At 41.2% G+C, this 144,179-nt stretch overlaps 5 protein-coding genes, 2 long non-coding RNA genes, 1 other non-coding gene and 1 pseudogene across 10 annotated transcripts; 3 read left to right on the top strand and 6 right to left on the bottom strand.

Annotated features, from left to right (window-relative positions):
* Positions 1-13,850: 13,850 nt before the first annotated feature.
* LOC102151952 (small proline-rich protein 2E) lies at positions 13,851-15,730 on the top strand. The gene is given in 2 exon segments (XM_038562421.1): positions 13,851-13,917; positions 15,525-15,730. Coding segments are annotated over 2 exon segments (273 nt in total).
* Positions 15,731-27,694: 11,964 nt separating this feature from the next.
* LOC111090405 (cornifin-A-like) lies at positions 27,695-27,979 on the bottom strand. Its single transcript, XM_038562420.1, has one exon. The coding sequence runs from the start codon at positions 27,977-27,979 to the stop codon at positions 27,695-27,697; it is 285 nt and encodes a 94-aa protein (XP_038418348.1).
* A 9,729-nt stretch (positions 27,980-37,708) lies between these two features.
* On the bottom strand, positions 37,709-38,390 carry LOC100685726 (cornifin-A-like). Of its 2 annotated transcripts, XM_038560628.1 has the most exons (2): positions 38,270-38,390; positions 38,058-38,197 (listed from the first exon to the last, which is right to left on the bottom strand). In XM_038560628.1, exons 1-2 carry the CDS (start codon positions 38,388-38,390, stop codon positions 38,058-38,060), a joined length of 261 nt encoding a protein of 86 aa, XP_038416556.1. The 2 variants fall into 2 exon arrangements, with proteins under 2 accessions (XP_038416555.1, XP_038416556.1); XM_038560627.1 differs by having other exon boundaries at positions 37,709-38,390.
* MIR8844 (microRNA mir-8844) lies at positions 38,046-38,182 on the top strand. Its single transcript, NR_128791.1, is given in 1 exon segment — positions 38,046-38,182. It is a non-coding gene; the product is annotated as a microRNA mir-8844 (primary transcript).
* A 9,433-nt stretch (positions 38,391-47,823) lies between the features above and the next one.
* LOC100685649 (cornifin-A) lies at positions 47,824-76,584 on the bottom strand. The gene is given in 3 exon segments (XM_038560626.1): positions 47,824-48,279; positions 48,281-48,398; positions 76,352-76,584. Coding segments are annotated over 2 exon segments (267 nt in total). The 5' UTR covers positions 48,380-48,398; positions 76,352-76,584; the 3' UTR covers positions 47,824-48,111.
* LOC119877200 lies at positions 72,976-74,256 on the bottom strand (annotated as a pseudogene).
* On the top strand, positions 76,438-85,171 carry LOC102152226. Its single transcript, XR_005371928.1, has 4 exons — positions 76,438-76,529; positions 77,808-77,992; positions 83,219-83,384; positions 84,935-85,171. It is a non-coding gene; the product is annotated as an uncharacterized LOC102152226 (long non-coding RNA).
* Positions 85,172-90,455: 5,284 nt separating this feature from the next.
* LOC119877139 lies at positions 90,456-92,437 on the bottom strand. The gene is made up of 2 exons (XR_005371927.1): positions 92,311-92,437; positions 90,456-91,023 (listed from the first exon to the last, which is right to left on the bottom strand). It is a non-coding gene; the product is annotated as an uncharacterized LOC119877139 (long non-coding RNA).
* Positions 92,438-126,924: 34,487 nt separating this feature from the next.
* Positions 126,925-129,435, bottom strand: IVL (involucrin). Of its 2 annotated transcripts, none has more exons than XM_038560624.1 (2): positions 129,366-129,435; positions 126,925-128,101 (listed from the first exon to the last, which is right to left on the bottom strand). In XM_038560624.1, the coding sequence occupies exon 2, from the start codon at positions 128,075-128,077 to the stop codon at positions 127,238-127,240; it is 840 nt and encodes a 279-aa protein (XP_038416552.1). In that variant the 5' UTR covers positions 128,078-128,101; positions 129,366-129,435; the 3' UTR covers positions 126,925-127,237. The 2 variants fall into 2 exon arrangements, with proteins under 2 accessions (XP_038416552.1, XP_038416553.1); XM_038560625.1 differs by lacking the exon at positions 129,366-129,435 and adding an exon at positions 128,574-128,721.
* Positions 129,436-144,179: the final 14,744 nt, after the last annotated feature.

Below are 144,179 nucleotides of genomic sequence, written 5' to 3'. Positions count from 1 at the left end.
TAGTTTTTATTAAAATTACCTTCACATCAGTATACTTTAAAAACTTATAGTAATTCATAGTTCTATAATATATTCCATAAGTTTGAAATTTAACTTAAAATTGTTTCAAATTTAGATTAAGATAGATAATCATTAAAATGCAAAAACCGTTTGCCATGTAGGATTGTCTTCTGTAACAAGTCACACTTTTGCAACCATTGGGAAATGCTGCAACATGAATTAGTGTTTATAAATGGAGCATTGCCTTCCTAAGAGATTCCTTCCTTTCCAAAAACTTTCATTCTCTTCTTTGATCCTTCTTTATAAGGCAGATCCTTCTTTATAAGGCAATTCTCTCAGCATGGAGTAGAAATGAAGGCTGTGGAATGGACATTTCAAGTGGGCGTGGGAAAAGAGATGAGTTGGTCCTTGCTACTCTACCAGATTAAATTACAGGCTGAGGCCATGGGGGCAGGGGCAGGGATAGGAGGCCTATTGGAGCTACTGAGAGGAAAATAGATCTATTGGGGGTCCTGGCTACTCTTACGCTGGGTGCACTAAAAGCGCTGTACCTAGTAGCCCATGTTGTCATATGCCCGGCTCCTGCAGTAGTATGTAGCTTCTTAAAAAGATCAGACTCATACTTCTAAAAGTAGTTATTAAATATTTAAAACATTTCTCTGTAATAAGTATAAACATGGAATTATTAAAATTACTAAAAAAGAAAAAGTCTTTAGTAATCATTCTGGAGGAAAAGTAAGGATGGAATAAGCTGAGGAACTGGGATACCACTCTTAGGCAGTCCTGGGGGCAGATGAGCCTCCTGAGAAAAAAATTGGAGATGGCATCACTAAAGGAGCACATATAATAAGCTACATCTGATGTCTCATAGCAAGCAAAGAGACCCAGGAGTCTATGCCAAAGGAAGGCTCAATGTGATCTCACCCCAGACCTCGTGTCCACTCAGCCACACTGCTAAAGTATATGAGAAAGTAGAACAAGATATATGTGTAACTGAATGGTAGTTAATAATAATGCCTGAATTATGAATATTCTGATATAATTCTTTCTTGAACTTATTCCTGGTTTTCTTGTCAACTACTTAGTCATTAGTTAAATATTAAATTAATAACGGATATATTGGTACTTTAATGGCTGACTAAAGAGGTCATTCAAACATTGAATTTTTTCAGAGATGGGACACCAGGTCAAAATGTTTGTCCTTCAAATGTTGAAGAAATTGAAGGAGATTATTTGGGAATAATTCTACAAGAGGAAGTAGTGTGTAACAGGATAGGAGAATCATGAGAAGAACTTATAGTGGCAACCCTGGGTTGGGGCTTGGATGCATGAAGGCAGAAGTCTTGGTTGGAGTCCTGGCAAATTCCAAATAGCCACAGTGGTGCAAGTTTGTTAAAACTACAGTTCCAGGCTCAGAGCATATCTATGTCCTATTCAGAGGAATGTAGCATGTGAAAATATGATGTTGGTAGTCACTCTTGGGGGGTGTTCATATGTCTAATTGTAAACAAAGTTAAAGGAAAATATGTCCAGTGTCATATAAACTCATTAGTGATTATTAACTTGAGCACTGGGACTAAAGGGAAGCAGCCTGAGGAGGAATGGGCTATAAGTACCATTTGAAGAGATGCCTAGGGTAGGCCAGATTCCCAGTTATCTAGGCAATGAGACCTAAAAACAGTGGCCAGTCTTATGATGCAGATAATCTGAAGGGATGTGGAAGGGGTGCTAACCCTCTTCATTCAAGCTCTCCATTAGCTGCCAGTCAGAGAACTCTGCAATCTCCAAACCGAGACAAGGTACTGAAAGTTTCCAGTAAGGCAGGGCCCCAGGTAGCAACAGTTCCAGGGGAATGCTTTTGGATGGTGGACCTTCTCAGGTTTGGGCTATTCTGTTTTCCACTATGGCTTTCTTTTTTTTTTTTTAATTTTTTTTATTTATTTATGATAGTCACACAGAGAGAGAGAGGCAGAGACACAGGCAGAGGGAGAAGCAGGCTCCATGCACCGGGAGCCCGACGTGGGACTCCATCCCGGGTCTCCAGGATCGCGCCCTGGGTCAAAGGCAGGCGCCAAACCGCTGTGCCACCCAGGGATCCCCCACTATGGCTTTCTGCAAGATGGTCTCCATCTCAGCATTTCAGCAGTTTTGAGGGAATCTGGAGAGTGGTTGGTAGGATGTGGGGGAAGGGTCATCTCTCACTTTAGGTGTTTCAAACTGTTTGGTTTATTTTGGAGTCCAAATTGGTCTCTTTAACCTCACTTGGACAATGGAAGTGGCAGATGGTGATAGATTATTTTTGTCTAATTTTTTAATTTTTGGAGAATTGCTTTAAAGTTCACAGGAGAAAATAAATTGATAGGAAATTAAAATAAGTGAGAGATAAAGGAATCTTTATTTTCTCATGATCATTTAATTAATTAATTATTTATTTTTATGATAGTTACAGAGAGAGAGAGAGAGAGGCAGAGACATAGGCAGAGGGAGAAGCAGGCTCCATGCACCGGGAGCCTGACGTGGGATTCGATCCCGGGTCTCCAGAATCGCGCCCTGGGCCAAAGGCAGGCGCCAAACCACTGTGCCACCCAGGGATCCCTCTCATGATCATTTAAAGGGTACCTAGGGACACCTGGGTGGCTCAGTCAATTAAGCATTCAACGCAATTTTGGTTCAGGTTGTGATCTTACCATGAAACAAGAATAAATATTTCATCACAATCTGTGGGTTCTGAGTCCTAATCCAGTGTCTTTTTTTTTTTTTTTTGTATCTTTGCTGATCTTCATACCTGCTCTGCCTGAAATGATGTGTGACAGACAAATGGCTTCTTTTCTATAAATACTTCTCTCTTCTCTCTGACCAAGAACCACCTTTGATTCCAAGCTTCCTAAAATCTCAGATAGAAGAGCAAGATCAAACCTAACTATGTGCCTTCTGTCTACAATACAGGCAGAGATTTCTTTCCCTGGGCAATGTACCTTCCTGTCAGGATCATAAATAAAGAGTGTGTCTTATGGTCAAATGTAAATTCAGTTTCTCTTTCTTTCTTTTTTTAAAACTTGCTTTTGGTAATTTCAGCTGATAAGTGTTTTATTGTGATGAGGGTAGACGTGCTAGTGGTGTGTATGTGTGTGAAAACCTTTTATCCCTTTTCCTTTTGGATACAGAGTTTCGGGATCTTACAATAAATGTTTCATGAATCTTGTTTAAATTAGATCTGATATAATGGTACACCAAAATGTATTTCTTCTTTGCTTTGAATCCATGTTCTACTACTTGCATTCATTGTGACTCCTGGGTAAGTTTCTTCCTTATTCTGAACTTCAATTTTCCCAGTTTCAGAGTGAGGAATATATACCTACATCACAATCTTCTTATTCATTAAATGGGATAATATAAGGAAAGTTCTTACCATGTTTAGAACCTGGAACTGAATTAATAAGAAATGTTTATTGTTATTATTAATGTTTTTGCTCTAGCAACAAAAGCAGGTAAGAAAGGCTGATATATACTACAGATTCAAAGTTACCTCTGTCAAAATACCACAAGCATTTTTCACAGAGCTAGAACAAGTAATCTTAAAATTTGTATGGATCCACAAAGGCCTCAATTAGTCAAAGCAATCTTGAAAAAGAAAAGCAAAGCAGGAGATATCATAATTCTGGACCTCAAGGTCTATTACAAAGCTGTAGTCATCACGACAGTATGGTACTGGCACAAAAACAGACAAGATCAATGGAACAGAATCGAAAACACACAGAAACAGAAATGGACCCAAAACTCTATGGCCAACTAATATTTGATAAAGCAGGAAAGAAAATCCAATGGGAAAAAGATAATCTCTTCAACAAATGTGTTGAGAAAACTGGACAGGAACATGCAAAAAGATAAAACCAGACCACTTTCTTATACTATACACAAAAATAAACTAAAACTAAAGATCTAAATGTGAGACCTGAAACCAAAAAAGTCCTGGGAGACAGCACAGGCAGCAATTTCTCTGACATGGGCATAGCAACATTTTTCTAGATATGTCTTCTGTGGAAAGGGAAATAAAAAGCAAAAATAAACTATCAAGACCATATCAAAATAAATAGCTTCTGAACAGTGAAGGAAACAATCAACAAAGCTGTGAGGCAAACTATGGGATGGGAGAAGACATTTGGAAATGACATATCTGATAAAGGGTTAGTATCCAAAATATATAAAGAATATAAACAACTCAACACCCCCAAAAACAAAGAGTCCAATAAAAAAATGAACAGATATTTCTCCAAAGAAGATATCCAAATGGCCAATAGATACATGAGAAGTTGCTCAATATCATTCATCATCAGAAAAATAAAAATCAAAACTACAATGAGATACCAACTCACACCTGCCAGAATGGCTAAGATAAAGAACATGAGAAACAACTAGTGTTGGCCAGGATGTGGATAAAAAAAAGAACCCTCTTGTGCTATTGGTGGGAATGAAAACTGGTGCAGCCACCAAAGAGTATGGAAGTTCCTATGATCCATTAATCACACTACTGGGTATTTACCCCCAAAATACAAAAACATGAATTTAAAGAAATACATGCACCCCTATGTTTATAGCAGCATTATTTACAATAGCCAAGATATGGAAGTAGCCCAAGTGTCCATCTATTGATGAATGGATAAAGAAGATGTGGTATAATATTCACAATAGAACGTTATTTGGCCTTAAAAAAAGAATGAAATCTTGTCATTTGCAACAATACAGATGAAGCTAGAGAGTATAATGCTAAGCAAAATAAGTCAGTCAGCAAAGACAAATACTATATGATTTCACTCATATTTGGAATTTAAGAAACAAAACAAAACCAGCAAACAAACAAACAAAAAAAAACAAGCAAAGAAAAAAGAGATAGAAAGAGACAAACCAAGAAACAGACTCTTAACTACAGAGAAAAAACTGATGGTTACTAGAGGGAAAGTGAGTGGGGTGATGGCTGTAGTAGGTGATGGGGAGTGAAACATGCACTTGTGATGAGCACTGGGTGATGTGTGGAATTCTTTTTTTTTTTTTTCTAGGTTTTTTAAAAATTTATTTTTTAAAAGTTAATATGTGCATAAAAGGAAACTGAAAAACACAAGAAGCAAAGAACAAAGTCATCCATAATCACAAGCAGTTTGCAGTTTGACTTCTAGGTCCCGTGTGTGTATCTATCTACACAAGTAAGCATTTTAAGTAAGATTGTACAGTTATGTATCATGCTTTTACACACCATGAATATTTATCATGTCAAAGTCCCCAAACTATGAGTATTTTGATAACCAAGAATACACCAACTCCATCTGAAAAAAAAAATGTAATCCTGCCTTTCTTGGCGACAAAAATGGCAACAGGACTCTGGATAAAGATATTGGCAGAGTTACAATTAAAATACTGCATTCCCTTAATGTTCAATTAAAACTGAGACATAAAGTAACAGAGTACACAACATATAATGCTTCTAAAAGAATTCATCATCCAACCTATAATATTCAATTAGCAAAGAGGTATGTTTCCATTGAATCACTTAATGTATTCCTATAGTACAGCCAAAGAGACTAATACACGTTATCATTAAAATGTAAATATGAAAACATCCGCATACAATTCTCCCTCTATACTTCCTTCTGCCCCTCTGCTGCCAACCTAGTAAGTTCTGACATTTCTCAGAGACAGCTTAACAATCTCATGTCCAAGATGCTTCTTTCCTATCAATGATAACAAAGAGAAACTTATAAATTGGTTAATTCACTAGCTGTACATTTTATCATACATTGTCACCTCAGGACATCCAAAAAGCTTAGATGTTGCAAAATAACGAAACTTCTCGAATTCTTAAATCACTGTATTGTACACCCAAAACTAATACGATATAGCATGTTAACTATACTGGAACTTAAAATAATAAAATAAAATAAGAAAGACTAGTATAAAAAATAAAAATGTTTTTTAGTTTGTTACGCTTTCACATCCTGATTGTTTTTCTTCCCTTCCAATCGAATTCAATTTCCCTCTGCTGCTTTAAGGACCTGTTGGGGATGAGTGTAGACTCACACAGACTATAGCAGATCTGAAAACAAGGGTAAAAGGGAATTGAAGTGAGGGCCTTGGAAAAGAATGTATCTGAATGTTTGTTGCTCCCCCACATGAATGTCAATTCCACAGAATTGGATCAGTCATAGCGCTTGGCTCAAGACACACTGCAATTGTTGTTCACATAGGGCTCACTGATATTATATTAAAACATATTTTCAAATCCTATGTACCAACCAAGAACTAGAACTGACAACAAGTTATATCCACCTAAGTAGCAGCCTACTCCTCACCCTTCCTGAAATTTATGTCTATCATTTCATAGCTTTTCATTTCAGAGTTTTATTATTATGTTAATTGTCCTTGAACTTTAAAAAAAGGAGTATTTTCTTACATGTAGCTTTCTGGGTCATGCTTTCTTTCACTACCACTATACTGCAGAGTCATCCATATCATTCCATATAACTATACTTTATTCACTTTTTGTGCTATATGATTTTCATTATTTCACTAAACCACATTTTACTATCCATTCTCTTATCAATAGAATTTAAGTTGTTTTCATCCTGAATATGTATGTGCACCTACACAAATATTTCTCTTCATATATACCCTGAGAAATAGAATTTTTGGTTATAATGTGTGTATTAAATTTTATGAATTATCATCATATTTTCCCATATTTTAGTTGCATTATCCCACATTCCATTAACAATCCCCAAAAGTCCCATCAATCCCTATTATCTCCAATATTTGGTGCTTTAGGACTTGTTAATTTTTGCCAAACAAGTAATATAAAATAGTAACTTACTGTGCTTTTGATTTATATGTTTAGGCATCATCATATAATCATTATATCACTACATATATAATCATATACATATACATATATGGGTTTCTTTGTGAAATAACTTCTCATGTATTTTACTTAATTTTTTATTGAAAATATTGTTTCTTATTTATGAGTAGAAGTTGATATTATTGGAGAAAAATGTTTACTGAAAGCTTGGTAGAACGTGATAAAAATGTAATTGGGGGTTTTGTTGGGGCCTATTTTGGTTGTCAAATAACTTATAATATATCACATTACAATTTAAATTTCTTTCTTTTTTTTTTTTTAAGATTTATTTATTCATGAGAGAGAGAGAGGCAGAGACACAGGCAGAGGGAGAAGAAGGCTCCATGCAGGGAACCCGATGTGGGAGTCAATCCCAGGACCCCGGGATCATACCCTGAGCCAGAGGCAGAGGCTCAACTGCTGAGCCACCCAGGCGTCTCTAAATTTCTTCAATAATTATAATTAAGATTTGTATTGTTTCTAGAGGAAGTTTTTTTTTTAACACCAAATTTAATTTTATTTTAAAATATTGGCTAACTAAAATCTCTGAAACCTGAGTAAGCTTCTGGAATAAAAATCATTAATGGAAAATTCTTAATGTTCTAGGTTTCTTTTCTTTTTTCTACTCTGGTTTTAAAATGACCATTTTTTCCCCATTCTGATATGCCTTTTAAATTTTTTTTATTTTTTATTTTATTTATTTATTTATTTTAAAAATTTGGCTTTTTAAAAGTGATTTTAAGTGTGCAATTCAGTGGCATTAAGTACATTCACAATGTTGTGCAATAATCACCACTATCCATTTCCAGATCTTTTTCCATAATCCCAAACAGAAACTCTGTACCCATTAAATAATAATTCTCCATTCCTCCCTCCCTCTAGCCCTTGGTAATTTCTACTCTGCTTGCTGTCTGTAGAACTGGACTCTTCTAAGTACCCCACATAAGTGGAGCCATAAAATATCCTTTTGTGTCTGACTTGTTTCACTTAGCATAATGTTTTCAAGGTTCATCCATGTCGTAACATGTATCAGGACTTCATTTCTTTTCATGGCTGGATAATATTCCACTGTGTGTATGTTTTACATTTTGTTCATCCATTCATTTGTTGTTTCCACCATGAGCTAGTGGGTAATACTGCTATAAACATTGGTATGCCAATATCTCTTTCAGTCCTTGCTTTCAATTCACTTGGCTATATATTTAAAAGTAGAATTGCCAGATGATATAGTAGGTCTGCCTAACTTTTTGAGGAACCACCAAACTCTTTTGTACCATTATACAGTTCTATCGCAAATACGAAATGGATCTAACTTTTCCACACCATCACAGAGACTTGTTACTTTCTGTTTGTTTTATTTTTTTGTCTGGTAATTGCCAGCCTATTGATTGTGAGGTGGTGTCTCACAAGGGCTTTGATGTGCATTTCTCTGATGATTAGTGATGCTGAACATCTTTTCATGTGCTTATAGACCATTTGTAGATCTTCTTTGGAGAAATGTCTATTTAAGCCTTTTGCCCATTTATGAATTGGGCTTTTTGTTTTGTTTTAGAAGTTCTTTATATATTTTGGATATTAATCTCTGATAGCATATGTTTTGGAAATATTTTCTCTCATCAATTTTCTCTCATGTGGAAATATTTTCTCTCATGTGGAAATATTTTCTCTCATCAATTTTCTCTCAATTGCTTATTCACGCTCTTTACAGTGTCCTTTGATACACAAAAGTTTTTCATTTTGGTGAAGTTCAAGGTATCTATTTTTTTCTCTTATTGTCTGTGAATTTAGCATCATATACAAATAATCATTGCTAAACCCAGTGTCATGAAGCTTTCTCCCTACATTTTCTTCTAAGAGATTTATAGTTGTATCTCTTCCACTTCCGTCTCTGATGCATTTTGAGTTAATTTCCTCATGTGTTGTGGGGCATTTCACTCTGAGTAATGGACAGATTTTTGTTACCTTTTCAAAGTAACATTTTAAGATGCTTTATTCAATAATGTAGTCTTTGAAGAATCTTTTGACAAGAAAAACAAGAATGTAGAATTATCTGTAATTACACTAGCCAGAAGTAATATCACTCTTAACCAATTGTTTCATGTGTGTTCCATCTTTTCTTCAATACATATGAACATCTTGTCATGCTCTACATGATTTTTAAAATTATAATTTGAATGTTTTGATATGCTAAATCAATTTCAAAAACATCCTTTTATCTCTCAAGTTTTTGTGTAAATTCCAGTTAGTTAACATACAGTGTAATATTAGTTTCAGGTGTAGAATTTAGTGACTCATCACTTACATACAACACCCAGTGCTCATCAAAACAAGTACCCTCCTCAATCCCCATAAATTACTTATTCCATCCAATGACACTCCTCCCTTGTGGTAACCATTTGTTTCTTCTCTATATTTAAAAGTCTGTTCCCTGGTTTACCTCTTTTTACTCTTTTCTTCTTTTTTTGTTTCTTAAATTCCAAATATGAGTGAAATCATATAGGTATTTGTCTTTCTTTGACTATTTTGCTTAGCATAATACCCTCTAGTTCCATCCACATTGTTGCCAGCAATTGCACTACCTTTCACCCAGAAATAAAGACCAAAGGCAGAATTTCAAGGGGACTTGAAATGACCATTTCTTTAAGCATAGCAGGAATATTTACCATAATTCTTATTTCCTTGTATTTAATTCTTCCCTGCTTTGTTGTATAATCTTCCCTGCTTTGTTGTATAATCTTGATTTGCAGTGACTATTTTGTTCAATGGTATATAACACATAGTAGAAAAAATGTGATATGAAACATTAAATTAAGATTTGAACAAAATCTATATGAATCTTTCTGGCAATGACAGTGTTTGTAGACTCTTGATGTCAAGGTGCTGCAGTGCTAGTTCCATCCCCGTGTAGTTATAGCCAATGAGAATGTAGGCCAAAAGCCCTTCCTGACTGGCAAGAGCAATGACAGCCTGGGAACTGAACTTTTCTAAAGAAGGGACATGAGGCTGGGTAGTCCCGGTGCTCTTTTATTCCCTGTACCATAGCTGGTGAGTGATGTAGAGGTTTTCCATGTCTCCCCTTCCTTTTCCACTTCCTCCTCATTCTCCTCTTCCTCGTTTTCTTTCTTTCTTTCTTTCTTTCTTTCTTTCTTTCTTTCTTTCTTTCTTTCTTTCTTTCTTTCTTTCTTTCTTCTTTCTTTCTTTCTTTTAATATAACAGTGGGAATTTTTTTTAAAGATTTTATTTATTTATTCATGAGAGACATAGGGACAGAGACAGAGAGACAGGCAGAGGGAGAAGCAGACTCCTTGATGTGGGACTCGATCCCAGGTCTCCAGGATCAGGCCCTGGGCCGAAGGCAGTGCTAAACCGCTGAGCCAACTGGGCTGCCCCTTGTTTTCTAATTATAAACTACATTCTTCAAAAACTTCCTGATTACTTGGACAAGACAAAGAAGCTCTGGCAGCATCACTTTAAATGTTTAATATATATAACATTTAGCCCCACTGATTGCAGGAAGAGGTAAAAAAAAATGAAAGGTCTAATCATATAAAAATTATATTGATTTTTATATAATCATAATGATGAGTTTTATATGAAAATTACTCAATGCATTGACATATATGGAATAACTCATATGTACCAATGAGTTTGGACAGATAAGAGGTATACCTAGGAGAGTGAGAACATAATGTGGCAGGTTGAGGGGTAGGGGCTTAAGGAAAAGACAGAATAAACATGCCGATACATTTTTAAAATTACTGCCTTTCAAAGACCTACAATCTGTTTGGGAAGAGAGTCAGAGAAAAATATATAGGATCAACCTAAGTGCCTATTTCTCCTGGATTTCAGATTTCTAATGCTGTGATCCTTTTTCTTCTCCCCAAATCTACTCTCAGTCATTTATATGTGATGTTGTGAGTCTAAAATTATTTATTTATTTATTTGTTTGTTTATTTATTTATTTATTTTTGTGATTGAAACCTGGTATTTACTTATGGAATGAACACGATTTATTTCTTGATGAAGAAATTTAAAGCCTACAGCAGCAGTCTAAGGAGGTGTTAGAGCAAATAAGATGGGGACATCTGGGTACCATGAACAAATGTGTTCCCACAATACACAGTAACATAAAGCCAGTGTTGTAACTTTATTCCTAAGCCAGATGGGACACCTTCACCAGCCATGGCCCAGAAAGAAAATCTTCAGTGTTCAAGGGAACAGTAAAACAAAAACCACTATGTTCATTGAAGCATTATTTACAATAGCCAAGAGATGGAAGAAAGAAAATGTGATATTTTTATAAAGCATAGCCATAAAAAGAAGTAAATCCTGCTTTTTATGAAAACATAGATGTATCTTGAAGGCATTATGTTTGTGAAATAAGTCAAAGAAGGACAAATATCATATTATTTCAGTTGTATATAGAATCTAAAACAAAAACAAAACACCGAGATCACAGGTAGAGAAAACAGATCTGAAAAAAAAAAAAAGAAGAAAAAAAAAAAGAAAACAGATCTGTGGTTGCTAAAGGTGAGGTGGGAGGTGGTGGGATAAATGAGTGAAGGAGGTATAAAGATATAAACGTCCTGTTATAAACCAAATAAGTCATAAAAATGCAATGTGCAGCATGGTGACTACAGTTAATAATACTGTACTACATCTTTGAAAGTTGTTAAGGCAATAGATCTTAGAAGTTCTCATCACAAGAAGAAAATTTGTGGCTATGTATAGTGATGAATGTTAACAAGATGCATTATAGAGATCATTTTGCAATATATACAAATATCAAACATTATGTTGTACACCTGAAATTAATGTTACATGTCAATTATAACTCAATTAATAAAAGAAACTGGTGATTGCTTTTAGACTATTTTCCTTGTAGGCAGGTAACCATATTCAAAAGGCTTTTCATAAATCAATGCCTTTTCATTAGGTCGTCTCTCACTTATGGGACAGAAGGCCTGAGAATAGGGAGTGTGTGCTCCTAAAGAGACATTAGCTGGTACCTAATGTTCTGACCTAATGGTATCTGCTGGCTTAAAAGATGAAGGAGGGACCAGGATAAAAGCAGAGAGCGCATTTCTTAGGAGTTTAGCTACCATCTCTGGGTGGACACCAGAACAGTGTATCCTGGTAGCTTGTTTGTGTCTCTCTGTGTTCCCCATAACCTGTGAGCAAGGCAGGGGCTTCATCTTGTTCTCTATTATGGGGAACATCAGAGGAAACCACATAAGTGTGTTTTAATAATGTTGAATAAATCCTTTTGGTTTTTGTTTACTTCACTCCATTTCTGTCAAGTGGTGATTAAGAGTACATTTAAAAAAAAAAATAAGGGCTCAAATGTATATCCTTAAGGTCAGCAAGGAGGAAAAGTTCTGAGAATACTCAATACCACTCTGAAATGTCTCCTGGGAGAGTAGCACCTCTATGAATGGGGTGGAGAAGACAGCTTCAGAGTGGTGGGAAATATTGGTCAGATCCTCCTGTGGTTCTACAGGAGGAAAGAAAGAGAAGGAGAGGACTTCAGTCTTGAAAGGTGTCAAGAGATGACCCAATGCCATCAATCCCTGCTTCAAGAGTCAGGTGTCATTCTCCCCTGTTTATAGAGGAAGACTGCTTGTGTTCACATGGCTTGTCAAAGATAGAACTGGGACAAAAATTTCTGTGGTCTCTCCTGTATTATGGTTCTCCAAAGACACAAAACTAATAGGATATTTCATCTATCTATCTATCTCATATGGGCATCTCTCTCTCTCTCTCTCTCATATATTTATATATGTATATATACATCTGTATCTATCTGTATACATCATATATATACATATGTCTATATATATCTGTATCTATCATTTCTCTCTCACACTATATCTACCTATATCCACCTTTATTTATCTATCTATAGATAGAGAGAAAATTATTATAAGATTTAGGTCATGTGATTCTGGAAGCTAGCAAGTCCTAACTGTAGAGCCAATGTCTCAGTTTGCAGACCATCAAGAAGGAGAATTCAGGGGCATTATCTCTTACTTAGGAGAGAGTCAGCCTTTTGTTCTTCAGGCCTTCAATGGATTGGATGAGGCCCACTCATATTAGAAAGGGTAATCTGCTTTACTCAGCCTGCTAATATAAAGGTTAAAAACATCCAAAAACACCCTCACAGAAACACCCAGAATAATATTTGACATTGTGGCCAGTCAAGTTGACACAAATTAACCATCACACCTTCCTTCTAGCAAAGTGACAAATTGTATGAAGAAAGTAGAGGTATACATAGGTATATTTGACATTATTTCACTATGATTCAATATGGAAAAATCTTAAAAGTAAGTAAAAAATTGGGATGCCTGGATGGCTCAGCAGTTGAGCATCTGCCTGATCCTGGGGTCCCGGGATCGAGTCCCATGTCATGCTTCCTGCACAGAGCTTGCTTCTCCCTCTGCCTAGTCTCTGCCTCTTTCTCTCTATGTCTCATGAATAAATAAATAACACCTTTAAAAAATAAGTAATAAATTATAATGCACTTATTAATGATTAAGTAGTTGTAAGCAAATGGCAATAAATTTCAGTGACTTAATTATTAAGAGTGATTTAAACTTTGTCTTGAATTAACCAATAAATTCTATGTTTAAATAATTATTAAATATAAAATATGTACATATAAAATGGTTGTTCCAATGGCATCACTTATTAGATTGGGTTTCCCAGTGATTTGAAAAGGGCAGAAAGCATGAAAATTTGAACAGTACTTTAAGTTATCTTCAAAAGTTAAAGAAAGTCAGGAGAAATAATGCAGGAGCAGACAGTATGTCATGCTGGGAAGTCATGAGCAAAAAGCTTACTTTGTGTTGTAGATCTAGGCCCTGGGGTGGCATGTGAATTGCAATGGGTGATGCTGTGGTCCTAGTGGATTCCATGTGGCCTAAGGTGGTATAGATTTATAAAGACCACAGGAATCAGCCTCATGTCCTCTATTGGAACAAACAAAGGAATGAAACCAGGAGCCGAGGTCATCATTTTACTGAATATTAGTAAGTATCATACAGGAAAGTCTAGTGAGATGTTCTGCAGCCTCACCTCAGTCCATGTTAAAAGAAGAAAAAAAGAGACTTAGATTAGCAAGCCATAGGATCAAAAGGAAACACATTATAAGAAGAATTTGGGCAAAGAAAAAGGTGTCAGCAGGTAGCTGGGCTCTTTTCAACCTAGCATGTGCAACAAAATGGCAGCCAACCAAAGTGGAACAGTATAGGCAGTTGTATGGTTCAGGGAAGGTGAAAGATAGGAGAAAATCATCTTCCCCAATCAAAAAAAAGAGCCTTTGACCACTAGTTAGAGAATCCCTAAATTCTCCCCTTGCCATAAGTCACAAAAGCTGAGAGCTAAGCGTTTCTGTGCTGTGAACACTTAACCAGTGAGGAGACCCTAGGGTAGGATATTCCCTGTTTGCAGAGCCCCTGTCTAACAAGTTACAGGTAGATTTGCATTTTGGTTGGGAAATTATTGGACCAGGCCACTTTTAGGCAGCCCCACATCTCCTTGGGTGGGAGAGCAAGCTCTATAAAGAGGTTCTTTGCATCACTTTGTTCCAATGGCATCATCAGACTTAAGCACTATCTTCTTGGTGCTTAAAAGTCTTGACCTATTTTGGAGGACCTGGTGAGTCTGATTTTTTGAACTCATCTATTTTTTGTTTGTTTGTTTTGTTTTGTTTCTGCTTTTAAATGTTGAACTTAATCTGTGGCCAGCAAGTTCAGTGGATCCAAAGTTATCATGTATTTGAAGCTCCTTAGGCTATGCAAACTTAGTATTTGGGGAGAATGATATACTTTTTTCATTTGGGTTTTGGTAGATATTTTGACATCCCCCTGGAAGAAGAAATTAATAGAAAAACTTTGATAAGAAAAGTAAAGAACAAAGTATTTTTCTCTTTTCCATATATTTTTGGAAATATCTGCTGTGATTTCAAAGGTTTATGTCATAGAAGGCATGAGGCCATTGCATTCTTCCTGAGTCACCCTTTGTTCTGTACCTACATTAACTGAGACCTCATGAGAGATAATGATGACAGGGATTGCTTGTGAGGGTGCCCAGGATTTCAGAACTTGTGACTGCTTTTCTTGAAGATGTTACAGTCATGCAATTACCATTAATTAGCCCTTTCAAACAGAAATATTTTTTTTTTCAAACAGAAATATTTTGTTTGGAAAAATGGTATGAAAAAAGAAAGCATTTTCTCCAGGTTGATGAAGCAATTTGCCAAAGGGGACAGAAGGGAGAAGCTGGAAAGTTGTAAAAAGGTAGTTACAAGGTTAAAAAATATTCTTGGAAATTGGAGAGAGAATATGGATAAGCTTTGTTTTCTCTCTCTGTAAGAGTCTCATCTTTTTTTTTTTTTAAGATTTTATTTATTTATTCATGAGAGACACAGAGAGTAGAGAGAGAGAAAGAGAGACAGGCAGAGGGAGAAGCAGGCTCCGTGCAGGGACCCTGATGTGGGATTTGATCCCGGGTCTCCAAGATCACCCTGAAGGGTCACTAAACCGCTGAGCCACCGGGGCTGCCCAAGTCTCATCTTTTGAACACTGTCATATGTTTTCTTTCAGATTCTAAGACTACAGAATTGTTGTCTTATTAGAATTGTTGTCTTCTCAACAGGAGCAATAAAAGCAACCCTGCCAGCAACCTTCCATGTGCCTACCTAAGTGTCCTGAGCCTTGCCCACCTCCAGAATGCCCTGAACCTTGCTCAACTCCAAAGTGCCCAGAACCTTGCCTACCTCCAAAGTGCCCTGAGCTTTGCTTACCAAAGTGCCAGCAGAAATGCCCACCCAAGAGCAAGTAGCACCTTCTCAGGACTCATCAGGACCAGGAAGGATAAGGACATTAACTCTTCTAATTCCACAGCCCCTGTATCTTTGGGGTAAATCCCCAGTAGTGCAATTGCTGGGTTGTAGGGTGATATATATATATATATATATATATATATATATATATATACACACACACACACACAATGGAATATTACTCAGCCATTAGACAAATGCCCACCCTTTGCTTCGATGTGGATGGTACTGGAGGATATTATGCTGAGTGAAGTAAGTCAATTGGAGAAGGACAAACATCATATGGTTTCACTCATACGGGGAATATAAAAAATTGTGAAAGAGATTATAGGGGAAAGGAGAGAAAATGAGTGGGAAATATCAGAGAGGATGACAGAACATGAGAAACTCCTAACTCTGGGAAACGAACAAGGGATAGTGGAAAGGAGGTGGGCGGGGGGATGGGGTGACTGGGTGATGGGCACTGAGGGGAGCACTTGACGGGATGAGCACTGGGTGTTATACTATATGTTGGCAAATTGAACTCCAATAAAAAAACATACAAAAAATTTTGTATGGAAAAAAAATAATTCTACAGCCCCACTCACCTTGTCTTCAAAGCCTAACATGGGTACAGAAAAAGTTTCTCCACTCTGTAACCTGTACCATGTCTGTGATGACTCCTACATCATAGGAGGAAAGGTTTCCTCTCAGGGTCTGTAATACCATTACTCTCCAAGAGGTAGTTGCAAGGGGGCAGTCCTCAGATGTACCAGGTCCCAGAGCTTCAGAAGGAAGGGCAAAAGGTCTCTGTGGAGAACCAGCAGAGGTTTCTACTACCTGAGCCATTGTCACTTTTCTTTCATTTCCTGAATAAACTACATTTTTGTTGTCATGGGATAAATATTTTCCTTCTCTTTACATCTGCTTGTTAACAAGATCATGTAATCATTTTCTTTCTATCCTTTCATCTGAAGGTCTAGGGTCTCATAATCAGTGTTGCCTGATTTTTGGGTCACGTCAGAGATTATTTCTATATTATTTAAAATCTGTTATTTTCCTTAATTACTATTTAATTGATTTGAGGAACAAATTATTTAACTTCTCGGGACTTCAATATCTCTACTACAAAGTGGAAAAAATGACATTTACATTACAAACTTGTCAGGCATAAAATTGAGTGAAAACGTCAAATTTAATTGGCACAAAGCCTGGCATATAATCAGTACTCAATAACACAGCAGATTGTCACTGTCTTCATCATCATCACCGTCACCACTATCACCATCACCATGTTTGCCCAGGAAAGTGGCTGGGACATAAATAGTGGAGGAAACAAGAAGATTCTTGTGATTTTATTACCTATTAATATTCCGCCATTCTCTTTCCTTTCTAATTCATTTTTATTTTATGGAATATTTCAATTTAGGAATCGGTGTATTTTTCTGCATAAAATTATAATTGTTCTTAAAACATGAGGATGCAAAAGAAAGGGAATGATAAGGATCCCTATAAGGCAAAGTGATTACTCTTCTGTGTGTGTACAACCTGCTCTTCTTACTCTGCAACCCACCAAAATTCAAGATCCTTGTATGTTTGTTCACCTCTGAAATTGATTTCTGGAGTGTACTAATCCCACATTTACTGGGGTGTACATCTTTATTTAGGCTTGCAAAGTCACTGTTACTATGCAGCTTGTTTTCTAATTGTTTAGCCAACTGTCAAGTAAGCTGCAAAAATAGGGATATGCTCTTTAAATATATCATTTTCTTATGAATTGTTAATTAGATCTCTCTCTCACACACACAAAGATAAAACATTATTTTTAAAAGCAACAAAATCTTTATATTAAATCCTACTATACTTGCACATATTTAAGATCTTTCTATAACCTTCAGTCATAAAGCTAGAAGTGAAGGATTTCAAGATGGTAGAACTACAGGTGGAAGGGGATTTCCAGATTGCTGCTCAATTCTCTCCATGCTGTGACACAAGTGAAAATTAACTCACTGTATGATACTGCTCAGAAGTCCTCTCTGCTTGAGTTACACATTCAATGTGCTGAGATGCACACCTAGGGAGAAGACGGGGACAGCAAAAGAAAAATAACTACTGACACTTGAGAGTTGTTTCTACTATAGCTAGTGTTATTTGACCTAATATTGCAATTAGTTCCTTGAAATATTTAACATAATAAAGTTAGTTAACACATCCATCACTTCACATAGCTACAATTGTTTGAGTGTGTTGAAAACTCTTAGTGACAGCACAGTTTAACTATAGTCATTATGTCATACCACCAAAATTATTAATCTTATAACTGGAAGTTTGTCTTTGGTTTTCCGCACATTGCCTGTGATTTGCATAGATTTGTTTTTCATATTTGTATTCTGTTCAGAGCTTATAGTGCTTTTAAATATCCAATTTGATTTTCTTTAATACCTTAGGAAATTTTCAGCTATTGTCTCCTCAAATTCCATTTTTGTCCCATTCTTTCTCTCTCCTGGGACTCTACTTACATACTTGTTAAATATTTCACCTTGTCCCATAAATTAATTACACTCCTGTCTTCATTTTGTATCTTTTCTTTCTTCAGAACTTCAGGATATCAGCTGTTATTATACTTTATACTTTCCCAATCCTCTCTTTAGCTGTGTATTTATTTTAAAAAATAGATTCCAATTATCTGATGAAGTTCTGCATCTTATCTATTTTTCAAACATAATAATTATTTAAAATTCCATGTCTGATAACTGTAATAGCCATATAATTGGTATTATGGTTTCATTTTCTTATTCTTCCCCCTTTTTGGTTCAGTTTCTTGGTGTTTATAGTTATTTTTGATTCAAGGCTAGATATTTTGTATAAAAAATTATGGAGACTGTGCATGGTCTTTCTTCCTTTAGATAATATTCGTTTTATTTTCTGTAGCAGTTTGATTAGGAAACAATCACTTTAATAATCTAATCATAGAATAATATGATTAGAATGTATGTTTCAAACATTATAAGGTATGGCTTATTTCTGATGGTTCTTTATCCTAAGGACCCAGAAGTTCAATTTAAGAGTCTAAAGTTTTTTACCCATAACTTCTTAGTCGTGGCAGGCTCTATCATCCAAATTTTGCCTCCTCAACATTTTTGAATGGGTAAGGCATTCTTTAGCTTTTAGGTCTACTAAAAGCTGCTTTCTGTTCATGTTATAGTACTTAGCTATTGGAAAATACCTCAAGTGGAAGGGTGATATAAGGCTTTGGATTCAAATGCTTTCATGTACACTCTAGAATCTTGGGCCCTCAAGTCCCTTGACTTTCCTGGACTCTACTTTTTGTCTGCTCAGTCATTTGAAATTGCTAGGAGTTTTTCTTAGTCTTTGATTTCTCAGTGAATTGTTGAAAAAATGGGTTGATAAATGAGCACCATTGCCTGGGTTGGAGAATTCCTCACATTTCTTAGACACTATAAATCCTTGCAACTGTCAGTTAATTTAAGCTTCCAGTGACCTAGCATTTAACCCAATGAGTAGGACATTTCCTATAAATAATATCAATGTGACATAGTATTTTTATAAGATCAGATGAATTTCTATTTATTTTTATAAATAGATCAACTCCTCTTCATTATCTCACACCTCCATAAATGAAGCAGGATGGATCTATAAAAGTAATTGTGCCTCAAAAATAACATTATGTGACTACTCAATCACCATCTGCTCTAGAAAATCAGGTGAATATGATATCTTGGGATCATTTCCATTTGAGGCAAGCTGATGTTATTTAGAATCATTCTGGAGGCAGAAGAGGACTATTGTTAATAATTAATGATGTGGAACTTATCTAATATATGGAAGTTACTAAGTGGGAAGTGAAGTGCTACATGTTATTTTGGCTTGTTTTATAGTGTGTTTTGTTAAAATTCACATGAGAAAATGAATAAGGAGTTAAAAGGAGAGAATTTTGGATGCAAATTGAATGAGAAGAAAGGGTTCTTTTCTACTCTATGAAATTTAAGACACAGTATTCTATTGAATTTCAAAGTCTTGTACACTAAATCACAAGCCCTTTGAGGACAGAATCTGGGTTTCAGCAATTTTCTTGGCATAGTAGTTGGTCCCTTTCCCAGGGAAGCTTTGTTAGATCACTAATGGGTGCTTCAAAGGACAGAATGTTGAAAAACGGTTTTTGGGACATTGATCAGAATATCATGAATTAAGTCTGCTTTTCTGAGGTTCTTTTTTAACCAGTCAACATGTGTTGCTCCTAAAGAAGAGTAGAATTTTCTGTGGTAAGTGTCACGATCAAGGCAGTTTTGCCAATGAAGGACAAACTGATGCTAAAGGAAGTTTATGCTAAAAATGCTAAAAAGGAAGAGGAGGAGCTATATGATTTCCTTTTTTTTTTTTTTTTTTTTTTTTTTTTTTTTTTTTTTTTTTTTTTTTTTTTTTTTGCTATATGATTTCCTAATGATAGTTTTGAGATCAATGAACTTTCTTAGAATTGAAGCAATGAAGGCTCAGCTTATTAGATGGGCTTTTGACTTGCTTGAAGTAGAGAAAAGTTCCTCCTATTAATATAGTTGATAGAAGGTTTTGCTTTGTTTTGTTTGTTTGTTTTCAAATTTCCCGAGACACAGGAAGGATCTTTCATTAGCAGGAAATTAGCATTAGCAAGCTGCCTTTGTAGCCCTCTCTGTGTCATTACCTACGGTAATGACTCAAGGGTCTTGATTTCTCCTTCCTATCTCCAAAGGGCTTAGATTCATGTTCACCTTGGAAGCACTCAATAAACAAATACCTCTTCTCTCATCTAGTTTCAGTAACCACCTCTGTAGAACACTCAACTGGGCCAATAGAAATGAAGCCCTTAAAAAAAAGAAAAAAAAAAAAAAAAGAAAAAAAAAAAAAAAAAGAAATGAAGCCCTCACCTTGTCTGTATAAGTATCTGCTCAAAAGCAAATATGTTTCAGATATCTTAAGACCCAGAAACAACAAAAACAACAGATTTTACCAGTAATATTAAGTCTTCCAGACCTCAGAATAGAGTCCTTATATTAAGCAAAAAAGTCTCTCCTAGAGAGCCATGAGATTTATCTCTACTATCTCTGAGCTCTACAGTCAACTTTATCAGCCTGACTAGGGAAGTTTTCATTCAGCTTCCCAGATTAAGCACATGTTTTATGGTTGAACAGAAAATATGAATATCTATAGTTAATAAAAAAGATTGTATTAGTAACATAAAAATTTCTTAGTAAAGCCTAGGCCCATATAGCTTCACTGCTGAATTCTACTAAACATTTGAAGAAAAATTAACAAAAATACTTCACAAATTCTTGCAAAAAATAGAGAAAGGGGATGTAATACCACCGAACTGCACATTTATAAATAGCTAAGATAATAAATTTATGTTATGTGTATTTTATTACAATTGAAAATAATTTTAAAAAGTAGAAGATATTTATCAACCCATTCTATGAAGCCAGTACTATCCTGATACCAAAACCAGAAAATAACATCACAAGGGGAAAAAAAACTATACATGAATATCCCTTAAGGATATAGATGAAAAACTCTTAATAAAATACTAGTGAACCAAATCCATTAACTAATAAGGAGGATTGTGTTCCATGAGCAAGAGAGACTTGTCCCAGGAATGCAAGGTTAGCTTAACAGAAAGAATCAATCAACATAATACACCATATTCTTAGGATAAAGGACAAAAAACACATGATCATCTCAATAAAGTCAGAAAAACTATTCAACAGAATGCAATAGCTTTTCATCATAAAAAAAAGAAACTAAACTAAAAAAACTTGGAATATCCTCAAGCTGATAAAGGTCATCTTTGAAAAATCCATAGGTAGCATCATGCTTTTTTTTTTTTAATATCGTGCATAATGGTGAAAGATGGATTAATTCCCACAGAGATCAGGAATAAGACAAAGATGTGCATTCCTGACATTCTTTTGAAGTACTGAATGTTGTACTGAAGGTTTAACTAGGGCAATTAGACAGGGGGGAAATTAGGAAACTAGGCAAAACAGCAGCCAGTTTGAAAAGGAAGATGTAACACCATTTCTATTCACAGATGGAATGATTTCATATATAGAAAATCCTAAGGAATTCACAGACACACACATACACTCACAACTATCAGAACTAATGAAAAACTCCATCAAGATTGCAGGACATAAGATTGAGATACAAGAATCAATTGTAATTCTATACACAGTGAATACCTGACAGTGAAAATAGAACAATTATCTTCATAATAGCATCAAAAAGAATAAAACACTTAGGAATAAAATTAATAAAAAGAAGTACTATTATACTGAAAACTATGTGTTCATGGATTGGAAGACTTAATATTATTAAGATAGCAATGCTCCCCAAATTGATCAATAGGCTCAACACAATTCCTATCAAAATCCTAGTTGCGTTTTTACAGAAATTGATATGTGGATCCTAAAATTCAAAAGGAAATGCAAAAGACCCAACTAGCCAAAACAGTCTGGAAAAAGAAACACTGAATTGGAGGATTCATATTTCCCCCAGTTTTAAAACTCACACAAAGTTACAGTATTCAAGACATAAAGAAAAAGTCCAGAAACAAATCTTTACATTTATGGTCAATTGATTTTTGACAAGAGTGACAAGACAATACAATGGGAGAAGTATAGGGTTGGCACAACTGGACCACTACTTCATACTATACACAAAAATTAACTCAAAATGGACCATAGATCTAAATATAAATCCAACAACTATGAAACTCTTAAAAATGTAAGAATGAATCTTTCCTGCTTCAAAATAGGCAATGGTTTCTTAACTACGACTCTAAAGGCTCAAGTGACAATAAGAAAAAAGAAGTAGATATGTTAGAAAAATAGAAACTTTTAGAAAAATTAAAAACTTTTGTGCTTTAAAGGACACTATTTGAGAGAGTGAAAGACAACTCACAGGATAGGAGAGTATTTGTAAATCATTTGTCTGATTAAAGATTTTTTCCAGAGTATATAAAGAACACTTAAAAGTCAACAATAAAATGAAAAATAACACAATTCAAAATGGGCAAAGACTTTGAGTAGATATTTCTCTAAAGAAATTATACAAATGGACAATAAGCACATGAAAACATGTTTTCCATCGTTACTTGCTATAGAAATGCAAACCAATTAAGACTGTAACACAATACCACTTTGTATCCACATGGATGACTATAATAAAAAGACAGACAGTAACAAGTCTCACTAAGGATGTGGAGAAGTTAGAGCCCTTGTACATTGCTAATGGGAATGTAAAATGGTGCAGTTGGTTTGGAAAACTTTTAGACAGTTCCTCAAAAGGTGAAACCTAGAGTTACTATATGACACGGCAATTCACTCCTAGCTATATACCTTAGCAAATTGAATACATATTCACATAAAATTTGTACATTCATAACACCATGAATCATAATACTAAAAAATGGAAACAACCCAAATGTGCATCAGCTGATGAATGTGGTATATCCATGTGCTATATATTATTTGGCAATACAATATTATTTGAAATTATTTGAAAGGCTAATGCATGCTACAACATGGATCAATCTTTAAAACATGCTATAAAGAATTGCACAAAAAAGATAAAAGGCCACATATTATGTGATGCCATTTACATGCAGTGTCCAGAATAGGGAAAGATATAGAGACACAAAGTTGACTAGTATTTGCCAAGGGCTTGGGGGAAAGTGGCAGCTCATCCATATGGAGTTTCTTTTTGGAATAATTCAAGTATTTCAGAATTAAGAATTAAAAAATGATGATGATTGCACAACTCTTTGACTATACTAAAAATTACAGGTCTTCCAGGGCACCTGGATGGCTCAATCAGTTGAGCGTTGGACTCTTGATTTCAGCTAAGGTGGGGATCTTGGGGTTATGGGATTGAGCACCATGTCAGGCTCTGCACTCATTGAGGAGTCTGTTGGAGATTCTTTCTCCTTCCCTCTGCCCCTTCCTCCCCCCACTTGTATGTGCTCACTCTTTCTTACTATCTCTAGAATCAATCAATCAATCAATCAATCAATCTTTGGAAAAACAAAACAACTACAGGCCTTCCTTAAGTTATGAGGGAATTGTATTCCAATAAATATTTCATAAACTGAAAATGTCATAAGTTGAAAAAATGTTTAATACACCCTACTGAACGTCATAGCTTAGCCTAGCCTACCTTAAATATGTTAAAACACTTATATTAGTCTACAGTTAGACAATATCATCTAACACAAAGCCTATTTTATAACAAATATTTATTTTTTATTTTTATCTTTTAAAAAGATTTTATTTATTCATGAGAGAGAGAGAGAGGGAGAGAGAGAGACGCAGAGACACAGGCAGAGGGAGAAACAGGCTCCGTTCAGGAAGCCTGACGTGGGACTTCATGCCAGGTCTTCAGGATCACACCCTGGACTGAAGGTGGCGCTAAACCACTGAGCCACCTGGGCTGCCCTTATAACAAATATTTTAGTTTATTGAATACTGTTCTGAAAATGAAAAACAGAAAGGTCATTTGGGTACAGAATGTTGTCAGTGTATTGGTGTTGACTCTTGTGATTGCACGGCTGGCTGGGAACTGTGACTGCTGCTGACCAGCATCACAAGAATAGGTACTGCATTTCACGAGCCCAGGAAAAGATCCAAATTCAAAATGTGAAGTTTGATTTCTACTGAATATGTATAGCTTTTGCACTACTGTAAAATCGAAAATGCTATGTCAAATAATTGTAAGTTGGGGACTGTCAATATTGAAATATACACTTTTTTTTTTTTTTTTTAAAGCTTTTATTTATTTTTTTTTTTAATTTTTATTTATTTATGATAGTCACACAGAGAGAGAGAGGCAGAGACATAGGCAGAGGGAGAAACAGGCTCCATGCACCGGGAGCCCGACGTGGGATTCGATCCCGGGTCTCCAGGATCGTGCCCTGGGCCAAAGGCAGGCGCCAAACCGCTGCGCCACCCAGAGATCCCTGAAATATACACTTTTTAAAAAGGATGAATTTTGTGGTATGTGAATTCTATTTCAATAATGCCATTTAAAAAAAAGAAAAAAAAATTTCAAGCAGGAATACAAAGGAATAGAGGGAAACCAAGAATTTGGAAACCTGCAGAGTTGGGAAAGTCAGTTACTTTTAGATACTAAATAGAAAAAGATAAAATTAAGAATGATTATGAGAGAATTAAGGCTCAGGTTCACAGCCAAGTTTAGATTAAGATTTAATGCCATCTCACTTCAGTTTACTTTTCCAAATAGTGTCAAAGAAGCTAGAGTTGAGAAAGGCATTGAGAAAAGCATAAGAATAAATAAGAATAAGAATGTTTTCTAGGAAAGAGGATATCTGAGTGGCTCAGTTTGTTGAGCATCCAACTCTTGACTTTGGTTCAGATCATGTTCTCAAGTTTGTGATATCAAGCCCGATGTGGGACTCCACACTCAGTGGGGAGTCTGCTTGAGATTCTCTCTCTTTCTCACCCTCTATCCCTCTCTTTCTAAAATAAATAGATAAATATTTCAAAAAGAATGTTTTCTGGAAAAGAAATTTGGGTATAATTACTCCTTATAGAACTGATTGGAAGCAAAGAGATTAAAAATCTATGAAGTTTTTGAGGAATCATATCCTCAAAGCAACCACAGGCTGGATGTCATACAAAACAAAATATGTTCTTAAAAGCCTTAAAACCACACTAGGTTAGAAAGTGAGCTACAGTCAAGGAGGGCACAATCCACAACACACACTTAGAATTTGATCATGTAAAAGAAATGATCCTACCAATGGCAGAATGATGAACAGTGAAGGAAAAGTGTACCTTCCAAAGGACAGAATCAAGACCTTCTGTCACTTCTGGATGTTGGAGTGGGGGAGAGTATAGCTTCATAGGCCTGCTCAGTTGGGTGTCAGAATACTAGGGCCCAGTGTTTGTCCTCCACTATCTTCTCTTGCATATGGTAGTCTCTCTTTAGTTTTCCTATACCCACATATCTATTGGTTGCTGGATAATAGGAGGAAATGGTTTATTTGTTATCTCATAGCTTGCTGAACCAGTAAGAGCCATAGGAAGACATGGTAGAAAGAATTTCATATCACCCAGAGAATCTTGATTTTTGATTTTAGTTTTCCCCTTTGGTGGATTGAATTCTGCTTATGAGACACAAAGAGTAAATGGATATTTGAGAATCAGAAGCATAGCCTGTGGCAGAGCGTGGAGGGCTCACCAAAGCTATTTTCTTCTTTCCCCTGTTTTCCTCTTTGCACACTGATACACTGCCTTTCTTGGTTTTGTGAGGTATAGAGGATTATATAACCAAGCTCTATCTAAGCCCATCTTATGCACAGAAAGGATGTGTGTCATCTCTTATTCCAGGTGTCTTCTCCATACTCAGTCAATTTCCATGCTCTTGTACCTGAATTCAGAGAGGGGCAAGGCGCTCAATGATGGTGAGACCATGTGAGGGGAGAAACCTGGCTCCCTTTATGACTATGTGGAGCAAAGATCTTGCCAACACATACTGAATTTGGATGTAAGTAAGAAATACTTCTGCTGGGCTAAGACACAATTGGGAAAGACAGGATGTTTGTTATAGCAGCTAGCCTATGCTGATGAATAAACATAGCATGATCAAAACACCTTTTTTTTGCTTTGTTCTGTTTTTCCCTTTGTTTGGTTAGTTGGTTCTGGTGGTAGGAGACAGTATTTACTTGAATATGATAGCAGATTTCATCAACCAATTAAATAAGAAGACATTTAGGATCATAAGACTTTTATGGTGAATATTTTCAAATAGATATGTGTTATAATCTTAAAGAATGTAATCAGGTAAAAACATTATGATAAAAAGTAACACAACTGTTTGAGTTCTACCAATGTTCATGGTTTGTTCATTATTTCTTAGGAAAAATATGTCTCTTTTTATAATGCTGCAGGGAAATTTCCTTTTTCTTTCAAATGGGATAGTGGGCTTCATAGCTCTCACTTCCTGTGGCTCCTACCACATCATGTGTGAGTAAACAGCCACCACCTGAGGGATCCAGAGGATCAGCTCAGAGAGAGTGTTACTCCGGGAGACTCTCTATCTATGCATGGGTGAGTGCACGTTTTTGTGTGAAGGGTGAAGTAGAAAGTGAAGTGTGTTTCTCTAGAAGACTGTAAATGCCCAAAGCAGGCACTATGAATCCTCATCAACTTTCTGGCACAGAGTAGGCATTCAATGAATGGAAGAGGATTGGTTGAGATAACAACACAAGTGGAGGCTCCAAGTCTTTGGATACATTTGATAGTCTGAATTATGGGTATTAGGAAATGAGGAGCAGAATCACATATGTAGAAACAACATTCCTTTGAAATAATTAGGAATTGGCTGTTTAAGTCAGCAATATGGAAGCTAGATTTGGGGGCAGGGAGTCAGTCAGCTTGGACAGGTACTAATCAGACTCTGATGTGATTCACTGAATTGCAAGAGGAGCCGTGCTCCAGTCCTAGATGACCAAAGCAACAGCCTCTGGATGGCATTGCACAACTTCCCATTGCCAGCCCAAGAAGACTCCATGGAGACAACCCCCCACCAACCTAGTGCCAAGACCAGATGCCTCTGAATGAGGCCTTCCTCGCTAACTTCTGTACAAGTTCTACTTCACAAGGGAAAGAAAAGCAGTGAATCAGAACACTGTACATAATCAGGAGTGGAATTGAAAGTGCATTTAATGGGGGAAGAACAGAGCCTGATCCTCTTGTTTTCGCCTTATGTCCTTCAGATGAATCCTGAGCAGCAAGAACTGAAGTGCTAAGGTACCAAGCCTCACAGCTTAAATCAGAGACTCAGAGGCTGCATGTTAGGAAGGAAAACTTCATAGCACATATTTTAAGTGCAAATGAGGAGAGGTTATAACTCAGGGTGACAGTATGCTGGCTGTAAGGCAAACGGGATGCAAAAACAGATTAGAAGGAGATTCAGCATCTGGTGGTTGGCTCCCCAAGGGCTTGCTTGACTGTGAACTTCATTACTTCTGCTTGAGATGGCACTAGAGTGACTATTGAGGGACATGGCTCAGGAACCTTGAGGGGGCAGGGCTTAGGATCCTTGGCATGGCAGGGCTCAGGAACTTTGGGGTAGCATGGTTCCTTGCTTTTGGGGGCACACAGCTCTTGAGGTGGAGGCTGGCATCGCTGTTTCTCCTGCTGCTGCTGAGGCTGGGTGAGAGGGATGCAGAGCTGCTTCTGCTGGTGAGAACTCATGCTTCATAAAAGGCTGGACCTACAGACAGAACAGATGACTTAAACAGGGATTAACTAGGGTAGAAGCCATGTTCCCTGCTGCTTCAGTTCTCTCAAGAAACAAATGTTCTTCTTTCTCCCTTTCCACGACAAAGGACACTTTAATAATTTCTGAGACTTTGAGGAGGATGAAAATAAAGGCAATTTGGTTTGTCCCACTTGAGTAGGGCCTCTTTCTTCCTGGCACATCTTAAAACCCAATCAACAACACAACACAATAGCAGGCTCCTGGTAGGAATGTGAAATTTCAAGATTGGATCATATGGAAATGTGATATTATTTAAAATGAAAAAAAAAAAAAAAACAAACATCCCAGTAACTTCAGCCTACCCAAACATTTCCAATAAATAGAATGCCTTGTCATCTGTAAGATAACTACTGACTTCCTCTAGAACCCACACCATGTCGCCTCTGGCTTCGCTCCCACTCCCCTGGCCTCCATTGTTTTCCTCACTCCTGCTTGTTCAAGTACGGCCAAGCTGCCATGGATCATAGATCACCTCATATGATACTTATGGGAGATATTTCTAGAGCAAGTCTTCCAGAAATCATTTGTCTTCAAAAATGTCATAGTACTTCATTCACTCTTCTTGCCTCATGTTGATGACTTTCTATGTTGATTTTAGCTCATCATGCCCATGTCTTTTTTTTCATTTCTGAATAAATTGTAGTTTCATTGAGTGTGTTCCTTGTTGTCTAAATGTTTTTTTAGCAGCCAAAGTGCCCATATTAAATTCCCACAAAAAAATAAACTCTCACAAAATGATTTGTTGAAAGAATGAAATTCTCTGTAATGCAATTATGAATTAAGCAAGAATGATAGCATCACCAAAAGTTCAGTGGACTTCAGTTCTCATCTTTATTCGGCTGACTTTGGGTTCTTGCACAGTCCAGCCTCTTCTCACTGACACAGCAGGAACTGGTGGGACAGAATTAATAATACCTTAAATCCCTTTAAGCCCAAATTATGATGACTTTTTAAAATAAAGATATTTCTAGAGATTATAACTCTGATGACTAAACTTCAATAGTGGGGAAAAGATACCAAGACCAGGAAGTTCTAATAAAAATCAGATACCCTGAGTGAATGGTAAATAATTGCAAGGAAAGAGACTCATCTGGTGAGCAGATAGGAGCAGGCTATGTGGTCACTTGGATCTGGTGTGGTGTTCCCAGCCAACTAGCTTTTTATACAGGGATAGAGATCTGTCTTGGAAATGGAATGTTTTTGGGACTGCTACTTCGTCATTCTTTGCCTGATAAATATGATTCACTCAATCCCTTGATTTACTTATTGGCTCAGCTTTTGTGATCCACTTGACAATTTTTTTTGGCACTTGCTAGCCAACAATGATGTCACCTGGACCTAAACCTGATTGAGCATCCTTTGAACCCAGGCGTAGTGTTAATGGTGATGGAGAGAACAGAAAGTTCCAGGGCTGCTGGAACTAGAAACAGACCTTTTTTCTGGAAAGTCCTAATTCTTAGCACAGACCAGGCTTGTTGACTGCTTAAAATATGAAGTGGATGCAGATGGAGATGAACAAGATCTTTCTGGTTCTTCTGGAAGGTGAAGGGCATGGTGGCATCAATTTCCTCAGGTGGAAAAAAGTAATTCTGTTTATCCATAACTCAGTGTACCCAGATCCAGGAGGCAGAAGAAAATGCTAAAATGATTTTTTTTTTTTTTTGGCCATAGGAAGTCTTTACTTCAAGAAAAGCTTCAGAGTTAATAGTGGATAGAACATGAGGATCCTGATCAGTGAAAACGCTGGGGAAAGTAATTGGGTTTAGCAGCTCCAGAGCAATGCAGTCCTGTTGGCCCATTCCACTTGTTCTGTTAATATACCAGCAAGTCTTGAAGACTGTCTGTAATGGACATCCCTTCCTGGGGCAGCATAGGGACAAGAGATGTAGAATTCTCTGACTCTTAATACTGAGTTGACTCTGCTCAAGATAAAATAAAACTGAGTTCACTGATACAGGCCTATCCTCAACACACAATCTGTAATGTGGTCTTTGGAAAATCTAAATAATTCTTCAGACCATGTTTGGGTGGTCCCTCCCTCCTTACTTTGCTTACCTAAATGCTTGTGGGGTACCTGTTGGCTCCATGGCAGTGTCACCTCCCCTCAACTTAAGCCTGGGCCTAGCTAGCCATCACCAGGAGCTGCACCCACTGTACCCTCCTGGCCATCATGTGGAGTAGATGCTCTGTGGATTGACAATTATAGAATGGATGAGTAAATGAATGACATTTGTTATGAGACACAAGAGGCTACTCTGACACTAAGGAGTTTCTTATAAGACAAATGTTCTCTTGCAAATGAGTCTCATGGCATGAACAGGGATGAGAAGTAAAGGCTCACCAAGATATGGGTGTTTCTTTCATTGTCCCCACCCATTTGTGTTCTTCTCTACTGGAGTTGAAGTGGTCACTTCTCTTTGGGCTGGGGCCACTGCCACTACCATCCTGGGTTTCAGCCTTCTTGCATCAATTGAACTCTCTCCTAGGCTTGGATACAAGCCTCTCCTCACTCAGACTCTATGTCTAAGGACTCTGCAGAGGGAGTTCCAACCACACCTTGCCGCTGATCTGCTGGGATTCTCAGACCTAGAGCAATCTACTTCCTGTTCCTTGGTCCTCCATGGCACTGGCCAAGGGCCTGGCTGACCTGAACCTCAGCTCTGAAGCTAGGCTACTGTTCCTTATGTCTTTCCTAGTCCCATAATAGTGCAATAGAGAGCTGTCATTTGATATTCTCTAGGCTTCGATCTAATACATCTACCTGACTTGTGTCTCCTTTCCCCTAGTAACATCTTTTCCTTTCTAGCTCCTGAAATTTATCCTTTATCCTTCTGCTTTTGTCCAAAGTGTACTGAATATCTGGGGATAAAGGTTTTTTCTATTTAGAGAAGCTCAATTTCTTCATTGTTAGTTATGGATTAACTAATGAATTTTCTGGAAAGCCACATGGCTTCTGATTGTAATAGCCTCTCCCCACATGCCTCTGATTTTTATACTAATGCCCTGTCAGGCTCATAGGATGCTAATTTTCTTATATCCTGCTCTTACTGTTTAACTGTTCTAATACCTCTTGAGTATCCCTACACTTTCTCAGCTTACTCCTAGAACGTTGTATGGTAATAAGCTCAGGAAATAAATCTTGCTCTGTTAAGCGTCATCCCAAGGAGATCAGGGCCGATGCTGGTGAAGATGCCACCTCTTATCATGACAGGCTATGAAGAGCATTTGATGCACTGTCAGGAAAAGGAGGATTCACTTGTCATTACGTTGTTTTGTCTCTGCCAGCTGCTAAGGCTCTTTTAGCTTTGGGAAATGCAAAGTGGCCTTCAAAGGAGAAAGCTTGGGCAGACACTGTATAGGTGGTTATTGGAGAGGTAGAAACTGGAGGAGAGATCCTGTGGTGGTGCACAGCGGCAAGGTGGGCTTTGCAGAACTTTGGAAGGTGCTGGACAATTGAAGTCCGTGCCTCTAGAGCTGAGGGAGAATGTCACAGGATAAGTAGGTGTGACTGCAAGAAGTGGAAGGTAAGGCAACCTCTAGTGTAACATCTTTCTCGTTACTCAGCAACATCTAAAAGAAACAGGTAACTGAATTAGCAGAAGGTCTCTCCTGCATGAAAAGATGAAAAAGTTCATTTGATGAGTTAGGGCAGTATTTTTCCAACCTGTGAAGATATTTATTCAGCTCCTAAAACCATCATTATAACATTGGATTGCTTCTCCTACCTTCCCATTTAGCATTTTTCCTTACCAGAAATTTGTTTTACTATGAAGACTCTCCGTGTATATCCCATTGTTCAAAGAAAATGTTCTTGCCTTTATGCAGTAAAAGCAAGATGAATTAAGGACAACTGACCATATTTTTGAAACAGTGACTCAAGAATTTTTCCTTTTCCTTGTCTACCATGAAGTTCATTTCTACTAAACACCTCTTGGGAATGAGGCATATGTTGTTGAGGAGAATGGCTACATTTAGTTCACTCTTCTCTGAAATCAACATGGAGGAAGTCTTTCTCAAATGGAGACTCTTTTGTTCCCATTGTCTTTCTTTTTAATGTCATCTACCTAACTTTCTTGTCCATGATGATTTCGGGATAACCCTCATAAAACAAAGTAATACTACACACTATCTGTATCTTCTCCACATACAAGGAGAAGTCATGAGAAAAAGCACGAAATCATCAAACATTCTTTTTTTCAGATTCAAAATATAATCTGATTGCTCCAAAAAAATAAAAAAAATAAAAAAAAGATGTGAATCTCAAGAACTCAGGCTCAGCCATGTGGGAGATTATATCCTCACAGAGAGAAAAGTGGAACATCCCAAGGCTGAGCAGGTTCAGTTATTTCTCAAGCTCAGTACAAGTCATCTGAAAGTACAAGTCAGGGAGTGTCATCTGATGACATGCTCCAGAACCTCCCTTCTGGGCTATGTGCTCAGCATCGCAGGCCCTGTCCAACATTGCAGCTACAGCAAACTGCTGGAAGCAGTGGAAAACTGTGAGGATTCTCTAACTCTAGATCAAAGGAACTCCTCCAATTCATTAATTCAACAGATTTTTAAGAGCTTACAGTCTGTCAGTCTAGGTTTTAGACTCCTGGGTTGCATCAGTGAACATTAACAAAGTTCTCTGCGGAATTCACATGCTATAGGGGAGGGTGGAAATAAATAAGCATGATGACTATGGAAATTATATATTAAATACAATAGAGAAAAGAAACTAGTGTAAGCATTGGGAGCACCAAAGAGATGAGAGTTGGGTTTTATGTCTTCCTTGAGAAGCTGGTGTTCAAATAGATTTGCAGGAGATGAGGGAGCTAGATGTTAGAATATCTGTGGAAAGAGAATACACTTCCAATGCTCCAAGCTAGAGCCTGTCTGGCATGTTCAGGGGCATTGTGGCCAGACTGGAAACAGTAAGTGGCAGGGGCCAAAGGGAAGTGAGTATATCTACTGCCTCTACAGTCTGCCATCAACCACCTTTAGCACATTATGATCCTTCCACAGCACCTTCTTGGTCTGCAGGAACAATCAACTCAGAGTCAAATGCGTGGAGAAATGTTTTCTGAGCTGTCCACATATCATTTGCATCCCCCTGGTTCTCTTGGTTTTTAAGGTTTGTACTCTATAGCGTTAGGGATTAAAGTCACATGTAAAGCCTTTCAAGGACAGAAAGTTTACTTACCAAAGAAATGCTCTTTTAGCAGCCTTTAGTTTCTCTTGTGTGATGAGAACACCACTGAGTCACTTTCATTTGATAAATACACATTTGTGATGTTTGAAAAGATATCCTTTGTTATAATGTAATGTTAAAGAGCTATATTGGACAAATTCACAGTACAGACATATGAGTTTGTGGTAAAATAGGAATTCTGGTATGAGTAACTGAATTTTGGGAAAATATACCTTCACATATCCTTTAGTACAAGCCAAATGCCACCTGTCTGGTTTTCGTGGCCCTCCGTGGTTTCTTACCTTAAACCCTGGCCCAGCTGTCCTTCTCTTTAGTGTCAGCCTGTAGGACAATTATCTCCCAACCTAAATATCAGAAAGGGAGACAGAACATGAGAGACTCCTAACTCTGGGAAACGAACTAGGGATGGTGGAAGGGGATATGGTTGGGGGGGTGGGGGTGACTGGGTGACGGGCACTGAGGGGGGCACTTGATGGGATGAGCACTGGGTGTTATTCTATATGTAGGCAAATTGAACACCAATAAAAAATAAACTAAAAATATTATCTCCCAACCTGGTCCCATCCACCCTTGTTACTGTGGATTTTTTAGATGTTTAAATGATACTGGCTTTATGTTTCTTTAGAATAGAAGGCTCTCTGCATTGCTGACATTGGGACACCTCCTTCTCCACCTTTTCCCAGCACCTCCCTAAGTGTTATCCTGTGTGGGAACATTTAGTCAGTAAAATTGTTACCTGCTACTTAAAAGGCAAGCTATTTGTCCAATAAGTTTACAGTTATTTAAAAGAGTGACCAGAAAGATGCAGTGGTTTGGTTAGCATCCATTACTATGATTTCATTTGGCAAAATATTAATGGGTTCATGAGGGAAATGGCCACTTTGTGACAGTAGAAAGGAAAGGAATCATTACAGTACAGAAATTTGATTTTAAAAGTCAGCTATAAAGGTGGGGGAATCTGTGAAATAGATGAAGGGGATTACGAAGGAAAAACTTCCAGCTATAGCATAAATAAGTGATGGGGATGAAGAGTACAGCATAGGGAGTGTAATCAGTAATGTTTTAATAACAGTGACATGATGATGGCACTTACTGTTTGGAAGGAATGATCCTAAGGTTATGAGACATGGAAGGGAAGGAGTCTGAGTTCCTGACTGCCCACATTGGACTAGGGCATACATGAAAAATAAAATTCTATTTTATGAAGTCATGGACATTTTAGTGTTGTTTTTTGTTGTTGTTGTTTGTTTTGTTTTGTTTTGTCATAGGAGAAACCCTACCTTGACAAATAACATGGATAATAAGTTTTGTTTGATTATTATTTGTTTCTTTGTTTTAGTGGTAGGTACATGTTTTATCAGGATTTAGTAAGAGACTAATTAAATAAGAATTATTATAGGGACTGTAGCTTTAAGGATTTTCAAATTGAGTTTTCATTTTTAAGTAATAGATCCAGGTAAAAGTGGCATGATGAAAGTATCATCATTGACTGATTTATAACAAAATGCTCATAGAGTTCTTTGAGTTTTATTAGTCTTAATGGAAAATAGATAACTATTTTAAAATAGTCATAGAAAAATAAAACCACATCTCACATTCCTATAAAAAATATAGGCTAATGTACTACTGATCAGTATATCTTATGTCCCAAAGCTCTAAAAAATTCTATCATATTTCTTATAATTTTTCACTGGGATAGTGATGTGGGTCTTCTATTCCTAAATCCCTATTGTCCTCATGAAATTTACATGGAAAGTGGACAGACACTAATGGAAAAGGGGCCTCTCAGAAGATTTGGGGGAGACCATCCTACTCACAGTGTGCACCCAGGGTTCTAGAAAATACATAATCCATTTTTCCAAAAACATTATAGGTATAGACAGGAAAGAACATATTTTGCATTTCCAAGTCCTGCTGCTTTAGATGTAGGAGCAGAATGGGTTTGGGATAGTTCAGGTTCAAGGCCTACCAGAAGACAGTAGTGATTCAGGATCAACAGGTGAGACCTAGAAGGTTCCCTGCAAATTCACAGCATCATTTGGTGAAAATAGCAATTCAGCATCTCAGCAGACATTAGATAAGCTCCCATTTGGCAGGTGGCAGGCTAGACCCTGAGTTGACATCCCTAAGCAAGACAGAGGGGGTTCCTGCCCTTATGATGCTCACAGTGCAGAAAATTCAGGTGTGATCCAGCATTCAGAGTGTGAGGAAACCCCTGAAGTGGGGAGTGCAGGGCAGTTTGGCCCTGACAGCTGTGCCTGCAAACATTTCAAGAGTCAGATGAGTCTAACAAGACCACAAAGCTCAGGCAGGCCACATGGTTCTGGGGAAATAGGGGTAGTAGGGTGGAGGGGTATTAAATACAGAACATAAAAGAGAATAGACAGAAGAGAGGAGAGAGAATTGAGAAATTAAGCTGGAGTTTAGTAAAGAATAAATTAAAATATGATTGATCTAAGCACCCAGAAGTGACACTTTTTGAGTCAGAAATATGCAAGTACAGAGAACTTGCTCAATCACCACTTTCTATCTGAGCCAGGAAGAATCTGTTCTTAAAAATTATGGAAATCATACTTCTGGTAGGATGAAGAGAAGTGAAGGTGAAGCAAACAAGGAAGAATCACAAAGAGAAACCAAATGTGCATTTTTTATCTGCACAGTCAACATGAGCCACCAGGCTGTAGGCCTAAAGCTTGCCAAGCTGTGCATAGTTTGGATCTCAATCTCTTTATACTGAAATAGTATCTGCTTTGGTAAATGGATAGCGCAATGGGGACAATTTTGCCAGGCCACAGAGGAGAAGAGCAGCCAAGGGAAGACAAGGAACTGATACAAGAAGGGGACAAATCCTCCTTTAACCCTTAATTGGCATCATCTGTCCAAGTCAGTGAACAGGATGTGGGATCCTGGGGCTTTGAGTGTGAAGAGGGTGTTGAAGTACCCAGGGTCCCTACCAGAAGATGGAGAACTGAGGTGGGGATATGTGGGGAGGAGAGAGACACCATGGTTACTCTAACAAGGATCCTCTGCCCTTGGGCTGCAGGGCCTCAGAAATGTTCTTGATGGGCAAGATATAGTTTTTCTAGTCAGAAACATCTTCACTGATTCTATATTTTTTAACATCATGGTAGAAAGCTTTAAAAACCATAAAATAACATTATATAGTGTAATGTAGAAACAGGGCTATTGAAAGAAAGAAAGAAAGAAAGAGAAAGAAAGAAAGAAAGAGAAAGAAAGAGAAAGAAGAAAGGAAGAAAGAAAGAAGAAAGAAAGAAAGAAAAAGAAAGAAAGAGAAAGAAGAAAGGAAGAAAGAAGAAAGAAAGAAAGAAAGAAAGAAGAAAGAAAGAAAGAAAGAAAGAAGAAAGAAAGAAAGAAAGAAAGAAAGAAAGAAAGAAAGAAAGAAAGAAAATGAAATGAACACTCACAGGGGACATGTTAGGTGACATTTATCTCTTTTCATTCCTGACATTTTATAGCTTAGTCGCCTTGCTCTGCCATTTCATGGCTGATTATTCACCTCACTTGGATCACATATTCCCACTTGTAACTCTTTTCTTAATCACTTAATAAATAGCTTCCTCTGGATTATTTTTGGAGAGGCATGAATGTGGGTATATGTATGCTTGTGCACGTTCATGTGGTTCTGTATGTGTTCATATGAGAAGGACATGACGACTTTCCCTCCTAAAGAAGAATGCAAATTCTCCAAGGAGAGGCACTGTGTATCCTCTCATTCCTTTTCCTGGTACATATTAGGGCTGGCTGCACACAGTGGGTCCCTAGCAAAAAATAATATGATCTGAGCTATGAGGGTGGAATCTGTGTGGGTTATTCTGTGAGTGTGTGGTTACTTACAACAAATGTGCCTCCTTGTGAGTGTGTATCTGCGTGTGTTAGGCATCTGGAAGGTAAAATGAGTGGAGAAAACCAGAATATCAGGTTCACAAATGTAGGAGTAATTTTTTTTTTTTAATGATAGTCACAGAGAGAGAGAGAGAGAGAGGCAGAGACATAGGCAGAGAGAGAAGCAGGCTCCATGCACCGGGAGCCTGATGTGGGATTCGATCCCGGGTCTCCAGGATCGCGCCCTGGGCCAAAGGCAGGCGCCAAACCGCTGCGCCACCCAGGGATCCCTAGGAGTAATTTTGGAGTAATAAACAGGAGCCTTATGGGCAGAGTACTATGGATGAGAGGTAGCTTGAAGAAGGCACACCGGAACTAAGGCATGACAGGCCAGTGCCAGAAGACAGCCCTGCTGCAGAACGATAACCTTTGGGTTCCATCATAAAACAGCTATTGCCATTTCAGGGATGCCCCCTAAATATAACCATGTGAACACTCATAGAAGCATATGGTATCATGATTAGATAGATAATATTTACATTAACTCCTCTGTCTATAGGTCCTACTCACTATGGTAGAATGAAGAAAGGGAAGATTTAGTCAATAATACAGTCAGGAGTGGAATTAAAAGTTATTTAATGGGAACAGAGCAGGAAAAATGCATCCTTCCAACCCAGATTGCCTCCTCAGATGAATCTTGAGGAACTGAGGATCAGCAAAGCCATTAAGGCCTGCATAATTCAGAGGCTCAGAAGACTCCTCAAAGTATGTAAGGGAAAGTGTCATAGCATATATTTTTATGATGCAAATAAGAAAGAGGCTATAACTTAGGATAAGAATGTACTGATTATAAAATATATGCAATGAAGACACAAAAGCAGAAGGAGAGAAAGTAGTCAGCATCCAGTGGTCAGTTCCTCAAGAGCATGGGTCCTCAAGGGTGTAGCTCCTCAAGGTCATGGCTAAGGACCACATCATTTCTGCTTGGTCTTCTGGCCTGGAATAATGGTTGAGGGACTTGGTTCTGGTACCTTGGTGTAGCCAGGCTGAAGGACCTCAGAGTAGGCTGGCTCAGGGACCTTGATGTGGCCTGATTCAGGAATTATGGGATGGCCTGGCTCAGGATATTTAGGGTAGTTTGGTTCAGGAAGTTTGGTGTTCCCAGGTTGCGGTAACTTGGTGTCGCATGGATTCTTGGTTATGGGAACAAATGGCTCCTGAGGTGGAGGCTGGCAAGTCTGTTTCACCTGTTGCTGCTGAGGTGGGGGAGGAGGGGTGCAGGGCTGCTTCTGCTGTTGGGAACTCATGCTTCACAGGAGGCTGGACCTGCAGACAGAAAACCAACTCAGTGGTTTGGTAAAACAATGAAACCAAGTTCAATGAGTAATATGTCTTATTTCATGATCTTTCAGAAGCAAGAGACTTTCTGTTTTCATGCTTTTGAGATTGAAGGAAACTTTGGTGATTATCATACACTTTCAGGAGGAGAAGCTTATAGTGATTTACTCTGCTCTGTGGAAGTGGAATCTTCTTTTATGCTTTGGAAGGTTTTTTCATTCTACCTCTGCTTGTTCACACATGCTCACCCATTATGGCTCTCCTTTTAGATACTCTCTGCTAGATTCCAAATCATCTTCTTCACTTTGCCACAATACAAAGCTGCCTTGTTCTCTCTACTAATTGCTTTCTATGCAGTGTGTTTGCAAATTATGCTCTCTGATGGATTGTTGATTCATGGAGTAAAAAAAAAAAAAAGAATCATATCTTTTAAACATCTAAATTGCCAATACAATGCCTTCAATATTGCAAATTCTCAATAATTACTATAGGGAGTATTAAAATATCACTACAACTGCCCTGGACATGGGCTGTAGTTCATATCCTCCTGCTAACTGAACAGGTGGTCGACAGAAGCCACTCCCCTTTTTGACTCCAAGTTGCCATGGCTGTAATCTGAGAAGTCAGAAAAGATCTATCAAGTCATCATAAACACAAATTGCATTGCATTTAAAGTAAATATATCCTAGCATCGCAAAGAGATCCCAATATCAATAAAATACTATCACGCAAATACTGAGAAAATCCAAGTGGAGAGACTCACTAGGCATGCAGAGAAGTTTGAGCTGACAGGCTTCTCAAGTCTGGTGGGGAGTCTCTGGCCAGCTGGCACTTTATACAGAATATGATGAGCCTTGCCTTAAGGAAGGTGGGAGTTTTTAGGGCTACTCTATCTTCTTTCCAGCTTTTGTAATGAAAATCTCTGGCTTAACAATTTTTTGGCACATACCATTTGACAATGAGGTCACCTGGGCCTGCCCTCACTGTCCATCCTTTTTGGTGAGGTTGTTATGGGTAATAGGATTCTTAGGTGGAGATGAGTTAAATCAAGTAGAAGTGCTGGGCTTCTGGGAACAGAAACAACCATGTCTCTTGGGCAGGACCCTGGTATTTAGCTCAGATTAATTCTGCTTTAGTCTTCCAAGGGAATGTGGAGATGAAGAGCAGGCACTACTGGTTCTTCTGGAAGACTATGGAAAGTTTGGCAATAAGTGAATCATCTCATGTTCTCTCTCTGTCTCAGTTGATCCAGGACTGGGACAGGACAGGAAAGGCTGAGACAGAAATGCTTCGCTCTGGTGAGACCCTTAATATACCATGTTGACCACAGGTAGTAGATATTACTGGGAATGGGCAGTCAGGGTTGATTGGATCTGTCTGACATGGTGCATAGCCCAGAAGAGTCTCCCTTTCATGGGCTCCCTCTTCTCTGGAGGCAACACAGGAACAAGACATATCTGATTTTCTGAATTCATACACCATCAACATCCTCCCATCAGGACAAGGTGAAATGGAGGTCACTAATCCAGACTTGATCTCAAACTAAAATCTCTTCTTAAGCATGACCCTTGGGAAATCCAAACATCCTTACAATTCGGATATGTGAATGGTGTCTCCCTTCCCACTGTCCTACCTCTGTGTTACCTCCCATGAACCTGAGCCCTGAGGCACAGCCACCACCATGAGTGCCTTTCATCAGTTCCCCCAAAGCCTTACTTGTGCTTTATCCTCATATGCTGTTTGGTAGGTGGAGCAAATACTAAGAAAATCCAGGTAATGGGGAGCTACTATTTTCCTTGACCAACGTGCAGATTAATAGGAGGGTAGGAAGGGAGGAAGAGAGGGAATAAAAGGAAAGAGAAAGAAAATTGGATTACTTTAGAGAGATGTCTGTATATTGCTTTGACAACCATAAAGTGATTTCTTGAAAATGATTCATCTTATGATGCCTGATGGCATAGGCTAAGAAGGGGTGAGGGCTCATCATCTTTGCTGCCTGCTTCCTTCTCCACCCATGTTCTTCCCTCTCTCCTAGTATTTAACCAGTCAGCTCCCTCTGGGTTGGTGCCAGTGCCACTGTCACACCTAAGCTCTAGTCTCTAGTATCACATTAGCCGTCCTCTGGGGTGAGTCTCAGTACCTCTCCTCAACCAAAATCAATATGTTAAATCCTTATCCTTTCCTCTCTTGATCCGGGGTTCCTGGATGCCACAGCATGAAACGTTTGTGGGAATTTTCAGTGCATTTGAGGAAGTGCAGGCTTGGATAGTTAATGCCTGATGGCCACATTTCCCCGTAACTGATAGATAATGTTTCTCTTTTACAAACCCAGGGAAACCCCTGGGTTTGAAAGACTATTTTTTCATATTTAATAAGTACAATGGAATGAATTTGTACATTACAAACACCTGTGATATTATCACCATAATCAAGAACACAGATATATCCAATACCTCCCATTATTTCCTTCTCTTTCTCTCTCTTTTTCTTTGTCTCTGTCTCTCATTTTGGTGTGTGTGGTGAGAACATTTGACATGAGACCTACTCTTTTAAGTTTTAGATACACTCTACCTTAGTCTTAACTATTGGCATTACATTGTAGAGCAGATCTCTAGAATTTTTTGATCCAGTATAACTGAAACTTTCATCCACTGAGTAACAATTCCCTGTTTCCCACACTCTCTCATCCAGAAAAAAACACTATTGTATTCTCTGCTTCTAAGAATTTGATTATTTCAGGTGCCCCATACAAATGGAATCATACAGTATTTGTCCTTTGTGACTGGCTTATTTTGCTTAGCTTACTGTTCTTTAGGTTCATTCATGTTGTCACAAATGACAGGATTTCCTTCTTTGAAACCCAAGTTGTGTTCCATTTTGTGTCTACTATCACATTTTCTTTATCCATTCATTTGTCAGGGGGCACTTGTGGTATTTCCACATTTTGGCTGTTATGAATAGTGCTACAAAGGTCATGAGAGTACAGATATCTCCTAGAGTTTCCTGCCTTGTTAATTGTCCCCATTCTCACTGGTGTGAGGTGGTATCTCATTGTGGTTTTGATTTGTATTTCCCTGATGGCAAGTGATGCAGAGCATTTTCTCATGCGCATGTTGGCCATGTCTATGTCTTCCTCTGTGAGATTTCTCTTCATGTCTTTCGCCCATTTCATGATTGGATTGTTTGTTTCTTTGCTGTTGGGTTGAACAAGTTCTTTATAGATCTTGGAAACTAGACCTTTATCTGATACGTCATTTGCAAATATCTTCTCCCATTCTGTAGGTTGTCTTTTAGTTTTGTTGACTGTACACCAGTGAGAATGGGGAAAATTAACAAGGCAGGAAACATCAAATGTTGGAGAGGATACGGAGAAAAGGGAACCCTCTTGCACTGTTGGTGGGAATGTGAACTGGTGCAGCCACTCTGGAAAACTGTGTGGAGGGTCCTCAAAGAGTTAAAAATAGACCCGCCCTAAGACCCAGCAATTGCACTGCTGGGGATTTACCCCAAAGATACAGATGCAATGAAACGCCGGGACACCTGCACCCCGATGTCTATAGCAGCAATGTCCACAATAGCCAAACTGTGGAAGGAGCCTCGGTGTCCATCGAAAGATGAATGGATAAAGAAGATGTGGTTTATGTATCCAATGGAATATTCCTCAGCCATTAGAAACGACAAATACCCACCATTTGCTTCAACGTGGATGGAACTGGAGGGTATTATGCTGAGCGAAGTAAGTCAATCGGAGAAGGACAAACATTGTATGTTCTCATTCATTTGGGGAATATAAATAATAGTGAAAGGGAATATAAGGGAAGGGAGAAGAAATGGGTAGGAAATATCAGAAAGGGAGACAGAACATAAAGACTCCTAACTCTGGGAAACGAACTAGGGGTGGTGGAAGGGGAAGAGGGCAGGGGGTGGGGGTGAATGGGTGATGGGCACTGAGAGGGGCACTTGATGGGATGAACACTGGGTGTTATTCTGTATGTTGGCAAATTGAACACCAATAAAAAATAAATTTATTATTTTTTAAAAAAAGAATTTAGTTCCTCAGTCATGACAGACACATTTCATGATCTCAATAATGATATGTGGCTGGTGGTTACTGTACTGGACTGCATAGATAGAGAATGTTTCCATCTCCACAGAAACGTGTATAGGATTGGCATTGGAACCTGCAAGTGTGGCATGGCTAAGAATGATTCTTTCTCGTTGATTCCTAGAATATTTCACAATAACAAATTCAAGAAAGAAGTCTATTCCTTGATCTCACTTCATGGAAACTATGAATGAAACCTATTGAAAATGCCACCTCCCATTAGAAGAAGAAGCTTTGAAGGAAATGTGAGGGAAATCCTCTAAAAGGAAGAATCCTTTATGTTTGTTGTGTTTTAGTCCTGCAAGCTTTTGAGACTTTTCTTGCTTTTGTGGAGTGCACTGCAACTAGCTGGATAGAAGCAGCATCACAGGACAACACATCAGCTGTCACTGTGGACATGACTAAGGTGGGCACTGTGTGGGCGGACACTGGGGAGGTGTTGACCTAGATAAGTAGACACTGAAAAGTTAAATACTGACAATCGCAAGATGACTTCTGTGGATTTGTGTAAGGTACAGGATATTTTGGGGTCCGTGTTTCTAAGCACTGGAGGGCGCATGGTCAAGACATGCGGGTGGGATTCCAGGTGGTAGCAATAAAAGCTGCACTGCATCTGCTTTTATTTGAACTCTGGGAAGTTCAAAGGAAGCAAGTGAAGGTGTTAGTGGAGGTGAAAGAAACCAGTATTATTGGTTATCATATTATGAGCTGGGAAAGTCTCTAATCTGTGAGGATATTTTTTGATCACCTAAATCTATGATTACAATGAGTGTCTGCCTTCTTACTTGGCTTTTATTTTTCTTCTCAGCAATTTGTTCTATATCTATAAAGAGCCTCCATTCTTATGTCATCATTCAAAGAAAATTCTTTTGTGAAACAGGAAATATTGGTCAAATTCAACAAAAACTCCAGGATTCAAATTCTTTTTATTTTATTTTATTTTTTTTTAATTTATGATAGTCACAGAGAGAGAGAGAGAGAGGCAGAGACACAGGCAGAGGGAGAAGCAGGCTCCATGCACCAGGAGCCCGACGTGGGATTCGATCCCCGGTCTCCAGGATCACGCCCTGGGCCAAAGGCAGGCGCTAAACTGCTGCGCCACCCAGGGATCCCCAGGATTCAAATTCTAAATTGTGTTCAGAAGAAATCATCATCATTATGTACCATGAAACTAAAGGTTTTTAGGAAATGATGCAGATGTTGTTCCAAGAGATCACACCCTGGTATTTGTCATGTGTTTTCTTGAAAAAAAAAAAAAAACATGAATATCAAGAATTCCAACTCATCTAATTCTCTAATACAGATTGAGAATCAAATTTTAAAAGAATGACAATTATGAAGAATAGCCATTTGTAGGGTCAGGAGGCCTCTGTCATAGAGAAGTGGAACAGCCCTGTGAAAATCCTAACAGGATTGGGCAGCCTTGCTGCTGTGCCAGGCAAAGGCTCAGGACTGGAGGCCCTGCTTCACTTGGCAGTTTGAATGACACAGGCACTGAGTGTTCACAGAGCAAGTTTCAGAATTCCCCTCAAATCCACAGCATCTTCTGGTGAAGGTACAGACTATTCAACATTCTACAAGACATCAAATAAAGTCCTATCATTTGGCAGATGCCTGCTTCTGGAGAGTTGTGGGGTGGCTGGAGTGGGGCTGTTGAACATACAGCAGAAAAGAGACAGGAAGAGAAAGAGAACACAAGGAACAACGTGGTGGAGAGTCAAGGACATTATGTAAGCAGACGCAGGGAGACAACTGGAAGAGAGGTTAGCATAGACACGTGGAAAAGAGTCAGACACAGCAGAAAACAGCCCCCAGTCCAGTTGAACTCCCTTAGTGAACAATCCTCATCTAAAGGAGGTTCTATTGTTTTACCTTCAGCACAAGTGGAGACTAAAGTGCTCCCAGGACAGAGGAACATGAGGGTGAGGAAACCCAGATCTATCCATGAAGGGAATCAAATGTGCATCCCTTGATCTGCACAGGTGAGATTGGGACCACACCATGCATCTACAGTCTACCAACCTGTGTGCAGTTTGTCCCTCAAATTCCTCACCTGAAAGCAGTATCCTGCCCTCTACTGTTGGTTGGGAGAATGACATTCTATTAATGAAGAGGGAAGGAGCAGAGGGAAGAGGAACTTACACCTCATTTAACCCTTGGTGGTGGCAGGTGCAAAGTCAGTGAGCAAGACTGGAGCCCTTGGCTCTGAGTGGGGAGGAGGGAGTGGTGTTCTGGGCGTTTCCCACAAAAATGATTTAGAATTGCATTGGGGTCTGTATAGAATATCATTTTTAAAAGGCTGGACTGGTACCCCCCTCTTTTCCTAGGATGTAGGATGTTGAATAGTCTATACTTACTTTTCCTTATAGGTAGCTGGCCTAAAAACTGCTGCAAGGTTTCAAGAAGATTCTGGAAAAAATTTCCTCTAGCTCATCAACACCTTGGACTGCTTTGTTTTTTTAAAACACATGAAAACAATTATGTTGTAGAATGTGTTTATTATTTATTTATTTATGTATATTTTTTTATTGGAGTTTGATTTGCCAACATATAGTATAACACCCAGTGCTCATCCCATCAAGTGCCCCCCTCAGTGCCCGTCACCCAGTCACCCCCACCCCCTGCCCACCTCCCTTTCTACCACCCCTAGTTCGTTTCCCGGAGTTAGGAGTCTCTCATGTTCTGTCTCCCTTTCTGATATTTCCCACTCATTTTCTCTCCTTTCCCCTTTAATCTCTTTCACTATTTTTTATATTTCCCGAATGAATGAAACCATGTAATGTTTCTCCTTCTCCGATTGACTTGCTTCATTCAGCATAATACCCTCCAGTTCCATCCATGTTAAAGCAAATGGTGGGTATTCATCCTTTCTAATGGCTGAGTAATATTTGTAATCACATCTTCTTTATCCATAGAATGTGTTTAAAATAGAGACATATTCAGGGATGCCTGAGTGACTCCTTTGGTTGAGCATCCAACTCTTGATCTCAGCTCAGGTCATGATCTCAGGGTCATGGGATCGAGCCCTGTGTAGGGCTCTGCAGTGTGGACCCTCCTTCTATTTCCCAGGGCATCTGGGTGGCCTACTTGGTTAAGTTGCTGCCTCTGGCTCAGGTCATGATCCTGGGGTCCTGGGATCAAGCTCTGTGTTAGGCTCCCTGTTCAACTGGGAGTCTGCTTCTTCCTCTCCCTCTGCTCCTATCCTTGCTTATGCTCTCTCACTCACTCTCTGTCTCTCTCAAGTAAATAAATAAAATCTCTAAAAAAAGATTCTTTATCTCACTCTGTCCCTCCCACTCCTGCATGCCTGCTCTAAATAAATAAATAAATAAATAAATAAATAAATAAATAAATAAATTTTAGAGACATTCAAAGAATAAAATAACTGATACCTTTTATTCTTCATTCCAACATAATCACTGATTAAGTTTTGCTGTATTTTATGCCAGATTTTTAAAAATGTATACATATCTCCATACATTTTTAAACAATCATGTTATGTGTTACATGCCATAATATTTTACATGATCTTGAAATTGCCTGAACATTATTCCATTTGACTATTATTTTATAATTGTAGTATATTTCATGACAGATATAGAATAATTTGTTCAATCAATTTTCTCTTTTGGAGAATTTATGTTGTTTCCCTGCCAAATTCTTTTGCTATTATATATAATATTGGAGTGATGATACTTATAAATAAATCATTGTGTGCCTGAATGCATATTTCCCAGGGGAATGCAGAAGGCATGCAAATGTGTAAGGATTTTTATTAAGATCATTCCTTGACTTTATGCCCTTAAGAGCTGTATGTCACCAACCAGTGCCCCCAGTCATGGCCTGCCCTTGTAATGGTGACTGCCCTTAGAGTTATTGCTGACATAACCCTCCATGCCAACAAGTAGCAATGTGAAATCCCCTGGACATGCACAAAACTTGCAGACCCAGGAGACATCATTCTCTCTCCCCAGTCTGATGATTACTTATCAACTTGCAAAGCTTTGCTGGATAATTTTTGTCTTATAGTCTCCAAATTTCTCTTGAGGTATTTCCAGATCTATCTGGAGTGCTTATGAATCATACAGGTATAAGGCAGGTGATGGGCAACACACCTGTCACCTGACATTTTTTGCTTGCCTCACATCTACTTGATGTTATTTTATAAGTAGGCTTCATTCCCCAGTGACCACTGCAGCCCCTCTGGGAATTCTGTTGGTCTGTCAGCCTGTAGGCTTTTTGCTGGTCATCAGCAAAGTCAAGAAGACATGGTTATAGGGAGAGAGCAGAAGGTGGGAATCTGAAAAGCTGAGCCCTGAATGTGACTTCTGGGGGTCTTGATGAATTATCTTCCCCTTTTTGGAGAAGGATATGAGTTTGTTTATCTGGAAGTTGAATGGGCTTGCTAGGTACTTTCAAGTGCCCTTTCACCTAACATTTTACTCGATGATGACCTGCTTTCCCTCAATTTCAGGCTATCTTATCTTCATTAAACAGTCTTCCTTCTGAAACTTGCCTAAACTTTCCTTTTTCTTCTTTGATGCATTTACTTTTATGTTCTCTTTGGAGAGGTACCCTGTATACGTGTGGGGAGAGGGGAGAGAGATTGGGCACAAACGAGCACAGAAAGGTGTGTGTATGCTTTGGTGTCAGTGCACATTTGCATGAGTGTCTATTTACATGGAAAGTGGTGAAGATCACACCCTTAGGCTTCTCCTGGGCAGGCATTGTGGATTCTACTCTCCTTTGTCCTGCTATAGCGTAGGGGTCTCAGTGAAAGATAAAAACTAGGGTGATCAAATCAGCATATGTGTGTGTGTGTGTGTGTGTGTGTGTGTGTGTATGGGTGTCATGTGATTTGTGGGGGTGTGAAGTCTGTGTGTGTGTCTATGAGTGTTTTAACACTTGGTTTCATGTGTTAGGGCATCAGCAAGAGAGGATGCATGAATTTTTATAAGCACTATTTCTTTGGAATAACAATAATGAAGGAATAAACCAAACAGAAAAAGGGTGAATTGGGAGCCAGGACTGAGTCAGAGATGGCTTGAAACAGGTACCATCTACACTCAGATAGGACTCACTCAGGCATAAAAGAAGCCCTGCTCTAGCTAGGGCTGCCCAAAGTAAGGCTCTGGGTAGCCTTGACCCATTGCCAGTCCATGAACGTGTACATACACACACACATGCACACACACACACACACACACATGCTCTCACTGCCTGTTCCAGGCCCTTTGCTGCTTCATATTGAGAGAACAATGAAAAAGTTGATTCAGCCAATGACAAGAACAGCCAGCTATGGAGTTAAAAGTGGTTTAATAGGGATAGGGAAGGAAAGATCCACTTGATCCCCAGGCCCCTCTTTAGACAAGAGTAGCTCAACCAGTGAGACTGTCTACATCTTTCAGAAGCTCAGAGACCTCCAGAGGAGTGTGAGGGAAATCTCTGTAGAGGGTGCAAAGAGGGAGGGTTATGACTCAGAGTGACAACATGCTAATTGTAAGTAAGAGACAGAAGGACAATGGGAGAGGGGATTCAGCATCCGGTGGTTGGCTCCCCCGGGGCTTGTTTGGCTGTGGACCTCATTACTTCTGCTTGGTCTTCTGCTGAGCTGGTACTGGAGTCACTGTTGAGGGACATGGCTCTGGAACCTTGGGCTGGCAGGGCTCTGGAACCTTGGTGTGGCAGGGCTCTGGAATCTTGGTGTGGCAAGGCTCTGGAGCCTTGGGGTGGCATGGCTCCTTGGTTTTGGGGGACACATGGCTCCTGGGGTGGAGGCTGGCATGGCTGTTTCACCTGCTGCTGAGGCTGGGGGGGAGGGATGCAGGGTTGCTTCTGCTGATGAGAACTCATGCTTCACAGGAGACTGGACCTACAAACAGAACAGATGACTTAAACAGATTATCTAGGATAGAAGACACATTCAATGACAAATATGTTTCTTTTCAGGCCTTCTTGGAAGAAACAGCCCCTCAGTTCCCCTGGCCAACCACCCAAACACACTTGAAAGTAAAATATGCTTTGATAATTTCTGGGTCCTTTCAAGAGGAGGAGTTAAAGTCAATTTGTTCTGCTCCATTTCAGTGGGGTTCATTACCCAGCAAACATTCTTCCCCAGACATGTAATATTTCTCATTGACAAGTACCCAGCACCACACTGAGATCTTTTGGACAGTGACATTATAGAAACAATTGCAGTCTGTCTACCCATCCCTAGGACCATGTGGCATACGTGTGACTTAAATATGCCTCTGTGAGTCTCAGCTCCTGTGACCTCATTCTGCCTTTGCTTATGCAATCTGCTCTGAAATGCTCTCCTTCCCATTTTGCTTGTCCAGATATGCCTCCATTATAGCTCATATCTTGTACCAGGAGATCCTGAGCATAGCTCCCCCAAACTGCCATAGCCCTTCTCTGTCCCTCTGTTCCCATACCAGTCATTATCTGCTTTGTATTTCACCTATGTATAAGCATGCATTATCTTCCCTGCTAGGCTGTGAGCTTGCTGAGTAAGTTCCATAATGGTCTGATCTACCCAAAGTGACTAGCATGGTGCCTGAGATATAACAAATGCACAACAGAGGTCCATCTCATGAATCAACATTTTTATAGGTGTCATACACAGAGAAAAGAGTGGTGTTGCTGAAAGGGCCTGGGCCTCAGTCCTAGTCATAATCTTGCTACTAACTTACTGTGGGTGGGTCCTTGCACAGGCTTGTCCCCTCTTTAGCCCCCAGTCCCATAGCTGTTTACCAAAGTGGCAGACTTACCTGACCCTAAACTCCCTTCACACTCAAACTGTGCTGTAATCTAAAACGCCCAGGATTCTGTAATTAATATCCTCACCAGCCCTCTTACACAGGTTTGCCTTTGTCCAGTTTCCAATAATAAAAAAAATAAACATGAATTTCAAATTGATTCCAATCAGAGACTTACCTGGTACACAGAGAAAGGGGTGCCTGGTTGCTCTGATCTGATGTAAAGTCAGTGGCCAGCTAGCTTTTTATAGGATGCATGAGCCCTGCCTCAAGGAAACAGAATCACCCCAGGCCCCCTCTGTTTTCATTCCTTACTTGTCAAACATGATTCACCCTATTCCCCTCAATTACCAGTTGGATCAGCTTTTGTGATGAAAACCACCCACTTGATATTTTTTGGCACTGGCTGTGTGACAAATGATGTCACTGATGCCTAATCCCCAGTGCCACCCTCTGCCTTAGACCCAGGCTTTGGGCTTGTGTTGGGGGAGAAGTGAGCCACAGGCTTCCTGGATAGTTTAATGAGTTAACCCTGGAAGAAGACATGAATCTTTTTTGTGGCCTTGCTACCTTCTTGCTCTCTCTTTTCTTGAGGAGATTGTTCCTCCTGTTTTGTGGGATAGAATATACTGGGCACAGGAACAAGTAGGAGAGGTGTGCAGAGGATCTGAGGTGGGTACCAGTTGTCTGCCTTAGAAAGGTAAATGCCAGAGGTCATCAATTTACTGATTACAGACTCCTTGTCTAGGGGTCCAACCCATTTCCTCCATCTTTCTCCTAACTTCACTGAACTATACACATTCAGATTACTTAATTATCCCCCCAACCCCACCCCTCCCTGACTGGTTGCTAATCTGGGTAAACCTGCTTTGCCTTCACCAACCACACCTTCACCCCTCTCCTACTTCAGAGATTTTTTAAGCACTAATTCCTCTTCTGGGATAACCTTCTCCCTCCACTCCACCCAGCCTTCTGGCCCTGGCCCTTCCTTCCTAACCCATCTGTATATTACTCACACACTGCCAAAACCTGAAAGTTTTTTCTAACTACCTTAGCCCCTTGCCCAAGCCCATCCATGGAGCCCCAGGATGAGACCACCCTCAACTCTCCCTTGCACACTTCTAGTCCAAGCCCTGACACCTGGAGGTCTTGTTGGCTCCTCTCTTGGCTCTGTATCTCCTGGGGGGGTATCTCAGCATCAGGGCTGTGCCTGCTCAAAACAACAGCACTCCCATGGTGATATTTGTTTCCACATTCACTCAACAAATAGGAATGGAAATCCTAGTATATGCCGGGCATGTCCCATTCTGGGAGCTATCCAAGTGTGAAGCCACTTCCCTCAACAGACTGGAAGATACCAAGTATCAGAGACACATTCTACTTTAGAGCCACTAGTTTAATGGCTCTAGAGAGGCTCAGTCCATACTCTTCAAGTGATGGCTAAGGGATTTGAGGTTACAAGAAGTGAAATAACTCCCTCAAGGTCAAATAACAATCCCCATGAAGAAATGAATTCTACACCAAAAGACTGTTCTTAAAATTTTTGTGTTTAAATTCAATTAGCCAACATATAGTGGTACATCATTGACTTTAGATGGGGTGTTCAATAATTCATCAGTTGTGTATATAGTATGTTCTTTTTGTTTTAACCCCCACCTCCTCCTAATGCCTGTAGAGGAAATTAAGCCCAGGCAGGAAAATAATTACAGGTAGAAAAGGGAACTCAGACTCCCAGCTTTCAGCTGAGTCCACTTGGTCCTGGAGGGCTTTGTATGATGGGCAAAGTGAGAAGGAAAAAAGAGTCTTCCCTTTTGGGTAAATCCTTAATCTTTGTAAGATGAATCCTCTTAGGCAGGAATAAAGCTGCTTAATGTTTGAAGTGGCCCTGGAATTAACAGTAGGTATTTCTAGCTCCGCTGAAAATAGGAAGGGCATGAATTAGCATAGGTGGAAATAAGGGACTCATTGAGCATATCATCACTCAGTGGACCAGGGTCTGAGAGAAGAAGGGAACAGCTAAGATGTCTGTCTGGAACCAGAGTTCCCTTCACTTTGGCTTAGTGACAGAGCCTGGGTACCCTGACCATTAATGACACTGAAGCTGGCAGGAGGTGAGCAGACTCTGAGCTCCTGCCCAGCCATGCCTTCCTTCCATGGTGTTCAGATCTTCAAGATTATCCTTGCCACATGGAATTTCTTTCCTGGAAACATAAGAACAGGGATCCCCTGAGTCTTTACACCAGTAACTTCCTGTGATTAACATAACATGAAACTGAAGTCACTGGTTAAACGCTGTTCTCAAAACACATCTGTTACTGGGTGTGGCCTTTGGAAAAATCCAAATCACGTTTAGAACCCAGGTGCGTGGATAGCTCCTCCTCTTCATTCCCCTTCCCTGCCCCCAAACATACATCTAGCAAGCCAGCACCTGCTGCCTCCAGCTAGGTCACCTTTTGTGAACTTGAGTCCTGAATCAGCCTCTCCCTGTGTCCTTATGGCCATTGGTATATCTCCATCCTCACCCAGTGCTGGTGGGTAGTACCTGCTTAGCAAGCTGGTGATTATAGAATAATTGACTGCCTGCCTGAATGAATGAATGGCATTCTTTGTAAAGAGAGGCCCAGAGACTGCTGGGAAGTTCCTTGTCTTTGGGAGTGAGCTGGGAAGAAGAGGAAAGTCTCAGCAAAGGACAGATGGTGCAGCCTTCCTCATGCATCTGCTCATTGTCAGTCAGTTAAGTGACCATCTGTCTCTGGGCTGGTGCTAGTGCTGTGACCACAGGTGAGCTCCCAGCATCTCATCTCACTTTTGTTGTCTTCCAGGCTTGGGCTAGGTCCCTCTTGTCACCTAAACCTGCTCTCAGGAGCCTTGAACAGAAGGAGCACCAGGGAGAACCTGCTACTCTACCTAGGAGGATTCTTAGCTGGAGGATCTTGCTTCCTGTTCTTCTGTCCTGTAGGGTCACCCAGCATGTCTCAGGCTCTGGAGGATCTGAACCCAGCTCTGCAGTTGGGGTGCCCTGTGCTCTCTCTAGGCCTTGGCCCTGAATGCAAAGAAATTTCCCTGTCACTTGATAACCTACTTTGGCTGGAATCTCCTGTCTTCCTTGACTTGTGCTCCCTTGGCCCCACCCAATGCTGCTCTGGCTCTAGCCTCTGGAACTTTCCATGACTCCCAACATTATTCTCCCTGTTTGTTCATCTAAGGCACACTCAGTGGTTGGTAGTAAGTCTGTTCCCCCTTTAAAAGAAGCTCCTTTCGGGGAGCCAGGGTGGCTCAGCAGTTTAGCGTTGCCTTCAGCCCAGGGCGTGACCCTGGAGACCCGGGGTCGAGTCCCGCGTCGGGCTCCCTGCATGGAGCCTGCTTCTCCCTCTGCCTGTGTCCCTGCCTCTCTCTCTCTCTCTCTCTCCCCTCTCTCTCTCTCATGAATTAAAAGAAAAAAAAAGAGAGAGAGAGAGAGAAGCTCTTTTTCACTATCAGTATGAGTTTAACAGGTGAATCTGGCCCCACAAATGTCCCACATAAAGAAAGGGGGAAACGGGGTGGATTACAATGGGAAGTACACCTCTCATGATTTCATAGGACCTCCTTCTCAGAACACAGGGGCTGCTGCTGTTCACATGGCAAAATCTGGCTCCCCTCTGGACCAGCTGCAAGAACATCCTTTAGCTCAGCATGTGCCTCTGACTCAGCACACATTTGCAGAATGGGGAAATTTGTAGCCCTCAGTTCTTCAATGATTGGGTCCTTCCCTGCTTACATCACTCCCTCCTGTGATTCCCCAAGACTCAGAGTATACCAAGAATGTCATGCAGAATTTAAAAGCTAGTCGTTTTATCATGGGGGCCATGTTTAAAACACACAAACACCTTGAAGCAACCAGTAGTAGAGACCCTTCCCCAGTCACCTTAAGGAGTTAGGGGCATCAGAATGATGGCTCATTTTAGGCCATGATGATTTTAAAGAAGTCTTCACAGCACATGGGGTCCTCCACATGAAAAAAGAGGAGGAAATGGAAAAAGAGACACCAGATACCTGGTATGTAGAAGCCTGTGGAACTCTTGGGCTCAGCAGGCAGGAGACGTAATGTTTGCAGAGATTGATGCCAAGGTGGAGAGGGACCAGAGTCTTAGCACTGCACAGCTTCTATGCTGGTGCTGGTCCCAGAGAAGGGAAAGGACAACTGGGGAGGGAGGGCACTCATTCCAGGCCTCAAAGCTGCTTTGGCAGCAGAATCAGACTGCAGCTTGGGATGCCCAATTTCCTCTCTACCCCCACTGTCTCTCTAAGAACAGGGCATGACCCCCTCAGATTTCCTCTTTTCCCCTCTCAGTCCCTCAAGGGAAGGAAAAAAAGTTAAATCTGTTTTTCTTGCTTGAGACAAGTAGAAAAGAAAGGACCCAGGCTTAGTGTCTGGCCCAGCTACTCCAAAGCCTGTTATCCTCTTCATATCAGGATGATTTTGAGCTCATAATCTAACCTTTTTGTCCCTTGATGTTCCTATCTTTGAAATGGGAACATTAATGAGTACTTCACAAGACTGTTGTAAAGACACAATAGCCAAACTGTGGAAGGAGCCTTGGTGTCCTTTGACAGATGAATGGATAAAGAAGCTGTGGTCTATGTATACAATGGAATATTATTCAGCCATCAGAAAGGACAAATACCCACCATTTGCTTCAATGTGGATGGAACTGGAGGGTATTATGCTGAGTGAAGTAAGTCAATTGGAGAAGGACAATCATCATATGGTTTCACTCATATGGGGAATATAAAAAATAGTGAAAGGGATTAAAGGGGAAAGGGGAAAAAATGCGTGGGAAATATCAGAGAGGGTGACAAAACGTGAGAGACTCCTAACTCTGGGAAATGAAAAAGGGGTAGTGGAAGGGGAGGTGGGCAGGGGGACGGGGTGACTGAGTGATGGGCACTGAGGGGGGGCACTTGACGGGTTGAGCACTAGGTGTTATACTATATGTTGGCAAATCAAACTCCAATAAAAAATATACTAAAAAATGATGAAATGGAATGGTGCTTCAAACACTCTTAGAAAGAATGGACTAAAAATGTGCATACTAATTCCTGCTAATTAGTCTCATTCTTTCTTTTCTGTCCAATACAAATGAAATGAAACTTCTTTCTATTGTCTAAGTGTTTCCCTTTTTCTGCCTTATGTCCATGTGTGAGTGTTATGTGTGTGCTCACATGTGTATGTGTTTGTGTATGAGTGAGGACTCCAATGCTGAGTGCCCCTTGCCAGTGGAGCACCATGCTAGGGCTTTCCAATTGCTTTTTCTCCTCTCATTTTTTCCACTAAACTTTGAAGTGTGATTGTGTCAGATTACACAGTTCATGCATTATATGAGCTGGGGTGAGGAGGTGGCTAAAGGTGTTGGAGATCATGTAATGACCTAGGCATGCCTTAGATAAGGAAACTGAGGTAGAAAGGCATTAAGAAACTCTCCCAGAGGTCAAAAGGTAGGAGATGCCAGGATATAGTCCCTTAACAACTCTGCCATATTGCTTCTCAACATTAGTTGGTTATTCTATAAGCTACTCTCAGGACAAACACCGACTGGGTCCTGATGTTCTTGCATAGCTGAATGATCAATTGCCCATCTATTAACAAGTCATTGAACCCATTCTACAGATTTGGAAGCTCAAGCACAAAGAATAAATCACCTGCAATGGCAAATAGGTGGCAGGGACAATATATAAATCCAGCACTGATGCCTTTATGCATTTCAGTTGATCTTACCTATAAGTTAGGAATGATAATATTTTCTTCCAGAGCTGTTATTAAATGAGATTACATATGCAAAGCAACTCCTATTGTGACTACAGCATAGTAGATGGATACCAGCTGTCATGTGTATTTCTTCCCCCTAGGGTCTGCAGTACATTGATTATTGGAAACTCATCTCCAGTGACTAAGAACATACTATAATTTTCTTGGTTTGTGAAGTAGTCAGTTCGTCATTTATTTATCACGTGTTTTCTGAATCACAATCAAATGTCAAGCATGAAGTCCCATCCTTTATGAAGTCCGGTGGAGGAATAGGCAGGCTTATGTAAGTTTCTGGGACCCAATACCCATTGGTGAAGGGTGTTTCCCCAACTGACCTAAGCATAAGAATCACTTGGGATGCTTGTTAAAAGTACAGTTATTACTTCTTTATCCTAATGACATAGAAATAACTAAGGGAGGCTCTAGGATCTGTATTTCTAAAGTGTTCATTGGGTGGTTTTTATGATCAAATAACTGGGGGAACACTAGGTTCTCAATCCAATGGCTGTTCTCCCTTGATTGCAATGGGCATCATCTGGTATCTTTTAAAAATTTTGTCTTAGTTTCACTTTAGTTCTAACCATTGGATTTTTAAAATAATAATACATTTATTTTTTATCGGTGTTCAATTTGCCAACATACAGAATAACACCCAGTGCTCATCCCATCAAGTGCCCCCCTCAGTGCCCGTCACCCATTCACCCCCACCCCCCGCCCTCTTCCCCTTCCACCACCCCCAGTTCGCTTCCCAGAGTTAGGAGTCTTCATGTTCTGCCTCCCTTTCTGACATTTCCCACACATTTCTTCTCCCTTCCCTTCTATTCCCTTTCACTATTATTTAAACTCCCCAAATGAATGAGACCATATAATGTTCGTCCTTCTCCGATTGACTTATTTCACTCAGCATAATACCCTCCAGTTCCATCCACGTTGAAGCAAATGGTGGGTATTTGTCATTTCTAATGGCTGAGTAACCATTGGAATTTTAACAAGTCCTTGAATGCTATCAGGATTGAAAATCACTGTTCTAACAGAATGGCTGAATTCCTATTCCCTGAACCCAGACCGCCCCAGTGCCCTGAACTCCTCTCTGTGGAAAGGAGGTGAGATGAGTGTTGGACACATATTGATGTTGATGCAACTAGATGCTGATGGATATGAGTGTTTAGCCTGAGGACATTGGGAGCCTTGGGAAGCAATTAAGTCCCATCCAAGAAAGGCTAAGTACTTCCACACACCCTTGAACCCAACCCTCTCTACAAAGAATCATCAAAGAATAATCTCTGGCTGGCTTGGCCAGGCAGGTTCTGGAGCCAGTGGCTTGGAGTTAGTAGATTGTCCCATGTCACGTCCCTGGACACCATCATGTACACAGTACACAGACGTTTTTGCTGGTGTTGGGGGAGGCAAAACTACAGGTATCCCTCACTTTTTGAAAGTTTGCATTATACCACTTTTTAAAAACCAAAGACCTACATTAGTCTCCATTTTTGCTAATCAAAAGAAATCTAAAGAATATTGCCATGTTTATGAAAAAAAAAGGGCAAAAACGCTTTTGTTTTGCATCATGCCCTCTTATAGAGGCAGTATGCACTCTGAGCAGCAAGAGCACACCTGCCAACCTCATTGCCCAGGGACTGTACTCAGCATCTCATCATCCAGCAACCAGGATCTGAAGTACATTGACTATTGGCAACTCATCTGCAGTGACTCAAAACATTCTATAATTTTCTTGTGGAAAATTCTTGTGGGAAATTAAAGTTCTTTCATAACTGTCCATGAACACCTGTGCTTTATCTTCATTTAGTTTATTCACCCTTTAGCAAGATGTGTCCTAAGGTTATCAGAAAAGGCTAGGAGAGGTTATTTTTTGGGTCTGGGAATGCTAAAATGTCCCATATTAAATTAATGGTCATTGCTTCTTTGCTTCATGCTATTTCAGTTCACTGAAGTTTCCACAGGAATGCTCTACTTTTGGATAGTGGGGAAACCTGTACCTCTAGCCATCTTAGGTTTTTAGCTCAGACCCTTTAAAAAATAAAAAGAAAGATTAACAAGAGTAAAAAAACAAACAGTATATTAATATGTACAGTGCACATCTCCAGAGAGAAACCTAAGACAAAGAGTAAGTTGCACAAACCCAGGACGGTGACTTGAATAGCATTTTCAACAAAGAAAATGACAGAACAGACTTGCCAGGGCACCAAATCGTGAGAAGGTAAACATGGGTGGGAATTAAAGAGGAAAGTTTGTTTGCAGATTCCTCTGATGCCATCTCTGGTCTGGTTTGGAGTCTGTTTCCAGTAAAAGGAGAATTTATAGCCCACCTCTAGTAGAAAATGGAGGATTTTTTCTGTGTTTTGCTATTTTTTAATTGCCTTCAGCTCAAAATAATTATTTTTTAAAAGATTTTATTTATTTATTTGAGAGAGAGAGAGAAAACATGACCAGGGGAGAGGGACAGAGGGAGAAGAAGCAGATTCCCTGCTGAGCAGGGGGCCCAATGGGGGACTTGATTCCAGAACCCTCGGATCATGACCTGAGCCAAAGGCAGACACTTAACTGACTGAGCCACCTAGATGTCCAGCTCAAAATAATTTTGTCAAAGAGACATATTTAGGGGGTCAGGTGGGGCATTGTTCTATCTCTTGGGGTGGAGAGAATTTTCTGGGCAAGTGGAATGATGAAAAGTTGGAACAGGGTAGTGAGCTTCCTCCTCCAATGCCGCATTTAGAAGTTTTCTAGGTATACTTTCCTTTCCTCAGAAGAACAGAAATGTTATTTCAAATCTCATTGATTTGTTGTGGATGGGGTTTGAAGACAGAATGGGGTGAGAAAACAGTGAAGTATGTACAGAATAGTGAGAAAAGTCATTATTTGTCAAATCAGTCAGGATAGGATACATTGCCTGAGTATTTTTTAAATTAACTTTAAAATTTTTTGGAAGTACAATATTATATAGGAAAATACACACAGCTCAATGAATTTTCACAAAGTAAATGCACCCATCTATCTAGCACTCATCGAGAAATGCAGAACATGAACATGTCCCGGGAGCTTCACATCTCACCTGCCAGTGGCCTGACCATACTTCAGTGGGGTCATTCTGTATGTTCTCTTACTGTCTGCTTTCTTTCCACCACAGGGATGTTTGTGAGACTCATCTCTATTACGTAGTGTATTGTGTACAATGTCATTGCTATGTAGTGTCTTATTGTATGAATATACCACAATTTACTTATCCATACTTCTGTAATAAATATTTAATATATTTTCACCTTGAGGTTATCATGAGTCTTGCTACTATGAACATCTTCATCTATATGTTTTACAATCAAATGTATGCATTTCTTTTGTATATACGTTAAAGAGTGAACTTGCTAGGATAAAGATGCATTTATTCAACTTCAGAAAATAGTCCAAAGTTTTTAAAAGTGGCTGTCCAATTTACACCTCCATCAGCAGTCAAGAGAGCTGCTATCTACACATACCCTCTCCTACACATGGCATTTTCTATATTTTTAATTTTTCCCAAGATGTTGGACTGTGTAGCAGTATCTAATTTGAATATCTCAGCAACTTTTTATATCTATTGGTCATTTGGACATTTTCTTTCATGAATCATCTGTTTAAATCTTTGCTCATTTTCCCAGTAGGTTGTTTGTTGTTTTTATTGATTTTAGGAGTTCTTTATGTATTGTGTGTCTGTATCATGTACATATTGTAGTATGTATTTATATACATACACATACACACATATATACATATATATACACATATGTGTGTGTGTGTGTGTGTGTAAAATTCTCCCAGTCTGTGTCTTTTAATAGTATCTTTCGTTGAATAGGTTTCTTACTTTTGATGTAGTCAAATTTACTAATTTTTTTCTACATAGAACTTTTTTGCTATTTAAGAAATGTTTGCCTACTCCACGGTCACTAAAACTTACTTCTGTGTTTTCTTCTAAAATCTTGTGTTGCTTTACTTTTTAAAATCTGGATCTATAATTTATCAGGAATTATTTTGAGGGGGAAGCTGAGAAGATGGTGGAGGAGTAGGGGTCCTCATTTCACCCGGCCCCACCAACTTACGTAGATTACTTTTAAACCATCCTGAAAACCTATGAATTTGACCTGAGATTTAAGGAGAGAACTGGGATTCCCTGGGTGGCTCAGCGGTTTCGCGCCTGCCTTTGGCCCAGGGCGCGATCCTGGGGTCCCTGAATGGAGTCCCACGTCGGGCTCCCTGCATGGAGCCTGCTTCTCCCTCTGCCTGTCTCTCTCTCTCTCTCTCTCTTCTGTCTGTCTATCATAAATAAAAATAAATCTTTAAAAAAAAAGAGAGAACAGCCACAGTGCAATGGAGAGAAGGGTTTTCGCTTCTAACAAGGCAGAAAGGTGGGGGGGAAAAAGTATCAAGTGGGGGAGGGGCCCTGCGAGGAGCCAGGCTAAGGCCACAGCTAGAGCCTCCGGGACTGGAATGGCCCAGCCTGGGAGAAGCAGGAACTTTAAAAAATCCACACCGGATTCTCCCCGGAAGGAAAGGTGCTCAGCAGGGAACCTGCGCAGCACCGCAGGGAGGGGCAGGGACTCCCCCAGGCTCCCGGAGCCACTAACAGAGGAGGTGCGCCCGGGGAGAGCCCCCGCACGCGGCGGGCTGGTCTCGGTCAGGGGCTGGAGCGCGCCCGGCGGGGCCCCGGGGGGAAGCCGGTGGGTCAGGCGGCGGCTCTGGACCAGGGGCTGCGCCCTGCTGCCTGCGGGAGCTGCGCCCCGGGAACGGGAACGGGAACGGGAACGCGAGGCCAGCAGCACAGGCCCCGGATCCCAGGCCCCGAGCGGACACAGCCCAGGATCCTGCGCTCCCCCTGGGGAAAGGCGGAGGTGGGGAGGGCCCAGGACAGCGAGGACTCTCCTGCCGCTGGGTGCCCCCAAGCTGTGCAGGTCAGCGCCCCCTGGCACCTGGGGGCACCTAGGCCAGTGCGGAATGGGAGACTGCGTTCATTACTGGGGGAGCTGACTCCAGGGCTGGAGAGCTGGCCCCCGCCACTGTTGTTCCTCCTTGGGTCACCCTGTGCCTGGGAGGGGTGGGGCCACCAGGGGACAGAGGCCTCACAGGGTAAACAGCTCCCGCTGAGCCTGGCACCCAGCAGGGGGCCGGGCAGCTCTCCCAGGTGCACACACCTGAGAATCAGCATAGCAGCCCCTCCCCCAGAAGACCAGCTGGAAGGATGGGGTAAGAGCAAGTTCTTGAGCAAGCAGCGTTGGAAAGCTCCAGGGGAAGTCGAGGGATTTACAATATATAGAACCAGAGGGTACCCCTCCTATTTTTTTTCTCTTCGTTTTTCCAGTACAGCTCATTTTTATATCAGACTGAAAATTTCTATTTTTTTTTCTCTTTTCCCACCTTAACTACAATATTTTACCACCTCTTCATTTTTAAGATTCTTCCTTTTTAACTTTCATATATCTACAATTACAGGCCCTAGATGTATTTTCCACTTCTAGATTCCCTTCAACATACTCAACTTATTTTTGGGAGATATATGAAATATGTTTTTTTTTTTCCTCTGCCTCATTTTGATCTACAATGGTGGAAGTTAACGCCTTCTAAAACATGACCAGCATGCACCCAGAACCAAATGGTATACCATGCTGCTTCATTCTGTGAGACTCCTCATTCCCATTCTGCTCCGTTCTTTTATCTCATTTATGTTTTGGTGGTCAGTGGTGGGGCTCTGTACAAGTATTTCCGGTTTATATAAACTGGGGACTAAGCATCTTCTAACATAAAGAACTTGACATACTCAGAACCAAGAGGATCACCCTCTAGAATCCCTCAGGTAGACTATATTCTCCTCCACTACAACTTGTCACTACCACCATCTCCCAGTACCCCCCTTTTTTCTCTTCTTTGTCTCTTCTTCCTTGGGATTCTTGGCCTTTTATTTTTTACTACGTTGTTTTAAAATTTGTTTTTCACTTTAGTAGTCCTTTTTCTTTATATCGTTCTGATCTTTGTTTTCAATTTCTGGTCTCTGACCTCAGGAGAATCATCTGGGGTGAAATTTACTTAGGTTTTGGTTGGGGTGAAATTTACTTAGGTCATGATTGATATTCTTGACTCAGCCCGTTTATACAGCCACTCTGCACTGAGAAAAATGACTAGAAAGAAAAACTCACCACAAAAGAAAGAATCAGAAACAGTACTCTCTGCCACAGAGTTACAGAATTTGGATTACACTTTGATGTCAGAAAGTCAATCAGAAGCACAATTATAAAGCTACTGGTGGCTCTGGAAAAAAGCATAAAGGAATCAAGAGACTTCATGACTGCAGAATTTAGATCTAATCAGGACAAAATTAAAATTCAATTAAACGAGATGCAATCCAAACTGGAGGTCCTAATAATGAGGGTTAATGAGGTAGAAGAAAGAGTGAGTGACATAGAAGACAAGGAAGATGCCATAGATGGCAAGGAAGGAAGCTTGCCAAAAAGAGAAGAATTAAAAGAACATGAAGAAAGGTTAAGGGAAATACATGATAGCCTCAGAAGGAAAAATCTACATATAATTAGGGTTCCAGAGAGTGCCAAGAGGGCCAGAGGGCCAGAAAGTGTATTTGATGTATTTGAACAAATCATAGCTCAGAACTTCCCTAATTTGGGGAGGGAAACAGACATTCAGATCCGGGAGATAGAGAGGATCCCCCAAAATCAATAAAAACGATTCAACACCTTGACTTTTAATAGTGAAACTTGCAAATTCCAAATATAAAGAGAAGATCCTTAAAGCAGCAAGAGAAAAGAGATCCGTAACTTATATGGGGAGAAGTATTAGATTAACAGCAGACCTCTCCACAGAAACCTGTCAGCCCAGAAAGGGCTGGCAGGGTATATTCAGGGTCCTAAATGAGAAGAACATGCAGCCAAGAATACTTTATCCAGCAAGGCTCTCATTCAGAATAGAAGGAGAGATAAAGAGCTTCTAAGACAGGCAGAAACTGAAAGAATATGTGACCACCAAACCAGCTCTGCAAGAAATATGAAGGGGGACTCGGTAAAAGAAAGAGGAAGTCCAAGGAAACAATCCACAAAACAGGGACTGAATAGGTATTATGATGACACTAAGTTCATATCTTTCAATAGTAACTCTGAATGTGAATGGGCTAAATGATCCCATCAAAAGATGCAAGGTTTCAGACTGGATAAAAAAGCAAGACTCATATATTTGCTGTCTACAAGAGACTCATTTGAGACCTAAGGACACCTACAGCCTGAAACTGAAAGGTTGGAGAACCATTTACCATTCAAATGGTGTTCAAAACAAAGCAGGGGTAGCCATCCTCATATCAGATAAATTAAAGTTTATCTCAAAGACTATAATAAGAGATGAAGAGGGACACTATATCATACTTAAAGGGTTTATCCAACAAGAGGACCTAACAATCATGAATATTTATGCCCCTAATGTGGGAGCTACCAAGTATATCAATCAATTAGTAATCAAAGTAGAGGCATACTTAGATAATAATATACTAATACTGGGAGACTTGAACACGGCACTTTCTGCAAATGACAGATATCTAAGCACAATATCTCCAAAGAAACAAGAGCTTTATTTTTTTTTCTTTTTCTTTTCTTTTTTTCCTTTCCTTTCCTTTTCTTTTTTTTTTAATTGGAGTTCAATTTGCCAACATATAGCATAACACCCAGTGCTCATCCCATCAAGTGCCCCCCTCAGTGCCCATCACCCAGTCACCCCTACCTACCCCTACCCTCCCACCTCCCTTTCCACCACCCCTTGTTCATTTCCCAGAGTTAGGAGTCTCTCATGTTCTGTCTCCCTTTCCAATATTTCCCATTCATTTTCTCTCCCTTCCCCTTTATTCCCTTTCACTATTTTTTATATTCCCCAAATGAATGAGAACATATAATGTTTGTCCTTCTCCAATTGACTTATTTCACTCAGCATAATAATCTCCAGTTCCATCCATGTCGAAGCAAATGGTAGGTATTTGTCGTTTCTAACGGCTGAGTAATATTCCATTGTATACGTATACCACATCTTCTTTATCCATTCATCTTTCGGTGGACACCAAGACTCCCTCCACAGTTTGGCCATTGTGGACATTGCTGCTATAAACATTGGGGTGCAGGTGTCCCAGTGTTCACTGCATCTGTATCTTTGGGGAACAAGAGCTTTAAATGATACACTGAACCAGATGGATTTCACAGATATACACAGAACTTTACATCCAAATGCAACTGAATATACATTCTTCTCAAGTGCACATGGAACTTTCTCCAGAATAGACCACATACTGGGTCACAAATCAGGTCTCAACTGATACCAAAATATTGGGATTGTCCCCTGCATATTCTCAGACCATAATGCTTAGAAACTAGAACTAAAGCACAGGAAGAAATTCAAACACGTGGAGGTTAAAGAGCATCCCACTAAAAGATCTTTGGGGCAACCAGGAAATTAGAGAAGAATTAAAAAGATTCATAGAAACTAATGAAAATGAAGATACAACCATTCAAAATCTTCAGGATACAGCAAAAGCAGTCCTAAGAGGGAAATACATCACAATACAAGCATCCCTCAAAAAAATTGGAAAAAACTCAAATACATAAGCTATCTTCACACCTAAAGGAACTGGAGAAAACAGCAAATAAAAACTACACTAAGCAGAAGAAGAGAGTGAATAAAGTTCGAACAGAACTCAATGAAAGAACTGTAGAACAGATCAACAAAACCAAGAGTTGGTTCTTTGAAAGAATTAATAAGCTAGATAAACCATTAGCCAGCCTTATTAAAAAGAAATAAGACTCAAATTAGTAAAATCATGAATGAAAAAGGAGAGATCACAACCAATACCAAGGAAATACAAACGATTTTAAAAACTTATTATGAGCAGCTAAATGCCAACAAATTAGGCAATCTAGAAGAAATGGATGCATTTCTGGAAAACCACACACTACCAAAACTGGAACCGAAACAAAACCTGAACATGCCACTAACCAAGGAGGAAATTTAAGCAGTCATCAAAAATTTCCCAAGACACAAAAGTCGAGGGCCAGATGGCTTCCCAGGGGAATTCTATCAAACGTTTAAAGAAGAATCAATACTTATTCTACTAAAGCTGTTCAGAAAGATAGAAAGGGATGGAATATTTCCAAACTTGTTCTATGAGGCCAGCATCACCTTAATTCCAAAACGAGACAAAGACCCCACCAAAAAGGAGAATTATAGACCAATATCCCTGATGAACACAGATGCAAAAATTCTCAACAAGATACTAGCCAATAGGATTCAACAGTACATCAAGAAGATTATTCACCATGATCAAGTGGGATTTATCTCTGAGATGCAAGGCTGGTACAACGCTCATAAAACAACCAATGTGATAGATCATGTCAAGAAGAGAAAAAAGAAGAACCATAGGATCCTCTCAAGAGATGCAGAGAAAGCATTTGACAAAATAACAGCATCCATTCCTGATCAAAACTCTTCAGAATGTAGGGATAGAGGGAACATTCCTCAGCATCTTATAAGCCATCTATGAAAATCCCACAGCAAGTATCATTCTCAATGGGGAAACACAGGGAGCCTTTCCCCTAAGATCAGGAACATGACAGGGACGTCCTCTCTCACCACTGCTATTCAACATAATATTAGAAGTCGTAGCCTCACCAATCAGGTAACAAAAAGAAATAAAAGACATTCAAATTGGCAAAGAAGAAGTCAAACTCTCCCTCTTCGCAGATGACATGATACTGTACATAGAAAACCCAAAAGATTCCACCCCAAGATCGCTAGAACTCCTACAACAATTCTGCAGTGTGGCAGGATACATAATCAATGCCCAGAAATCAGTGGCATTTTTATACACTAACAATGAGACTGAAGAAAGAGAAATTAAGGAATCATCATCAAGACACACTGATCAATGGAACACAATAAAGAATCCCAAAATGGGCCCTCAACTCTATGGGCAACTAATATTCAACAAAGCAAGAAAGACTACCCACTGGAAAAAGGAAAGTCTCTTCAATAAATGGTTCTGGGAAAATTAGACAGCCACATGCAGAAGAATGAAACTACACCATTCTCTTACACTAGACACAAAGATAAACTCAAAATGGATGAAAGATTTGGGCAACCACGGACTAGCTGGAGTAACTGAACCAAACCAAGCCCGGACTTGCGTCCCTCATTCACTCAAAAGGCTCAGGAGCCTAAAGGGTGAATAGTTAGTTGACGCTTGAGAAAGGGCTTGAGCAATGGTTTTCAGAGCTCGCTTGTATGTGATGGTCCACATAACACATTAGATACAATGTATTTTGGCCTGGCCATAAAGTTGAATAGGGGTCTGTGCTGTTCTTGCTGGTCTGTTAACCATATCTAATATTCCTTTGAGGTATGTACATCTGGAGCAACAAGCTTATCTATTTACCAAGGTCTTCTGGCGCCAGTGGGTCTGTCTTGCGTGCTGAGAAAGGGGAACCTTGGAGGGTTTCACAAACATGCTAAGAACAGATACTTCTTTGTCTTCATTTTGCTTATGCTATATAATGTTGTAGAACCTTGAATAAAGCTGGCACTGCTTAGACATCATCCACTGTGTCCCTCTTGTCCCCATCTCTTTACTTTTCTTTTATTTTTTTTATCCCCTTACCCTTGGGACCCTGATCGTGTTGCCGCAGAGCGCGCAACAGAAAGATCTATGTGAGTCAAGACTCCATCAAAATCCTGGAGGAGAACACAGGCAACAACCTTTTTGAACTTGGCCACAGCAACTTCTTGCAAGATACATCTATGAAGGCAAGGGAAACAAAAGCAAAAATGAATTATTGGGACTTCATCAAGATAAAAAGCTTCTGCACAGCAAAAGAAACAGTCAACAAAACTCAAAGACAACCTACAGAATGGGAGAAGATATTTGCAAATGATCTATCAGATAAAGGGTTAGTCTCCAAGATCTATAAAGAACTTATTAAACTCAACACTAAAGAAACAAAGAATCCAGTCATGAAATGGGTAAAAGACATGATGAACAGAAATCTCACAGAGGAAAACATAGACATGGCCAACAAGCACATGAGAAAATGCTCTGCATCACTTGCCATCAGGGAAATACAAATCAAAGCCACAATGAGATACCACCTCACACCAGTGAGAATGGGGACAATTAACAAGACCGGAAACAACAAATGTTGGAGAGGATGTGGAGAAAGGGGAACCCTCTTGCACTGTTGGTGGGAATGTGAACTGGTGCAGCTACTTTGGAAAACTGTGTGGAGGTTCCTCAAGGAGTTAAAAATAGATCTGCCCTATGACCCAGCAATTGCACTGCTGGGGATTTACCCCAAAGATACAGATGCAGTGAAAGACCGAGACACCTGCACCTCAATGTTTATAGCAGCAATGTCCGCAATAGCCAAACTGTAGGAGGAGCTTTGGTGTTTATTGAAAGATGAATAGATAACTCAGCCATTAGAAATGACAAATACCCACCATTTGCTTCAACGTGGATGGAACTGGAGGGTATTATGCTGAGTGAAGTAAGTCAATCAGAGAAGGACAAACATTATATGGTCTCATTTACTTGGGGAATATAAAAAATAGTGTAAGGGAATAAAGTGGAAAGGAGAGAAAATGAGTGGGAAATCTTAGAGAGTGTGACAGAACATGAGAGCTTCCTAAATCTTGGAAATGAACAAGGGCAGTGGAGGGGGAAGTGGGTGGGGGATGGGGTGACTGGGTGACAGGCACTGAGCGGGGCACTAGACGGGATGAGCACTGGGTGTTATACTATAAGTTGGCAAATTGAACTCCAATGAAAAATAAACACACACACATACACACACACACACACACACACACACAATTATTTTTTTGGATACCCAAGGTGAGAGTTAAGATGTATCATATAAAGGCCCATTTGACTCATCACCATTTATTGAAAAAACATTCTTTTCTCATTTGTTTGTAATGCCATTTTTTTGGTTTGGTTTTGTTTGGTTTCTTTTCTACCTCTTCTTCTTTTTTTTTTTTTGTAATGAGTCAGGTGATTGTGTCTGTGTGATTATATTAGACCCCAAAGAGTCTTTCAGTGCATGAATGTGACACATGTCTGCATTTGTTAGTTCTTTAGTTTCTCTCTCTTTTTTTTTAAAGATTTTATTTATTTATTCATGATAGTTACACAGAAGAGACAGAGAGGCAGAGACACAGGCAGAGGGAGAAGCAGGCTCCATGCAGGGAGCCCGACGTGGGATTCGATCCCGGGTCTCCAGGATCGCGCCTCAGGCCAAAGGCAGGCGCCAAACCGCTGTGCCACCCAGGGATCCCTAGTTTCTCTTGATAATGTTTTATACATTCAGTATAAAAGTCTCATATATCATTTAGGAAATTTAGGTAAGGTAATTGAATGCCCTTGTTTTGGTTTCTTTGCTCCACCTAGCTTTATTGAGATACAATTGTCATATAATATTGTGTAAATTTAAGATGCACAATGTGGTGTTTTAGTAGATACCTATACTGTAACATGTTTGTCTCTATTTTTATTGAGGATAAGGAAAAGCAAAAATCATAAGTACAGCTCAGTGAATTTTTTATATAGCTATACACCCTTGTCATCACTACCCATGAGAGAACATTTCCAGAAACCCAGAGAACTCCATCATTCCCACCTCTGTCAGAGCTCTCACCAGGGATAACCACTCTTCTAACTTCTATCATAACAGATTAGAGTTCTTAATAGTTCTGTCAATCTGGCACATTCTTCCCTAAGGCTTCCCCCCTCTCTCACAAAGGCCAATCGTTGTCTGATAAACATACTAAAAATCCCACTGTGCTTTTCACAGACTTCCTACTTAGGATTTTAATGTCCTGACCTGAACATTCCAAGAATTCACTAAATTTTAAGAATGGAAAAATCAGTCATTTGCTTGAAGTCCCAGAAAGCATCCACCGACTCGGGTTTCTCTGTCCCCCAACAAGAATCTGCCACAGTGGAAAACCCAAGTTTTCATTATTTTCCTCATGCCCAGAATCCACAAGTGATGCCAGGTAAACTTTTTTCAGCTCACTTCTGAGGTTCTCCTTCCTCTGAAGTCTTAAGATCTTCATCTGAGTTCAGATAATTTATGAATTTATTCTAGATTTGCACTAGATTACCGGTTTGCTACAAGGCATACCATTCCGTTCTAAAGCAGAAGTTCATTATGTATTTGGGGATGTGATATCAGTAATACCCATAGGCTTCAAAGGCTCTTAATTTAATGGGGAAATAAGCACATAAAAGTGAATTATAATGCAGAAATAATTATATGCATAATTCATAAAATAATTATATTACTAATAGAAATTATTTTCTATGTACAAAGTTATCATGAGAGTTTATAGAATGTATCCATTCTTTCTAAAATGTTAAGTGAGGTTCCATAGAGATGTTTGGACTAGACTTTTAAAACAAAGAGGGAAAAAAAAATAAAAAAAAATAAAACAAAGAGGGTCTCCTAGATAGCAGAGTGGAGAATGGAAAAATTCCTCCTAGGCAGAAGGAATAGCATGAACCAGAAAACATAGATGTTAAAATTAAATGTTACTTTTGGGGAGAGTGAATTCTTTGGTGCTGCAGAATTGTGTTATGTTTTGGGTCTTGTAGGGGAATTTTGGAGTAATCTAGTAGTTTTTATACTTTATATAGGAATTATGGAGCACTCTTAAATTTTCCTTCTGGTCAATGAATAAGTTAAACCCAGTAATGCCTAATGTCCCCTTTTGTTCTGACATTATATTACCTTAAATGAAGAGGAGTCAGAAATAAACAAATCAACCTTCTTTCACTACATGTATTTTTTTCTTTCTTAAAAAGTTTTCATTTAAATTCCAGTTAGATAACATGTAGTGTTATATTATCTTTAGGTGTACAATACTGTGATTCAACACTTCCATAGAACACCTAGTGCTCATAGCAAGACCTCTCCTTAATCCCTATCATCTATTTCACCCATTCTCCTACTCACCTCCCTCTGGTAACCATCAGTTTATTCTCTATAGTTAAGAGTCTGTTTCTTGGTTTGCCTCTATCTCTGTCTCTCTCTGTTTTTGTCCTTTGCCCATTTGGTTTGTTTCTTAAATTCCACATATAAGTTAAATCACATTCATCACATATATTAATGAGATTTTGATATAAGACATTGTTACTTTGTGAGCCTCTGATGGATGGAATTACATAAAAAAATCTTAAAATTTATGAAATCACAAAGATCCCTGGTAGTCAAAACAATCTTGAAAAACCAAGCTAGAAGCATCATACTTTCTGATTGGAAGTTATATAATTACCAAACAGTATTGTACTGGCCAAATAAATAAGACAAAACAAAACAAAAAACCTCCCCACAAAACAAAACACATAAATCAGTGGAAAAGAATAGGGAGCACAGAAACAAATCCATGCATCTAAGGTCAATTACTTTACAACAAGAAGGCAAGAATATATAATGGAGAAAGGACAGTCTCTTCAATAGATGGTGCTGGAAAAACTGGATAGCCATATGCAAAAAGAATAAAACTTGACCAACTGTCTTACACCATATACAAAATTAACTCAAAATGAATTAAAGACTTGAATGTAAGACCTGAAACCATAAAACTTCCAGAACAAAACATAGGCAGTAATTTCCTTGACATCACTGTTGGCAATGACTTTTTAAATCTGACACCAAAAACAAAGGCAACAGAGGCAAAAATAAATGAGTGAGGCTACATCAAACTAATAAAAAGCATCTGCACAACAATGGAAGCCATCAACAAAATAAAAAGGCAAACTACTGAATGGGAGAGAATATTATTAATCATATATCTGATCGGGGGTAATATCCAAAATATATAAAGAAGTCATACAAATCAATAGCAAAAACAATTTGATTATAAAATGAGAAGATCAGAATAGACATTTTTCCAAAGAAGATGTCCAGATAGCCAACAGGCACATGAAAAGTTACTCAACATTATTAATCACCAGGAGATACAAGTCAAATGACAATGAGATGTCACCTCACACCTGTTAGAAGAGCTATTATCGAAAAGACATGAAATAGTGTTGAGAAAAGGGAACATTTGTGCCCTGTTGATGGGAATGTAAATTGTTGCAGCTAGTATGGAAAATAGTATGGGGTTTCCTCAAAAAGTTAAAAATAGAACTACCATATTATCCAGCAATTCCACTTCTAGGTATTTATTAAAAGAAAATGAAAACACTAACTTGGAAAGATATATGTACCTCCATATTCCTTGCAGTATTGTTTACAATTAATTTACATTATTTATAATTTATAAAGTATGGAAATGACCTAAGTGTCCATTAATAGATGAATGGATGAAGAAATTATGGTGTATATACACACACAATAGAATATTATTCTGCCATGAAAAAGAATGAAATTCTGCTGTTTACAACAACATGGATGGATCTTAAGGGTGTTATGCTAAGTGAATTAAGTCAGAGAGAGGAAAACAATCATATGATCTTTTATCTATGAATGATAAATATATATGTGTATATATATTATTGTCTCTTTAAGATGTATAATCTAAATAAACAAAGACTAACCAAACTCATAGACACAGAGTAAAGATTGGTGGTTGCTAGAGATGGGAGAAAGGTGGAGTGGGGGGAGATGAGTGAAGGGAGTAAAGAAGCGAGTGAGTGAAGGTAAAAGGAAGAGAGGGAAATTTCCTTATGAAGGAAATGGGTTCTCACATATTCACAGTTCTCTGTGAATGAGACCTTGTCCTTGGTCATTGGTGTGGAAGGCATGTTTCCTTCCCCATTGAACTGATAACCTGAGACTCAGACTGCAGCAGAGGAACTCCTTGTTTCAGTTGTTTCTGTCTTGCCAATTAGCTGCTTTATGCACATCTGATAGCCTTGGACCCTAAGTGTCTGTGGGAGGACTCACCAGAGCTGTTCCCATGTCTTCCTGACATTCAAAACCCACATGACCTAGAATCTAGCTGGAGCTTAGAAGGGAGGAGCCAGGCAAGGGGTCTGCTAAGATGCACCAGCCTTCTTACCTGACAGAGGAGTTCATTCAGGATTTAAAGACTGGGGCCAGAGGGCTGTCAGAAAACTCTTTTGGGTTAGAAATATTCACTTCTGAATTTTAACTCTTTTTACTATGCTTTGACTTTCCTGGTTAATGCCTTCACCCACTAAATGTTAAGTAATTACTACTTGGAAATATCAGCCATGGATGGCAACTTTAACAGGAATTGGAGAAAGTGGTTATTTTTTTTAAGTTTTGTTTATTTATTTATTTGAGACAGAGAGAAAGAGAGAGAGAGAGAGAGAGAGAGAGAGAGAGAGAGAGGCAGAGACACAGACAGAGGGAGAAGGAGGCTCCATGCAGGGAGCCCAACGTGGGACTCGACTCCAGGTCTCCAGAATCAGGCCCTGGGCTGAAGGTGGCACTAAACTCCTGAGCCACCCGGGCTGTCTTGAAGGTGGTTATTAATTCCTTTTTAGTGCAGTATGTTAAATGGAAAAGCAATTTATTATTGCTGTTGCCTATGATGGCACCTAGAATTCAGTGAGCAAATCCCAAGGGAAGAATAAAGCCCAAGTGAGAAATTCTGGCTGTGTGTGTGGCTGCTCCTGCCTATCCAGGGCCTTGCCATAACCACTCATCTCTTTATATATGGAGAAAACTGCTTCTTTCTAATACAAAAAGCCGTCTTGCATCAGAGTGAAGAAGCCATCTGTAAAAATAGGATTTCTTTTATAAGCCACATAAAGTTAGACTGATAAGGCCAATTGTAAAATTGTACATACTCTGTACTTGACTATCCTTGGAACAACTTTCCCATAGTAAAACACATCCCTGGAACATACCTTTCCCTGTGTAAGAAAATGACCATGACATCCAGAGCAGATTGAGACTCAGGGTCGACTGTCTTGGTAAAGTTCTGGAAAACCAGGATGGCATAGTGGAAAACCAAACTCATAGGTAGAACTTGCTAAATATTAGATGGCTGGGTGATTGAGTGTGAATTAATGAATAAATGAATGGAAAACACATAAACAAAAACATGAAAAGTTCATTTGCACTTGTTCATAGATGTGCTTTAAGGTGCTCTTACATCATACATGTTTTTCCTGCTTTTTCAGAATCACAACTTCCAAGAGACCAAAACCACATTTGTCAGGTAGGCTAGGAGCCTCTAATGGTAGGGGCTAAATTGTTCCTCCCTTTGTCCTTCTGTAGATAAGATTTCTTAGCAAGGGTCTCCCAGACTCTTGTCAAATAGCCCCGGGGCTTTCTCTCCCCTCCTTTAAGTGAGATGCATCAGGATCTGACCTTCCCTATCATTAGTTACAAGATCCACAATGCCCATGAGGGTGCATTCCTGGCACAAGTGTTTGCACACTCACTTCCCCAAAATGCCCCCTCTGAACCAATGAGTGGGTCGTGGACTAGGGTAGGACACAATGACACAAAGCGCAGATTTATTAGGGGAGGAAAAAAGGTGAGAAGCTCATGGAGGGGGAGTTAGAGGAAGGGATAAGGCAGAAGCTGTTACCTCAGCCTCCAGTCATGGTGGAACCCTAGAAGAAGCCCAGATGCATCTCTTGCTTTGGGGCACGGATGAGGCCCTAGTCGTAGCCAAGCTAGAAGCTGGAAGAAATGAGGCTTTCTTGTATCTACCTAGAAAAGCATCAGGGTGGGATGAAGACTTGAACAAAGCTCAATGGGAAGAAATCCTGACAATGTTTCACTGGACGCTGGGCAGGAGAGAGTGAGAGAGAAGGGCAGCTCTTGGGGCTAAAGGGAAGAGGAGCATGAGAAAGAGAAGGCTCTGTTAGCCTGGATGTACCCCGGCAGTACCCCAGTCTAGCCTTGCTTCTGTTTACTCTTGGGGGTTTGCTGGGCCAATGGGCACTTGTGCTGGGTGGGGATCGCTGTGAACTTGTGGGGAGCATTGTTTCTTGGACTATGGAGCACATGGATCCTTAGTTTGGGGTATAAATGACAGGGGGTTGCTGACAGGTTTGCTTCACTTGCTGCTGCTGGGCTTTCTGGGGCAGGTGCTCTCTCCACTGCTGCTGCAGGAACAGGGGAGCCTAAAAGAAACCTAGGCAGTGGACACCATGAGAAGTGTTCCCTCCACCATCCCTCCCTTCTGACTCCTAAAGCAATGTTTCCTTACAATGGCCAAGGACATGATAAGTGATTAATTGCCTCAAATTGGTCAGTGAATTGACTCACATGCACCCATTGTGATCCTCTCCCTTTCATTCTTCTATGCTATTCTGATTTCATTTCCTATCTTCCTTCATCCTCCCATAGACTCCTGATTTAACTGAATATATAATTGATTTCTCAGTCTGCCCAGGAAACAAGATGAAATGCTGAGTTGAGGATAAAAAGATAGCACAAACATTTTATAAGATTGAGGCATGAAGTCTTGGTTGATGGGTGTGCAATGTCAACTGGCTGCCTTGAGTAGTGCAGTGAGTGCTGGCAAGGATGGAAGGGCATGGGGCAGGGGGCAGAAGCAGTCCTTGTTTTAGAGGGAAGTGTTGTGGTGTGTAAGTGATGGGGAAAAGCCTGTTCCAGGTACTCACAGGCCAAAGTTGTAGACTTGGCTCCACACCGGACTCACCTTGGGTTATTAGGCTAGTCATTTAGTATAGCCACACGATAGAGGTTCTGGCCCTTCTATCCTTGCCAGAACTCACTGTGAAGTGAGAAGAACTGGGGAGCTGAAGGTCATGTAGATCACTGGAGGTCAAGGACAAGAGAAGGTTGTTTCACCAAGAGGCGACCTGGTTCAGAGCAGGAGCATTGGCCAAGAAAGTGCAGACCATGGGCTCTAGATCCAAATCTGCCACCCCCTGGCCAGGCACACCTGTGGGCAATTTGCCTTCCCTGGATCTCCAAACCCTTATTTGAAAGATGTTGATCTGGAAATGCCTTCCCAGCTCCAGCATGTGTCCCTGGTTTTGTTTGTAGACATCCTTCCTTTCTTCTTATTTTGTGATTATAAAGGGAAGCATAGGTTCTGGGTGGCAATCATGATAATAAGGCATGGGAGCTTCACAGTGTAAAATGCAATATATAACATACCTGTTTCTGTAAACCTAAAAGCAACATTTGAAAAGGCTTGGTCATAGGGCCGAAAAGGCAGCTTTGCAAGAATGACAATGTTTGGAGGAAGCTCGAAATTCCTACAAAATGCTACAACTCTAAATATCTCCCCTCTATGAGAAAAATCCTTTTGCCAGGGAGTGAGGCCTAGAATCAGATAATTAGTCATACTCAGTTAGGGTGACGGATGGAGATTGAATTTCCTGAGTAACAGCATGACATTTCTTTAATGTCACAAGGCTTAAGTCACTTCTCTGATTACCCAAGAATAGGACAGGAGCTTGCCTAGTGGCTGGAGACAGTTTGAGAAGGAGGAAGGGCCCAGCAGGTCCGAGTAGGAAGAATCCAATCCCACTTACCAGAAGTGCAAGCAGGACCTCAGGAGAGGAGGCTGAGCACAGGTGCAAGGACAGGCCTCTCCTAGAAAACTTCTAAGGTCCCCCAGCCTGCCATAGACACTTGGTCTGGCCCTGATTACCTCCTCCCAGGGAATTCCTTACCCACTTCTCCCACCTGCACTTCCTCCAGGGATTTGCCTTACTGATCTGTTTTGATGGAAAATACCACCAGATAATACAGCATTCTGGGTCCCTGTCTCACTAAGTGGACTCCATCTATTTAAGGTGTTGGCTCAAACTCAAGGACTCAAAATCTCTAAAAAATAGAATAAATCTGAGGTGCTTTTTGCTGACTGAGAGTTGTAAGAAACATTGAGGAAAGAGGAAGAGGAGAGGAAATATGAGTTTGGGCCATGCCTGGAAAAATATGAGCATCACCTTTGCTGCTTTACTGTTACTGGTTGAGCACTAAGATCTGACACTGCTATGGGCACTCCCTAGTGATGAGGTCACTCTTTATGTCCCCTTATTTCATTGTAAATTTATTTATTTATTTATTTATTTATTTATTTATTTATTTATTTATGAGAGACATAGAGAGAGAGAGAGAGGCAGAGACGCAGGCAGAGGGAGAAGCAGGCTCCATGCAAGGAGCCCGACATGGGACTTGATCCCGGGTCTCCTGGGCCAAAGGCAGGTGCTAAACCGCTGAGCCACCCAGGCTGTCCCTCATTGTAAATTTATAGCCCCCAGAAGGCAAATGTCATTGTTACTGATTTGTGGATAAAAAAGTGAGGCTGGGAAAGATCATGTAGCTAGTAGACAGCAGAGACGGGACTGGAACTCAGTTCTGGATGGTTCAGAGAACCCAAACATTTGAGAGAGAAGTCAAAAGTCTCCGCACAGAAGTCCCCAACCCCATGCCCTACTAGGTAATGTCCTGTGATTTTCCCAACCCAGCTGGGACTGTTTGCAATGTATTGTAGGAGGCTTTCCCTTGAGCACGAAGGACAAGAATGCAAATGGTCACCCACAGACTCACTGCCTCTGACCTGCCCCCCCTCCCAGGAATCGGCTGCTGGTGAGTATTAGTGGTGGGCAAGAGAGGATGGGGTAGCATTAGCTTCTGGGGTACAGTTGCCAGGTAAAATACAGGACACCCAGTTCAATTTGAATTTCAGGTAAACATAATTTTCTAGAATTCTATTTAAAATCAATTAGCAATGTATTATTAGTGCCAGAGGTAGAGTTTAGTGATTCATCAGTTGCGTGTAACATCCAGTGCTCATCACATCACGTGATCCCCTTAATCAGAAGTTTTTTAGTAAGAGTACATCTCAAGTGTTGCACAAGACTTGTCTATAGTACTGAATTACTTGCTAATATCCTATTTGAATTAAACTGAGCAGGCTGTATTTTTATTTGCTAAAGCTAGCAATTTACTCATGGAGCCATTTAGATGGCAGGAAGGAGCCCTGATCCTCCACTTGGCCTCATAATTCCTACCATGGAGAAGGCAGGACTGCTCTGGGAAGCTGGTCTACCTTTGTACCAATGTCTCAAACCTCAGGGTATAGTCCCACTAAAGGCATTGATGTACTCATTTTTGTCATTACCACAGCAAGAGTGTAAGGCTGCCTCAGAAACAATAGAAACATCTAGAAGTACTTTCCAAAACATTTTCAAACCCCTTGCCTTATTTAATTATCATGGCAATCCTGTCAGGTAGTATAAATAAGATTTTACAGTTTGAAAAAGTAGCTCCAAAGAAGTTAACTGACTTGTTCAACAACATGCAGCAAGCAGGGGTGGAGCTGGGGCAGGGGCCCTGGTCCAGGGGTCCTCTCCACTGCATCACAGTGGCCAGATTCTCTGTGGCAGACAAGCAACTGTTGCTAAGTGGGACCATGATTCAAGATCTTTCCTGAACTTTCTGTCATATGTGGCTCAGTTTTTAGGGTAAGCCTCACTTAAAGGTTAGCCCGTCCCTTAATTTCCTGTCCTGGCCAGGCCTCAGCCCCCTCTCCCTATAAGCCTATCAACTTAAAAAATATAACATTCTTTAAAAAAAAGTAACAATCTGGGCTCTAGATTCCATGTTCTGCATTCCACCTTTGCCTCACTTCTGGGCTCCCACTCCCACTATGCTCACCTAGACGCAAGCTCTCCAGAGGGGAAAGAAGCAGCAAAGACAGATTTGGCATGGACACAAGGAAGGCATTCTCATATCCCTGGCATTTAGAAGACATCAGTATATGTGTGCTCCCTACGAATGGAGTGATAACACTCTTCCTTCATACCTCAGGCACCCACATGACTTTTCTAGAATGAACTTTACTCCTCATTTTCCCAGTCTGCTCATTGGCCTCCTGCTTGGTCAATAAACAACTCCTGCTTAGTTTTGGGAACTCTCTCTAGTGATACAACTCTTAGAGGATGCTCTAGGGGTAGCTGGGATAGATAGCCAAACACAGCTAGCCTTGAAGAGGTGGTGACCTCTAAGTCATGAATCCAGCTCATATGCATCCAACACAAACTTTCCAAAATCCTGGCACTCAACATTCTCTTTAGCCACATTATCTCCGTTTTATAGAGGGGGAAACAGGACTCAGCCCAAGGTCATACAGGGGCTAATGTCAAATGCAGGGCTAGATAAAAAAATCAGGGCCCCTGACTTCACAGCTTTTTTCAGCCAACTGAAGTGCCTGAGCAACTAGGCTTCTTCCAGCAGAGGCTCTGTTAATGACAGAAGTAGGAAGCTGGCTGTCTGCCTCCTCCTGTCCTACCTACCTATTCTCTTTCCTCCTTGGCACTCAGTGTCATCCTTCCCACGGAGCCTGTCTCCCTCCTTCCTCTAAGGAAACCTAACCAGTCCCTTGCCACCACGCTGCTAGGCATGGGTGCAGTTGTATTAGTCACTCAACTTATAAAAACCTCTGAATACAAGTTTTCACAATACTCTTTGAAGAAAACTAATTGTATGATAAATTTTATAAATGACAAAGTTAGTTGTAATGGTGGATGAATCTGGAATCCAGAAAATGGGGCTGACCCAAATCTCTTACATCTGTAATGGCTGATTTCTAGACACCTCAGCTGGCTGGGGAGTGGATCATTCTTTCAAAGGAAGAGGGGAGGCTTGTTGGCACCCCTCAAACCAGTCTATAAAAACAACCATCTAAGGGAAGGTGGGCGCTGAGAAACTAAGCAGACCACTGACTTCTCCCCACCATTCAGCCTTAGGTCCTGGCACTGTTGCCTGGCAAGTTCTGAGTCCTGCATCCTATCTTTCATCCTCAAAGGGCCAACCAGGAAACCAGGCTCTGCATCTTGCCTCCCTAGGGAACAGACACCTGAGAGCACGGTACATGCCGTGAATATACATCAGGGAGGGGAGGGCACAGGCAGACTCATTTCTGAAGGTGAGTCAAAGCTTGAGAAACCCCAACCCCACCCTTCAGACAAATAGTGGGGTGACAGATAACAGAGATCTGACCCTGGGAGGGGACTCTGGCAGAGACGATGCTAATCACTTAGCTATCAATCTAGACACATCTCCTCCAGGGCACTTTTGGGGAAAAGAAGGGTTGTTGATGGCTCCATCTGGACACAAATGGAACGCATTTATTATGCTATCTCTAAGGATGAAACAAGGAAAGGAAAAAAAAGGAGATCTCTGATTTACCCATGAGAGGCTTTTAGGATGTGCTTGACAGAGAGGACAGTGGAGTTTGGGGCTGCCAATACTCCTGTATTTCAGCTGCCTATTTAGTAAAATGGACATTGAAAACTGAGCAAATCACCTTTCATTTGAAAAATCATAATCATGTCATATTTGCTTCATCTTGAGTTCTGGTACATACTTAACCAGCAGTCACAGTTTAGGATATTTCTGTTTCGAGTTCATTTCTCCATGAATTACTTGACGATCTGTCAACAAAAACTTTAGAAGATGCTACTTAAAGAGACTTTGTGACCTTTTTAAATGTGAGAAATTCATTTGATGCATGAATCATTTCAGCCTCTAATTTTTATGCTGGCAAATAAGATGCTCAGTTACTGATGATCAGTGTTCTGTGAAGTAGTATTGAAAGCAGTCCAAAAGGCAGAGAAAGAAAGGATAAGGTTCCAGAAATATGTGAGCAATAAATCTCCCCCTTCCACCCCTCCATGACACTTTCCTATAAGACCCCTGACATAATTCTATAAGACATATTTCTGTAAGTCCTAGGAGCTTGATAAACGGGGAAATGAAGTCCTGGATGGTGAAAGGCTAGTTCTGACAGGACACCCACAGACTGTCACCTGTGGAAACTGAAGACTGGCTGTGGAAGGGGAGGGGTGTGTGAGCAAAGTGCCTGCCTCTGGAAAGATGGCCAAGGTTGTCTTGGAAGTCAAGTGGAGTGGAAGCACTCGTCGTCCTCTCCTCTGACATGACATAGTGTGGTTAGAGGCAAGGGAGGGAGCCTAAGGAGTTAAGACACTGCTCTACTAATACCCCTCACTAGCTATGAGGCCTTAGACATGCCCCTTAACTTTTCTCAGCCTCAGTTTTCTTGTTTTCCAATATGTGGAGACTGACTACAATTTCCTCAAAGATTCCATTGAGCCTTCATTCTGTAAATACATGATTTGGGTCTGGGAAGCAGCTGAGTTCATCCTTGGAGGATTAATTGTGAGTAGAGGACAAGGATGCTGCATATGGGCTTAGCTGAAGAGTGCCATGTTGGTCAGAGGCATCTGCTGTGAGAGAGATAAGTGGCCATGAGGATATAGTCAGTTAACCTTGGTTAGCCTGAAGCAGGGAGAGAGATGCTAGCACCTATGAGTGAGAACGACTAACATACTTGAAGAAGGAGAGAGGGTATGAACTCTTTGAAAATCCTGCACAAGCTGACACCACCTATGATTCCTACCTTGGCTCCCACCTTCCCTTAACTCAATCCCAGACAAGAGCATTGCTATTCCCAAAACTCACCTCATGCTTTCTTGCCTCAAATCATTCGATCTGCAATGGTGCACCAGTGAAATTCAAGGTAATCTTTAGGAAGCATTACTTTCTCTGTGACCTCTTTCCTAATTCTTTCCCAAAAGGTGTGTTTTCCTCTTCTGCTCACACCTACAGCTTTTTATTTGTATGTACTATGAACACTTTTTATGTAATGCTTTGACTTGAAAACATATAAATTATATACTAATCTTAGCATCACATGTACATTCCCTGATGGAAGGAGCTGTTTCAATCTCATCATATATGCATGTGTTTTACTATCTACTCCCCCCATACTAGCCAAACAAATATTATATCCACTCTATGAATATGGAAAGATAAATGAATGCCTAAATGAATGAGTGAATGATTTAGCAATGAATGAGTTGAACTGAATGACAAACCCACAGTTAGACATTGTGACTTTAGAGTCAGAATTGATGAAGTCTCAAGATGCTTTGTGAACTAGTACATCTTTTCAAGTTCAGGATGGTGCTTGTCTAAGTAGCTCTTTCTGTTTATCTGACCACATGCATTATCTTTGAAGACCTAAGCTGACATCATCCACACCTGCAAGAGGCCCAGATACCTGTGTGTGTGTGTGTGTGTGTGTGTGTGTGTGTGTGTGTTCATGGAGGACTTCTTTATAGCCAGCCAAATTGCAAGCTTCCCAGGGGCAGGAAGGATATTGAGGACAGAAGTTCTACCCTGGTAAGATCTGATACACTAGCTAGTTGGTGAGTGGGTGGTCCAATTACTAAAGGATGCTGTTGAGTAAGTGAGCCAGAAAGTGAGTGAAAGAGAAGGGTGAGTAAGTAAGCTAACAAACTAGCTTACTGCCTAGGTAGTACAACTGACTAGGGGTATGGTTGAGTAGTTGACCAGTTGATTTCTTGATCATTTGGCTGACTGTCTGATGATGGCTAATTTGAAAGGCAAATCCTGGTACAGTATAGCAAAGAAAGTCCCCTTGGGGACATGAGGCTAATGGTATAGAACAACAACAAAAAAATGCTCTGGATAGGAGTCCCTAAGAAATGTATCCTATAAATTGAACAAGTATCTCTTAATTTGCTTTCTTTCACTTAGGAGTTCATTATGATTTCCATCTCTAGTCAATTGAACTTACTGGACATCACCTCAAGTGAAGACCAGACAGAGGCAATCAAAGTGGAACAGTAGCTCTCTTCCCAGGCAGAATGCAGTTGGGGCAAAAGGACATTTCCATTTATGGCACTGCTCACTGAGGAACCTGATTATTCCTTCAGCCTTGGGTCCTGGGGTTGGGAAGTTGGGACTCAGATCATCCTCTGGCCAGAGAAAGGGGCCTCTCTGATGGTGGCTGAGATAGGGAACCAAACCAAACAGACAAATTAGCAGCTACCACAAGTTGGGGCAGTTTGTCTGGTTGGTACCCTGCTCTCTGACCAGAGAGAACTTCCTTGAGGAAGTGGTTGCAGAAGGCAGCAAACAAGGGTTAGCAGCCTCAGCTCAGACAGTGCCTGGCAATGACTGACACCCCCAGGTAGGTCCAGGACTCACAGAGCTCTGAGCTATGATTGGCCTTGCACACACTCAGTAGACTGAAATACAAGTATATCACTCCATCATAGCCATCCCTCTAGAGTGGGATGGAGGGGAAGGGATGGGACAGTGCCTGATATTCATAGTATCTAAGCCACTCCATGCCCACACTCTTCAGTGATTTCTCACAGGCATCAGGATAAAGTCCATAGTGGTTGATATGATTTCAAAAGGCCTTCATGCTCTGAACCCCTGGCAAGGCTTCCAGTCTCATCTCTCCCATTACCTCATCTCCCCTTCTCTCTGTACAAGTGCTCTACTGTTCCAGCCATAAGACTTGATGAACTATTTACAGGTTGTTTTCTTAATAATGTGCTGTTTTCTCATTCTCCTACTGCCAATAAGCCACTCCTTCTACTTGGAATGCCTATCCCTAATTTGTGCCTGACTAATCTTAAAATCTCAGACACTAGTTTGTTCTTCCCTGAGTATCCCTTATTCTGTCACCTTGGCCACCTTTGGTGTCAGTCCTGTCCTAACATCTACTCTGCAGTGTGGGGATATAATATCCCTTAGTCTGTCCTGTATTAGTTATGAGCCCTTTGAGGGCAGGAACATTCCCTACTTTCCTTCAACTCCCATTTGTAGTAGTATGGTACCTCATTCATAATGGATACCTGATGACTGTGTGTTCAGGCAAACAGTATGTGGTCAATCCAGGGTGTACAGAGATGTAGGCTCTTCCACTGTGTGCCTGGGAAGGGCACCAACAAGCTCAGACTGATGCGGCAGAGCCCAGTCCTTCCACATCATCAGGGCTGACCCTCCCTGGTGCCTTTCACAGCTTTGCTGAGGCATGTCAAGCATGCCTTCCATGTGCTTTGTTTACAGCCACACTTTCTTCCTCTCTGGCTCATGAGCCTGTGAAGAGCAAGAATCTATTTTTCTCCATCTTGGTTTCTTCCTCTGATGCAGGGCCTTAGTCATCCTTTGCATATAGGAGAACTTGATAAAGGTTGGTTAGCTTTTCTAGGATGATCTTCACAAATCAGAAGAAAACACTGGCATCAGTAATTCCAAAGGGTAGATATCCAAGAATCACTTTATGTGGGTGAAGCAGATTGTACTGTGTTCATAAAGATTTTGCTGCCTCTGCTCATTTCCCCCAGGGAGAATACTACCTTGCCTGTTGGTGATGGAAGCTGTGGCCATGGGACTTGCTTTTCTCATACAGTGTAAATTTTAGGAGCTGTAGTTCAGTACACTACCTTGCCCCTCTGCCATAAGGATTGACCATGTTCCAGAACAAGGCTGCATCCCAAAGTCAAATTAATGTGCAGCAGGGCTATGGCTGACCCTTAGTAGACACTGAAGGTGAAGGAGATGTAAAATTTTGTTGTTTTGAGCCCATGAGATTGAGGGCTCATTGGTTATTGAAGTATGACTTAGCCTATCCTGACCCATACACTTGGATGTGCAGGAGATGACTTCTTCCTCTTAAGGAGATTCTTCTGCTTGACTCTGTCCAAAGGGAAAGTAAATACTGAAGTTCAGTGTATACTAACTGGTAGCTAACACCATGACTCAGATGTGTGTGTATGTGTATGTGTGTGTGGTGTGTAGTGTGTGTCCCCACATGTGCATGTCCAAATGTGACTGCAGAGATACAATGGAAAAGAAGGGAAAGAGGGGCATCTGGGTGGCTCACTTGGTTAAGTGTCTACCTTCAGCTTAAGTCATGATCCCAGAGTCCTGGGATCCAGCCCCACATCAGGCTCTCTGTTCAGCAGCGAGTCTCCTTCTCCCTCTCCCTCTGCCCCTCCTCCCTGCTTGTGCTTTCTCTGTCAAATAGTCTGCTTATGGGCAACTGATATTTTCCCACAAATGACTTACAATCTACAGTTGGGAAACAAAATAAACCATCTCTTCTCTCACTCTAGCCACAGAACAGTGTGCCAAATCACATCACAAATCAGCCCCTAAGTAGTTGGGGCAGAGTGCCACCTGCTGGGCATGCCCAGGCAGTGCAACTGTTTTCAATTTCAAAGGATTATCTCCCAAACTGGTTACAGACCCAGAGGCAGGGAGGCCTCAGATGCAGAGGCCCTAGTGATTCCTCCTCTTCACTTTACAGGCAAAAATCTAAGGACCTCAGAAGGGACTCTTCTCACCCCAACAGCCTCCTAAGCTGGATCATGTTATCCTCAGAAGGAGGGATCATCTACTTCTGGAGTCAGTGCCTTTCCAAGTTTCCCTTGCTGGCTCAAGATGGTGGTGTGGTTTGACGACGACAAAACGATGTGAGTCAATGCATAGGAAATGAGAAAGGATTCAGTGGGGTTCAGAAAAGCCAACCTGAATGGAAAGCAATAGACGCTCTCCTTGCAAAGGCTTCTATTTACTGAACAGCAACTACATAAAATGCAAGGGTCTCTACACTGTTGTCCCCAATCCCTTCAGGAGGAGAAGCACCACTGGTATTTGGCCATTGAGGAGACTGAAACCTAGAGAGGTTAAGTAATTTGTCCCAAGTCATGTAGCTGATTAATGGTTGGACCAGAATCCAAGCCTACACATCAGTCTGGTTCTAAAAGTCAACTCTACATGGCATCACATTGCCTCTTCTCAAACCATATGTCCCCCATGCTTTCTCAACCCTCTAGGACAGACCACGTGAACAGGCATGGCACAGACCACACAGGCCACACTCTGCAGTTCTTCTAAGGAGTCAGTTGATTGCAGCATGAGGAGTTGCTGAGCAGACACAGACACAATATTTCGAAGAGTACAGCATAGTTTGTGGGGGACCTAGCAACCTAGCAAAGCCAAACCCTGTGTTTGGTGAACGAACAATGTGGGGCAAGAAGACAATTGCCCAGATGTGACACAATGGAGTGTGACAATCCCTAGGCCCCCAAATGCAGCACACTAGGGAAGCTATAGGATATTTTAGTCTTTCCTGGGGATTCACCAAAAGCATTTGGGCAAGGTGATATCTGAGTATAGACCCCTGCCATCTTTTCCCTACTCTAACAAATCACTGTAACTGAATGAGGAGGGAAGACGTTGTGAAGCACAGGCTTCACTTGTGGAAAGCTTTCATATGCTGGTGGCTGGTGAGGCTGTGGGAGCCTCTGCCACATGGAAACAGGGCAGAGGTAGCCAGGGAGGCACCCTGGTACCTGGAACAAGGAGCTGAGAACACAAGCTGAGAATGAGTGAACCAGCCTTATTGACTATATAATCTGGTGGCATACCATCCTGGTGTCTGTTCACCTTTGGTTGTAATCAAGCTATTAGCACAGTCCTGCCAAAAGGCTGCTCTGGCTTCATTTTAGTAAGGAGGAGGCCACAATTAGCAAGGGTTCTCCAAATTGGTGGTGAATCTTGAGATGCAAGAATTTGGCTGAAGGTCCATATGTTCTGTCTCAGGCATTATTCCCATTGGTGACCCCACAGAACTGTCTCTATTACCACTCAGCTCCTACTCTTCTTCCTGCAAAAAACTTTTTCTGGCCCCTAGACCTAGGGCAGAGCCCCCCTCCCCCCCCGGCCCATTTTCCAAGTAGGAGAAGCCTGAGTTTGGACAGCATATGCTTATTTGTTGGCACTTGCAAGTGTCCTGAGTGCATGCCTGGCCTTGCTCACCTCCTTACAAGGTTACCATTCTTGCTGTTGGACTCTCTCCTATTACTTTCCCTTTTCATGCTACCTGCCCCACAACCACAGGTTACCAGCCCCTGGGGATAGCAAAGCCATCACTGTTCTGTTAACTATCCCCAGTCTGTCCTAAGGAGTATTAAAATCAGTGTCTTTAGAATCAAGATTCTACTTTTAAAACTTCCCACAGGGGGCCATCACAATATAAGACATGAAGGGAGACCCGCAGGAAACTTTTGTAAGATGATGGTGACTGATGACACTCTCCTGTCTGTCCATGAAGAGAATAGCGTGTGTGTGCGTGTATGTGTGTGTGCAGACATGTACATGCTCAAGTGCACATACACACAGTTTGTCTGCAGGGAGCCAAGACACAAGCCACCATCCTGACCCAATCTCATATAACGAATAAAATAAAAATATTCAGTGAAGGCTTGAACTTGTGGCTGTCAGTGGTTAATTGGTTTTAACATGACAACTCCATCTCTTGCCCTGCTCCCAACACAGAACTCTAGCTCCATGCACACTTACCTTGCTATTTACTTTTTGCTTCCTCCAGGCCATTATAAGCAAGAAAAGGGGCTCCTGGCCAGTTCTGTAGAGGCCAGAAGTAGCAGCTTAGCACCCCATGAGATGTCACCCATCTTCTCTTCCACAACATACCATACCATGTGAAATGCAAATGAGAACAGCTCAGCCCTTGTTTACCCTGGAGTAGTTTTTAGCCCAACCATCAAGGGAAAGTGGAATGAGTAAAAAAGATGGGCTTACATGAAAGATAGATGTATATTTGAATCTCAGCTCTACAGGTACTAGCTGTGTAGTCTTGGGCCAAGTTTGTTACCTCCTTGGGTCTCATTTTCCTCATTAGCAAAATAAGAATTGTTATTTTTTATGGTAGTAATGAATATTAGTAGGATAAGGGTTAAAATTCTAGTATAGTGACTTGCTTGTAGAAGTAACTCCTTTTAAATATATATATGTGTATATATATGTAAATGTGTATATAGATATATAAATCTAAAACTGGCAGTAGATTGTGTGTGCTATTGATTCCCTGAAGGGAGGCAGGTTGGTCCTAAGGCTGAGAGATCTTAAAATATAGATGTGGATTTTAGCTAAGCTTGCTCTGAGCCTCTACGACAAAGCCATACAAAATGTTGTGGTACCTAGGTGGCCCCACCCCGTCCCTACCTCTAAGAGCTTTCCGTGACTGCGATTACTTAGGGAATGAGGAGATTAAATAAGGATTGGAGTGGCCGAGTCATATTCTGGTGAGTCAGGATGGGAAGAGAAAGAATCTAGCAAGCCCAAGGTGGCCTTGTGCAGGTTAGGAAATTGAGACTAGGGAAAGGAAATAACTTGCCCAGGATCACACAGGCAGAACTCAGGTCTCATGAAGCTGTAGTGCCATCTAAAACCTATTGATGGTGAACCTCATGGTCCCATCAGCCCTTGGGGAGAGAGGACGCTCAAGCCAAAGGGCTGCCTGGAGGGCTGAGAACAGGAAGAATGGTTGCCTTTTTAGTTTCATCAAAGAGCAGGATGGGATCAGTCAGTCTGATAGCTGGCATAAATATTCCAGAAGAGGGGACTAAGTGCCAGGAATCAGGAGTCGGGTGTCAACAATGACTGTTCTCTGACCCCGGGCAGGACCTCCAGGTGACAGTAGTCCTTCACACACATACAGACACACACAAACACACACATACAGGCCCAGATGGCACCACAGTGACCCAGGAGGAGATTCAGCAGATTCAGATACAGGCCAGTGCCAGGAGTCCGTGATTCCCCCTCAGGAATGCCAGACAGCAAGCACACATGTACAAACATGCAGGAGAAGGGAGGGCAGGCCACACTGGACCCACCCACGGGCAGGGTTCCCACTAAAGGATCCTTGGTGGCTTGAGCTGGAGCCTCACTGCTGAAATCCATCACCAGCCTGGAAACCCCTGGGCCAGAAATCCCCTGGAACCGAGGCCAGGAACTGGCAGCTGAGAGATGTCTTCATCTTCCCAGAAAGCCTGTGGAGGAGGGGAAGGGCAGACCACTGTTGACTGTCTGCTTGAATTTCTAATTTGGGCCTGGAAGTTTGAGCAGCCCTCATTTTACAGTTTAGAAAAGTTAAGTTGTCCAAAGTTACTCAGTGACAAACAGAAGAAGGAATTTGAACCCAGGTCTCTCAGGCTTCGAGGTGGGTGGGTGTTCTTTTTCTTGTGCCACATCACCTTTCAGGGGATTTCTTTATTTGAAATATATAGCTCTATTCTTCTCTGAGGAAGACACACCTCTGTTCAAGCCCCAGCATCAGCCCCCCTGTCCCGAGGGTCAGATATCCCAGCTGGAATGTGGCAGAGGCCTGGAGAAAGCTAAGAGGATAAGCTGCAGGGACATGAGAACAAAGGCTGGACTCCATGCTCTGGTGCCATCACATGAGTGAGAGTGACACCATGAGTGTGTGTGTCTGTGCATTTGGGTGCCTGTGAGTGTGTGTCAGTGTGTGGCCACCTCTGTGTGATTGATAACATGTGATTAAGTGTTAGTATGTGATGATTTGTGACCTCATGTGTGGCTCATGAATATATGTGTGTGGGAATATGTGCATGGGTGTGCAAGCATGAGTGAGTGTGCAACAGTAAGCATGTACAGGGTTGATATTCAGCAGATATACTCCAGCATACACAGGTGCTGCTGACTCCATGGTTGAAGTATTTTCTTTAATTTTTTAAAAGATTTTATTTATTTATTCATGAGAGATACAGAGAGAGGCCAAGACACAGGCAGAGGGAGAAGCAGGTTCCATGCAGGGAGCCTGATGTGGGACTGGATCCTGGGAATCCAGGATCACACCCTGACCCAAAGGCAGATGCTCAACTGCTGACCCACCCAGGCATCCCATGAAGTATTAAAACCACTTCTGTAGCAGGTAACAAACAGCCACCATACCAACTCCTCTGCCCACCAGAGCTCCTGCCACCATCTGAGTGACCCACAGAGTCCTCTGCACCATTGCGAAACTAGGCAGCCCATAACCTGTCACATCAGGCCTTCCAGAATGCTGCTCCAGCTTCTGCTTTCAATGCTCAACGTCAGGCTACAAAGTTGTAGAATGTACTTTGAATAAGAATTCACTGTATGTAATTTATGTTAGTGTGTGAACATACATGAGGCAAACAAGTGTGACTGTGAGGAGGTTTGTAAACATGCTGACTTCCCCTCCCTGATCGTTTGATGGGTTTAAGTTTTGGAAAGACAGGATCCAGTCTTTACGCTTCTTCTAGCTACAAGCACGGTCAGAGCACTTGCTGTGTCACAAAGTAGACAGAGTCCTGAGTTTCATCTCAGGTCCATCGTCTACAAGGTGTTTTTACTGCATGCATGGAGGGAGCTCCTCTGAACCTCAGTCCTCTATCCCTGATAGGAATAGCCATATCTACTTCAGTACGGTGGTATCGACATGTGTGAGGTTGGCAGACGTGTGTCAGTCAAGACTTTACCCCTGCACATGCTTCCTCAGCTTCTCAGCCTCCCTTCCTGCTTCCAGAGAGCCTGACCTGCTCACAGAGACAGGGCTGACTGTCTAAATGATAGCTGAGAATCACTGTGGGCTAGAGCTGCCAGGATTACCTCAAGGGCAGGATCCACTGTGGGCAGGTGTTAAAACAGGGAAGATTCTGGAAGTAAAGGGCAACCACCAAATGGGATACTTATGCCCTAAACTAAATCTTGTTTCCCCCTGTGAATACCCACTCATCCTTTGCTCTACTTTATTGGTCCTTGATCCTGAAATTCACCCTTCCCCTTTACACCTAAAGGTCTGGAGCTCACATCCTTCACTGTGTGGGAATAAGCAAAAAGTGCTTCCTGTAGGTTTGCTGAGCAGTCAGAACTGGAGAATAATAAATATTAGCAACAGCTAATATTTATTTAACAAATACTTGCTCACTGTTTGTTTACATTCTCAACGAACACCTCCCCCTTCCACCCCACCCCAAAAAGCAGTTAATCTTCACCCCCACCACAGAGATAAGAAAAGTGGGCCTAAGAAAGTTCTGTAACTCACTGCAAATCACACAGTGGAAATGGAGTGGTTCTGGGATCCAGACCCAGTATGACGGGAACAACAACAACAAAAAATCGCCAAGATGGTCCACACACAAGCACATGTACATTTGTGCTAATTATGGTAATTAGTAAAGAGAAAATTAAATGAAGCCCAGAGAGGCAAAATTCAATCTCCTGTTACACTGGGGAGTGAGGGAGGGTAAGGAAAGAGGGGTAAAAGCCCAAATGAGAGAGCTGTAGGGGAAGGTGATGTATGGGGGTGAGGACACGTCTGTGGACTGTGCTGAATGGCAGCTCCAAATGTGGGGCTGTAACAAGTTTTCATTTTCAAAGTGTTCTCATTCTCTGTCTCTGAATCTCAAGGTGTGAGGCGTCTGCCGAATGTATCGCCCAAGTCATCCTTTATTTGGATATCACCCTATCTAAATGTTTTTTGTTTCATGGGGGTCTTCTTCCAGGGATTGTTGGACCCAGACACCCTGAGCTGGTTCCTCTGTTTTTATAGCATCCCTCACCTTCTGCACAAACAAGAAGGAAGGTGCTTTCTGAGGCTGCACGGATGGATTGACAGGGTGGTAGGGGATTAGATGGATGAGGACTAGAACAAAGGAGTAGAGACAGCTGAAAGACACAGGAGGCGTCTGATGGAGAAAGAGGAGCCCAGTCATGCAGGGAAGCGATGCTCAAAGCTCTGGTCTTTAGTTAGCTCTGTGTTCTCCAGGATTTGAAATATGTGTTGGGGATAATCCAGACATTTAACTCATGATATTTTCCTCTCTGCCTCCTTTTGGATACTTCTGCTGACTCTCAGTGACTTCCCTAGAGCCTGGAGGCATGAAAGGGTGGCAGGTTGTAGGAAAGGAGATTCCAACACCCCAATTTGTGGACTATTTTTTAGGAGAGGGGTTTGGTGGAGAGGAATGGAGTGGGTAATGGAAGCATTAGGAATCAGCAGTTTGGAATATCTGTGAGTCTGAATTATCTGATTATTGCAATTCTCCAGAAACTCGAAGAATTGAAAGTAAGGGGGCAATAGGGGAAAATAGTTCAGGGAAATCTCCAACTGAGAAATAATGGGGGCTGTGATTTGATCACATATTGATGGTGGATATTGTGTGTTGAGTATTCAGTTTGTGTAGATTGTCTCCTAATGACATTCGATTAGCTTGAAGAGACTTTGGTCTTCTCTTTTACTTATGGGAGATGTTTTAAGGCCCTATTTTCAATTCCTTTGGACCCAGAAACCCTTGGAGTCTGTTCTCTGAAATATAATTTATTTGCCTCAATCCTTCTCCTCTGCTATGTAGCTCTTGACTGGGGAGTTCCCTTGCTCTTTCTCAGACTGCAAGGATGCTTTTTCTCCCAATGGTTCTCCAAATGGGCATCATCTTCCCCTGGTTCCAGTGGTACTTTCATTTTCTGTGAATATGGGATGTGTGTCCATGCTTCGAAGCGCCCTCCTCTCCTCCTTACCCCAGCAGGAGCACTGGGAATGCCCCACAGCTCACAAATGCATGTGTATCATGCTTGCTCCTTTGCCTGCACCCGCATGCCCAGCTCCCCTAGGGCTCTCGGGTGGGGGCGGGACACAAAATCTGCAGGAATGTAACATTGTCCAACAACAGAAGAATCAGACTGACACGTGATTGCCAGAGGAACTACATTTAATTGTTTGGAAAACAGGAGCAGAAATGGAGGGTGCTAAGAAAGGTGTCCAGCATGCTGCTCAAGCTTCCAGAAAGCAGGCATAGCAATGTAGATACATGTCAGTGAAGATGATTAGACAGTTCAGCATCAGATCATTGTCTGAGGTGGAAATTGCAGTTGCTAATTAATAAGAGATAGAGATCGAGGAAGCTGCCATCCTGGTGCTGCCTTTTCCTAAGTGTGGCTGCAGTCAGAAGCTGGGGGTGAGTGGGGCTGACAGATGGCTGTTTGAGAGAGGGGCAGTGAACTTCATGCTCTCTGTTTTCCGAGGAGGCTCGGCCTCTGGTCACATGCTGGGATCTTATTTCTGCTTGGACTTTTGGCACTGTTGAGGGGGTGGACATTTCTGTTGGCACTTGGGGGCACAGGGTTCCTTGCACTTGGGTGGAGGCTGACAAGCCTGTTTAGTTTGCTGAGGTGGGGGGCAGCATTGCTGGGGTGGAGCACACTGCTGCGGGGGAGCACACTGCTTCTGCTTCTGCTGAGACATTCTGAGTTGACACACAACTGGAAAAAGAAAGACAAAGAAGTGAGGAACACCTTCACCGTAAAGCACTCCCAGCCGGGGAATGGGGCCTGCTACATTCACATCCTGCTCTGCTTCTGCTTTGCCCTGATGGCTTCATAACTTAAGGTGTGTATATCTGTGTATACTTATGCATGCATGTAATGTGGGTGTGAGTATGTGTGTAAATGTGGGTGTGAGTATGAGTTGTGGCTAAAAGTTTGTAAGTTGTTTCAATTCTTTTCGTGACAGAGAAACATGAAGGAAAGAGGTAAGGAGGGAAGAGGAGAAGAAGGGAGAAAGGGAGAGAGGAAGAAGGAAGGACAAGGAGAGCAAGAACAAAAAGTAATATACTTTTATGGCAAAACTATGGAATCTGGAAGAGAACTGCCTAGGATCTGAGTCCTGGCTAAACCATTAATGTGCTGTGTAACTTTGAGCAAGTTACTTAGCCCCCTGTGCACACCTCTTTTAGGGTCGTTGTAAGGATCAAATGAGTATATAAAATACATACACATAAAGATGCATACATACATACAAGTGTGTATATGTGTGTACATGCACACACACAACCACACAGAGTAGCTGTCACATGATGAGCACAGTGCAAGAGTTTAGATTTATTAAATAAATTTCTAAAAATTTAAGAGGATGGGAAGGAGCATCTCTTTTCTCTAAGAGAGTTATAGAAAAAAGGAATCTACAGATAAAATGGATCTTTTAGCTTGATTCTTAATTACAGTTGAGAAAAACCAAACCCAGAGAAGGAAGTAATTAATCCCTAGCCCCTCAGCACAAGTAGGTAGAAACGATGGTCCCCAGCAGTGGAGCAGAGCCTTGCTCCTGTACCACATCATCTTGTCCCTGCAGCTCTGTGCTCCTTGGGGCCTCTGCTCCCCTATTCACCGACACAGTCTTCTTTCTCCCTATATTTGCCTTTTCCTTAAAATGCAACTCTTCTGGGTGCTCTGCCCCATGGCTGGTGTGGCCTTTCCTTCTACTGACTCCCTCTCAGCATCTGGCAAGATACAACACCCATAACACACCAGCAAGATCCTCAAGACACTAGCCTCTCGGCAGACTTTCCTTTCCCATTTTAGCCCAAGTCCCCACCCCCTCAGCTAGATGACTTATAGACCACTATTTGTTGGTGCCCAATAACATGGAAAAGAGAAATGCCCAAACTAGGTCTTTCTGACCAGCCACCCAGAGCTCTACCCCCACTCCTAGCCACTTTGGGACCATGTGAAGCAAGGCTGCAAGGAGAGGCACCACTTTGCCAGACTTACCCAAGTTTGCCAGTGGCTGGAGCGTGGAGATGCCCAGGGGTTTGGGATGCTCAGAGCCTGCCCACCTTTTATACATCTCACATCCCTGCCTAGGGCCATGAGGTGGCCTAGGGTGGGAGTGCTGTAATTAGTCCCCAGTCACAATAGGACCCACCTGCCCTTCCTCAAATTTCAGGTTTTACTCACTCCTTAGGACTGGCAGCCTCCCTCATGGCATGGCAAGACTTGCAGGCGGTGGTGCCTTCACACTGGCCTTGGCTCCACCTCCCCATCACTATACGAAGCTGGCTGCCTTTGATTTCCAAATCCACTCATGACTTTTGACTTAGAACCTTGGCATCTGGGATGGTCCCGAGCAGCCATTCAGGACACTGCCGGCTGTGGGAGTGTGAGGGCAGGGTTCCGGGAAGTTCTGGTTGACAGAGGGGAGGGGGTGGCCTGGGTGGTGTACACAGACAGTATTGTTTTAGGGGAAACCTAACAACTGAGGAGGTGAATGGTTTTCTGGGGGGCCCATTAAACATGCATGACTTTGACTTAACCTAGGCTCGGATTCACAATCACCCTGAACTAGTAGAAATACAGGGCAAATGGCTTTGGGTTTTGTGCCTATTATTATGTAGGCAATAAATGGAGGCTGTAGTCCCTGTCCTGCCTTCTATTGAGAAAACCATTAGGTTCCATTAAGTGGAACTGGGTGGTTATAGTAGACAGTACTTATCTCTCATCTCTCTACATATGTATAAGTCACCCAGACTCTGGGGTTCCCAGGGAAGTGGTTATCATAAGATGGAACGGGTTGGGGAACCAAGCATTGAATTAGAATGAGCTTCTGGAGGAGTCACTCAGGGCCCATCCCAATTCTTCCTCCCTACTCCTGTTAGAGATTCCAGGACAGAGGGATGGCACAGGGCACAAACCTGGATGCCCTCCACAGTTGACCAAGGATGGAATATATGTTCATAACATCCCCAAGAAGTACTGAGAGTGGGGCTCTGACCTTTACCAGTGGGTGACCTTGGGCACTTAAAGTCCTTGGGACTCAATTTCCTCATCTACTAAGGAGAATAACAACACCACAGTGTATGTTAAAAAGGGCAACATAGGTAAAGTATGAGTGTGGTATTTGGCATAGAATGAGTGTTCTACAATTGTTGGGTACTCCATGGAGTTGTTGCTGAAAATTAGGGCAAAATACACTCTTGGAAGTATGAAATAGCTGCAAAATTTGAAGGTAAGCAGTGGCATTTACCACCTAGTATCCTAAGATCTTGGCTGAAAGAAATGGATATCAGCAAACTAGTGTTGAGGGTGCTGTGTCTTAAGTCTCAAACTGAAATTTAGCTGTAGTTCTACTGAAGCCTTAGAATATCCCATGATCTTGGGAGGTCAGGCCATAACACTGAAGACATGGGCTTGGAATCAATGGTCTCTCTCCTCAACCACAGTCCTGACAGGCTGGGTATGGGACAAGTAAGTGAGAGAAACTGGGAAGAATCCAGGGGCAAGACCCCTTGGCCTGCTGTCACTCTGACAGAAGCAATCCCAGATAGTCTTAGAAAAGGATTTCAGCTCAGGTCCCTAAGAGCAGAGAAGAAAGGCTGTGCGGGGCAGTTATCACGGGATGACCACCATTTATTCATAAAGATGGAGTGTAGTCCCACCATTCACAGGGGACTGTGCCTGTGCTGGACCAGTGGTGAACAAGAAGGGGCTGGGTCCTCAGTATTCCCTAAGGCAACAGGGCATGGGAGGCCTGTGTGGCAAGTGTACCTTTGTGTAATGGGCCTGTGTACATGGGAAGGGGAGATAAAGCTGCTTCATGTCTTCTTCTTCCCCTCCTCCCAATGTTTATAAATTTTAAAAATTGAATTATAGCTGACATAACATACAATGTTACATTAGTTTCAGGTGTACAACATTCAACAACTCTATACGTTATGCTATGCTAGCTGTAAGAGTAGCTACCATTTGTCACCACACAGTGCTATTACAGTGCTATTGACTATATTCCTTATGCTGTACTTTTCATCCTTGTGATTTACTCATTTTGTAACTAGAAGCCTATATATCTTACCTCCCTTCACTCATTACACGCATCTCTCATCTGCCTGCCTTCAGGTAACCATTGATTTGTTCTCTGTATTTATGGACATATTTCTACCTTTTTTGCTTATTTGTTTGCTTTTGTTTGTTTTGTTTCTTAAATTCCACATGAGTGAAATCACATGGTATTTGTCTTTTTTCTATCTTATTTCACTTAGCCTCATATCCTCTAAGTCCATCCATGTTGTCACAAATGTGACAAAAGATTTCATTCTTTTTAATGGCTGAGTAATGTTCCATTGTATATAAATACCACGTCTTTTTTTTTTTTTAATCTATTCATCAGTTGGTGGACACTTGATTTGCTTCCATATCTTGGCTATTGTCAATAATGCTTCAATAAACATAGGGATGCATATGTTTTTTCAAAAAATAGTGCTTTTGTTTTCTTTGAGTAAATAGCCAGTAGTGGAATTGCTAAATCATATGATATTTTTTATTTTTACTTTTTAAAGGAATCTTTATACTATTTTCCACAGTGGCTGCAATATTTTTTGATTGCTTGACTTGGATTAGCTGAAGACTCAAATCCAAATGTCATTGGAGTGATTCCTGCATAGCTGGGGAAAGTATGAACATCAGCTAATTCACAAGTTTTGGATATTAAATTCTGTTAACCTTTTTTTTTTTGTGCAGGCCCTGATCATACAGAACAGACTTTTTGTGGTGGATTCAGCTACCTCAAGAGTGTATATACAGGAACAACTGGGTGGCTCAGTTGGCTAAATGTCTGACTCTTGATCTCAAGGTTGTGAGTTTAAGCCCCCCCCCCCCCCCCATGTTGGGCACCACAAAGTATTACGCAGTACTGCTTCTACCACCAGGGGACAGGAAAAGGAATGGGTAATCTAGAAGCCACTAATAAAACTAAACGCTTATCTGAGCATTTGGAGCACCATTATTCTCTGGCTTTCATAAACATTGTTCTCTGTCTTTCTGTCTCTACAATCCTCTCTCTCTCTTTCTTTCTCCCTCTCCCCTTTTCTCTCTCTCTCTTACACACACAGACACACATACACACACATTGATCTCTCCCACACTGTAGCCCTAAGTGCTTATGGGCCTGTAAGTCCAGTTCTCAGTAAAGTTGATGAGAGAGATGGTGTTTTCCTACCAATTTCCAAAGCATATGCACATATTCACTACTTACCATTGGTCTGTACCTAGTTTAGGCCCATAACCCCTGTTTCTTTGCATGACTCCCATCCTCTAAGAGTCCATATGTCTCTGGAAAACATTTCTCCCCCTTTAGGATTTCCCTGGTGTTCATCTCACTCTCATTTCAATTGTGTGAAAGCTGCTGAGGGAGTGCAGATGAGAGGTGTATAGGAAGGATGGATGTGGGGGGGAACCTTCCTTCCATAATGTGTCTGGCTTGAAAAAGGACACCCATTTGCTCAATTTCTAGTGCTGGGCATCCATTAGCACATTCACCCTGAGAAGAGCCAGGATCTGGCTAGGTCGAAGGGCAAAGGCTTGGGCTTTGCTGGGACCTAGTCAGTCATCAAGTATATAGGAAGCAGACACTATGTCCAGCACACTGGGGGATGGAGGACTGTGAGACCATGGGCTTTTGGGGAGATAAGGCCAGATCACTGTGACAGAGGACCTGGAGTTGGAAGGCAGATGAGCATGAGTCAGGACCTGAAGGAAGATATGAAACAAGGGTGGCACAGGATATTGAAGGAGCCATCAACCCTATGGGCTGGGCCACTATTAACAGCAAAACATCAGAGAAGATGGGAGAAGCTCCAAGATGATGGGCTCCTTCAGGGCATAAACACTGACTTCATCTTTGCAACCTGGTACCCTAGCAAAGATTCTGGCTCAGATTTGGAGCTATATAAATTTCTGTAAAATGAACGAGGACATTCCTGGTGAGGGACTATGAACTGACTAACCATTTGAAGGTGGGTAGATACTATGTATTTTTTGAGGGAAAGAGATTGGCTTGCCTTTAGTGGGTGATTGATGCTGATGAGCAGCAGGCAGTAATGATGGGATCAGGCACATAGAAGACAGACTTACCAGGATAGCTGAGATTACAGGGTGGAAAGTGCAATGAGACCTAGGATTTGGCTCTATCTAAGCAGTCAAATGTGACACTTTATAGTATACTGTATATAAAAAAAATTCTATTAAGTAACATAGGGAGGTAGAAAGGCATTGACTTATGTTTAGAAAGCCTGGGTATGCTTCCGGTTCTGACAGAAATAAGCTATGTGTTTTTGGACAATTGGCCTCCCTTCTCTGAGGCTCAGATTGCCTATTTTGTGAAACATGATAATTCCAAAAGCCTTTTCTAAACATAAACATGGTATGACTTTCCCATAGGGAATGGGGAGCCAAAGGACAAACACGTCTGAAAGACTAGGTTGGCAGGAGGTGGGAGCAGGTGAGGGTAGGGATAATGGAGCCAGGGGCATCAGTTGGGAGAGAAGCAAGGATAAGGACCTGGCTTAGATGACAGCAGTAGAAGAGGAAAGAGAGGGACACATTTAAGAATGATCTTTAGCTGAGAATACACAGGACTAGAGGCTGAGAAAATGGAAGGGGACAGTGGAGGAGTCAAATAAAACACTATGACCCTAAGGGATAAAAACGAAGCATACAGAGGGTAGGGCTGGGAGCAAGGCAGAGAAGACCAGAGTCCTGTTCAAACATGTTATGTCTGTGCCTGCAGGATACCAGAGAGCTATCTGACTGTGCACTGTGCATAAACTGTGTGTACACACTGCTGGGCAGCAGTGGAGGGGCATGCTGAGGGACAGGAAGGAAGGAGATTTCACCTGCTGAGCAGAGTTTGTGCTGAGCACTGTAGAGAAACATGAGAAGTGCAGTCAAGGACACCTAGGTCCCAGAGGTGCAGTCCTCCTTCCTAGTAGCAGGGCTTGGTAAGGGAATAGAAAGCATTCCTGACTGAGAAGTGTCAGAGCTGAAAGGAGCCCAGTAGTCAGACAAAACATTCCCAATTCTTGGTCCAAGGACTGTGTCAGTACTTGGTGATATTCTTAACAGGCCACAGAAGAATGAGGAAATGTCACCATACTTTGTGGTGTAGGGTATAAGATTGTGAAGCTGTTTCTTTGGAAGTTCTTTCTTTCTGTTTTCTCTTTTGAGACTATACAGTTTCCAGGGTCATTAATTCTAAAATTAGCTTTATTTATTCAAGTGATAGTAGTTATAAAGGGACTTTGCCCTTACTTGGAAAAATTAAAAGTTGGCCCTCTTTTACCTCTTTTACCTGTTTGTTTTTTAAAAATAATTTTAGTTTTAGTGAACTCCAAAAGCCTGGGTACCTTGAATGTGATCCATCCAGTTTATCACTAACAAATATGGAAAAGGAAGGTAAACAAAGGAAGTAGTTACTTGAGGTCACATTTTATCAAATGCCCGAGAGAGGACTTGAACACTGGAAATGTGCCCCAAATCCAAACCAAATCAAACCAAACCAAACAAAATAAAACAAAACCCAACTAAATAAAGCAGTACTTTAGCCAAAGTCAAAATCTCAGCAGGAAATTCTCCTTCCCTCTTGTCTGCTCTTCACCACCATCCCCCTAAAGCCAGGCCTTTGCAATGATGGCAGGACCAGGCCTGTGTGGCTCCCACACATGTCTTTTCCCAGACTCTTCAGGACACAGTGCAAGGCTCTGGCCTGCCCCTGTTCTCAGGAGACATGCTGTGGCCTGCACTGTAACCTCACTGAGATGGAACCCATTCTTCCTTGCTTTCATCCAGCCTCTGATATCAGAGAGGATTAACCCCTTCAAACCACCTCTTCTTTTCCTGGCTCTGAGGAAATCCCTAGTTGTGAGAAGTAGTTCACTTCCAAAGTCCCCATGCTGGCTTTTACCCACCGGACCTTTCCATGCTCAGAACCAATGATTTCATCATGACAGGGATCTCCTGGGATGCTTTATTGCCCCCAGGGGATATATTGCTCTGTGTGGCCCCAAGATGTAGAAAGAAGTCCTCAAAAGGTTGAGGATCTACAGGGATCTGCCTCCAGGCTCCTGGTCTCACTTGGTGGTATTACTCACTCCTGTGCTTGTAATTACTACCTTTATGCTAATTACTTGCAAATCTGTATTTCCAGACCAGGCCTGCTACCTGGTGCTTCAGAGCCACGGGACATCCAGTCTCTGCCTTAGTATCTTCATCTGGTTGTCTCAAGCACATGTTGGTCTCAACACTGCCTCTAGAACCTTACTTGTTATCACTCCTCCTGCTCACTCTTTGTTTTGGTGAATAGCACCACCATGCACTCTTATCAACCACTCAGAAGACCAGACCAGAAACCTGGCACCACCTCTAACCACCTGCCACCACTCACCAAGTCTTGCTGATCTACCATCTAGATATGTAGCATATGCCACACACAGCGTATGTGATTTTAAGAAGCTCCTCCTTTAGCCTTTATCAGATCTTGCCTGGTTGTCAAAGAGTTCCCTTAACCCACTTCCCTGTCTGCAGTCTCTCTAGTGCAAACCATCTAATACACAGAAGCCAAAATGATCATTCTAAAAGGCAAATGTAAAAGAATTTCTTGTCTTTAAGAAATGCACACTGAAGTAGTTAGGACCAAAGATGTTTCATATCCACAATTTACTCACAAAATGTTCAGGAAAAAGAAAACAAAACATAGATGATAGAAAGATAGACAGATTCAGATACACAGCTATATACATCTATGTATCTATATACATATACCATACACGTGTGTATCTATATGTATGTGTACCTGCTGCATGTACATGTAACTATACATACATAGGGATATACATCTCTCTCCATATATATATGTATATACACAGGTATTTTCTTCCTAAACATGCATGCATATTTATGTATCTCTATGTAAAAATACATACACACACATACACAAAGGGGAGCGGAAAAGATATCGACATTTGGGTATCTCAGTGAATCTTCATGGAGGGTATCCAGAAATTATTTGTACTGTTTTTGACACTTTTCTGTAAGTCTGAAATTGTGTCAAAATACATAATTTTCAAGTAAACACATTTTAAATGTAAAGAGTCTGTGTCATTATCCTACATAGGATCCCTCACTGTTTCCTCATAGCCTCTACCTACAGGACCAAATCTAAATTCTGACACAACACAGCCTGCCCACCTCTCCAGCTTTATCTCACTATTCCCTGTGTCATACTTCTCCGCCATAAATAAGGGCCATCTGGTAGTTCCTGGCAGACAACTAGCCATTTCTCGTTGCAAAGCTTTGGCTCATGTGATCTTTCTGACCAAATCCCCAACACTCACCCAACCTTTTCTGGCTACTGGATAAGTAAGAGAAATGATTCAAACACTTAAAATGGTGAATGGAGCTGTGTGGACTTTCTATTTATCCACATCTTCTTTCCTTCTAGATGGCAATGGTTTGTTCCATTTTTGCTATGGGTGGTTCCCCTCACCCTGAATATAGGCACAAAGGATTCTGAGGTATAGCCTATGCTTTTAAGTGTGTTAGAGGCAGGTGCGGAAAACTTGAGTAGTGCCTCTGAGGAGACCAAAGTCTTCTGATGGGACCCTTGAATCTGTGTTTTTTATCTCTTGTCACTCAAGGGAGAGGACAGTTGTCATGAAGTCTGGTCCTGCTCCACTCCTGATTCTTTTTACAGAGACAAATAAATCTCTAGCCAATTCCCTGTGAAGTGCATAACGCAAATTTAAGCTGGAGCCAGAGGCATTTATGTGCTCATACCTGTGTGTTTGCTGTGGTAGGGGCAGGGATAAGAGGCAGACAAGGTACAGCTTCCCTCTGACAAGATGTATCCAACCCTTCACCCCATCTTTAGGGATACCAACCAGTTATCACAACTAATTTTAAAAAGTAATTGTGAGATACCCCCTTCCCCAAGCAAGAAGGCATTCTATAAGGTCTCATGGATGGAGAGGAAGGACAGCCACTGGCCTGAACACCCAGGTCCATAGGATGCAACAGCTGCTTATATATTCTCTGACCTGGTGGGGACCCCTGGAACTGGAGATGGCTGTTCCTTCAGGAGCATTCAAGAGGGCATGGTCCTCTCACCAGCTTTAGTTTTGATGAAGATAAAGGAGAATCAGGATTACAAACCATCTTGCTCCTCCAAATTTCTGCATTTTTCAGAATTAGGGAAAAAGGCAAGTGAGAGAAACTAAAACTTAACTAAAGAAAACAGAAGTTAAGTTGATCTCTACATTAAGGAACTAAGCATAGAAGAGAGGGGAAAAGAAATGAGTGTGTACACACACTGAGCATCTGAGTGGTGGTAGAGATTCATTGCAATTTTAGAAAGGAAGAAGAGATCTTTTTCAAGGGTGATCATTTCTATCTGTGTGATATCTATATCCATATCTATATCTCTCTATCATCTATCTATTTTACTATATCTAGATAAGTGGTGAGAAATGTGATTTAAAGTTTTGCTCTGAGTATTAATGGAAAATTCTGTTGGTATTTTTCTAATGATCTGAAGTATTTAATTGTTTTCTGAGGTACCTTTTTGGTGTGACACGCTTCTTAAATCAGCCACAAATCTGTCCGATTATATGTAAATTTCAAAAAAATACGTAGCCAAAATACATTTTTATCTACCGATATATAGAAATCTATAAATGTATGACTGTTTATCTTTGTAAAATATAGGCTCACCCCCCTGATTCTTAAGATTCAAGAGAAATGCATTAAATAAGCAATTTGAAATATAGTTCATTTTAGGTAACAAAGAATCAGGTGAAAGGGCTGGGGCATGGTCTCCCACCATTTATAGGCATGAGACATGTCAATGCTGCAAAGCATGAAAGTGCAGAGCCCAAGTGTGAGTCCCAGGAGCTTCAGGTCCCACTGAGGGATGGGACCCACGCTACTCCTGGCTCCCCCTGGGTGATGTCATTCTGCTTTCAGCAGTAAGGCAGAGGTAGGGTAGACAGAGGCAGTGGAGGACTCTCTTTTCTTCCTCCTCCTTTTCTATGCACACCCTTCAGCTGGGATAGTGCTGTCAAGTGGATGTGTAGAACCCAGATAACCTGGTATCCTTCCCAGTAGAGAGATCAAACACTGTGTCTGGAATTCTGAGTCATACCAAAGGTTCTGTAAGGATGGGTTTCTATTTCCTATACTACACACACACAGGCACCCTCAGTTGGTCTCAACTACTCTGGAGACTGGGTGCCTTCTTTTTGCCAGTTGCTAGACCCTAAGTAACTTGAAGACAGGATATTTTTATACTGCTTCCATTTCTGATGTACTCACCTCTTTCTTAACTACATGGTAGGTCCTCAGCAAACACCTAGGGATGCATTTTATTTATATGTATTTCCCTCAGTGCCCAGCAAAGGACACTGCACAGGTACCCAGGTACCATGAAAAATGGAAGCAGTATAAAAAGATCCTGTCTTCAAGTTACTTAGAGTCTAGCAATTGCAAAAATGAAAATGGACAAAAGGGGAGTTCAATTTTTATGTAAATTTGGAATCTTAGGGTTTCCATTGAGAATCAGATAGTGGACAGAGAGATAAGACTCTCTGGGGGAAGACAGCCCTGAAAATTCTGCTCAAGAGAGAAGAGAATTGTGGCCAGTTATGATGAATGGGCTGGGATAGCCAATGATGTACCTATACACTTTCCCATCACCATGCGGGTCCAAAATGAGCAGTAGCAGGGCTAGACAGTAGGGCTGACCCTGGCTGAGGACCTCACTGGGGGCTAATAAGAAGGCTTTTCCAGCAATAGAAGATTGGTCCAGGCTGAGGAAGGCGGCAGATGGTAGAAACCCTACAAGCTACAGCAGGGATGTGATGGGAGACTCCTCAGAGACAGTGAGCCTAGAGCTGTAATGACAAAAAGGGATAAGAAGTGGGATGCCTCAGTGGCTCAGTGCTTGAGCATCTGCCTTTGGCTCAGGACATGATCCCGGGGTCCCGGGCTTGAGTCCCACATTCAGCTCCTGGCAGGGAGCCTGCTTCTCCCTCTGCCTGTGTCTCAGCCTCTCTCTGTGTGTCTCTCATAAATAAATAAATAAAATCTTTTAACAATTTTTAAAAAAGAGAAGTACCTTCCAGCATGGAGGCCAAAGCTGAGAAGCAAATTAGTGCTCTTTGGAACAAAAAAATATCTTGAGAGGGAAAGGATGAAGATGTAATGAGGAGTTAGCTATTTCCATTTTAAGTGAGTAGTGTCTCATATTTTGAGATTCCAATAGAGAGAAAAGAAAAAAATTACCCTTACTATATAAAATTCAAATGGTATTTTTTCATGGAGCCTTTCTCAACCCCAGGAAATGTGTCCTGTCTAAAGACAGACACTCTTTCTCACATCCACAGCCTTTCCTACATCTGCTAGGATATGTAGAATGTTCCTCTTGGTTCTCAAGACATTTGGGCATCTGATTTGTTAACCTCAATAGTGTTAAATGCTTGAGGACAGAGTCACAAATGTCTTCCCCAAAACTGGCACAGAGCCCGGCTCTTAACAAGATCCCTGTAAATGTTCCAGGGAATGAAGTCATGCTGTTTCATGTATGAGACCAGGGGCTGAGGGAGGTGCTTTGGGGGAGAGTAAATAGCAGTCTGAAGGGATAAAGCAACCAGATATCAATTTTCCAAGGTTGCCTACTAGCAAGCTTAAATGAATGTGGGGCTAAACACAATAAATATTTGTTGAATGAATGGTCTGAACAGAAGGTTATAGGAGGTTGAGATGAGATAGACAGTCATATAGGTAACAGCTTCTTCAACCTCTATCTCAAAAGGGATGTGTGCAGACACACATACACACCCTCAACCCCCGTATGCATACTTGCAGACTTAGGTGTGTAAAGAATTTTTGTGTTTACAGATATGTCTGTTTCTCTTCAAGGAAGGGTATAAATAGAAAGGTATCTTCATGATGCAAGTTCCAGATTTGCCTCTCTGGGCTCCTCCTTTTGTTGTGAAGCTGCTCAGGAACATGGATCTATGCAGGGGTGTGGTCTCATATGCCAATGACGTTGGGTGGCTCTTTGCGTGGAAAGACCACCTCAGGAACACCTCAGGTGTGGTGGAGAAACAGAGAACTCATTCAGGCACACCTAAAAAAAATATAGGGACTAAACACTTAGTGAGCATCTACTATTTTCTAGGCACTGAAGTAGTACTCAGAGATAAATAAGGCATAGTGTCTGCCCCACAAGTCATGAGAATTGGAGCAAGAAACAAGTCTGTATAAATTATTTCAACAGATATACTAAGTACTTTGGTGGAGTTATTTGGAAGCTGTTGTAGAGGTAGGGAAGGACATGAACTAGCCAGGAGGCATTGCCAAAGGCCTCCTAGAGGAGGGAGACACTGATCAGTATTGTCTTCTCTCTCTCTCTCTCTCTCTTTATTGGAGTTCAATTTGCCAACATATAGCATAACACCCAGTGCTCTCACATCAAGTGCTCTCCTCAGTGCCCATCACCCAGTCACCGCAACCCCCCACCTACCTCCCTTTCCACCACCCCTTGTTTATTTCCCAGACTTAGGTGTCTCTCATGTTCTGTCACCCTCACTGATATTTTCCACTCATTTTCTCTCATTTCCCCTTTATTCCCTTTCTCTATTTTTTATATTCCCCAAATGAATGAGACCATATAATGTTTGTCCTTCTCTGATTGACTTACTTCACTCAGCATAATACCCTCCAGTTCCATCCACATCGAAGCAAATGGTGGGTATTTGCCATTTCTAAAGGCTGAGTAATATTCCATTGGATACATAAACCACATCTTCTTTATCCATTCATCTTTTGATGGGCACCGAGGCTCCTTCCTCAGTTTGGCTATTGTGGACATTGCTGCTAGAAACATGGGGGTGCAGGTGTCCCGGCGTTTCATTGCATCTGTATCTTTGGGGTAAATCCCCAGCAGTGCAATTGCTGGGTCGTAGGGCAGGTCTATTTTTAACTCTTTGAGGAACCTCCACACAGTTTTCCAGAGTGGCTGCACCAGTTCACATTCCCACCAACAGTGCAAGAGGGTTCCCCTTTCTCCACATCCTCTCCAACATTTGTTGTTTCCTGTCTTGTTAATTTTCCCCATTCTCACTGGTGTCAGGTGGTATCTCATTGTGATTTTGATTTGTATTTCCATGATGGCCAGTGATGTGGAGCATTTGCTCAATTGTTTGTTGGCCATGTGTATGTCTTCCTCTGTGAGATTTCTGTTCATGTCTTCTGCCCAATTCATGATTGGATTGTTTGTGTCTTTGCTGTTGAGTTTAATAAGTTCTTTATAGATCGTGGAGACTAGCCCTTTATCTGATACGTCATTTGCAAATATCTTCTCCCATTCTGTAGGTTGTCTTCTAGTTTTGCTGACTGTATCCTTTGGCTGTGCAGAAGCATTTTATCTTGATGAAGTCCCAATAATTAATTTTTGCTTTTGTTTCCCTTGCCTTCGTAGATGTATGTTGCAAGAAGTTGGCTGTGGCCAAGTTCAAAAAAGGTGTTGCCTGTGTTCTCCTCTAGGATTTTGATGGACTCTTGTCTCACATTTAGATATTTCATCCATTTTGAGTTTATCTTTGTATATGGTGTAAAGAATTGTCTAGTTTCATTCTTCTGCATGTGAATGTCCAGTTTTCCCAGCACCATTTATTGAAGAGATTGTCCTTTTTCCAGTAGATAGTCTTTCCTGCTTTATCAAATATTAGTTGAGTATAGAGTTGAGGGGCCATTTCTGGATTCTCTGTTCTGTTCCATTGATCTATGTGTCTGTTTTTGTGCCAGTACCACACTGTCTTCATGACCGCACTTTGTAGTACAACCTGAAATCTGGCATTGTGATGTCCCCAGCTATGGTTTTCTTCTTTAGTATTCCCCTGGCTATTTGGGGTCTTTTCTGATTGCACACAAATCTTAAGATGATTTGTTCCAACTCTCTGAAGAAAGTCCATGGTATTTTGATAGGGATTGCATTAAGTGTGTACATTGCCCTGGGTAGCATTGACATTTTCACAATATTAATTCTTCCAATCCATGAGCATGGAATATTTTTTTATGTCTTTGTATCTTCCTCCATTTCTTTCAGAAAGTGTTCTGTAGTTTTTAGGGTATAGATCCTTTACTTCTTTGGTTAGGTTTATTCCAAGGTATCTTATGCTTTTGGGTGCAACTGTAAATGGGATTGACTCCTTAATTTCCCTTTCTTCAGTCTCATTGTTAGTGTATAGCAATGCCACTGATTTCTGGGCATTGATTTTGTATCCTGCCTCACTGCCGAATTGCTGTATGAGTTCTAGCAATCTTGGGGTGGAGTCTTCTTGGTTTTCTGTGTACAGTATCATGTCATCTGTGAAGAGGGAGAGTTTGACTTCTTCTTGCCAATTGAATGCCTTTTATTTCTGTTTGCTGCCTGATTGCTGAGGCTAGGACTTCTAGCTCTATGTTGAATAGCAGTGGTGAGAGTGGACATCCCTGTCTTGTTCCTGATCTTAGGGGAAAGGCTTCCAGTGTTTCCCCATTGAGTATGATACTTGCTGTGGGCTTTTCATAGATGGCTTTTAATATGCTGGGGAATGCTCCCTCTATCCCTACACTCTGAAGAGTTTTGATCAGGAATGGATGCTGTATTTTGTCGAATGCTTTCTCTGCATCTCTTGAGAGGATCCTATGGTTCTTGTTTTTACTCTTGTTGATACGATCTATCACATGGATTGCTTTACAAGTGTTGAACCAACCTTGTATCCCGAGGATAAATCCCGCTTGGTCGTGGTGAATAATCATCTTCATGTACTGTTGGATCCTATTGGCTAGTATTTTGTTGAGAATTTTTGCATCTGTGTTCATCAGGGATATTGGTCTGTAATTCTCCTTTTTGGTGGGGTCTTTGTCTCGTTTTGGAATTAAGGTGGTTCTGGCCTCATTGAACGAGTTTGGAAGTACTCCATCTCTTTCTATCTTTCTGAACAGCTTTAGTAGAATAGGTATGGTTTCTTCTTTCAACGTTTGATAGAATTCCCCTGGGAAGCCATCTGGCCCTGGACTTTTGTGTCTTGGGAGGTTTTTGATGACTGCTTCAATTTCTCCCCTGGTTAGTGGCCTGTTCAGGTTTTCTATTTCTTCCAGTTCCAGTTTTGGTAGTTTGTGGTTTTCCAGAAATGCATCCATTTCTTCTAGATTGCCTAATTTGTTGGCATTTAGCTGCTCATAATAAGTTTTTAAAAATCGTTTGTATTTCCTTGGTATTGGTTGTGATCTCTCCTTTTTCATTCGTGATTTTACTAATTTGAGTCTTTTCTCTCTTCTTTTTAATAAGGCTGGCTAATGGTTTGTCTATCTTATTGATTCTTTCAAAGAACCAACTCCTGGTTTTGTTGATCTGTTCCACAGTACTTCTGGTCTCAATTTCATTGAGTTCTGTTTGAATCTTTATTAACTTTCTTCCTCTGCTGTGTGTCGGTTTTATTTGCTGTTTTTTCTCCAGCTTTTTTAGGTGCAAGTTTAGCTTTTGTATTTGAGTTCTTCCCAGTTTTTGGATGGATGCTTGTATTGCGATGTATTTCCCTCCTAGGACTGCTTTTGCTGTATCCCAAAGATTTTGAATGGTTGTATCTTCATTCTCATTAGTTTCCATGAATCTTTTTAATTCTTCTCTAATTTCCTGGTTGACCCTTTTTTCTTTTAGCAGGATGCTCGTTAACCTCCATGTGTTTGAATTTCTCCAAATTTCTTCCTGTGATTTAGTTCTAGTTTCTAAGCATTATGGTCTGAAAACTTTTGCAGGGGACAATCCCAATCTTTTGGTATTGGGATTGGTATTTGGCATCGGTTGAGATCTGATTTGTGACCCAGTATGTGGTCTATTCTGGAGAAAGTTCCATGTGCACTTGAGAAGAATGTATATTCAGTTGTGTTTGGATGTAAAATTCTGTATATATCTGTGAAATCCATTTGGTCCAGTGTATCATTTAAAGCTCTTGTTTCTTTGGAGATGTTGTGTTTAGAATATCTGTCAATTACAGAAAGTGCCATGTTCAAGTCTCGCAGTATAAGTGTACTATTATATAAGTATGTCTTTACTTTGGTAATTAATTGATTGATATACTTGGCAGCTCCCACATTAGGGGCATAAATATTCATGATTGTTAGGTCTTCTTGTTGGGTAGACCCTTTAAGTATGATAGTGTCCCTCTTCATCTCTTACTATTGTCTTTGGGATAAACTTTAATTTATCTGATATGATTATTATTACCCCTGCTTTCTTTTGAGGACCACTTGATAGGTAAATGGTTCTCCAACCTTTTATTTTCAGGCTGTAGGTGTCCTTAGGTCTAAATTGAGTCTCTTGTAGACAGCAAATAAGTGGATCTTGCTTTTTTATCTAGTCTGAAACCCTGTGCCTTTTGATGGGGTCATTAAGCCCATTCACATTCAGAGTTACTATCGAAAGATATGAATTTAGTGTCATCATAATACCTATTCAGTCCCTGTTTTTGTGGATTGTTTCCTTGGATTTCCTCTTTCTTTTACCGAGTCCCCCTTCATATTTCTTGCAGAGCTGGTTTGGTGATCACATATTCTTTCAGTTTCTGTCTATCTTGGAAGCTCTTTATCTCTCCTTCTATTCTTAATGAAAGCCTTGCTGGATAAAGTATTCTTGGCTGCATGTTCTTCTCATTTAGGACCCTGAATATATCCTGCCAGCCTTTTCTGGCCTGCCAGGTCTCTGTGGAGAGGTCTGCTGTTAACCTAATACTTCTCCTCATAAAGGTTAGGGACTTCTTGCCTCTTGCTGCTTTAAGGATCTTCTCTTTATCTTTGGAATTTGCAAGTTTCACTTAAGTGTTGGGGTGTTGAATGGGTTTTATTGATTTAGGGGGGATCTCTCTACCTCCTGGATCTGAATGCCTGTTTCTCTCCCCAAGTTAGGGAAGTCCTCAGCTATGATTTGTTCAAGTACACTTTCTGGTCCTCTGTCCCTTTTGGCACCCTCTGGAACCCCAATTAAATGTAGATTTTTCCTTCTGAGGTTGTCATTTATTTCCCTTAACCTTCCCTCGTGGTCTTTTAATTGTTTTTCTCTTTTTTTCTCACCTTCCTTCCTTGCATTAACTTGTCTTCTATGTCACTCACTGTTTCTTCCACCTCATTAACCCTAGTTGTTAGGCCCTCCCATTTGGATTGCATCTCATTTAATTGATTTTTAATTTTGGCCTGATTATATCTAAATTCTGCAGTCATGAAGTCTCTTGAATCCTTTATGCTTTTTTCCAGAGCCACCAGTAGCTTTATAATTGTACTTTTGAATTGACTTTCTGACATCAAATTGTAATCCAAATTCTGTAACTCTGTGGGAAAGAGTACTGTTTCTGATTCTTTTGTGGTGAGTTTTTCTTTCTAGCCATTTTGCTCAGTGCAGAGTGGCTAAAAACAAGTTGCAGTTGAAAAAGGAAGGAAAAAGAGGGAAAAGGGGGAAACAAATAAAAACTAAAAAGCAAGGAGGAGTATCCTCTGGTCTTATATACTGTAAATCCCTAGACTTCCCCTGGAGCTTTCCAGCACTGCTTGCTCAAGAACTTGCTCTTCCCCTGTCCTTCCAGCTGGTCTTCTGGGGGAGGGGCTGCTATGCTGATTCTCAGGTGTGTGCACCTGTGGGAGCTGCCCAGCCCCCTGCTAGGTGCCCGGCTCAGTGGGAGCTGTTTATCCTGTGAGGCTCCTGCTCAGTCCCAGGCACAAGGTGACACAGGGAGGACCCACAACAGCAGCGGCGGCCAGCTCCCCAGCCCTAGAGTCAACTCCTGCAGTAACTACCGCAGCTCCCAGTCCGCAGGGGCCTGGATGCTCTGGGGTCAGGGGAAGGGGGGCGATCTGCACAGCTCAGGGCTGCCCTGCGGAAGGAGCGGGCTTGCTGCCCTGTGTCCTCCCAGCCTCTGCGTGGGGGCAGGCGGGGGAGCGCCGGATCCTGGGCTGTGTCCCCGGTGCCCTGGGCTCCCGGGGCTGCCGCGGCTGGAATCACGCTCCCAGGCCGCGCAGCCTCCTCCGCGCGGAGCCCCAGCCTGAGCCACCACCCCAGCTGCTCCCGGGGCTTGCAGGGCCCGTGCTGCAGCCCTTTAGGGAGCTCGGCCGCGGGGTGTGGCGTGCTATCCCCCGGGGCACACCTACTCTGTTAGTGCCCCTAGGAGCCTGAGGGCATCCCCGCCCTCCTGGGATCCTGCCCGAACTCCCTGTGAGTGCCTTTCCCTCCGGGAAGGTTGGTAAAGCTCCTGCTTCTCCGGGCCTGGGCTTTCCTGTCCTGGGGGCTCTCGCCACCCCCCTCAGCCCGGGTCATCACTGGGGCCCCTCCCCACTGGATGCTTTTTTATTTATTTATTTTCCCCCATCTTCTTACCTTGATAGAAGCGTGAACTCTTCTCACTGTAGCATTCCAGCTGTTCTCTTTAAATCTCAGGCCGAATTCGTAGGTTTTCAGGATAATTTGAAAGTTATCTAGGTAAGTTGGTGGGGACAGGTGACTTGGGGACCCTACTCTTCCACCACTTTGCCCCGCTCCCAGTATTGTCTTCTCAATGCACTCATGGTGAGTGAAGCTCACGGATGCCCTCCTTCTTCCCTCCCCCTCTCAGAAGTTTCCTGATTTGAGGGAGAACTTTACTCATCCCTCTGGCTCAGAGAAGTCTTCACCTCCCAACTCTACTCCTCCACTTCCACCTAACTCTATAGTAAACCATTCCATTGTGCTACCATCATTCTCACAAAAGCCCAAAAGAGACTAAGAATTGGGCTTCCAGAGGGAATATTCAGAAATTAGTTTGAAGCACTGACCAATTCCCAGTCTTATGAGCTGTATGATGAGGGCCTGTTCTTGCTCGCCTCAAGGATCTCTGTGAGGCCTAATTAGGTGGGAAGAGCGGGAATCATCAAGAATGCCCCATAACAAGAAAACTCTATTTACAGAGTCCCGTGTGTCTGCAGCAACAAATACTACTTTCTGAGTGCCTACCTTGCACTGGCCACTTCCTGAGCACTGAGCAAATGGCACGGCAAAGCCCACACAGGCTCTTCTTCCTCAGGGCTGAGATCTGGTGGGGGACGTAAGGGAGGAAGATAGATAATAAGCACATACACAACAAAGAAACAAATAAGTGGATAAAAGCATCTCAGAGAAGTCATGAGGGCTATGAAGAAACTACAGCCTGGTAATGCTTAGTTAGAGTGGTTAAGGAAGGCCTCTGAGAGGCAGGGACATTGGAGCTGGCTCAATGACAGCAAGTTGGTCGTACAAAAATCTGTGATTAGAGGCAGACCAAGACTAAGTGCAAAGGCCCTGAGACAGGCTGGTTTTTGATGTGTTTGATGAGTATTGTAGAGCTATAGCATGTTAGATGAAGAACAGGTGGATTCAGAGTACTAGGCAACAACCCTGTTTCACAGGGTACAGGATTGTGGACGTCTGAGCTGTTAATGAATTGCTCTGAGTTTTGCTTAAGAAAGGCCACTCTGACTGCTCTTTGAAAGCAGGTTGAGCCAAAGTATGAGTCAAGGCTCCTGTCCTCATTCTTATCTTGCATCCTTCTCAGAACCCAGAGTATATCTCTATTCTAATTTTTTATTTTAAGCTTAGCTAAGAAGTAACCAAGTTCCAGTAAGGGTGTAAGTGATATACTTACTGATACTAAGTGTAGTTCTCTTTGCACTATATTGCACATGATTGCTTTTCTGGAAAAGTGTCTTGATTTTAAAAGTATATCTTGGTCCTGCTGATCACAATCAACCCTATTAGACCACTGAGTCCTATTTGGTGAGGCAGTCACTGTGACAAGTGGCCTCTTGCTGAAGGAAGAGGCCCTCCTACTGCCCTTCTCACTGCTAATCTGAGATGGGAGAACCACCATCTCAGATTAGCCCTACTGTACATGTTAACCTGGCCTTCCTCTAGGCCTCCCGCTCTCACCTCTCAGAGTTCTTGGCTGCTCTGAGGAGCCCCAGAGTTCAGTAAGGATCATATGGATTCTGTCTTTCCATGTGGTTTGGAATTCACACTTCTTATTTCATTTTCAGCCATCCCATGCCTACAGGAGAGGATTGAAGAAAGAACAGTCTCAAACCAACCAGACTTCCCATTTTATTTCTCTCTGATTCCTACACAGCAGCTAAATTGAACCACTTAATCCCTTCATACCCATAGTGTTTCTCCCCATCTCTCTTTCACTCAGGTAGTTCCCTCTGGGCCCTGCTCCATGCCATTTTGGTATCCAGCTATTGGTACCCATTCTTCAAAGCCCAGATCATACGTCATCTCCCCCAGGAAGGTGTTCTGAGAATCCACTGTGAGATTTCCTATAGCTGAGTCCCCAGAGCATTTGCATGGGCATAGACTCTGGATTCACACAAATCTGAGTTTGACTCTTAGCAACTCTCTGAATACCTGAGTGTGTGACTTGTCCTCTCCGAACCTTAGTCTCCTTGTCTCTAAGTTAAGGATAATCACACATACATTATAGTGTTTTTGTGCCAAGGAGATGCGATCCTGCACCTAAAGACACTGGGACTGACCCATGGCCCACACTCAATAAATGGTGGCAATTGTTAGTAGACTCATCTGTGCATGTCTTATACCCCTGATCATCCTGAATCCTTCAGGGCACAAACTGCCCTATTCATCACCATTTCCATGGAGCTGTCTCAAACAGTGTAGATATCCAACCTTTGCTTTTTGGAGCCTTCCTGGGGCTGAGTCCTTCCCTTCCAGGCCTGCACTTCTGCATCATGACACTAGAGGGTAGCAAGAGACTACAAACACTTCAAAGACTTGACAGGCCTTCTTGGATGCTTTTCCTCTTGACTAGCCTGTACTACATTCAATCCCAAGTGTGTCTGACTCCAATGGGCATCTTTTTAACCTTAACAGTGGTACCTTGCCTAGTCAGACTGCTTTATTTGTTTGTTTGTTTGATTATTTGTTGTTGTTGTTATTATTACCAAGTACAGTTGGGCAAATGTTTATATCTGAGAGCTAAGAGCTAAGGTTGTCTTTCTTGTGGGATATGGAGATATTAAGTATTGATCTAATGAGATATTGTGGCATTACAGTAACTTTGGACATGACAATCTGGAGGAAACTAGAAAATGCTTAGAACTAAAAGGAACATAAATACTGCAAACCAGAACTCATGGGATATACAGTAAAAGCAACACAATGAAAGATAATGAAAGATTTAAACTTTTTATAAGAATGTAAAAGTTAATGATCTAAAAATCTACCACAAGAAACTAGAATTTAAGAAATTAGAATATTCAAAGGACAGTAGATGTAAGAAAACACTAAATATAAAATCAGAAGTCTGTCAGTCTTTTTAGATACTTACACTCTGATACTTCTATACCCATCCTCCATTTTCTCAAACCCCCTTTATGCCTAAGGTTATGGAGCTCGCTATGGCAACCAACATGCTCAGAGCTAGCCTGACAGCACCCTACTTCAGGTGGCTCCTCTGTCTTAAGGCTTCATGACTGCCATGCATAGAACACTCACAGGAGCCTGCCTCATCATCTTGGTGCCAACACAATGTGGAAGCATGAGGGAGGTAATATCCCCTAGGACAATCACTGAGTATTAAAGGCAGGATTCCAGGAAGAGATGACATTATTTCACTGTCTCAGGTAAGCAATTCTGATGCACATTTTGCAAGGTCCCGAGAAGCTCTAGAGTGGAATTTAGCTGCAGGTGCCCACAGTAACACCCTTGGATTGACTTTGCTCCTTATTTTGTTTGATTCCTTCTAGGGCCCCTGACTTTAGCTACTTGAAGTCACTTCTCAAAGTAAACTACTTGTATGCATTCTGTTGTCTTAGACCATAACTTCTTTTGGGAAAACTGAGCTAAGACATTGCTATAAAATGTTTTATTTTTAAAGATTTATTTATTTGTTTATTTTATTTATTTATTTATTTATTTATTATTTATTTATTTTTAATGAGAGAGAGAGGCAGAGACAGACAGAGGGGATCTTTTTATCTCCTGGATCTGAATGCCTGTTTCCCTCCCCAAGTTAGGGAAGTTCTCAGCTATGATTCGTTCAAGTACACTTTCTGGTCCTCTGTCCCTTTTGGCATCCTCTGGAATCGCAATTAAATGTAGATTTTTCCTTCTGAGGCTGTCATTTATTTCCCTTAACCTTTCCTCATGGTCCTTCAATTGTTTTTCTCTTTTTTATTCAGCTTCCTTCCGTGCATTAACATGTCTTCTATGTCACTCACTCTTTCTTCTACCTCATTAACTCTAGTCGTTAGGACCTCCCGTTTAGATTACATCCTACTTAATTGATTTTTAATTTCGGCCTGATTAGTCTAAATTCTGCAGTCATGAAGTCTCTTGATTCCTTTATGCTTTTTTCCAGAGCCACCAGTAGCTTTATAATTGTGCTTCTGAATTGACTTTCTGACATCAAATTGTAATCCAAATTCTGTAACTCTGTGGGAGAGAGGACTGTTTCTGAAGCTTTCTTTTGTGGTGAGTTCTTCTTTCTAGCCATTGCTCAGTGCAGAGTGGCTAAAAACAAGTTGTACTTGTTAGAAGGGCAAACTCTTCTCTCTGTAGCTTTTCAGCTATTCTCTCTTTTAATATCAGGTTGAATTCGTAGGTTTTCAGGATGATTTGAAAATTATCTAGGTAAGTTGGTGGGGGCAGGTGACTGGGGGCCCTACTCCTATGCCATCTTGCCCCACTCCCTCTACTCTTTACATTTTTAAGTTGAAATAGATTTTTCATATATATTTTAGTTATATAATAGGCCACAATTTCTGTATTGTCATTATTTGCATCTTTCAGTGATTTTTTTTGGGTAAATTTTAAACATATACAAAAGGATAAGATTGTAGAATGAATCCCATGTATATCATCCAGTTTTAATAATTAACAAATTATAAACAGTCTTGTCTCATTTATATCCCCAATAATTGCCCTCTATGTTTTTTAAAAGCAAATTCCAAATTCATGTCACTTCATCTATAGATATCTCTAGAGAAAGGACTTTTTTTTTCTCCAAGCCGTTATGTTGAATGTTATCTTAAAAGTACCAAAGAAGCATTTATTATGAAATATCCACTCCGTGTTTACATTTCCAATTATCTCATTAAAGTCATTAATGTTTTAAGAACTTATTTGAATTGAAATAAAAATAAAGTAGATTCATTATTATTGGTTAATATATCTTAAAATTTATTTTATTTTATATTCAATTATCCAACATATAGTATATCATTATTTTCAGATGTAGTGTTCAATAATTCATCAGTTGCATATAACACCCAGTGCTCATCACATCACATGCCCAATACTCAATTACCCCATCTCTTCACCCACTTCCTCACCAGCAACCCTCAGTTTGTTTCCCAGAGTTAAGAGTATCTCATGGTTTGTCTGCCTCTGATTTCTACCTATTCAGTTTTTTCTCCCTTCCCCTGTGCTGTTTCTTATATTTCACATAAAGTTTATTTTAATCTATAAAGTTCTCTGTCCATTTTTTGTCTCCTTGAAATTTTTTATGGAAGAAAATTACGGAAGTATTTGTCATTTAGAGCATTTCATGGTCTAGATTTTGCTAGCCGTGTCCTCATGTTGTCCTTCAACATCACATAGGCTTTGGTAGTTTTGCCTCCATTTGTTAATATTATGATGCTTATTCATATGACTGCCCTTGGGCAATGGAACCTGTCTTGTCCTCACATACACAAAGCCTGAAGTGCCTAAGATTTTATGATTCCATGGAGTGACTCTTAGCCAATGACTTATAGGCACTGGAGTGAGGAAGGTTGGCTGTCTTGCCTCACATCAGTACAGCCCTGAGGCTTCCTTTATGCTCTACGGTTCTCCTGTGGGACCAAGTTAAAGCTATCTGCCATACGCCTTTGCCTGAAACCACACACCTGTATGGTTTCATCTTCTTGTACTCCTTTACTAGTTTCTCCTGGAAGCACTTCCTTCACAGATCACTTGCAAAAAAAATCCTCGTCTCAGGGAGTGCTTCTGGGAAATCCAGGAATGACAACCAGCTGTGGTTCCAGAAAGCCAATTCTAACAGGATTATGTTATTGTCTCACTCATTGGCCAGAAGAGACAAGAAACCCTTCATTGGTGGTAAGTGGAGTCATTGATCACCCTTCATATGTTGTAACATATCATTACTATCTTTTATGGTGAACTGGGGCAAAATATAGTCAGTGGAAGGTGTTGTTCTGGCTTGTGCAGTATATGTGACACTTGAGACACACAGAAGAAACAGTAACCATTATGGACATTATGGGATTGGTTGATTATTCCTGGATCCTACTGATGCTTTAAAGAGAAAAAAATCACAAACTCAGGTTATCCACTTACTATCTTAGGACATGATATGAAAATCAGAAAACCTCCATAGTAGTGTTTAAAAACCCTCCTCTACTGCAGAGGGCAGATGGTGCTAAATACAAGGCCCGGGACCTAATTGTGACCTTCATAGAAAGCCAAATTTGTAGCATCCACATGTTCCTCTTTCGTTTTAAATGAAGTATAGCTGACATACAATGTTACATTGGTTTCAGCGTACAACATAGAGATTTTACAGGTTTATACATTGTGCTGTACTCACCATAAGTGTATCTACCATCTGTCACCATACTATGTGATTGCAATACCACTGACTATATCCCTTATGCTGTGCCTTTCATCCCTGTGACTTGTTGATTCCATAACAGGAAGTCTGTAGCTGCTACTCCCCTTCACTCCTTTTGCCCATTGCCTACTCCCTCCCCTCTGACAAACGACAGTTTATTCTCTATATTTGTAAGTCTGTTTCTGGTTTGCTTGTTTATTTTGTTTTTTATATTCTAATATGAATGAAATCATATGACATTTGTCTTTCTCTGTCTGACTTATTTCATTCAGCATTATGTCCTCTAGGTCCATCTGTGTTGTCACAAATGACAAGATTTCGTTCTTTTTTTATGGTTGAGTAATAGTCTATTGAGTATATATATATATACATCTTCTATATCCATTTGTATGGATGGACACTTGGGTTGCTTCCATATCTTGACTATTGTAAATAATGCTTCAATAAACATAAGGATGTGTATATCTTTTCAAATTAGTGTTTTTGTTTAATTTGAGTAAATAACTAATATTGAAATTACTGTATCATATGACATTTCTATTTTTATTTTTAGGGGGAACATCTGTACTCTTTTCCATAGTGGCTGCACCAATTTACATTCTCTGCCCCCAATGCATGAAGGTTGCTTTTCACATGTTTCCTATATCAAAGCAGAGCCCTGGGGAAGAAAGGGAGACATATTCTCAAATATACTTGGTAACACTGAATTCCAAAATCCTCTGAATTTTCTCAGCCTCTAGAAATGGACTACTCTCATTGGATAGGAGATCTAGGTCCTCCTCCATTGGCTGAAGACTCTGAAAATACTTCAACTAAAGCAGATGCCTTGTAGACAATACTTCTTTAACTTGAGATTTGCCCCTTTCCTCTCCTGGCCATTGGTTAAAGTCTCAGTAGAGCCAGTCAGATTAGTGCTGGTTCTGCTTTATAAAAGGGAAGGCAGGGAGAATTTTTCACTGAAGGAGTTGCAAGCAGTATGTTCCAGTACACAGGAGTGCTTTCCTGGGAGAACGTTAGCCCATGGGGAGGAGGAGAATAGGAGACTGAATAGGAGACTATTTATTGATCTGAGGCAATACTTATAGCTCACTTCCCCAAATGTCCTAATGTGCTTTTGGGATGCTTGTAGGACTTGAAAAAAAGTTATGGTGAAGGTACCAGGCTGCCTGAGAGTATTGAGGAAAGGATAAAGTGTTTGAGAGGTGGATGTGGTAGAATGAATTCATAATACAACCCAAACCAGGCAACTGGATATGTTCTTCAGGAAAGCTTGGGAGACACTCCTTTCACTAAAGTTACAAAGAATGTACTGATGAGGGGGCATTATCATCATTGAGAAGCCAGATACTGGCTGTCTTCTGTCATCTGGGGCTGAGGTAGGAAATACTTATTGAACTGGGCTCCACAGTGTCAGTGAGGATGATAGAATTCTGGAATAGTAGAGGATAGGTGGCATTAGTTAGCCATTAGAAGGAAGGGAGTTGTGATTACTGTAATAGTCAGCAAGACTGGAATGTCAGAATGTTTACCTGGGTGCCCTAACTCACAGGAATCTAGAGCAATAGGTAATAGAAGTTGGTATTCCTAGAGACAAGATGGATGGGCAATCATTAGGGATATATATTTGTTCCATATATATGGCTGATGTTAGCTATCTCAAAGCTAAGTTACAATTTCTTCCCTGATATTCAGTCTTGAGGCAGTTCTCAGACCTAGAACCCATTGACTGAAGGGAGATCCAATCCTCTTGAGAAAGGACTCTGTAACACCTCAAGTATATACAGTAGTGATGCACTCAATTATTTCCCAAGTAACTATACTTTGGAGAAAGAGAAATATCCAAATCTTTTAGGGGCTGGTGGATGTATAGTCTAAGCTGACATTAATATTGGAGGCCCCAGGGATCATCCTAGCCTTCCTGCTATAATAAGGAGGTGAGAAGGTCAGGTGATACAGTTTTGGCTCAGGTCCTTTCCACAATGAGTCCAAGAGGTCTGTAGACATACTCAGAGGCCATTTTTTTTTTCAGTTCCTGTATGCATTGATGCCTTAAAGATAAATGAACTTGCAGGATTAACATACTTAGGACTAAGCAGTTTTCTCATATTTGTTTCTTGATCCATGGAATAAGAGTTATCATAGTAGAAAGGTCAAACTGAAATCCGTAACACTGTGCAATTCCCCTCCCTCACTGCCCCTAACCAATATAGCAAATAAAATACAGTACAACATCATCCTGGGAAGAATGGCAGAAATGAGTGCCACTTTCATAGTAGTTCCCATTATATATTCCTGTTTAATTCACCAATTGAACTCCTCAAAAACAAAACAAAACAGAGGGATCATAATGAATGATTGTCATGGCTAATTTTATGTGTCACTTTGGAGGGTGTTTACAAAGCTAAACGTAGTTTTATTGTGTGATCCAGCACTGTGCTTGTAGGGATTTGCCCAAATGATTTGAAAATCTATCTCTAAGACAAAAACCTGCATGCAAAGATTTGCAGTAATTTTATTCATAATTGCCAAAAAGTTGAAGCAAACTAGACATCCTTCAATAGGTGAATGATCAACAAATTGTGTATATTCATACAACAAAATGTAGAATATGCATACATATTATTCAGTGATAAAAGAAAATGAACTACCAAAATATGAAAATACTTAGATCAACCTTAAATGCATGCTAACTCTGGGAAACGAACTAGGGGTGTTGGAAGGGGAGGAGGGCGGGGGGTGGGAGTGAATGGGTGACGGGCACTGGGGGTTATTCTGTATGTTAGTAAATTGAACACCAATAAAAAAAAAATAATGAAACTGTCAGAGTTTAGGGGAACATTTCATAACATCTCAAAGTAATGCCACATACATTGTGTATATATTTTATACAAGAGGAACAATAACTCACATTTTCCTGAGAGCAGATTTTTTTTTCTGAGAGCAGATATTGAATAAAATGAACATTAATGGGTATTAACAATTTTCCATTATTAAAATCTCAGATTGTATACTTTATAAAATTACATTAGGTATAAGTATAGGTCTAAAGACACCCTTCTCTCTAAACATATACATATGTTTCACATTGCTGCGTAGATCTACTAAATGTATTTTTCTGCCTTCCAGGGCCTGTGCATTTTAAAAATAAATAAATCATTTAAATGAAAAAAAATGCATATTACTAAGTCAAAGAAGTCAGTCTGTAAAAACTACATGCTGTAAGATTCCAGTTATATGAAATCCTAGAAAAAACAAAACTATAGAGACAGTATAAGGATCCGTGGTTGTCAGGGGTTCAGGGAGAGCAGGGAAAGTGTGAACAGGTAAAGCATAGATAAGTTTTTTAGGGCAATGAAACTATTCTGTATGATAATGTAGTTGTAGATACATATAATTATGCATTTGTCAAAGCCAATAGAATTTTACAGCATAAAGAGTGAATCCTCATTTATGAAAATTGAAAAAAAATTTAGGAAGTTGAGGAATCCTAGGGAAGAATGCATACTGTGATGAAAGAATCTATGTTACAATGTATGAAACAACCTCACTAGAAGGAGTGACCTCAATAACTTTCTAAATGAGAGGGACCTGTAAGACTGAAGGCAAAGGAACTGTTCATAGGCACCATCCCATAGTTGATAATGATATCTATACCCATGGGAAGGGTTCAGATGAATAACTCTGCTTCAGTTATATGTGTATACTAGAGATGAATGATTAAGAAAATAGGTGGGGATGGTAGGTACCAGATTTCTTACTTGTTGGAGTCAAAATTTGAATATGGGAAAGGGAAAGAGCTAGAATGATTCATATAGTAATGGATTACAGTCAAAGAAATCAGTATAAACTCATGGTTGCCTTGATTTAAATACAAATGGTTACATAGAGAAACATATATACACATACACACAGGTTAGAATATTCAGTATATTTTCTTTGTCAGCTGAGAGGTCCTAAAAGAAGTGACAAACCAGTAGCAATGAGCATACCAAGTATTCATGTCTTGGTTTCTAATATCATTCTTCATAAAGTGAAAAAAGGTCACTGAAGAAATTATTGATTCTAGACAGGGGAAGAAAACATACAAGACAAGCCCAGAGGATTTTGTGGTGCCAGAATGTACCAAAGTGCTCAACAAGCAAAACAAAGACAAAACAAAGAAACAAACAAAAAAATAAAACCAAATTGAAAAATGATGTATCAAGAAAGGACTCAGGAGCTAACTGAAAGAGCTCCCAAAGGCCAAAGCTGGAACAATCTGAGCAACAAAATAAAATACCATTCAGGTCCTTTGCCCATTTCTAATTTGTTTATTGCTATTGTGTGGTAAGTGTTCTTTATATATTTTGAATATTGACACTTTACCAAATGTGTGGTTTGCAAATATTTACCCTATTCCTTTTTCATTTTGTTGTTTCTTGTACAGAAAATGTATTAGTTCTAGTTGTTTACTTTTACTCTTGTTGCCTGTGCTTTTGTTGTCAGATCCCCGTCCCCCCCCCCAAAAAAAAAATCATTGCCAAGACCAATGTCAAATAGCTCTTCCTCTATGCCTTCTTCTGGGAATTTTATTATTTCAGATCTTCCATTTAAGTCTTAAACCCTTTTTCAATTGACTTTTGTATATGGTTCTAAGATAAGAGACCAATTCTATTCTTTTGCATGTGGATATCCAGTTTTCCCAACACCATTTGTTGAAGAGCCTATGCTTTTCTATTGTGCATTTTTGGCATCTTTGTTGAAAATTAGTTGACTTTGTATGTATGGATTTATTTCTGGTTTCTCCTGTTCCATCAATCAATGTGGCCATTTTTATGTCAATACCACGCTGTTTCCAACAAGTATATGAAAAGATGCCCAACATCAATAATCAGCATGAAAATGCAAATCAAAACCACAATGAGATACCATCTCAGACCTGTCAGAATGGCTAAAATTAACAACACAGGAAACAACAGATACTGGCAAGGGTGTGGAGAAAGGGGAACCGTCTTGCACTGTTGATGGGAATGCAAACTGGTGCAGCCACTCTGGAAAACAGTGTGGAGGTTCCTCAAGAAGCTAAAAATAGAGCTACTCTATGACCCAGCAATTGCACTAATAGGTATTTACCCAAAGGATACAAAAATACTGAATTGAAGGGGCATATGTACGCGATGTTTATAGTAGTATTACAACAATAGCCAAACTATGGAAGCCCAGATCTTCTTCGACTAGTGAATGGATAAAGAAATTGTGGATATAAACATATATAATATATATAATGAATTATTACTCAGGCATCAAAAAGAATGAAATCTTGCCATTTACAATGATATGGATGGAACTAAAGGGTGTTATGCTAAGTGAGATAAGTCAGTCAGAGAAAGACAAATACCATATGATTTCACTCATATGTGCAACTTAAGAAATAAAACAGATGAACATAGGGGAAAGGAAGGCAAAAGAGAGAGAAGGAAACCATAAGAGACTCTTAACAATAGAGAACAAATTGAGGCTTGATGGAGGGAGGGAGGTAGGGGATGGGCTAGATGGGTGATGGGTATTAAGGAGGGCACTTGTGATGAGCACTGGGTGTTATATGTGATGAATCACTGCATTCTACTCCTGAAACCAATATTATACTATATGTTAACCAAAATTTATTTTATTTTTTAAAAGATTTTATTTATTTATTCATGAGAGACGCAGAAAGAGAGAGAGGCAGAGACACATGCAGAGGGAGAAGCAGGGTCCCCACAGGGAGCCCGATATAGGACTCGATCCCAGGACTCCAGGATCACGCCCTGAGCCAAAGGCAGTCACTCAACCACTGAGCCATCCAGGCATCCCACCAACTAAAATTTAAATAAAATTTTGAAACAAACAGAAAAAGAAATTTTAAAAAGAAGCACAATGAGATAAAACCTCACACCTGTTAGAATAACTATTATAAAAAAATCAAAAGCTAATGAGTGTTGGCAAGGATATGGAGAAAAAGGAACCACTGTATGTTATTGGTAGAAAAGTAAACTGGAACAACCTTTGTGGAAAATAGTATGGAAGGTCTTCAAAAATTAAAAATAAAACTACCATATGACCCAGCAATCCTATTTATTAATATGTGCTCAAAGGAAAGAAAATCAGTATCTGAAGAGACATCTGCACCACCATGATCACTGTAGCATTATTCACAATAACCGAAATATGGAAACAATCTAAATGTCAACAGATGAGTATATAAAGAAAATGTGATTTATATTATATTTAGTGTAATAAATAATGTGATGTGTAATAATAATATATATATAATTTAGCTTAATAATTATTTATTCATAATCAAGAAAGCTGAACTTAGAGAGTAGAATGATGATTACTAGAGGCTGGCATTTGGGAACAAAGGAAAGATTTTTTTTTAAAAAGAAAGAAGTTATGGGGTACCTAGGTTGAGCATTAACTTTTGTTGAGCATTAACTTTTGATTTTGGCTAAGGTCATGATCTCAGGGTTGTGAGATCAAGCTCTGAATTGGGCTCTGTGCTGGGTATGGAGCCTGCTTAAGATTCTCCCTCTCTCAGGGATACCTGGGTTGCTCAGTGGCTGAGCATCTGCCTTCAGCCCAGGTCATGATCCCGGGGGTCCTGGGATCAAGTCCCACATCAGGCTTCCTGCAGGGAGTCTGCTTCTCCCTCTGCCTATGTCCCTGCCTCTCTGTGTGTCTCTCACGAATAAATAAAATATTTTTTTAAAAAATATTCTCTCTCTGGACGCTTGGGTGGCCCAATGTTTGAGTGTCTCCCTTTGGCCCAGGGCATGATCCTGGAGTTGCGGGATCGAGTCCCACATTGGGCTCCCGCTTCTCCCTCTACCTATGTCTCTGCCTCTCTCTCTCTGTATCTCTCATGAATAAATAAATAAAATCTTAGAAAAAATTCTCTCCCAGATTTTTGTAAATGTAATAAAGGGTTAGTATATAAAAATCTATAAAGAACTTTTCATATTTAACACCTAAAGAACAATAATCCAGTCAAGAAATGAGCAGAAGACATGAACAGACATTTCTCCAAAGAATACCTACAAATGGCCAATAGACACATGAAAAATGCTCAACAGGACTCAGCATCAGGGAAATACAAATCAAAACCACGATGAGATACCACCCCGCATCAGTCAGGAAATGACAGATGCTGTTAAGGATGCAGAGAGAGGGGGACTCTCTTACACTGCTGGTGGGAATGCAAGCTGGTGCAACCACTCTAGAAAATAGTGTAGAGGTTCCTCAAAAAGTTAGAAATAAAGCTACCCTATGACCCATCAATTGTACTACTGGTTATTTATTTGAAAGATACAAATGCAGTGATCTGAAGAGGGGCCTGCACCCCAATGTTTATAGCAGCAATATCCACAGTAGCTAAACTATGGAAAGAGCCCAGATGTGAATTAACAGATGAATGGATAAAGAAGATGTGGTATATATATGTGATGGAATATTACTCAGCCATCAGAAAGAATGAAGTTTTACCATTTGCAATGATGCTGATGGAACTGGAGGGTATTATGCTAAGCAAAATAAATCAATCAGAGAAAGACAATTAGCATATGGTTTCACTCATGTGGAATTTAAGAAACAAAATGGAGGAGCATAGAGGAAGAGAGGAAAAAATAAAACAAGATGAAATCAGAGAGGGAGACAAACCATAAGAGACTCAACCATAGGAAACAAACTGAGGTTTGCTGGAGAGGTGTGGGCTGGGGGGATGGAATAACAGGATGATGGGCATTAAGAAGGGCATGATGCAATGAGCACTGGGTGTTATATATAACTTATGAATCACTGAACTCTACCTCTGAAATTAATTATACACTGCATGTTAATTAACTGAATTTAGATTAAAAAAATTCTCTCTCTTCTTCTCTCTTTCCCCTCCCCCCTAAAAAAAAAAACAAAAAGAGATCAAGAAAGAAGAATGGTGGCTGCCATTGTTGCAATAATACAGAGTTTAAGTTTTGCAAGATGAAAGAGTTCTGGAGATGGGCAATTGCACAACAAAATAAACATTCTCAATACTATTGAACTCTATAATTTTTAAGATAGTAAGTTTTATATTATGTGTTTTTACCACAATAAAAAGGTAAAAAATAAATTATTGGATTATAGCCCAAAATATAAAATAAATATTCATGAGTCCATAATGATATAAATAAATAATTAAACACATAAACAAATAAACAAATAGTGAGAAGGAAGAGACAAATTTCCTGAACAGAGATTTCCAAATAATCTATATTGATACTTCACCTCTCAATGACAGGGAGCTTACTCTCCACTTCGCATAGTGACTTCCTTCCAAACAACACACTATAAAAAGGTGGGAGGTGAAGAGTAGGCTAAGGAGCATTTAACGTTACAGTGGAGAAGCCTGACACACACTACATCAGTCAGGAGATCAAGGTGATAAATCATGTTAGGAGTATGTACTTTTCCTGAACTATGATGACAATGAAACTGTACCTCTGTACTCTTTTTCCTAAGAACCCACAACCTCACTCTAATCATAAGAGAAACATCAGACAAACCCAATTTGAGGGATAGTCTACAAAACAGCTGATCCGTAGCCCCCCAAAATGGTCAAAGTCACCAAAAACAAGGGAAGACTGAGACACTGTCACAGTGATGAGGAGCCTAGGAGACAAGATGACTAAATGCAGTGGAGTATCTTAGCTGGGATCCTGGAACAGGAAAAGACATTAGGTTAAAACCAAGGAAATTAGAATAAATCGGGAACTCTAGTTAATATATCAATATTGTTTTTTGTTTGTAATAAATGAACCATATCCATGTAAGATGTTAATAACATGAGAAACTGGGTGTGGAGTATATAGGAACTCTCTGTATACTAGCTTCTCAACTTTTCTGTAAGTACAAACCTGCTCTAAAAAATAAGGTCAATATTAAAAAATCAAAACGTAACTCTCCAAAGAAAATGTATGCATACTCTGAGGTTTTCTGGTTACAGCTTCCTTTGCCCCCAATATTCCTGCCCAATCCTACCTAGGCTTCTCTTCACTCTGTCCTATTAGGAGGACTTGAACATCCTCATCCTGTAAGTACAGATGGTCCCCGATTTACTATGGTTTGACTTATGATTTTTTTTTTTTTACTATGCAATGGTGTGAAAGCAATATGTATTCAGTAGAAACCATACTTCAAATTTTGAATTTGGATCCTTTCCTGGGTTAGCAATATATGGAGGATACTCTCTTACGAAACTGGGCAGAAGCAGGGAGCCCTAGCTCCCTGTCAGCCACACAGTCATGAGGGTTAACACCTGATACACTTATAACCATTCTGTATCTATACAACCATTCTGTTTTTCAGTTTCAGTGCAGTATTCCATAAGTTGCATGAGATGTTCAGTACTTCATTATAAAATAGGCTTTGTGTTAGATAATTTTACCTAACTGTAGGCTAATGAAAGTGCTCTGAGCATGTTTATGGTAGGCTATGCTATGCTATGATGTTTCGTAGGTTAGGTATATTAAATGTATTTTCAACTAGAAATATTTCCAACTTATGATAGATCTATTGGGACATAAATATAAGTCAAGGAAGATCTGTAATGAGATCTATTGCTTCTTAGCAGAAGCAATGGGGTTAGAACCAAAGTTTAAGTACAACACCTTGTCCTCTGTCTAATGGGTGCAATGTGGGGTGTGCAGGGAGCCAGGGAACAAAGTTGACCAGCGTGAAGTTCACTGAAAAAGCTGAGGTGAGGAATGAACTCAGCCTGAGTTTGGGGGTGTTGGCAGGAATAGCAAGGAAGTGGCCATTGGTGGGGCAGGGTGGGGAAAAAGAGGAGGAGGGATGACTGTATCTCTGCCGAGGTGAATGCACAGATGGTGGTATCATTGGCCAAGAAAGAATACCTAAGAGGCAAACATGGCGAGTGTTGCTAGGGTTGGGCGAGGAGTAACAGATGCCAAGTGCCATTCAGGTCTGTTGAGTCTAGCTGCCTGTGGATATCTCAACAGGGATGCCCCAGGCATATCCTCACGGCTGTGGTAAAATAGCTTTAAGTGGCTTGAGAAAACCTTCCCAAATGATGGGGTTAAATAGCTAAAGGCAGGTGATTCGAAGCATTAAATGCAGTTTGTCCCAGGAAGGAGAAGGCATCACGTCCTGATGTGATTGATGGCAGTAAAGGCTACAGAAATGTCAGAGAGGGTAATGGCTACAATGGCTGTGGATCTGTATTTCTCCAGCGTACTGAGCACTCCCATGATTCCAGCGAGCCCAGCCTTTACTTTCTTTTGTGACACTGTCAATATCACTCGTTGGGACCAGTCTTGGGACTGTCTCCCCTTCCCACTTTGCTCAATTCTGCTTCTTTCACTTCTCTAAAGTTTTCCTTAGATAGGAAAACTCTATCACACTCTTGGAAGGCATCTGACAGAGTACACTCAGAAAGGGACCAGAACCCAGCTGAAGCCCCCATACCTCCCTGGTGTCTTCCTAGAGCCCTCCCTAAAGTAAGGAGTTGAGAGGAGATCAGAGTTGTTAGGCTGAGCTTGGCCAGGGGCTAAGACTGAGCCTGGTGTGTGGCATCAGGCAGTGCTGGACTGAGGTGAACAGATCCTCCTCCCTTCCAGGTTAACTTGTCCCTGCTTCATGACCAGCAATTGGCAAGCATTGCTTTCAGATGAATGAGTGAAGTTGTTTTGGTTTGGAATTGGTTTGGTTTCTTTTTAAGAAGCTGATGAACCAATATATGTATTGGGTGGTTTGGGGAGCAGAATTAAAGATGTCTTTCCTCCTTTGGGTATTAGCCAAGAGAGTCTGTTACATCCATTGACCCCTACACAGGTTTTTATAAGGTGAGAGATAGAGGAGAAAAGACAAAGAGAATACAGGATGCCAGAACTTCCAGGATTTATTTTGTATTATTGTGCACACTCACAGATTCAGCTATAATCCTGGGGACAAAGTCAGAGTTAGTGTAGTAAGTAGGAAGTGTCTCCTCAGGCAGAGGTTCTGGCCACCTGAGGATGGGACGAACTCATGAGGGGTGGGTGCTGAGCCATAATTCCCCCTTCCCCCAGCCCTGTCAGGGAAACAGAGGTACAGGGTCAGGTGGATTCACAGAGGAGGTGGGCCACGACGGCTGGGGACTTGAGATACGTGAGAGCCTCTGGGGTCCTGGGGGTGCTCACTGGTGTTCTGGAGGGTCATGAACCTCCTGCTTCTGGTGCTGCTGCTCTATGAGGGGCAGGACTTCTCCCTTCAGGGGCTTCTCGGACCTGAGCCAGAGCTGGGACAAAGGCAGGCTGCTCCAGCTGCCCCTCCTGCTGCCCCTGCTGCTCCAGCACCTGCTCTTCTTTCTTTTCCGGTTGCTCAGTTCTCTGTGCTGGCTCTTGATCCAGGTGCTGGTCCACGAGCTTCTTTTCCTGTTCCAGCTGTTCCTTTTGCTGCTGCTTCCTTTGTGCTCCTATCTGCTCTAGCTGCTGCTCCAGATTTTTTGCTTCCTGATGTTTCTCACACTGTTCCTTTCCCTGCTGCTGTTCCTGCTGCTGTAGCTCCTCCTTCTGCTGTTCCTGTTCCAGATGAAGTTCCTTCTCCTGTGACTCTTGTTGCTCCTGCTGCTGTTCCAGACACTGCTCCGGGTACAGTTTCTGGTCCTGTGACTCTTGTTGCTCCTGCTGCTGTTCCAGACACTGCTCCGGGTACAGTTTCTGGTCCTGTGACTCTTGTTGTTCCTGATGCTGTTCCAGACACTGTTCCAGGTGCAGTTTCTGCTCCTGTGACTCTTGTTGTTTCTGCTGCTGTTCCTGCTCCTGTGGCTCACACTGTTGCTCAGGTTCCCCCTTCACAAGACTTGTATGTTTCTCCCCATGCCCCAAGGGAACCTTCCCTGGGAGTGGAGAGGGCATTTTTTGGCACAGGACAGGTAGTGAAGTCGGCTGTTTCACCTGCTCTTGTTGAGTATCGATGGGAGGAGACTCAGGCTTGAGGGGCCCCTGACTGAGGGCAGGGGGCAGGGTCACTGGCAGAGTGTGTTGCTGGGACATCCTGGAAACTGCTTTAGGATCAACCTGAAAAGCAGAAGGAGTCAGAAGGGTGACTGAAGGCAGAGGGTGTCAATGAAACCCCAGAATCTGCACAAGAGATTTGTTTCTCAGCACCCCTTTTCTTCCCTTGGGTTGGGGCTTCCCTGCCCACTCTGGTGACTGTTCCCCCAGAAGTGGTAGAGTGAAAGGGAGGAGGAGGAGGGCTGAGAAAGGCCCTCCTGGGAGCCTCTTGTTCCCAGAAACAGTCAACAAAGAGATCTGGCTTCCAAGGTGCTGGGTAATGGTAGGCTGGGTGCCATTTCTGAACTACTCCTTGCCTCTGCCTCTACTTTTGATCTCCTTTGACCAAGAAGGAGAGATGAGATCTGGGGTTATGATGGGAAGAGGTGAGATCTTAGGAAAAGAGGAGCCTCCTGGAGGACTCTTGAGTTCTGGAAAATCAGTGGTCCATGCCAGAGGATCAGAGGAGTTGTGGCACATACCCTGGACTACTCACACAATATCTGATCAGTTTAAGGATCCCAGTGGAAGGCTGTATATTTCTGAGCAGTTCATTTAATCCTGTGAGGCCTCAGATTTATTTTCTGTAAAATTAGCGGATCAGGCCCTGTTCAACTCCAGAGGTTTCTCTCATGACCTTCAGAGATTCAGCTGCAGCCCTAGCACTTGGGAGGTGGGGTGGAAAGAGGGGATGGAAGTTTGTTGGGACATAGAGCCAGTTCTTCTGAGTCCTATACTTCTAAGGTGGGTTTTCCTGCTCCTACTTTGCCTGGGTTTCTCCAAATAGAAGATTTGCCCCATTTGCCATTCTCCCTTCTGTAGCACAACAAAATTTATGTGCATTTCCCTCAAACCTCTGTCCCCCTAAAGAAAGCGCAATTATAGTCAACCCAAATCAAACAGTTTCAGGGAAGAAGTTAGCTATACTCCCTCTCTCCTTCACCTTACCTCTTCTCTCTCTCTTTCGTTCTTTCTCTCTCTCTCTCTCTCTACACACACACACACACACACACACACACACACACACACACAGCACACCACACAGTCCAAAACAGCAAACCAAGAAAAGATGGGACAGGAGGAGAATTGATTGCTCTCTTTTCCGTGTTTCCATGCCATAACATTTGTCCTTCAACACAGGGACCTGAGCCCTCCTAGAAAGACATGTAGTTCAGTTGAATCCAGCCTAAGAGTGACCCATGTACCACCCAGGCTGGCCACCCTTAGCCACGTTCTGGTGTGCTGGATACCCCTGGTGCCAGCCCCAGTCCTCCCAGCGAATACTTACAGGACTCACAGTGGGGATGGCTGCAGAGGCCTCTAGTGGAGTTCTGAGCTGAGCAGGGATCAGGGTGCCCTTTATATGGTTCCCCAGCCCAGCCTCCTTCTCTGGTTGAAGGAGATGGACTGGTTTCACCACTCAAGTTGGTCAACTTCCTTCAGCCCCTTCCTGACTCATCATAGGCACCTGAAACAGAAAACCCCTCAGGGCCCCTTTTCACAGAAACACACAGAGAGCTCTGGGGGCTCCACCATTCCTATGGTACTCATCTGACATGGGCATGGAGAGGTGAGGGAGGCATCTTGGGAGACTGGTCCCTTTTCCTATTGCTTTGTGACCTTGGCTATGCCTTTTCTCTGAATCTCAATTTTTTCACTTGTAAAATGGGGCTAGCCTGATAATTAGGTATGGAGATTCATTTACAAGAGCATAGGATAGAAAGTTATGTGTCTCTCTGGGATCTTCAGGCTGGGGATGTGGTGTCAGGGTGGGAAGAATCACATCTTGTGAAGGGATGGGGTTGCTGGGGATTCCCTTAGCTTCTTGCCCACAGTCCATCTGCTCTCAGGACATATCTATAACCCATTCTGTATGGAAACAAATCCAGTTCTGAGGGGGTCAGACTTCAGACCAGAAGGGTCAAATAGAAGACTTGTAGGGCTACAAGTTGGCTAGGTCCCATGCCCAAGTTTGTACTTACAGAAGTTCTCTAGAAAGTCATGCTCAGGGATCCCTGGGTGGCGCAGCGGTTTGGCGCCTGCCTTTGGCCCAGGGCGCGATCCTGGAGACCCGGGATCGAATCCCACATCAGGCTCCCGGTGCATGGAGCCTGCTTCTCCCTCTGCCTATGTCTCTGCCTCTCTCTCTCTCTCTCTGTGTGACTATCATAAATAAATAAAAAAATTTAAAAATAAAATAAACAAAACAAACTTTAAAAAAAAAAAAGAAAAGAAAGTCATGCTCATAAATACTTCAAAGCATGGACGACTCCATACAAGGAAACAGGTATTAAATAGACAATATATAATACTGCTTTTTATAATTTTAAAATTTATAATTTTATAATGTTTTTTATTGCTTTTTTTCTATAATTATTTTTAGAATGCATAAAAGTATAATGATCAAAACGAAATCATCCTTTGCTTTCTCCAAACCATGCTCTAAAAATAGCAATCCTTCAGCATAGGGGTGGAGCTCATCCCTCTTCAATGCCAAAAGTGACCCAGCTCATCTGGAATAAAATCCAAACTCACTATCATGGTTTCAAAGACCCTCATGAGATATCTTCAGTTTCTAGGACAAGTCTCGGGGTTCCCACCTCAGGGCCTGGTGTCTATTCTCTCTTCGCTGACAGGCTTCTGCAGGGTCCCTGGCTTTGTGTATCTTTTGGCTTCAGTGTAAGTGCTGGGTCTGCCCAAAAGCCTTCCTCGACTCCCTATCTGGAGGCTTATCTTCTGGTTCACTTCATTTCACTAATAACAGTTGAGAGCCCTTTTTGCATTTGTTCATGTGTTTCTTTTTTATCTTTCCCATTGCAAAATAAGCTTCGTGAGGCAGGGGTTTTGCCTGTTATGCTTTCTGCCATGTCCCCCGAATTTATCATAACCACCACATACACAAACCGCTCTATAAATATTAGCTGAAGGAATGAAAAAATGGTGAATCTCAGCACCTGGAGAGAAGCACTGTTCTCATACACTTTAGCATTGAGTATGTGCGCATGTGTGCATAAACAAGATCGAATTGTGACTTTGCCTTTCTTTTTAATGATTGGGTAATAGCTTATTGTGTAGACATCATTTATTTAAACTCTCTTCTTTACAACCTGATCAAAAGGAAATATTAGAATGATATGAAGGCAAATATTCATTTCTGAGACTAATTTTGAAGAGTGTCCTGATTCCCAGTGGTTTTCGGACCTGCACCTCCCTTCCAGCCCCCAGTAGATCTATTCATAGTGTTAATTTTGCTATGTTTCTGGGGCTCAGTCTGAAGAGACAGATGGAGTGTTCGCTGGCTCTGGAACACCACCCTCTGCCTTTGCCCAGTCTGTTCCCTGAGCCCACTCAGAATCTCACTGCCCTCCCTGCAGCAGAGGAGTGAGCTCTCTTCTGGGGCAGGAAAAGCCCTCTTCAGGCCTTCTGCCTCCCCTCTTCCATGAAGAACTAGCCAGGCACCTCACATGGGCACCCATGACTTGCACTTGAATGCTGACCTCACACGGGAGGAATCTGCCTCTCCCAGCTCTTGACAGTCAGTCCCAGGGCAGCAGACCCTGCTCGAGGAAGTCACACCGGTCTTATGGGTTTCTAGGGGCTCCTACCTGCCAGATCTGCCTCCCGCCCTCTGATTCACAGCATAATGAGGGCTTTGGGGGGAAGACAATGTGTGTGAACCTTTGGCCACTGGGCAAAGCCAGGGTGTGGGGAGAAGGGTGGAGTGGGATGCTGAGGAAGTATGTGTGTGCAGGGGAGGCGTTGGAGAAGCCTTGGCATTTTAGGGGCTCAGAAGCTCCATGCTCTGCCCTCAGATTGCCCCATTTAGGGGACAAACATACATGTATATGGGGGAGAGTCTCTCAGTGTCTGTGTGAGTGATCTCATAGGCCCCGGGTGCACATGATGAGTCTGGGTAACTGTCCAGCCCCCACCCAGTATAATGAGGATGAGCTCATATCCCATGACACATGCAGAGGTCTTGACCTTAGCTCTTCCCTAATCCAAGGAGGCCCTGGATATTTCTCTTACAGAGGCAGAAACTGATTGGGTTCTCTTTTTCTCCAAGTGAGACAACTCATTTGAACTATTGCCTTGCTGTGGGGGGAGGGAACATTGGTCACAGCATTTCAATGCCCTAGGGGGATAGTGTCAAGGACAGTGCCTAGTAACCTGGCAGTACAGGGTGATGGCAGATGATGGGTCTAGGAAGGTGACTTGGACCAGGAGGCCCATGTTCCCACCTTGGGTAGCCATACCTAAGCTGTTTCCTGGTGAGGCAATATCCCCACTCTCTGAGGCCACTAACTTGCCCTTCCTCCTCTCCTCAGGTCACTGCCACTGACAACATCTCTCAATCTCCAACCCACATTGACAGTCTCCCGACAAGACCTAAATCCTCCTTGTCTTCCTTTCACAGTCTCCTGAACCTGACCTCCACTCCTCATTCACCTCTTGTGCCCTTCTGCTTCTCTGGGAGGGAATAAGGCAAGGAAGGAAGATGAGATCAACAAAAGGCCAAGAAGCTGATTCTTTCTCCCTGGGCTTCTGGGTTGGTTAGTGTGATGTGCTCCATTTTGCCTGTTTGTCCTCCTCTGGCTTTCCTTCCTTGCCCCGTGGGATTGCCGATTCCCACTTTCAGTCCCCACTGCTGATTGCTGTAGAAAAACAGTCACAGCTCAGCTTTTGGAACAGCAAGAGGAGCAAAGTCATGAAAGGCTATCAGTCGTGGAGAAATGGAGATGTTACATGCCCTCTCTTCCTGCTGGCAGGGTGTCCTCTGCCTTGGGCTCACTGTTTGGGAAATCACATTCTTTGTAGTTGGATGTCTGCACTAGGTTGCAGCAGCATGCCTGAACTGAGGGGACTTAATGCACAAGGAAAGTCTCATGTATTGCCTGGTGCATAGGAGTTTCCTAACACAGCCTGATGCTTGCAAAGGGCCAGGACCCTGTTGTGACAGGTGGGCATTGGAGACTGGAGAGGAGACAAGAGTTCCCTAAGGGCCCACAGAAGGTCTGTGATTGAGCTGGGCTGATCTTCATGCAGTAGACTCTCTTCCCCAGCAGGCTGCTTCCTCAGGTGCCTGAGTGTCTAAATGGTGGTGACAGGTTATATGAGATAACCTTAGATATCTTTCAACTCTGTGAGTCAGCCATTTATTGACTGATCCCATTATGGTTAGTCCTGGGTTTTCTGGAAGAACGCCCAGTCTTCTCTGACTCAGGTTCAGCCAGCATGTGCTTGTATGGACCGTCATTAGTCCCGAGAATGGAAAACTCTACTTCCTGTCTGGTGCTAGCATTTATATTAGCCTAATCCAACCTGGAGGATATTACTGCTCAGGGATGGGCACTTGCCTTGGACTAAGACAGGCCCGGAATTTAAATCTCATTGTACCTCTTGTTATCTGGACAAGTCATACTAACTCTATATGGCCCTAGTTTCTTGGTCTTTAAAGTGGGGAGACAAATACTTCCTTCAATTCCTGTAAGGATTTGGTGAGGTAATACATGTGGTTAGCACATAGATTGCACTCAAACTGATTGTTTTATTGTTGGGAATCATGGCCAATATTTGCTGATGGAATACAGTATGTTACCTGCCTAAATATAGAATTCAGAGAATGCAAAGTTATTAAAAAACTGTCAGCTTTAAATTTCTCATTTTACAAATGAGAAGCCTGAAGCCCCAAAGTCCTACAGTACATGGGAGTAGAGTGGAGACAGAAGCCAGGCCTCCTGATTTCCCATTTGTTCCTCCATATGGTCAGCCTGCTCCTTGGCTTCAATAGCAATGCTTCAGCTCAGCCTAGGAGACCGTCTCCTTCCTGTGCATGAGACCCCATGCAGACTGATGATGCTACCTCATGCTGGACTCACTGAGGAATACAAATGTGATTGTATTCCTACAGCATGATGGTTCCTGGAGGGGCCTGGAGGTTCCTGGAGGGGCCTGGAGGCCTGTATGGGTGGGACAGAGATAGTCATTTGGGTCTAACTTTGATGTGGACAAAAAAAAAAAAAAAAAAAAGCAATCCAGGTGACAGTTGATGACTCTATAGTCAGCCTCATGGAGTCAATGATGGATGCCAAGGTCTCTGCCAGCCACAGAATGCAGATGATGGGCAAAGAACATGTGGGGTAAGACTTTACCAGGCTGTGTGCAAGATCTGAAGGCAGTGCCTGGATTATTGCATCTGGAAGAAGGCAGACAGGAATAGTGATAAGACCATGACTGGAGGGGGAAGAAGGAAGGACATCACAGAGCAGAGATAAGAGGCAGGCACAGAACAAAAAAGGAGAGAAGAACCAAGTGCAGCTGTGCAGCCTCCCGAGAAGGGTTGTCAATGGTCAGACAAGTCAAAGGAAGCAGGGACATCTCAGGACTTGGCCAACCTCCTGGTTTTGCATTTTCTACCTTTATACCTCCCCTGTTAATTAGAGAGTGGGGAGTGGGGGTGGGGGTACAACTGACCCTGCGTCAGCAGCCTCATTGAGATGAGTAATTGCTCTTAAAATGACTTTTGAAAGGGGTTGCATGCATGTGGAGTATGTGCATGTGTGCACATATGTGTATGAGTATATGTGAATGTGTGCAGGTGTGTGTGGTGGGGGTGATCTGGCAATATATCTGGTCCTGGAGGAGAGGCTCTCACCAAGAGGAGTTAGCGCCTGCATTTCCCTGCCTCTCTTGGGTCCTACTAAGCCCCTGTGAGCAGTCCCAACACGGCCTCTTTCTAACCTTATCTATAATCTGTGCTTGTGGACAGTTTGTCATGAAGGTGTCCAACTGCTCTAGGCCTCCAGATGGTTTGGTGTGGTCCAGACTACAAAACAATGCCAGTTTGTTCTCCCTGATATGTGCCTCTTCAGCAAACCAGGCCACAGTGCAGAGTCAGGGCAAGTACTGGCATCTGGGGCTCCAGCTGGGCCAGGGTACTGGTGAAGGCCTTGGCCTGCCAGCCTACCCTCCCAGTCCAACAGGGAGATACAACTGCTGACTTCAGGAAGTCCTAGATTTAGGGGGATGACCTTGTTTCTGCTCTTAGGAAAGTCCCATCTGATGGAGCCACAGGTACAGAAACTGACAGGTGGTGTGCTTTGATGTCATGTAAGCACTCAGCTACCTGGCTATGCATGGATGCAAGTGAGAACAGACCAGGCTGCAAGAGTCTCCCTGGGCAGAATGCAGAGGAAACAAGCTATAAAGTTTGCAGTTTATGAAACATAATGGTAAACACTCCTTACCCTCTGTGTAACTTAATCCTCTGAACAATATAGATCAGGGACTGCAACACAGAGTAGTTTAGCAACTGGCCAATAGTCCTGTAGCCAGCAAGTGCATCAAGCAGGCCAGCCTTTTTCTCCACCATTGAAGACTGAGATGCCCATTGAATGTGATAGATATGGGAATGCTGTTGCATCCCCAGGAAGAACCCAGGGTTGCCACAGAGGAAGACCAGAGAGCTGCAAAGCCTAGACAGGCAAGGTGGAAAGTGCACGAGTGTTATTTTCCTGACCCTCAGATCTTACTAGGAAGTCTGTTTGGCATGGGATTGGGGCAAAAAGGGGAGAGAGAGGTCAGAGGGCTTTGGGGGAGAAAGGCAGGTCCAGGGCTTCTCTTTACAGGGATAAGTGCACTTGGTCCTTGCTTTTGGGGCTTCAGCCTTGCCCTCTTCCCTCCCCTGTGCCCTGGCCTCTGGTGCTTCTCCCAGGAGCCTCTGGCCCCAGTCATCTCAGAGCAGCCTTTCTCCCCAGTGAAGGATTCAGGTCTAAGAGAGCTGGTGCTCAAGGAGCTTTCATAGTCAGTGAGTCCGTCCCTGGTTTGAAAAGAATGACAAAGTCTACAGAGAGAAAGAATTATACTGGGAGTCAGCAGCAGGTTTGGGCCAGGCTCAGCTCTCCTGAGTTCAATTTACTCATCTTTATGCCTTTGTGCATTCCATTCTCTCTGCTGACATACCTTTTTTCACATTCTACTGTATTGCTTTTTCATTCAGCTGCTATTTATTGAAAGCTTCCCATAAGCCCATGGTTCTAGGTACTAGGGGCACAGCATTGAAAAAAAAAAACAGGTGAGTATCCCCACTCTCCTAAAGCTGTCATTCTGGTGCAGGAGGCAGACAACAAGCAAAATAAACACATGCCCAGGATATAAAGCATTATAGAAATACCGTAGAAAAATAGGGCAAGGAAGAGGTTTATGGAGTACTAGAGGAGGAGATGTGGTTTATTTTAAATGGAGTAGTCAGGAAAGACTCATAGGAAGAACCTGAGGAGAATGACATCAGCACGAGGATAAGTGGGAAGAGGGAATAGCAGGGACCATGTCCCTGAGGCGGGAGCCTGCCCAGCAGGTTCTGGAACCAGCAAGCAGGCCAGTATCTGGCCATGTGTCAACAAGGAACAGAGATGTAAGAGATGAGGGTGCCGGGGTGCTGGAGTGGGTGATGGTGGGCAGTGTAGGAAATCATACAGCAGCTTGGGGTTTCATGGCGAATGAGGTGGGAAGTCACAGGGGAGTGCTGTACAGAGCAATGGCATCATCTGACTTACTTTGAAAGGGGTCTTCTTGGTAAGGATGGAAGCAGGTAGAAGTGTAAGAGGTCATGGTATTAATGTGGCAATAGCTTGAAACTAGAGGGATAGCAGTAAAGGCAGGGAGAAGTGGTCAGATTACAGACTGTTTTAACTATGGAATTAGTAAAATTCTCCAACAGATTAGATAAAAGGTACAGATGGGAGCAAACAGTGACTCAAAAGTTCTTGGCCTGAATGACTGCAAGGCCATCCTTGCTGTCATTCACACTGATAGGAAAAACCACAGGTTTTGTAGAAAAGATCAATAGCGCTTTGGGGCATGTTAAGTTTGGGATGCCCATTAGACATCAAAGTAGACAGATATACCAGTCTTGAGTTCAAAAGAAGAGTTCATGCAATGGTTCTAAGTTTGGAATCACAAGTGTGTAAATGGCATTTAAATCATGAGCCAGGATTCACCATAGGAATGAATACAGACAGAAAAGAGGAGAGGCTCAAGGACAGTTCCCTGAATCATTCCAATGTTAAGTGGTCAGATGAGAAGGAACAAGTGAAGAAGACTGAGGAAAACTGAGGAAGAGTGGCCAGTGGGGTAAGACACATGCCAGGAAAATAGCATCTATCCATTCCCCATGTAGAGATGTGGTCATGGAGGGGAATGGATACCTGGGGAAACACTACAGATGAGGACTGAGAATGTCCACAGGGCTGGGCAATGCGTGAAGTCTGTTGGCAACCTTGACAAGGCAGCCAAAGCAGCAGTGAGGATGAAAACCAGATTGCAGTGGCTTTAAGAGCAAACCAGAAGAGGGAACTTGAGAACAGTGAGCATAGACAGTAAAAAAACACAAAAAAACAAAAAAACATTGTAATGAAGAGAAGCAGTTGAATGGAGCACCAGCCAGTGCTGACTCCCTTCTTCCAGCTTCTAAACCTCATGCCTGGCTTTAAACTTCCTTTGCTGGGGCGCCGTCTCCAACACGCCATAGTCCATGAGGCCCTGGCTGTGCTATAGCCCCTGTCCTTTTCAGCCCTTTGCCCACTCCCCAGTTCCTACCTGTTGGGGGTTTGCATGCAGCCTGGAACTTTCCACTTGTTCCCTGTTCCTGAGGATCTCTTTTGCAGATGTCCCCACAATTTACTTCTGCATATCAGCTACTCAGAATATCACCTCCCTACCTAAAATAGATCACTCCGTGTACCATACTGTCTTGTTACAGCTCTCATTGCCTTTTGAACTTACACAATTGATCTTTGTGCTTGCTTCTCTAAAATGCAAGTTCAGGAGAGTGGGGCTCCTGACTGCATGGGCTTCCCAATTTCCCTAGCACCTAGGGCCATGCTTGGTGCATGGTCCCACACGTCCATTACCTTCCTAAATACTTCTTGAGGGAATGAATCTACTCATGTTAAAAAGAGATACATGTATTTTCCCATAAATAAACTTAACATCTAATATCTGCTCACCATTCCTGATGACGGAACACTTCATGTGTTCAAATTCTGATAAACTAAGACAGGTCTAATTTAACCTCAGGCAACGTAGGATCTCCTCTCCCACTCCTGCCTTTACTTCTCAGATTTATTTAAGCCTGCTTTCTGGAAGGTATAAGTTTTTAGATGTCTGCCATGAATCTCAAAGGAGCCTACTTAGAAACTTAAAAATGCTTGTTTTGAGGCTCCAGCCCTACACCCTTCCCTGGAGTGTGTGCTACCAACCAGTGAAGAGTGCTTCGTTGGAGAGAAAGGATGGGTTGCAACATTCCAAAACTTGGTCCCCTCTCATGCTAGCTATCTCTCCTTTGTTGGGCAGTGCTGGCACTGATTTGGTGCTCAAACAAATGATTGGTAAAGCAGAGTGAACTGCTATTCCTGATGAAGGTAAGGTAAGAAAGAGCAGAAAAATGCCTCTATCTTAAAAAGAATTAAAAAAAAGACACAATACATAAGACAATGGTTGTTAAGATAGTAGACACATAGGCTATGAAGGAAAAACAAACACTTTTTCAGAACTTAAAGTTGAAATAATTTAATACCAGCAGACTCTAAACTATGAGAAGTGTTAAAGGCAGTCTTTCAGGATGAAGGAAAGTGACATAATTACAGATCCACACAGAAGAAGAAAGAGCCCTGCAAATGGTAATTACCTAGAAAAAAAAACAAAAGACTTCTGCTTACTGTTTAAACCTACTTAAAGAATAGATGATCATTTAATGCAAAATTGAGAACAACGCACTATGAGAATATAATATGTGTATGCATAATGTATATGTATAACATGTAGAAGAGAAATGTATCACACCAATAGCACAGGGGTCAGAAGGAGAGAAATGTAATCACACTGTTTATAGGTTCTTGTACTGCCAGGGAAGGGGTATAATGTGAAGGCAAGCTGTGCTGAATTTAAGATCCATCCCATAAAACCTAATGTAACCACCAAAATCACACAGCTAAAAGTTGTAGAAAAAGTCAACAATGGAGATGAGATGGGATTATGTAAAAGACTCAGTGCAAAACCAAACATAAAATAAGTAAGACAGAGAAAACAAATATCAGGACTTTAGACTTAAATTCAACCATATCCATAATCACATTACAAGCACTGATCTAAACACTCTGACCAAAAAGCATAGACTGTCAGATTGAATTTTAACTCAACTATATATTATCTGCAAGGAATCCATTTTAAATATAAAGACACAAATAGGTTAAAGTAAAGTGAGGGGAAAAATGTTTGTCCTCTACCAATCAAAACAAAGCTAAAATGGGTAACTGACTTCAAAGTAGAATTTAGAGCAAAGGATATCATCAGGGATAAAGGCTATTTTTTAAAGATTAAGAGGCAATTTATGAAGAGGATATAGTAAATCTAAGTGTTTATGCTGCTAACAAGAGACTTTCAAAATATATAAAGCAGAACTGTTAGAATTACAAGAAACAATACAGGAATTCACAATTATGGCCAGAGATCTCAGTATGACTCATCTAATACTTGACAAAACAAGGGCCATAAAATCAGTAGAAATATAGAAGACTTGAATTGCACTGTCTAACAAGTTAACCTAATTGATACTAGCAAACACTCCATGCAACAGCAGTAGAATGGATTTTCTTTTCTTTTCTTTTCAAGTAGACATGGAACATTTACCAAGGTGGAGGATGTTCTGGTCCATAAAACAAAACTCAATCTATTTAGAAGAATTCAAGTCATACAAAGAATGTTATTTGACCACTGAGGAATAAAATTAGAAATAACAGAAAGATCTTTTAAAAATCTCCCAACATTTGGAAAATAGTAATTTAAAACAGTTATAACTAATGCATGGATCAAAGGATAAATCAAAAAGGGAATTAGGAAGTCTTTTGAACCAGAAAATAAAAACAATATATGAAGCATTTTTAAATATAGCTAAACCAGCACTTACTTAGAAGAGAAATTATAGCATGAAATGCATACATTAAAAGAAGAAAACTTTCAAATTAATGGCCTTGGCCATCATCTTAAAAAACTAGAGAAAAGAAAAAAAAAAACAAATTAAATCAGAGTAAGCAAAAGAAAGGAAATGAGAAAGATGAGATCAGGCATCAGTAAATAAAAACTGAAAGCAACACAGAAGACCAATGAAACAAAAAGCTGGTTCTTTAAGTATACTGATAAAATCAATGAAGATACCAGACAAATTGAGAAAATATGAAGCAAATGGTGGGAGGGCGGGGGGTGGGGGTGAATGGGTGACGGGCACTGAGTGGGGCATTTGAGGGGATGAGCACTGGGTGTTATTCTGTATGTTGGCAAAGTGAACACCAATAAAAAATAAATTTATTATAAAAAAAAAGAAAATATGAGAGAAGACATAAATGACCAATACCAGAAACAAAAGAGGTTGCTTTATTATAAATTCTATAGGTATTAAAAATAATAAGAGTATACTATAAACAAATTTATGCCAATAAATAAAACAGATAAAATCTATTTCCTAAGAGACAAAATCTAGCAAAGTTCATTCAAAAGGGAATAGATAATCTGAAACACTCAAAATCAGTTAAAGAAATTATATTTTTAATTAAAAATCTTCCCATAAAGAAATCTTCAGGCACAGACAGTGAATTCTACCAAATATCTCAGGAAGGAATTACACCAATTCTCTCATAAGCTGCTCTAGAAATGGAAGAAAAGGGACTACTTCTCATTTTTATAAGAAAAAAAAAATCCAAGACTATAGACCAATAACCCTCATTAACATAGAAGCAAAATTTCTTAAAATTTTAGCAAATCAAATAAAAGAACATGTAAGAAGAATTAAACAACCCAACCAAATAGGGCTTATCTCAGAAATGCAAGATTGTTTTAACACTCAAAAATCAATCAATATAATTCACCATATTAATGGACTAAAAAAGAAAAATACCATGTAATCATTGCAATAAAAGCAGAATTATTTTCAAAATCCAACATTCATTTTTGCTAAAAACTCTTAGCAGAGTAGGAAGAAAATGAACATCCTCAAGTGACAGGAAATAAGAGATAAAATGTATCTAAAACCCTATGGAATTTACATGAAGCTATTAAAACTAATAAGCAGAATGCAAGGTTAATATATAAAAACAATTGTGTTTTTTAATATACTAACAGTGAATAATCAGAAACTGAAGATAAAAAATAGCATTTGGCAATGAAACGCCGGGACACCTGCACCCCGATGTTTATAGCAGCAATGGCCACGATAGCCAAACTGTGGAAGGAGCCTCGGTGTCCAACGAAAGATGAATGGATAAAGAAGATGTGGTTTATGTATACAATGGAATATTACTCAGCTATTAGAAATGACAAATACCCACCATTTGCTTCAACGTGGATGGAACTGGAGGGTATTATGCTGAGTGAAGTAAGTCAGTCGGAGAAGGACAAACATTATATGTTCTCATTCATTTGGGGAATATCAATAATAGTGAGAGGGAATATAAGGGAAGGGGGAAGAAATGTGTGGGAAATATCAGAAAGGGAGACAGAACGTAAAGACTGCTAACTCTGGGAAACGAACTAGGGGTGGTAGAAGGGGAGGAGCGCGGGGGGTGGGAGTGAATGGGTGACGGGCACTGGGTGTTATTCTGTATGTTAGTAAATTGAACACCAATAAAAAAAAAAAAAAAAAAAGCATTTGCAAGGATGCTGGGTGGCTCAGTGGTTGAGCCTCTGCCGGGGTTGAGTCCTGCATTGGGCTCCCAGCAGGGAGCCTGCTTCTCCCTCTGTTTGTCTCTGCTTCTCTCTGTATCTCATAAATAAATAAATAAATAAATAAATAAATAAATAAATAAATAAATCTTTAAAAAATAGCATTTACAATATGGTCAAAGCATATGAAATATATAGGGAAAATATGACAAAATATGTGCAAAAGTTGTTCACTGAAAGCTACAGAACTTAAAAAGATTAAAGATGACCTAATAAATAAGAGATAATTTTATATTTATGACCTGAAACACTCAATATTGTTAAGATGTCCATTTCTTTCCAATTTCATCTGTATATTTAATTCAATCCCAGTCAAAATTTCAACAGGCTTTCTTCTTTTCTTTTTTGTAGAAATTGACAAATTTTGTAGAAATTTTGTAAAAATTGACAATTTTTTTCTGAAAGTCATATGGAAGTGCAAAGGACCTAGAATAGCTAAAACAACTTTGAAACTGAGAACAAAATTAGAGGACTTAAATTATCCGACTTTAAGACTTATTATAAAGTTCAAGAAATAGCACATTAGCAGCAGGATAGACAAATAGATCAATGAAACAAAATAAGAATTCAGAGATAAATGCAAGCAAATATGACCAGTTGACTTTTGACAAAGATGCACAGGCAGTTGAGTAGAGAAAGAGTGGTCTGCAACACCTGGATATCCATATGCTGTCCTCCACACTCCCTCCCCCAGCCCCACAGAGAACCTCTTTGTCCATTGCTTTCACTCTATATAAAAGTTAACTTAGAAAAAAAAAAAAATAGGGGAAAAAAATCTTTGTGTCCTAGGATTAGGCAAAGATTTCTTAAATATGATACCAAAACACAAGATTCATAGAGCAAAAAATTGTTTCATTCAGTTTTATCCAAACTAAAACTCTTCTTTGAAACTGTTTGAGAAAGAAAAGATAAGCCCCAGGGTGCCTGGGTGGCATCTTCAGTTAAATATCTGTCTTCTGCTCAGGTCATGATCCCAGGGTCCTGGTATGGAGCCGTGCATATGGCTCCCTGCTTGGCAAGGACTCTGCTTCTTTCCCTTCCTCTGCCCTTCCTCTCTGCCCATGCTCTCTCTCTTTCTTGATCTTGCTCTCTGTCTCAAATAAATAAAATCTTAAAAAAAAAAGATAAGATAAGCCCCAGGCTGGGGAAAAATATATGCGAATAGCTTACCTGATAAAGGATTTGTATCAAGAATATATATATTTCAAAAACCCCTCAGAATTCAGTAATAAGAAACCAAAACTTAGTAAATAGAGGCAATATTTGAACAAATAATTCACTAAAGAAGATACATGGAGGCAAATGTAAATCAAAGTTAAGAAAATGTTAATTAAAGTAACAATGAAATAACACTACATATTAGAATGTCTAAAAAGAGAAAAACCAAGCATACAAAATATTGGTAAAGATGTGCAGCAGCTGGCATTCTCATGTGCTTCTGGTAAGAATGTAAACTAGCACAACCATTTTGGAAAACAATTGTTTGTTTAAAGATTTTATTTATTTGACAGAGAGAGGGGGAGAGAGATCAGAAGCAGGGGGAGGGACAAAGAGAGAGGGAGAAACAGGTTCCCTGCTGAGCAGGAAGCCCAAGGAGGGCCTCAATCCCAGGACCCTGGGTGGTTTCTTAAAAAGTAAAATATACCTACTAATGACATAGTCATTTTATGCCTACAGCTTTACTCAAGAGACAAGAGCATATGTCCATCCAAAGACTTGTCATGAATGTTCATAACAGCTTTATTTGTAATAGCCAAACCTGGAAACAGTCCAAATGCCCATCAATAGATTAATGGATTAAAAAAGTGTGGTGTATTCATACAATGAGGGCATTCACGACTCAGCAATAAAAGAGAATGAATAATTGATACATGCAACAACTTGTTTGAATCTCAAAGTAGTTTTGATGAGAGAAGCCAAGCATAAACCAGTACATACTAGATGATTCCATTTATAGAAAATTCTTGGAAGGGCAAACTGATTTATAGGGACCAAGAGTAGATCAGTTGCTTTCTGGGGATTGGTGGGCAGGAACAGTCATGTAGAGGAAACACAAAGGAGCAGTAGAAAAAGATTAGAGATGATGGATATATCTATCAATTATATGCCAGAAAGGTGGTTAACATGGAAGTTCACAAGTATGGTAAATAAGGCTGGTTTCTCTATTTCCACCTGTCTACCTAGATTAATGGAGGTGTGTTCTGGGGACAAACTATTGGAACATGGTATGTTCTTTGCAGGGCAATCCGGACCCGGTGGCAAAGAGAATTATGAGAATTATGTATTGTATATTTACCATACGTCCCACCCTATGTTAAGCACTGTAAAG

Source organism: Canis lupus, chromosome 17 (assembly GCF_011100685.1).
Source record: "Canis lupus familiaris isolate Mischka breed German Shepherd chromosome 17, alternate assembly UU_Cfam_GSD_1.0, whole genome shotgun sequence".
Taxonomy (NCBI): domain Eukaryota; kingdom Metazoa; phylum Chordata; class Mammalia; order Carnivora; family Canidae; genus Canis; species Canis lupus.
This window is presented reverse-complemented; position numbering and strand designations above follow the sequence as displayed.

Coding starts and splice junctions, on each gene's coding strand:
- LOC111090405 (XM_038562420.1), bottom strand. CDS start 27,979: ATGAGTTCTCACCAGCAGAAGCAGCTCTGCATCCCTCTCACCCAGCCT.
- LOC100685726 (XM_038560627.1), bottom strand. CDS start 38,390: ATGAGTTCCCAACAGCAGAAGCAGCCCTGCACCCCTCCTCCCCCACCT.
- IVL (XM_038560624.1), bottom strand. CDS start 128,077: ATGTCCCAGCAACACACTCTGCCAGTGACCCTGCCCCCTGCCCTCAGT.